The 144,179-nt window shown below is 37.7% G+C and overlaps 2 protein-coding genes across 11 annotated transcripts; one reads left to right on the top strand and one right to left on the bottom strand.

Annotated features, from left to right (window-relative positions):
* The first annotated feature begins 5,033 nt into the window (after window positions 1-5,033).
* Mettl21a (methyltransferase 21A, HSPA lysine) lies at window positions 5,034-17,563 on the top strand. 5 transcript variants are annotated; one of them, XR_013343668.1, is made up of 5 exons: window positions 5,034-5,164; window positions 6,047-6,220; window positions 7,611-7,722; window positions 16,246-16,355; window positions 16,947-17,034. XR_013343668.1 is itself a non-coding variant. In XM_077799294.1 (5 exons), exons 2-4 carry the CDS (start codon window positions 6,074-6,076, stop codon window positions 16,284-16,286), a joined length of 300 nt encoding a protein of 99 aa, XP_077655420.1. In that variant the 5' UTR covers window positions 5,034-5,164; window positions 6,047-6,073; the 3' UTR covers window positions 16,287-16,315; window positions 16,947-16,999. The 5 variants fall into 5 exon arrangements, 4 of the variants coding, with proteins under 4 accessions (XP_077655420.1, XP_077655416.1, XP_077655414.1 ...); XM_077799294.1 differs by having other exon boundaries at window positions 16,246-16,315; window positions 16,947-16,999; XM_077799290.1 differs by lacking the exon at window positions 7,611-7,722 and having other exon boundaries at window positions 16,246-16,315; window positions 16,947-17,563.
* Window positions 17,564-23,762: 6,199 nt separating this feature from the next.
* Creb1 (cAMP responsive element binding protein 1) lies at window positions 23,763-88,550 on the bottom strand. 6 transcript variants are annotated; one of them, XR_003301356.2, is made up of 10 exons: window positions 88,350-88,544; window positions 69,793-69,914; window positions 64,256-64,402; window positions 63,456-63,497; window positions 55,948-56,048; window positions 53,964-54,106; window positions 49,693-49,875; window positions 47,654-47,804; window positions 29,262-29,848; window positions 23,763-27,976 (listed from the first exon to the last, which is right to left on the bottom strand). XR_003301356.2 is itself a non-coding variant. In XM_026394572.2 (9 exons), the coding sequence occupies exons 2-9, from the start codon at window positions 69,904-69,906 to the stop codon at window positions 29,704-29,706; spliced, it is 1,026 nt and encodes a 341-aa protein (XP_026250357.1). In that variant the 5' UTR covers window positions 69,907-69,914; window positions 88,466-88,550; the 3' UTR covers window positions 23,763-29,703. The 6 variants fall into 6 exon arrangements, 3 of the variants coding, with proteins under 3 accessions (XP_026250357.1, XP_026250356.1, XP_026250358.1); XR_013344404.1 differs by having other exon boundaries at window positions 23,763-29,346; window positions 29,435-29,848; XR_003301358.2 differs by having other exon boundaries at window positions 29,435-29,848.
* Window positions 88,551-144,179: the final 55,629 nt, after the last annotated feature.

Genomic DNA, 144,179 nt, shown 5'->3' with positions numbered 1-144,179 from the left:
AAGAAAGGGAAATTTATCCGATTACTTTGGTGTCCCATGGGACCCGAGAGTCCAGGAAGGGCTCAGGACCCAGAGGGTCATCGGGAAGTCTGTCAGCTCTGACCAAAGCTTCTGCAGAATCTTCTCTGCCCCAGGTTTCTGCAGGCTGGCTTCTCCACTTACACAGCAGTCTGAGGACAGTCCTGCACAGGCTTGACTTTATATTTTCCTTGTTAAGGGACCAGCCAGATTGAATGTATTAAGATTGTTTTTCTTCTACAGGGGACCAGAAAAAAAAAGTAGCTCAAAGGGCTTAAGCTAATTAGGGAATTTAACAGCTCATATAACAGAAAATTCTAGGACAGCTGGATCCAGGTGGTCAAAGGGCACCATCAGAAGCAGCCTTTCCCTTCACTAGGGCCACATTGTCTACATTCCCTGCTGGTAGTGTCCTCTTGGGACAAAAGACCAATAGGACCTCCAGGTTTCTCTCCTTTCCCAACAAAGCTGGGCTCTGGTCAAGCTTAGTGTTGGTCACATGTTTACTTCTAAATCACTTATAGCCCAAAGGGAGGAATGTGCTTATTTGGCCAGGCCTGAGACATGTGCCTGTTATGGAGCTTGAGTTGAGGTTAGCCTACTCCAAATATAAAACAGTAACAGCACATTTTTATAGAGTTCACTGTGTTTTGGATCAGTTCTAAGCAGGCAACTCATTTTAACCTCAGGTTATTATTATTTTTTTTTTTTGTTAACTAATTTAATCATGATGTTATCCTTATTTGATACACAGAGAAACTGAGACACAAACCCTCACAGATAACCAGTCTCCAACTTACAATGTGCAAACACAACATGCGCTCAGAGGAAACTGTATTTTGAAGTTTGAATTTGTATCTTTTTCGGTGCTAGTGATGATATGCACAGTATGATCCTCCCTCAGGACGCTGGTCAGAGCATCAAGCTGCAGCCTCAAGCCAGCCACTTGATCATGAGAGGAAACAACTTACTCTGTAGTGTTCTGTGTTGCTAAACTATGATACTTATTAGGTTAGGTGTATTCAATGTGTTTTCAATTTGTGATGGGTTTATCAGCATGTAATTACTTTGTAAGTCATGGAGCATTTGTAAATTGCAGAGCTAGAAGTTGACCCAGAACTTGGACACCAGAAACTGGGGTCCTAAACATTAGCAGAAGGGAACTTCTGCCAGGAAATTGGGAGATAGATGCTGGGCAGGTAAAAACAACAGATGTCTAACAGTCACTCTGGATTCTTGTTCCATAGAGAAGCATTTACCCAGCCCAGGGTTGGATAACCACCCTGGTGGGGTTCAGGAGAGGATGGAGGGATCAAGTTGTACCAAGGTGTTTGCTTCTACTGTGACCCTGAACATGGACTAGTTTCAGAAAATAGAAGGGAGGAAAGAACAAGTGTCCTTCTATTGTTATTGTAGGGAATTTTAGTCATGCAAGTAAAAAAGGTATATGGGGGAGGGAACTTATAATTGTGTCTATGAAACAAGCTGAGTAGACAGATTAACAGGAGAGAAAGCATACGGATTTGTCGCACACATGGGGGATTCATATGAAAGAAAAGTGAATATCTCCCAAGCCCAGTGAGATCTGGTAGCTTATATAGCATCCTGGACTACTGAAAGCAATAGGGGCAAGAGGCTTATTGGGGACAGTAGCGATGACAAGCTATGCGAGGGAGAGGGGAAGAATTGTACAGCGTGTAAAAGTTGTCTTGGTGTGCACATAACACTTCTCAGTTAATGAAGGTTGCCTCAAGGACGACTTGTCAGAAGAATAGGTGCTAGCCCATAGTGGCAGCCCATCTGGGCAAGGTAATGACCCATGGGTTGTCTTTTCCTCTGATGTTATCTTCCCTGGTTGATGACTCTCCCAGGGGAGAAGATCCATGTCAATTGGTTTTCTTTTTGGAGGATCTCTGGAAGAACCAAAGAGATGAGGGAGGTTCAAAGAAAGCCTGGTTAGCATCTATTGATCATCCCTGCCACCCCACCCCACCCCCACCCCCACCATCACCATCCCAAGGCCTCACAATTCCTGTGACATTTCCAAACTCCTTTACTGTCACCAAAGGTCTCTGGGGTTATTTATATTCTAGCCCATCCTAAATTCTGCTCCCCACAGGGATGGAGTGATTGTGAAAGACTTCAGCAATCTGAAGGTGCACAGGGAATCCACAGAGCTGGAGGGCATGCCCAAGCTTGGCTCCTTTTTGGCTATAAAGGTCCAAGAGAGGGCCAGAGAAAGGAGCCCAGCTCTGCTTTTTCTAAAGAAAAGGCATAATTCTAACTTGGTATTATGATTAAGCTGCACTTTGGAGTCACTCACAGATAATGTGAAAAAGTAAATCTACCTTTCTGGCACATGCTGATGGGGGAGGTGGGTGGGCAGTTAGATGGAGGGCAATGAAGGAAGTCTTTATGAGCAAGGCAGACCTCCAAAGATAAAAGTACCTACTTTGCTGAATAGCCAAACATCCATACTAAAAAAAATTCTACCTAATTTTTTAATGTCATGGCTTGTTCATACCTGTGTTCTGATAGCTTCTAAGTAATACTGTAATAACATCCAAATTTCAGTCATTACAAAAGACGTTTATCTCTCATGTTTCTAGTCTTGTTCCAACTGGGGACCCTGGTGCAAAGGGCTTCCTAACTTGAGACCTGTAGTCCTGAAACAGAAGCAGAATAGCAACAGCACAGCATAAGAGGTACCCACTGCTCCTGCTTATGGGTGGCAAATGCCACTCCCATTTTGTTGGCCAGAGGAAGTCATATGGCCAGGCTTGACCTCAATAGGGTGGAGAGACATTCTTCCCTCCGGAAGGGATTGGCCTGTGAAAGGCTGAGTATTGTAAGTAATATGTAATCTACCACACACCGTTTTTTTTTTTTGTTTTTTTTTTTTTAAGGATTACAATGTTATTTTCAAATATTCACAAGGAGCCACTGGTTGTTTTGGTTTGTTTAGATAGAAACAGAGCTCTGTTTAATGTCTACACTGCTGTACAAGTTGCATATGTTCTCAATTGTGTGTATGCACACACTTCCTGAGCCAGTTGGTACCAATTACAACATTGGGAAGGGCTAAATGACTTTCTTGTCTATTGCCTTTGAGAAAAAGTGAACAACATCTTTGTAGACAAATTGTAGGTAAATGTAGTGAGGCAAATAGCCTATGTTAGTAGAGTGCTGAAGAGGTGGGGAAGGTGATTTAAAGTCACATATATGACTTGAGTAGAAAAGATGGAGAACAGGGAGAAGGAATGGCAAAGGGGGCAAACCCTCTGTGCCAGGCTTTAGCTAGAACGAGGAACCTGAGACCTAGCATTTAGTAATTACTCAAGGCCATCCCATTTAAAGTGTCAGAGGCAGAATTTAAATTTTCAAGGTTTCTCTGGCTCCAAAGTCCATACTTTCTCATTCCTTTAGTGCTTGCTCTCTAAAGAGATAAGAGAAAAAGAGGGGAAGAAATGGATTTTTCTTTGTTTTTTCGATTAACATGTAATAATTGTACATAATAATGGAGAATAGTGTGATATTTCAACACATGCACATAGCGTGCACTGATATATCAGGGTAATTAGCATTTCCCTCTCTTTGTGGAAAGGGAGGTTTTAAAAAAAGGAAAAGAAAAAAATCGAGAGGCAGAAGCAACCCAAAGTCGTAGAGGGCGTAAGAGAGGATATACGAAAAGAAAAACGGAGAGTGTGAGAAGTCCACAAAAGAAACAAATAAAGAGGGGAAAGGCTCTCACTGGTGGTCTTCAAAGTTCACGCAAGTCACCTTGGGAATCTGAAGAGGCCGGGACGCCCCCTGCCGGCTGGGAGAAGCGAGGACCCCGAGCGGCTCAGGCCACGCCCGAGGCTGGCACCCACCGTAAGCCGGGTTCCTGCGAGAGCTTTTAGAAATATCAAGTGGCATTCAGGTGGCGGGGTCCGGGTTGCGGGGGTTTGCTCCAGTTCATTCTAACGTGTAGCCCCGGCTAAGAACCATCGGGAAGGAGTTGGCCGGGTAGGGTGGGTGGGTGGGTGGGTGGGTGGGTGGGGGGGGGAAGGAAATCTTCAAGAGGATGCTGGTCCCCGCGCGGTCACACTCGCATGTGCTCACTTCGATCCGGCTCTCTCCCGAGGCCTGCGGACTGGGTGCCGCTGGATTTCCCGGAGGAGGAACACCAGGGATCACAATTTGCACCAACTGCCTGGATCAGGGTCTAGGGCCTCCGCCGCCGCGCCCACCCGACCCATTTTTAAATACAGACCTGGGTGCCACGTGCCCACTCCTTGTTAGCGCTTTAGTTAAGAAGTGCTTGGCAAGACCAGCAGAGAAAGGGGACCACGTGGAGCGAAGAGGGGTGGGAAAAGGAAAGTACTGGGGATTGAAATGAAGCAAATTATAGGCATCTGTGAGTGTCAAAAAATGAACCCCACTGTTAGATGTATAGCTACACTGCGCTAATAAAAACGAAAATATTCAAAAAGTGTTTTGAGACTTTTCCACTTATTGCCACCCAGTGGGCGATTATGCCTCTTTGGACCCCATTTAGGAGACGCGGGACGCATTCTTCAACTTTCTCTTTCACCGCTAAACTGGACGCCTTTAAAAATAAAAACCAAAAGAGCCAAACGGACAAGCGAGAATCGGCCTAAGAGCAGATCCGGAGCAAGGCTTCCCTCTCGCTGTCACCAGATCACTCAGGCTCTCGGAGCAGCACCCTCCAACTGCTCAGCATTTCGTCTTCTCGCCTTTCCCCCTCATCCCTCTTCTCCCCCGCCCCTCTCCTTCCCTCTTTTGCACCCACCCCTTTTCCTACCCTCCCTCCCCCACTCCTGCTTCTCTCTACCCAGTTACCCCCGATCTCCTGGGCTAACTAAATTACGGCACCCAAATACTTAAAGCGAGGAAGCCGGGATTGGGCCCCCGCCCCGCAGCGCCTCCTCCACGCCCCGCCCCCAGGCTCCCAGCGCCGCGGGGTGGTAACACCTGCCCAGGGAAGGGAGGGGGTGAGGAGCGCCGGAAACGCGTGTCTGGAGGACGGGGACCCGCCTCCGACCGCCTCTCGACTCTGGGGCTTTTTAAGGCCAGTCCTCTCCGCAGCCAACCCCGGCGGGGAAAACGTAGCGCGCATGCGGCGCCGGGCACCCTCCAGATAGTAAGTACCCGCGTGGCTGCGCCCCCCGGGCTGGGTGTCCCGTGAGCCCCGCTGCGGGGCGGCCTCAGACTTCTGTGGCCTCTACCCGGAAGCTCCCAGAGCCCCAGGGTGCAGCCGGCTCCCCGCGCGGCCGGGGGATCCCAGAGGGCCCTGTGGAGCACCCCTCGTCTCCCATTCCCACCCGTGACTTATTCCCGGAGCTCTCGGCCCAGGGGCCGGAAGGGGCACCTGCCAGTCCTTTTCGGGGCGGGCGGGGGCAGGTTTAGGTAAGGGACTTAGTGGAGGCCTCCGAGCCACCCCACAGCCGCGCTCTGCTGGCGAGCGACTCGGAACCCCTAGTGTGGTTGCCTTCCAGTCTCCAGAAGATGGTACAGTGTCCACCGCATAAATCCGGCTGTTGTTCAAACCGTTAACATTCAGTTCCATTATTATCACTATTGAACCTAGTGGTTTAGACCGGAGGACCAAAATAATAACACCCACCCCCTCCCCCCAGCCAAAAAAGCAGCAAACCCGAGGCTGGTTGCAGCCGCAGTGGAGTGCAGTGCAGGCAGTTTGGGGTCCCTGAGCAGTCACCAATGCTTGGTGCACTGTTACGCAGCTCCGAATATGCGCAATGGTAACAGTGGAACTGTAGGGCATCCTATGGGTGTTGGAATACTCAAGGACTTTTTGCTCAAAGATATCCATTGGCACGATTTCAGAGCCACGTCTTACCTCCCGTAGGACTGAAAGGAAGAGTCATGCTAAAGGAATTAGACGGGCTTCAGCTCATTTCTTCTTCTTTTGAAGTTATAAATAAACTTAACAATCATTTGGAGTTACTTAAAAGATAATGCAATTTCTGCCCAGAATGTCACACAGGATACTTTTGCACGACAGGTCTCAGCAGAAGCGTGGTTAGACAAAATGGCCCTGGTGCCCTATGAGGAGACCAGGGGAATGGGGCTCCAGAAATTCCACCAGCCTCTTGCCACTTTCTCCTTTGCAAACCACACGATCCAAATCCGGCAGGACTGGAGGCAGCTTGGAGTCGCAGCAGTTGTTTGGGATGCGGTAAGCAAGCCCCAGAGGGTCTCTGAAAACATCCTCAGTTATTTGAAAAGAAAAATACCATTATTGAGATACAATTCAGGTACCATGCACTTCATTCACTTCATTACACAAATTCATTTTTTTTTTTTAGTATATTCAGAGTAGTGCAGCCATTACCACTTTAATTTTAAAACATTTTCATCACCCCAAAGCCCCTTCCCCTTACCAGTCATTCCCTTTATCCCCCACCTCCCCAATTACATTGCATTTTAATGGCGGTTAACTGAAAACAGAGGGGAGTGAAATGGCTTGCCAGTAATTACCCAGTGAGTAACAGAAGTCTGAAGTCCTGACTGCTTTGGACGCTCACTGAGTTCTCTTTCTAAAACACTGCACCAAAGAATACATAAAGTGACAAAGCCCGAAATGAACATCATGTTTCATCTTTAAGTTTTCCATAGCTGTAAAATAATAACTGCTTTTCTACTTTTTCCTCTTTAAACACTGTTCGCTTTGCTTGAGAATGGTGGCTTGTGACTCAGCCCCCTAGTGTGTGTGTAGCCCCCTAGTTATTCCTGTTGAATAACTGGCCTAAATACCGTTCTACAGTCTTAACATTGTCTTAGGGCTGTTAAAGAAACATTAAGAAATAATAATATTAATCTGACCTGGTAATACCACTTCTGGGAATCTACTTCTGAATAACTGCATGAAACTATTCCCATAATTAGTACCAATGATAAATAATAACAAGAAATAGGATGCCTCCTATAAGCTGACTGAGGAGAAGAATTGCCAATTTACTCCTAGTACATGGCTATGAAAAACAAACTTTAGTAAAAATTTATATTAACACTATACCATTTTTTCTATAGGATTATAAGTAAATGCTAACTTACACAAGTTCCAAAATTTACCTTCTGATGCCCAAAACATGTGGTGATGGCCCCTGTGGGGTTATGAGAGTCAGGGATGCAGTTCAGGGAGCCTTGGGCACTGTGCTGCTTTTTCCTTCTAGGTGAAGTGTGGCCTTGCTGACCTGGCTTGGCTTAGGAATTGGACATGCCTTAAATAAGACTGTTATGTCAGTTCTTTAGAACGGTTTTCTAAGTCTCAGTGTGAAAATACTGTGACAATAAAAAATTTAAGCTTCACAGATTCAGCATGCTCCTAGCTAGCTGTGCAGCCCCCTGTTGGGGTGCTGGGTCTGCTGTGTGTGTGCCTCTGTAGGAGGTCACCTCATAGCAGCAGTGGCTAATTTCCTGTGCACATTAGTGGACTGGGCAGTGTGGGGCTGGGGAGAGGGGTGCACATGCAATCTCTTCCTGCCAGTAGCACATAGGCATCCTGACCCCACAGCTCCTAAAGCACTTGTTGACCTTAATCATACTCGCACTGTGTTTTGACTCAGGCTGTTGTCCTTTCCACGTTCCTGGAGATGGGCGCTGTGGAGCTCAGGGACTGCTCTGCCGTGGAGCTGGGTGCTGGCACAGGGCTGGTGGGCATAGTAGCTGCCCTGCTGGGTGAGTGTGATGCACTGCTTACTGCATGGTGAGCAGAACTCCCTGAGAGCTGCGTTTGCTGTTTTCTTCACATAATATCCATTGTTTTTTCCCCCCTTCCTGGGTTAATTTCTTTTGCCTGCACATGTCTGAGTTGTGGGCCAACTGCTGATGTTCATAGTAACTCCAGAGGCTAACAGGCTATTCTACTTTTCACAGAAGATCACTTTGCCTCCTTTACTTCCATGTTGCTGATAGTATGATCTTAAGGTGATTTGATTTCAAGAAGAATAGTCTCATCTTTGTATCTAGGTTTCCAGTTTAAGGTGCTTAAATCCATATGCTATTAGATATAATCCTGTGTTTTAATCAGCTATTTTGCTGCTATAAATAAAAGACCTGACAAGAACAATTTTGGAAGAGGAAAAGTTTATTTAGGGGCTCATGGTTAGTTGATGACCAGCTCCATTACTCTGGGCCCAAGGTGAGGCAGAAAATCATAGCGGAAGAGTGTGGTGGAGGGAAGTGGCTCAATACATCACGTCAGGTAGTGCAGAGAGAGAGAGCTCTGCTCATCAGACAAAATATGTACCCTAAAGGTATGCCCCTGAATGACCCACCTCCTCCAGTCACACTCCACTGGCCTACAGTTACCAACCAGCCAGTTAATCCCTGTCAGGGGATGGATTCACTGACTGGGTTTTAGATTCTCGTGACCTAATCATTTCACCTCTAAATCTTTTTGCATTATCTCACATATGAGCTTTTGGGGCTACACCTAATATCTAAACAATAACACCCTGTGAGGTTGGTGGCGCATCAGACAGTCTCTCCTTCATCTAAGGGAACTGAGGGTTTTTTTTCTTCTTGGGAGTATCAGTCCCTCCAAAGTTTGTACAGACATCTGTTTTAAGAAATTGAATTACTGGTGTACAGTTTTGAATTGATAGCTGTGTTATTTTTTTGTTTGGTATACAGACATTAGTTTAAGCTTAGAGCATTTTTAAGCTTTATTAATATTTTTTAAAAGTTTGCTGTTGACTTTTTTCTACAACTTGTACAGTTGAAGCTATTCAATGATGAGAATAGACCAGCTGCTAAGATTATCACATATCGTATTTACTAACCGGAATTGTCAGCTGGGGCACTTGTTCCAATGTGGTTTCTGACTCAGAAGGTCTGGAGCAGGGCCTGAGAGCCTGCACTTCTAACGAATTCCCAGTGATAATGATAACCTGCTAGATTTCAGACCATACTTGGTGGGAATGATCTGTGTTTTGAGAGCACTATCTGCAGGTATCCAGGTCCTGCTAAAACCCCTCTTTTGTTCTGTCTTTTTGCTGGTAACTCATTTCTTTTTCAGTATTGCTTTTTCTGCTTGCGTATCTTTTCCCAAAATCTGATGGGGAGCTTGGGCAAGGTTAAAAGTAGACATCAGTTGATTGAGGCCCCTTTCTGTTTTGAACCATGGCCCTCTGTGCTCGATGAGGCCTTTCATGGTCCTCTGCTTTTATTTTCCTAGGTAGGCCTTATAATGTCCCCAGGTATGTTTGGTATTATTTTTAATTTTTCATTTTTCAAATGAAACACATTCTGGGCCTGAGGCACTTTCTGAAGTTCCAATTAGTGATGATCTGGGACTCAAAACGAGGCTTAATAGACACAGCAGCCCAAGTTGTTGTTTTTCTGTGTTAGTAACTTTTCTCCCTGCTGATAAGAGTTCACTTGAAGATGAAATGAGGTTTCTTCTGTTTTCTCCTGAGAACCAGGACCTTGGTGGTAAACTGCACAGTTTAGTTGTACTTGGTTTTGACACCTCTTTTTAACTCTTTGTGACTTGAGGCAAGTTGCTTAATCTCTTAATGTTAATTTCCTCATCTGTAAAATGAGGTTAATAAGAAAGAGTATTTACTTCACAATGAGGATCCACAGAGATTGTGCATGGAATTTGTTAGCTCACTGATACAAGTGAAATACCACGTGTCAATTGTTCTTCTGAGTATTTATTTTTCTAATCTAGAAATCTGGATCTGTGGGGCTGGGAAAGTTAGGAATAAGGTATTTTAGTTCTGTTACAGAGCAAAGGATTAGTTAGTTGTTGCCACAAGGACTTGGTTGGTTCTGAGAGTGAGCTGGAAGGGCAGAACAGCGTACTTATTCTGTTGATTTGGAGATGCGTGCTTCGTAGCCCCACTTCATTCTCACCTCTTGAAGTTCTTTCCTGCCCTATCCCAGAGAATTCATTGCTGCCTTATTTCTTTTCCCTGTATGTAGGCAGTTGTTTCATATATCTGTCTCTGGTAGGCTGAGGCTCTTGAGGAATGGGACCACATCTCAGTCTGGGTGTCTTTGGCCCTAGTATAGCACGCATTGCTCAGTAGATGCTCAAATAATTCTGGAATAAGAGATGGAAAAAACTAGTTTGAAGGCTTTTTGAAAATGAGGAAAGTTAATGTTTTCATTATAGAACTAGATGTAATTCTATTACAAAAATAATTCTTCATCACTCCACAACATAATTACCTTTAGCATTTTGGTATATTTATTCCATTCTTTTCCTCCATCTGTGTTTTTAATTATGATTTTATATATATGTGTAATGTCTGCACACGTGTATATATCTGCATACATACATATGCATATACAAATGATAGTTAATTTACCATTACATCACAAGCATTTCTCTTTAATGCTAAGTGATTTTCATACTGACTATTTGTAATCACTGCAAGTGTTAGGCTAGAAAAATTTTGATGTTCAAACCTGAGGTAAGAAAAAATCATCTTTTAAAAATGGAGTCAGTGGTTGTTTCAGTCAGCTTTTTTACTGCTGTGACCAAAAGACCTGACAAGAACTATTAGAGGAAAAGTTTACTTGCAGGCTCACAGTTTCTAAGGCCTCAGTCCACAGACAGCTGCTCCATTCCTCAGGGCTTGAGGTGACGCAGAAATCAAGGTGGAAGAGTGCTGTGGAGAAGAGTAATTCACATGATGACCAGGAAGCAGAAAGAGGCTCCACTAGCCAGATACAAAATATATACCCTAAAGGCACACCCCCCAATGACCCATCTCTTCCAGCCTTTAGTTATCTGCCTTTAGTTACCACTCAGTTAATGCCATCAGGGGATTACTTCACCGACTGGGTTAAGGCTTTCAACCCAAACATTTCCCCTCTAAGCCTTCTCACACAGGACCTTTTAGGGGACACCTCACATACAAACCATACCAGTGGATTTAAAAAAAAAAAAAAAAAGGATGGTAATTTTGAAACATCTCAAAGGAATTGATTGTTCCCCTTTGAAAAATATTTTCACATTAGCTGATCCAGGGTCTGCATAGTGAAAAAAAAAAAAGTGGTGGTGGGGGTGTGTTTTCATTTTTTGTAATCTTCGTCATTTATTTCTGAATTCAGAGAGCACCTACCAAGTGCCTGGTGGAATCAGTGTGGATCGAGCAGGGGCCAGGCAGGTAGAAATAAAGTCTTGGGAAGCTTATGTTCTGAGTCGATGGGTGGGTGGGTAAAGGGAGATAGAGAGAAATTGACATTAAAAAGCCCCACTCTCACAACAGTAAGTGTTCTACAGAATGTTAATATAGAGCTGCTGATCACTGAGCACTTTCTGTGTTCTGAGAGGGGCTATGTGTCTGCAGTCTCATTCTCACAGTCGGCCTACATGGTAAATATGCCTGACCCATTTATAGTAATGTTCAAGTGTGAAAATGAAGGGTTAACAGAGAGTAGGTAACTTGCCCAAGGTCACAAAGTTAATAGATTGTGGTTAGAATTAGAATCTGGTTCTGACTCTCAAATCCTGGTTTAGTTTGAAAGTTTTCCCAACCGTTATGCTACTTGGAAACTACTTATAGAAGAATATCTCATATGAGTTAGGTTGGGGTCAGGGAATCTGGATTTTAGAAGCTTCTAGGTGATTTGACGCCTGACTAGGCTTAGGAGCCACTGTCTAACAATACAACACTTAGGAAGAATTTGCCTTTATTTTTCTGATTCCAGTTCACATCTACACTGACTGTTTGACTTGCACATGTAACTTAAAGCTGGATCTCTCTACTTGACTAATTTCCAGCACCACATGCTAACTCCTGATGCTTCTCCCCTTCCCAAATATATTCTTTCTCCTCTGTTGTGAGTTGGCATCACTGTCCCTCACCTAGTTCTCTTGAACTTGCAGATTCTGTCTTTTAACTCTTCCTCCAATTACCCCACATTCCACTCCCCATGCCTGGCTTGAGCTCTCGTTATCTGTCTCCCACATGATCATACAGCCCTCCCACCTGGCCTTTCTGCCTCTGCGGTGGGTCTCCTCAGACCCACTCTCACAACAGCTGTCAGAGTGTTCTATCTGAAAGGTGAAATTGATGGGGTGGCCTGTGTTTAAATGTTTCTTTGCCTTCCCATGGCCAGTCTGCAGGCCAGATGCCAGGCCTCCCAACAAAGCTTTGCAATCTTGTCGGTCTCTCTCATGCTTTGAGACATTCCTGGGACACACACACTGCTCTGGCCTGTGCCTTTTGTCCCGAATATGCTTTCTTCACTCTTTTCCCTGGTTCATGCTGTATCTTAAGTGTAAGTGCAGGTTTCCCTTCCTTCAGGAATATTCCTTTGGTCCCTGCTCCTTTTGAAGAATTTCTCCTTTGTGACACATGATTTCCTGTGTGCACCCATATTCCTTTATTTTCCTTCTCACACTTATATTTACTTATATCCCTCATGCGGCTCTGAGCTCATGAGCTCATTTCTTGCTCATCTTTTTGGCACATAGTATGTGCTTGAATGTTTGAATAAATGTTGCTTACAAAACTAGGATTAATGATGTCTGTTTTTTTGGTTTTTTTTTAATTTCTAAGTGAATGACAGCCTGCTGTGTTGTCTTATGGAGTTCATTTCCCCTCCTTGCCCAGTGTAAATCTCTTGGGCAGTCATGTTGCCCCCATCTTCACTTATCACTGATACCAGTTCCTTGCTTCATCTTACTCTCCAGGCTAAAGAAACCCAGGTCAGATGCTTTCCCTGTTCCAGGCCTGGTAAGTGCATGTGCGTATGGCAGCAGCAGTGCTCTGCTGGCTTTCACTTTAAATTCAGATCAGAAACCTCAGAGGGGTTCTGTTTTCCATACCTTTTTTATTGGTGAATTATAATTATGCATTAATGGTAGGACTCGTTGTTACATCAAGGGGGGCCTTGACTCCTGGACAGTCATACTCTGCTTCCTGTCTTGCTCTGCTAACTGACTCTTTCATGATTTTGCTCTCAAGCCTCCATTCTTTCTTTCTCTATTCTCACCCTTAGCCAATGACATTTCTGCTTTCACAGGGGAGACTGAAGCTATCTGAAGAGAATTTCCACCCACCCCCACCCCTGCCCCACTGCCTCTAACCACACCAGTGTCTGGTGGACCACCATCTCTGCCTTTCTTCCTGAGGTTGTAGTTGAATGTCCTTTTTAGGGCCAGTGACCTCTCTGTGCCTCAGATCCTGCCCACTCTCACCTACTCAGTGACATTGTCCCTGCATTGCTGCTTTTCTGCCCTTCTACCCAATCATTTCCATCAGCATATAAACTTGCTGTTACTTCTCCCATCTTTTCAAAACAAGAAATACAAACCTAAGTGCCTGGTTGTAGGTCTGTAGCAGGGAAAGCATTAAATGACCCTGGAATATCTTGCCATACCAGATAGCAAGGAAGCTTTCAAAGATGACCACGGTTGTGTCAGATCAGAGGCCACGAGCAAAAAATGGCTCGATTTGAACATCAATAATAATAATTTCAATAGATTAAAGTATGTCAAATATGTTTAATTCATGAGTTTACAGCAACAAAATGAACCTAGGTATCTTTGGAGAACCAGCTTTTTATTTCAAAATAGGGTTTATTAAAGGGGATGGAGAAGCAAAATGTATCCTGCCTGTCCTATTCAGACAGTTGATATACAAAATGAGTAGCCATTTCTCTTTATAGAATGTTCTTAACAAATGCAAAAAGAATAATAATGAACTGGGGATTTGGGCACTAAGCACCAGTGGCTTCTCATGTCATAAAAACGGAGTCTACCAGACACAGCATACCTCTTGATAAAAAACACACTGCTATCTCTGAAATAGTCCCATTAAAAAAAGACAAAAACAACAACAACAAAAAACCCAAATTTGTAGGAGATGCAGAGGACAGAGTCCAAACAAATGATGCTGTCTGCAAAATTCAGACTACGGGAAACTACAGGACAAGTGATCTGTTTCTTCCTTAAACTGCAAGGGAAAAAAGGATGAAAAGGAAGCTAATATTCAGAAGATAGACTCAAGATGTCCTCCACACCTCCCTCCCCAACTAGGCAGAAAAGAAAAAAACCATGGACAAAGTTGTAACATGTAGGGAAAGACACTTGGGTGATAAAACCTGAGTCAACAGTAAAAGACAGGGGCTCGGGATGTGGCTCAAGCGGTAGCGCGCTCGCCTGGCATGCGTGCGGCCCAGGTTTGATCCTCAGCACCACATACAAACAATGATGTTGTGTCTGCCGAAAACTAAAAAATAAAAATATTCTCTCTCTCAAAAAAAAAAAAAAAAAAACCAAACAACAACAACAAAACAGTAAAAGACAGATTCCGAGGAAAGCTGGTGTGGCACTGAAGGGTGGGCTGCATTTGGGAGCTGGCCAGACCGGTGTGTGAGGGTGGTTTCAGCAATGTGCAAGCTACTGGCATCCTTTACTTAGACCACTGGGGGGGTCTTCACTGGTTTTCTTGCTACTGGCCTTGCTACTGCCAGACATTCTGTTAAACCCAAGACATACCATTTGTACCTCTGCTCAGCACTTTCCAGTAGCTTTCTGTCTCACTCAGTGAAAATCAAAGTCTTTTTTAAAAAGTTTTTTTTGGGGGGGTACCTAGGATTGGACTCAGGCACTCAACCACTGAGCCACATCCCCAGCCCTATTTTGTATTTTATTTAGAGACAGAGTCTCATCGAGTAGCTTAGTGCCTCGCTTTGGCTGAGGCTGGCTTTGAACTTGGGATCCTCCTGCCTCAGCCTCCCGAGCCGCTGGGGTTACAGGCCTGTGCTACTGCTCTGGGCTGAGAAAACTGAAGTCTTTTTGAAACATGGCTAATGAGGCCATACATGGTTGTCCACCTTCCCCATGACTTCCCTGACCTCATCTCCTCCGACTTTGTCCCTTATTACTTTGTTCCAGCCATACTGATCTCCTTGCTTGCCTGCACACTCTTGAGTTTTTGCACTCGTTCTTCTGCCTGCCAGAAATGTTATTCCCCCTGATATGCTCTTGATTATCCCCACACACCTTCAGGTCTTCCCAGGTCACCTCAGTCAGGCATTCCCTCTACCCAATCTAGAATTCCACACCTGCCTCCCTTACTTCCTGACATTTCATGTCTCTTCTGGCTTTGTTTTTTCCTTATCTTATATCAACAACAAACAGATATTATACCTTAAAATAACCATAGTGCTTATCTCCTCACTTGAACGTAAGCTCTGTGAGGGTAGGATTTTTGTTATCTAGCTGATGGTAGCACTTAGCTATTTGTAGAACTCTCTCAGGATGTTATGGGAAATAGTCAACTGACATTCAGATCATATTCAAACTTCTGGAATACCTAGTTGGGCAGAAGTAGCCTCCAAAACCCTCAAGATAGGCATTAGAGATGCTGTTAAAATGGATACAGAAGTGATGTTGAAAAGACTAGATCATTCTATTATTGCTAAGAGAGTTGGGCATGGTGACACATGCCTGTAGTCCTAGCTCCTTCCAGGCTGAGACAGGAGGATGGCTTGAGGCCAGCTTTGACAACATGGTGAGAGAATGAAAGAAAAAGAAATCCAGAGATAAAATCCTAAGTCAAACCAGGAGTCTGTCTATAGTTTGCATTATTGGAAGAAAAGAAAACTATCATTGAATCCTGCTCCTCAGGGAGCTCACTCTCTAGCCAAGTGTAGTAGTTCCAGGCTGGTGAAATCTAATAGCATGAAAATTTTCATTGTATCATGCTCTAGAACTACAAATATCAAATGTTATGTGTCAAGATAAGAAATCCTGGGTAAAAGCCACCACTGGAGTGGTGCTGAACATTGCTGGTCTGGAACTTAAATGAAATCTTAAACAGAAAAAGGTGCAAATTAGAAATACTTTCATGAAAGAATGAAACATTTTTAAATTTCAGAATTGCAGGGGCCAAAACTAAACAGGATTTTCATTTCTGTAGATGGTGTTGTATTAGGGCTGTTGTTGTTTCACTTCAAGGGTAACTACAGTTCAGGTTTTCTCTTTCATTGACTAAAAAAATTAGATCTTACAGTTCATTGTCAATACACCCCCCCACACACACACACAAAACAAGAACATTAATAAAATACTGCACCTTAATTTTCTATACCATATCTAGTACCTTAGCAGTTAACACAAGCTGGCATTTTAACTTAGATCTTAGATTGCTTTACTACTATACAGTAATTCTTTTTTTTTTTAAACAGGGAGAGAAATAATTTTTAATATTTATTTATTTATTTTTTTAGTTTTCGGCGGACACAACATCTTTGTTTGTATGTGGTGCTGAGGATCGAACCCGGGCCGCACGCATGCCAGGCGAGCACGCTACCGCTTGAGCCACATCCCCAACCCTACAGTAATTCTTAAATTTAAGAATTTTCAATAATTGAAGATGATTATGTAAATACATACGGGTTGGCTGCTTTAAACAACATTAAGAAAGATGGACTGGGGTTTCTCAGTATCACTTCTGTGTTGTTTTAAAAAGTTTAACCTCACAAAACAGCCTTTCCCCATTTTTGGGATCTCGTCATCTTTGTAATAATATTCTGCTCCCAGACTTTTCATTTTTGGATTACATTTTACCATGAGGTCTGCTATCCTGAGTTCATGAAGCAGAAGAAACCTATGAAGGGTGAGCTAGCTGTGTTTGCAGCATTCAAAAACATCAGCTTTCTTTTCACTTGGTGACTCTGTAATTTATAGGCCTAACTTCAGCAATAGCAGTTGTGTCATAGGGGCAAGTCAAAGGTTTACTTTTACCAGTCGGCAGTGCAAAAGGAGCAACCAGTTGCTGTTCTGATCCGTTGCAACTCTCCACAAAGGGTGTGGTATTCTGCATGTCAGGTGGAATATTTATAGTGTTCTATGTTTTAACTTGACCCTTTCTCTCCTTCCTACAGTTGTACTGATATACACCTTGCTTTCTCTTTATCTCATATTATAGGTGCTCACGTGACTATCACGGATCGAAAAGTAGCACTAGAATTTCTTAAATCCAATGTTCAAGCCAACTTACCTCCCCATATCCAACCCAAAGCTGTTGTTAAGGAGCTGACTTGGGGACACAATTTGGGGAATTTTTCACCTGGAGAATTTGACCTGATACTTGGAGCTGACATCATATATTTAGAAGAGACATTCACAGATCTTCTTCAAACACTGGAACATCTCTCTAGCAACCACTCAGTGATACTTTTAGCTTGCCGAATTCGCTATGAACGAGATAACAACTTCTTAGCGATGCTGGAGAAGCGATTTACTGTGAGTAAGGCTCACTATGATCCTGAAAAAGATGTACATATTTATAAAGCACAGAAAAGAAACCCATGGGATGACTTATAATTGGCTACGCTTATAAGAATATTGTCATTGAGTGTGTCAGTTAAGGTCTTAGACTGGAAATCTAACCATACTTAAATGAAATGGTTGTTGTACACATCTCTCTAACCAAAGGTTGTCAAGGGACAAAGCACATAAGCAGTGCTTTGTTCTATTGCTGTGAGTTTAGTCCTGTCTTACTCTGAAATTCCATCAACATTAAAGGAAAGTATGAGATTGTCATTTATGCTGTTTCTGTCTCCTGCATTGCTCCCTCTTGGTGAAGGGCTGGTATAAAGGTGACTTTAAACCAGCTGAGTTGTTTTTGGCAAGGTTAAATCATGTAGCTTATTTTAAACACATTCGGAGATTCATAATGTTTATTCCAGTTTTGTAATTTTTTGAGGTTTAACATACATTCCCTGGACTATTGTTGCTGTTGAAATCTTGTCCATTTAGATTCTAAGCACTTTTTTGTCTGTTTGAAATTAAGTTGTGAGTTTTCTGCGTGGTCTCATATCTTGCTTTTTAGTTTAGTTTCAGGCTTAGGAGTGTAAACAAAGGAATAAGTAAAAATAAAATCTTATTTATTTTTTGGAAGTACCTAAAGTCTTGAAAGATTTGGAGAAGTTGTCTTCTCCGAATTGAAAGCTGTGGCTCCCCTTCACCTTTGCCATTTCTCATGCTTTTGTTTATTTATTTCTTAAGCTTTCCCTTTTCCTTGTGCTCTTATAATGCATAGGATGAAAGGTTAAAAGAAAAAAAAGTTTTAAATCTCATCCTTCCACAAGAAGGTAGCTTCTGTCTTGTACCTGCAATTGCTCATTCAATGTCAGTATTCCCTGAAAGGTGACAGCTTCTGGGGGGTCAGAAATATTTCTGCTTCTTTCATTGTTGCTTCCTCAGTATCTAGTATGTCACAACCAAATTAAGAGTATTGATCTTTGGATTATGTGTTTGCTACATTTGTTTTATGATTATCTTTGATAGACTTTATGGATGAAGTCACCATACATGAACTTTTGGCTTAAACAAATTTAGACCCACAAGACTATTATAATCTCAATATGGTATTTGGCACCAGAGGTAAATTCATTTTACAAAATATTATCAATCAGACCTCCTTCTTTTTAACCTTTTGATGAATATTTGGATATGAAAATACCCAAGAATATATTAGTATCTACATATATTTAAAATAAAGATTTTGCTTTAATAAAAGTGAATTCAAAGTTGTGGGTATTCTGTGATATACCAGTTCAACACAATTCTGATAAATACACATGAATGAAAATGTCCTAGCTCACTGAGTCTATACGATGCTAGCATACCATGAATAGGGATGTTCTCATTAAACAAATTTAAAGCCTGGCAATATCACCAATACTATAATGAAAACCCAATCTCATTTAGGTTTGATATTAGAAATGAATATATTGCAGTTCAGTTCCTTTAAGCTCTTTGGCATTGGAGGTAGGTATTAAAGTGGTAGGGGTAGGGAGCTTCAGGAAGTCCATACATTCCCTGGACTATTATTGCTGTATCAGGAAGGTACTTGGATGCTGTCCTAAGTGAGAAAGTGAGGTAAGATGTCATTGAATTATATATTACATTTTCATAAAATATTAACATGAGAATCAGAAAAGGTTGAAAAATCCCCTATCCTGCTCTACAAAGAGAACATGGAAGAAAAAAAAAATCAGCAGGAATAGTTTGATTGTCTGAGTGAAAATCAAGTGACTTTTCTTGGCTTTGGGTTTGAAATGTCATTGTAGGACAGGTTCCTTGGGGAAACAGACTGAGAGATGGAGATTAGGCTGTAGAAAGTTTAAATGGGAAGGCTCCCAAGATAAACACTCTTGAGAGAAAGAAGCCATGATTGGGATAGAGGGAGCATTTGGGCTGTGATGCAGTCAGGAAAGTCCTCAGCTCCTTCTTCAGAGCTGCAATAGCCCTGCAGTTAGACCATATTGAGGCAAGGTGATGGGCCTTCATGCCCTAGTGTGGATTAGTTTGAATGGAAGGGGGGTACAACCCTGGGCTAAAGACAGTACCACTAGAGGGACAAAGTTGAGCCATCAGCCACCAACATCCCAAAAAGTCAGGGAAATGAGTCCTTTATAGGTGTATGTAGGAATGGAGGGAGGGAAAAATGAATGAGTAGCATACTACAGTGTCCCACAAATGAAATTATCACATACCTTTTACTGTGTTAAAAAGTATTCATTTATCTGATAAATGTACACTATAAGTGTGCTTGTTTTTGTCCTCAAGTTAAAGATAAAAACCTAGTCCAAACCTATTTTATTAATAAACTTTGACTCTTGCATTGCTTAATTTCTTTAAACAATTGTGCTGTTAGGTAATCCAGTGTGTATCAGTAACTTTCCCCCCAATTAATGTCATATACTGCTGCCCAGATGCTATGTTAAAACATATTTATGGCACCAGATTCTTAGCACTCCACTGGAATGAATGCTGTTGTTTGTCTAAGCAGATTCCCTCTTAAGGATAGCTTGATTTAGTTATAACAGAGCTAGCCAGAGCCTTGCTATACCATTTGCAGGAAGTTTTTTCATACAAAAGGATCAAAATTCTAGCCCATCAAAATACTTACTTTCTCTAAACTGAACACTAGATTTTTTTCTTTTTAGGGCAAAATAATGTTTTCTGGAATGTTTTATCTTAGCAAATACAATTTATGGTCCCAGAAGACCAAGATGATGATACTGTGTACTTTGTATTTCAAGTGTTAACATAGTGCCCTGTTCATAAAGGGAACCCCATAAACACGCATGGAAAATAGATTCCTTCACAGTTAACTTATTAAATTACCCAATCTCTGTGCTTTATTTCTCCTTGCCCAAGGGAAGAAAAGTGGATTCTTGGGAATATTAAAATAACAAAGCATATGCTTTTAAAAATTTTTTAATTAGTTATACATGACAGTAGAATGCATTTTGATACATAAATGGAGTGTAATTTCTTATTCTTCTAGTCGTACAAGAGGTGGAATTATACCGGTTGTATAGTCATATATGTATATAGGGTAATAATGCCCAGATTCATTCTACTATCCTCCTTACCCCCATACCCCTCCCCTTCACTCCCTTCTACCTTCTATCGGAAGTACCTCTATTCTTCCCTAGCTCCCCCCTCCCCACTTATTGTGAATTAGTATCTGCATATCATGATGAGAAAACATTCAGCCTTTGGTTTTTGGAATTGGCTTATTTTGCTTAGCATGATGTTCTCCAGCTCCATTGATTTACTTGCAAATGCCATAATTTTATTCTTCTTTAAGGCTAATATTGCATTGTGTATAATACCACATTTTCTTTATCTATTCATCTGTTGAAGGACACCTAGGATGGTTCTATAGTTTAGCTATTGTGAGACAAAACATACACTTAATAACAAAATTACATGAATTTTTATGTGAGTTAAAAAATTATTGGTGCAGGGCTGGGGATACAGCTCAGTTGGTAGAGTGCTTGCCTTGCATGCACAAGGCCCTGCACAATCCCCAGCACCGCCCCCCGCCACACACACAAAAAATATATATATATCAGTGCAATATAATTATAATAGGGGAATTTGTTATACCATATTAATACATGCATATAATTTGATCTATTTCCCAGTACCATTACTTTCCCTCCCTTATCCACTTGCTCTGCTTATCTTTTATTATTTCAATTAGTGCATTTACATTATATACAAATATATAAAAGCAGAATTCATTGTGGCATATTCATACATGTTCATAGCAGATTTTGTTCACTTTCATTCCCCAGTACTTCTCTATGTCCTCTCCCTGCTCTATTGGCAAAATCACATGAATTTGTATCTTAATTTTTCCGTTTTATGATACTGGGGATTGAACCCAGGGCTTGCTACATGCTATGCAAGCACTCTACCACACAGCTACAACCCTGGCACTGCCCCAGCTTTTGAGACAGGGTCTTACTACATTACCCAGGCTGAATGTGAACTTGTGATCCTCCTGCTTTAGTCTCCCAAGTAGCCTGGTAGCTGGGATTATAGGCCTGTGCCAGCCACAGTACATGGCTACACTATGGTGTTTTCTTCCCCCAGTACTGGGGACTGAACGCAGAGGTATTCTACAAACTTATGCACGTTCCCCACCATTTTTGATTCTTTGAGACAGGGTCTTATTAAATTGCCTAGGCTCCTGCCTCAGCTTTCCGAATTGCTGGGATTATAGGTGGATACCACTGCATCAGGCATACACAGTTAAGTGTTTTACAAGTGTAAGTATTACTTTAAAAAAGTTGTTAAAAAATGATAAAAAACAATATCCTTTGTTATTATCAAGAAAGGATATTATCAATTTGGCAGAATTGGAGAAAATATTATAAGGGTCTAATATACAGAATATATAAGAAATTCTAATAAGAAAATAACTCAGTTAAAAAACAAGCAAAGGACTTGAATAGGCATTTTCCCAAAGATATGTAAACAATTAAACAAAAACATGCTTGACATCACTAGTCATTAGGGAAATGCAAATAAAAACCATGAGTCCATTCACATGAGAGTGGTCATAATTCAAAAAGAGTAAAATAAGTGTTGGTGAGGATGTGTCAAAATGGGAACCCTCGTACGACCATGGTGGAATGTAAAATGGTACAGCTGCTGAGGAAACGTTTGGTGGTTCCTCAGGAAGTTCAAGAGAACTAGCACACGACCCAGTAATTCTACTCCATGGTATATGCACTCAAGAATTGAAAAACAGGGACACAAACATTCATAGCAGCACTATTCACAATAACTAATGGTAGAACGAATCCACATGTTCACATCAACAGAGTGAATGGGTAACTGAGTATACACACTTAATTGAAACTTATCCTGCTATAGAAAGGAATTAAGTACTGATACATGTATAATGTGGATAATCCTCAAGGAATGTGTTCAATGAAGAAACCAAACACAAGTCAAACATTTTGTGTGATTCCATTTATTTGAAGTATCCAGAATTGGCCAATCTATAGAAACAGAAAGCAGACTGGCGGTTCCCCGGGGGCAAGAGGGAGAAGGAAATGGGAAGAAAACTTATTTAATGTGCAGGGTTTTATTTTGGCATCATGAGACTATTTGGAAACTGGTTAGAAGTGGCAATAGAACATTGTGAATGCACTAAATACTACTTAATTGTTCACTTTAGATAATAATTCATGTAACAAAATTCATAATAATAGTGCTATTATGAATTTTGTTACATGAATTATACAATTAAAACCAAGCAAAAAGAGCCTTCAAACTCCTGGAAATTACCCTTCTTTCACTGGATGTTAGAATTCTCATCTGGTTTGGTTAGTATGCATAAAATGTAGAGAAATTAAGGGTGGCACTTCTATAAGGCAGTACTTTTCTGGGTCTGCCTTAGGCAATTTAGTGGACTATAGCACCATTTATGAAATAGAACATGCCAGCTAAAGGAAGATTGGGAGGTGAAATTCATTTTGTTTGGGACCCGTGTTTTGCAATCTGAGTGGAAACGACAAATCTTGAGTCTAGAATTCAGGGGAGAGGAAAGAGTCATCCCTGTGTTATCACAATTGTATTCTTGGATGTTTTGGAAGAAAGGGACTTTTCTTCTTTCAATATTTGTCAAGTAACAACAAAGATATGAAGAGAAGATACGTATTCTGATTTCACTGGTGGTCTAAGCATCTGAACACAGCTTACAGGTGACCACATGATCTGACATTCTCAGCTATAACCTGATTTATGCCTGTTGTCCCCATTAAATTAATATCACTTGTTCATGCTCAAAAACATCTCCTCTGTACAGTAAATTATGTGGTCACTCTATGTAGAAGAGGAAAAATGAAATGTAATTCTTTCAGTATAGTGGCAGGTATACCAGGCTTAAAACATATCTTGGCAATTAAGGAATACCATACACAGGAATAAATTAACTAACTACTTACTTTCAGAAATCCAAAACCTTATTTCAAATATAGTATGGGAGAATCTTTTGTTCTTAGGCCTCAAGCAAATAACCACATTTCCTTCCTTTCTCTTCCATTTTATGTGATCACAGACGTTCTCGCTTTTCTTTCCATGCAAACATGCGTTTTATGACATTGGAGAGAGTTGGCCATGTTTTCCTTAGTATCTCAGGAGAACAATAACATCTCCAAATCCTCAAATAGGGTACTGTTCTAGCTTACTCAAAAAGTCTTGTGCTAACTAGGAGTGAAGTAAAATTAAGTAACTGAAGATGTAATTCTAACTGCTGTGCAACACAAGCTTGTGATAATACTCTAATGTAACTTCTGCTTGCTTAACAAAATAAACCCAAGTCCAAGAAAATATGATTTAAGATTGACAAGCAAGTATAAAAAGATAGATTCCCACCCCCAAAAAAGAGACTTACAGAGTTTTAAAAAGCATATTTATGTGTCTGCACATAAATGTTTGTGTAAAAAGGGCATTATGACAGTTGATACCACAAAGATTACAGTAAGAAAAAGCACTTTATGACAATATTTCACAAATTCACAAGAATCACTTTAATATACAAAGCAATTGCTACCATTCTGAACACAAAGCAGCTACTATGTACATAGTGTTAATAAAATGCATTGTAACTCAGTACATTTTTTCTTTACACATAAAGCACAAAAAGATTTAGATAAAAAATTAAAACAGGGATGTTTTTAGAATGTAGGGAATCTTATATTTACTTAGTATTTAACTCCAATAGAAACATCAGAGCTAAAAATTGATACCCTGTTTTGTGCTGATAGTTTTTGGGGAGGTATTCTTTACACTAATCCTCAAGGAAAAAAAAAACAAAAAACCAAACACTCCAAATACCTTTCTAGGAACTTCCCTGGTTATTCTGTTTCTAAAAAGTTTCAAGGGATGCATCTGGGTTAGAAATAATTCCTTTTGCTGGACGGGGAAGGGAGGATTACAAGGGATGCATACAAATCGATCAAGGACAACTTCACAATGGAAAATTGCTAACTAGCACTCTTCTTTGCCACCCCTAATAAATCTATACTCACAGAAAAATGTTGACAAATTATTTCCCACTTTTAATATTTTATAAATAATTTTATTACATACACATTGGAGTGGCAACCTGGATAAAAATATGTCTATAAAGCATTTACCAATTCAATTTTTTAAAACGTAAGAAAATAAAACCTCCCAACACAATGGTAGATAATTTCGTGTGGTTAATTAACATTATCTACAGGGATTTTCTTCCTTCCCTACCAATTTTTAAACGATCTCAGATTTATTCTCACAGCTCTGAGATGCTCCTCAGACAGCTTAGAAACGCCATGCTTCTACAGACACTTCAAAATTAATGCCTGTAAAAGCAGGCAAAATGTGAATTGCCTACTCTTTGACCCTTTTTAAAGATATTTCCTGTAGACTGTTCTTTTTCCTTTTACCTGCTGGTGAGAATAATTTAAAATGTATCATGTTTTATCCAGCTGGGATCTGCACTCCATAGTACAAGGATGCAGACAGGTCAATATTTTCTCTCTGTGCTAAACATTTCTGCCTGCTTATAATATCAACTTGCTTCACAGGCTTTTTTCTATTTTTTTTAATTTTTCTTTTTTTAAAAAATAAAATTTCAAGCTAAAACACCTGAAATATAATTCTTCTATTCAAATGTTATCTGGTCCCTCTTAAGTTTGTCTGCCCCCTGAGGACCCATACAAAGGCTTAAGCTACATTCACTCATCAGTAAGAACTTATCATAAGCAGATGAGACAGATGGAACTGCAGCACCCTGTTTGATTTGTATGAATTCTTCCATACTGACTCAACTTAATGATATGTTCAACCCCTCAAGGATTAATGCCTCTCCTAGCCATTGATTCTAGAATGTCAAGGAAACCAGTTCCTAATACATAGAGTGACTCTAGTCAACTGAAAACCCAATATTATTAATATTAACAATATTCAAGATGTAAGCCACCCAATAAAAAGTTCTAGTTGTTCTTTGTACAACTGAGTGAACAAATTCATTTCATAATTTTTTACCTAAAGGCTTACTCTTAAAGCACACTTCATACTTCCCCCTTCTTATCTGAAATTCAAATTTAGGTAGCATTTGAATGTTAACAAAGCCAATTTAAAAATAAGAATAATTTAGTAAAAATGATTACTACATTGTGGTCTCCCATAATAATACTTAATTGCTTTAAAAATATTTTACTATTCTGAAAAATGAATTATTTTGGCAAACTACACATGATATTAATGTTGGGGTGAGTATAAAGTTACTCAAAATTAGAAACAAATATTGTTCTTTTATTTTCCCTTCAGTCTTTATCCATGATGAAAAAAACTTATGTTTGAGTCCCTTTTTTTAAACTGGGATAATCAAACAGAATTTCCATATATTTTGCTTTCACAACATTTTTAAGGCAAGCTTTTAGGTGCTAAATGTTTTAATTAATGAAAAGCTTCCATTTAAGAACATCACATGATTTGGAGAGAAGAGAAAGACTAAAAAGTCAATTGATGATGGATGAGGAAATTTCTTAAGTTGCTGATACCCAAACTGGGTCTTTTTTAAAAGTGCAAGTTACACCAACCATTTACAAAGAATTAATGTAAATATAATCCAAATAAATATACAACTTTTGTTTTAGGTCAATGGGAAATAATGTAGCAACAGTTTTCTGGGTTACAAAAGCAACAAAATTGGGAAGAAATGAAAAGGTATATAATTACTGTTTCTACTACATGAGTAAGTCCTGCAAAATGAAGCAGCTTTTGATAAACAGAGGCCAATTTGTTAATTAGCTGACTATAGTTGATCACAGAATTAAAAACTTCATTAAACATTAGAAGAAATCTAGATTGAAGTCACTTCAAGTAAGTAAGAGCATCCTGGTTTATACAGCCTTGTTTTTTCCTAAGCCTTTGTATGATTCCACCTGTCACAAATGGTCAAACAGTAGGGATTAGTCCCAAGACAAACTTTGGCCAGATGACTTCCGATCAGATAGCCTGCTTGATTGGTATTGTGCTTTCAGATACTAGCACTGTTGCTGACCTACTGCCAATACACATTTTCTGACAAAATCCCTGCTCAAATAAAACAATAAAATTCCTCCCCCAGGATGATTTTTGAAAATCAGTGGTTTCTTTTAAAAGCTATCTTCAAAGTGTTCTTACCACTGTTAATAGCTGCCAGAGACAAAGCAGGAGAAAAAAAAAAAAAATTTGGGGGGAGAGGGGAGTACTTTTCAAGTGACTAGTAGCAAAGAAAACTAATTAAAAAATAAAATACTTGGAAGAAAATTAGAAGATAAAATCAATCATTGAGTGCCAGAGTAATGCAGTCATAGAAACTATCAGAAGGGATGCAATAGGACACACAAAAATGTAAAATTTCATCTGACCTCAATATACTATAATACTCAGCATTCCTGACTTAAGAGCTCTCAGAGCTTTAGATTATATACTGTATGTATATATATATATATGTACACATATATTATACAAATGCCATTTCTTCACCCCCCCCCATATCTAAACAAACAGAGCACCTATGACAATATTATGGTTGCCAATATGGTACTTGAGTTTGAAAAAGAATGAACTTAAAATTGCATCTCATGATAATGTGAGCACATTGGATCTAGCCCTTTCTAAGCCACTTTTCAGTTAAATGCTATCAAAGCATGAAAACTCATGAGTAATATATCAAAAATAAACCCCTCCCCAATCATTTTTATTAGTTAATCTGTCCTATAGATAAAAGTGCCACATGGCCCTATATTTGCAAAGTGAGCGGTACCAAACTTGCTATTTTCTAGGCAAATCAGTAGCATATGTACAGATTCCTATGATATTTTCATTCCCTTTTGGCCAATATGAAGAGAAAAACATTTATTACTGGTTATGTGGCCACATATATTCTTGGTACAAGATTTTTTTTTATTATGTCATTTTCTTAATAAAGATTCTCAAAGTTACAAGCTTAAAAACACACTTTTTTCCTTATTCTCATATTAAAAAAAAAAAAAGCCTGCACAAAAGATGCTTGATTTCTGTCTGTATAAACTGAAATCTTCAAGTCTCTCCAAGAGTCTAAAACAGATTTAGCAACACAATACATTTCTCACCTCATTATTAAGTAACTGACTTCAAACCAGTGCAATCATACTCAAGGTACAGAGAACAGGTCTTTATAACTTATAAATGCACCCAGGTAATATGAATGTGATTGCCTTAATTTATCAGGGACCAAGAGGACCACCAACTTCCTAGTTAAGTAGAAAGCCGCAACTTTTGAAAACATGGACAATTTTAGAGATTACAACTTGCTACACACCAATTTTTCACTTATAAAAGACATTCAATATGTTCAATTTGACATTCTGACTAAATGTGAAATAATTCCAGTTTGTGAACATATTTGTGATTTTTGCTTGGTTTCTGTTAACACCAAGGTTAGAAAATGATATCTATGCTGGTATACAAACAATTTTTATGCTATCATTTTCCCCATAAGCTCAGCAGGACAAACATCAAACTTTACAGCCGTTTGAAAGCCTTCTTGAGAATCTGGTGAACTGTCCAAATATAAAGACTACATCACTCAATTCTTAGAATGATGCTCCTTCACAAACTCTGTTCATCCTTGAAAAAAGACAATGGTTTGTTACAAACAAAAATATAACATTTACAAATATTAAAAATCTTTTTTTAAAAAAATGGACCCAATAAACTAATACTAGTATCTGCACAATGTTATCATGATAAACAAATTTAACTTTCTTAAATAAACTATGACTAAATAGGAAACTAATTTTCTAAGTTGCTTGACTTTTTAAAAAGGAATTTCCTTCTCAAATAAAAAATCATAATCTAACATCACATCAGTCTCCAATTTAAAAAATCTACCTTGTTCTTATATTTTTCTTTTAAAGGGTAACTTTTAAATTTATCAAGCTTAGTGAATAAAATGAGTAATTAAAAATATTACTGGAAACAATGTATGATACATACAAATACAGACTGTTATAGCCAGAAATTAAAATAGGTAGCTCATTTATAACTGACAAAGGCTATACAGCATATTGGAAACATAAAACATAACTACCCTTTTAAGAAGAAAACAAATGTTTTGTAAGAATGATAGTCCAAATATTATAGTACTGTAGATTCTGAGGAAAATTACTTTCCTTGTGCACATCTAACACTGTACTTCTTAGAACCATATCCTTATCACTTCTTCACTTAAAAAATTCACTAGAGGTTCTCTGATAAAAGTATGTGAATCTGGAAAAGATTTAAAAATCAGTATTTTTCTATAACACATAAATATACATCACTTTGTTTTCTTTAACATCTTGAAGGCTTTTCTGTTGGTGGTACAATGTAAGTGCAAGGGGCAGCAGCAAATTAGAAATATCTTTTTAAGTAAATGAGTGACAATATAAATATTTTTGAAGGCGAGGACGAAAACTTTTATTTAGAAACCTTGTTATATAACTCAAGGGATGGTTTACTAGCCGGCATCTTTTTACTAAGATTTAATACTAACTAAAATAAGCTTTGTACTTTTATTTACTTTGATTTAATTTAAAATTCAAATGACATGCTTTTTCGTTCAGTTGCTTACTTCTTTTAATGTATTCAAAAATGCTGAACACACCCAGAACTGGATTAAGAAGCAACAACTGCCCTAGGAAAGAGCTGTCATTAAATACAGAATGTTTTTTTAAGAACCAAGGACAACTTTTCCGTACTGAAGAAAAGAACATACAGAGAAAGTACTCCGAATTCATTCCTAATTTCTTCAACACCATACTAAAATTCTTTTTTAGAGGGTGTATCTTTTAACAATTTTACATAATTTACAATGAAAATGTGAAAACATGTCAATTTGGCAATCAACACTTCCTCATTGCAACTTACTTACTTTATGCATGCGGCCCACACATTACTTCAGCTCAAGAGGCTGGGGAAATTCTGTCCCTAAGGCAATCAAGGAGCTCAGCACAAACCTTGAAATCATTTAAAATTGAAATCATTTAAAAAAAGATTTCATTTTCCTCATTTCCCCCATCAATTTACAAGTAAACAAATTATTACTTCTTGAGGAGGGTGGGAGTTGAAAAGCAGAAGTCTCTTCATGATTCCTGGCGCTGCAAATTTCTTGAGGGGAGAAGTGGAGGCAGGTGTCGGAACATTCACAGTTTAATGCAAAAGCACAAATGAATGAAATTCTGTAGTTGCTTTCAGGCAGTTTTGCGCATAGAAAAAAAGAAATGTTTAGAAAATAAAATGTTTATTTTTGTCTTTCTGGTTGTGGCCAATCCAGTCCATTTTCCACCTTAACAGGTGAAAATTTAAATCCCAAATTAATCTGATTTGTGGCAGTAAAGGTCCTTAAGTGCTTTTAGCTCCTCAATTAGTGTCTTGTTTTGATTTTCAAGCACTGCCACTCTGTTTTCTAAACATTTCACATATTCTTTCTTCTTTCTACGACACTCTCGTGCTGCTTCCCTACAAAGAAAAAAGAATGGGAAAAATTATACATGATTTTCATATCATTTATTTTAGATTGCTTTATTTTTAGAAAAACAGTTCAAAACATTTTAATGTGTATTAGGTGTCTGAAAGATACAAAATGACTTTGCAATTTCCTTATATCAAATTTTGATATTCTATATGGAAGGCTGATTAAAAAAACAAACATGAAAACTCCATAAGTAAAAGTTAAGTGATCACTTAAAAGCTGCATCTTAGTATTTATTAAAATGCCTATCATACCTGTAAACTTGACATTGTATCCATATCAGTAACAACTAAGATATACTGAAGCAAAATTCTTTAAATAGAAAATCTTATAAACTGATAATTTCAGGGCATTTAAAAAAATCTAACAGAGTCTCTTCAAGATGGAAAGACCTACAATGTTCATGGATAAGTATTAATATCATCAAACTGGCCATATTACCAAAAGCAATCTACAGATTACAGACTCCATTAGGTTCCCATCAAAATACCAATGATGAGGCTGGGTATAGTTCAGTTGGTAAAGTGCTCGCCTCAAATGCACAAGACCCTGTGTTCAATTCCCAGCACCACAAAAACCAAACAAACAAAAACAACAATGACACTGGAATCAACAGTTCTAAAATACATACGGAAGAATTAAAGACCCAGAATAGCCAAAGTAATCCTGTGCAACAACAGCAAAGCTGGATGAATCACAATACCTGATCTCAAATTATTCTATAGAGCTACAGTCATAAAAACAGCAAGGTACTGGCATAAAAACAGATCTAAAATCCTCATACAGTCATATGGTCCATGACAAAGATGCCAAAGCCATATGTTGGAGAAAAGATAGCCTTTTAAACAAATGGTGCTGGGAAAACTGATCTGAAGAAGAATGAAACTAGATCCCTCCCACCCTATACAAAAATCAACCCAGCGTATCAAGGAAAGACCTAGGGAGTACACCAGAAACAATGGAAATGCTAGAACTCCAACATACTTATTTTGTAAGTGCTGATTAATGAAACTCCTAACGCTTCAGAAATAAAACCAAGAATTAATAAGTGGGATGGCACTAAAATAAAAGCTTCTGCACAGCAAAGGAAAGAATAGCATGAAGAGAGAGCCTACAGAATAAAAGATAATCTGCCAGGTACTCTCCTGATAGGGGATTATTACTTAGAATAAATATACAAAGAACTAAAAGAAACTTAACCAGACAAACTAATAAACAAATGGACAAAATATCTAAAAAGGCACTTCTCAAAAGAAAAAAAAAATACAATGGCTAACAAATATATGAAAAAATGGTCAATCTCCTTACCAATCAGGAAGATGCAAATCAAAACTACTGAGATTTCATCTCTCCAGTTAGAATTGTAATCATTAAGAATACAAATAACAATTGCTGGTGAGGATGCAGAGGGAAGGTACACTTATACATTGTTGGTGGGACTGCAAAAAATTATTGAAAGCACTTTGGAGATTCCTCAAAAGACTGGAAATGAAATCACCATATCAGGCAGGTATCCTACTCCTTGGTTATCTATCCAAAAAACCTAAAGTCAACATATTACAGTGATACATGCACACCAATGCTTATAGAAGCACAATTCAAAATAGCCATGGAACAAGCCTAGCAGATGAATGGATACGGAAAATGTGGTACATACATACAATGGAGTTTTACTCAGCCATAAAAAAAATAAACAATGTCATTTACAGGAAAATGTATGGAGCTGGAGAACATCATGCTGTGTGAAGTAAACCAGACCCAGTCAAGGGTCCAATGTTTTCTCTCATATGGGAAAGCTAGAAAGAAAAAAGTAATTAAAAAAAAGGATTTCTTGAAAATATAAGGGAGATCAATAAAGCAAGGGTGGGGGACAAAGGTGGAGGGAAAAGGGGAAGAACTGGGGAGGTAGACTAAATTATGCTATGTGCATGTAGGAATATATCATAATTCCTTCCACTTTTATATAACTATAATGCACCAATTAAAAATAAAACAGAAGGAAGATCAATGAAGTAGAGGAGGGGGATTAGGGGAGGAAGGAGAGGAGGGAAAAGGGAAGTACTGGTGACTGAAATGCAGTAAAACATGCTAAAGCATTTATGAATATGTCAAAATGAACTCTGCTATTATATATAACTGTGTTATGGTTTAGATTTGAGGTGTCCCCCAAAAACTCATGGGTAAGACAATGCAAGAATGTTCAGAGGCAAAGCAATTAGATTACGAGAGCTGTAGCCTAATCGGTAACTGTAGGCAAGTAGGGTGTAACTAGAGGAAATGGGTCACTGGAGATATGCCTTTGGGATTTATATTTTGTCCCGGGTAAGCAAGTTCTCTCTCTGCTTCCTGCCTGTTATGGCCTGAACAGTTTTCCTCTGCCGTGCCCTTCTGCTATGGGGAGTGGTCTCACCTTGAGCCCACGGTTATGGAGTCAGCTGACCATGGAAAATACACTTTCATTTGAAAGTGTTTGCAGAGCTTCCACAGAACTTGGAGTTGATTGGAATCTCAGCAAATATTTTTTCACCCGATCTTGTTGATACTTGGCAGGAAAGATGGGTATACCAGTTACCCTTGGCTGCCCAAATTTCATTCTTCTAGGTTGAAGCGTTCATTGGTAAGAACTCTTTGAATTTTGAACCTTCCAGGTTCTTACTGGATATATTGGTTATAGCTATAAAAACTATAATGCACTAATAAAAATGTTAAAAAAAAAGAACATCTCTTCCATAAGTGATGTTGGGAAAACTGGTTATCAACATGTAAAAAGAATGAGATTCTTCCCCTACCTTATACAAAAATAACACAAAATGTACCAAAGACTTAAACTTAACACCTAAAACTATAAGACTTCTAGGGGAAAACCTTTCTGAAATTGGACTTGTCAGTGATTTCTTAGATATGACATTGAAAGCATAAGCAAAAAATTCTGTACCTATAAACACACAAAACAATGAAAAGGCAACCTATGAACTGAAATAAAATATTTACAAATCATGTATTTGATGCGGGAATAATACCCATAATATATAAAGAACTTCCACAACTCAACAACAAAATAACTAGATTAAAAAATGGGCTTAGGCCATAGTAACAAAAAAGGCATGTGGGCACCAAAAGAGGTGGTAGACCAATGGTACAGAATAGAATAGGGCATGGAAGAGGAAAACTGTTCAGGCCATAACAGGCAGGAAGCAGAGACAAACCCATACAAATACAGTTATCTCATACTAGACAAAGGCACCAAAACCATACACTGGAGAAAAGATAGCCGCTTCAACAAATGGTGTTGGGAAAACTGAAAATCCAAATGTAGCAAAATGAAATCAAACCCCTATCTCTCATCCTGCACAAAGACTTAAGACTCTAGAACAGAGACCCTGCCCCTAATAGAAGAAAAAGTAGGCCCAAATCTTGTCAGTTTAGGAACTGACTTCCTTAACAAGACCCCTAAAGAACAAGAAATAAAATAAAAAATCAATAATGGGATGAAATCAAACTAAAAATCATCTTCACAACAAAGGAAACAATGAAGAGAGAGCCTACAGAATGAGAGAAAACCTTTACACATGTACCTCTAATAGAGCATTAATCTCCAAGATGTTATCAGAAGAAATATAATCAATCAACAAATATATTAAAAAATGTTCAACATCTTTAGTAATGGCAATTATCAATAATAGAAACAACAATACAAGTTGGTGAGGACGTGGGGAAAAAGGTACACTCACACATGCTTGTGGGGCTGCAAACTGGTGCAACCACTACAGAAAGCAGTATGGAGGTTCCTCAGAAAACTTGGAATGGAACCACCATTCAACCCAGTCATTCCACTCCTCAGTTTATACCCAAAGGACTTAAAGTCAGCATATAATGACACAGCCACATCAATGTTTATAGCAGCTCAATTCACAATAGAGAACTATGGAACCAACACAGTGTTCTTCAACAGATGAATGGATAAAGAAAATGTGGTATATATACACAGTGGAATATTAGCCATAAAGGAGAACGAAATTATGACATTTACCAGTAAATGGATGGAACTGGAGAACATAATGCTAAGCAAAATAAGCCAATCCCCCAAAATCAAAGGCTGAATGTTTTCTCTGATATGTAGATGCTAATTCACAATAAGGCGGGGTGGAATGGTGATGGAGAAGAATAGAGGTACTTTGGATTAGACAGAAGGGAGTGAAAGGAGGAGAGGGTATATGTGGATAGAAGGATAGTAGAATCAACTGGACATTTTTACCCTATGTGCATATATGGATTACACAGAACTGGTGTAACTCCTCCACATCATGTATAACGTTAGAATGAGAAGTTATACTCCATTTATATAAGATGTGTCAAAATGCACTCTATTGTCATGTGTTATTAATTAGACCAAATAAAAACATAAAATAAAAAATGGGCTTAGGACTTGAATAGATATTTCTCCAATGCAGGTAAACAAATGGCCAATAAACATGAAAAGATGTTCAACATCAACTAATCTATAGGGATATGCAAATCAAAACCACAATTACCTCACAGACATTAGGATGGCTATCATCAAAGACAACTACCACTTCTTTCCACCATCTGAAAACACCTATTGTGGACTTGAAAAAACTGGAATACTTTTGGACTTTTGTTGGGAATGTAAAACAGGAGAGCTGCTATGAAGAGGGTTTCTTGAAAATTACAAAAAGAATGTGTCATGTGATTCAGCAATTCCACTTCCGACTATCTGTTGCATATATGAGAATATACCTAACCCTACTTAATTATACACTTAAAAATAGGATGTTAAATTCTTTATCATGTTATATATTTTTAACCACAATTAAAAATTATTTAAAAATCTAATAGACTGACAAGAAAACTATTATTTAATAAACTGATAACCATAAACTAGTAAACTCTTTTTTAGCTCTATGTGGTCAAAGGCCCTCTTATTTTTTATATCCTTAGTCTAGTAGGATGAGTAAAAGATAGGTACTTATTTTTTAATGAATATTAGTTAAAAGCAAAAAGATTTTAACTCTTTAAAATATGAAAACCAACAATTTATAATCAATCATTTACAACAGGGGCAAGATAAGTGTAGTAGTTAATAATATCTTCAGTGGCAGATTTCTGGTTATAAGAGGTTTCTATCCCTTACCAGTTATATAAGGCAGATGTAAATTATTTAACCAGATGAAAACTCAAAAGGTTCATGAAGTGGTTGGGGCTATAGCTCAGTTGGTAGAGTGCTTGCCTTGCACAAGGCCATGGGTTCAATCCCCAACACCCCCCCCCCAAAAAAAAAGGTTTATGAGAAATAAATGTTAACATATATAAAGTACATGAAATATTATTGTATTGTTAAAATGTTACCTACTATTTCTAGATAACTCAAATGGTAGGATAATTACATCAATGTTAATGGGGAGTGCTGCATACAATGTTTCTTTTTTTCATGAGAGGCATGCACATAATCTACTGTATCACTTGGCCATTTGAGAAAAGTTGTTTGGAAATGGATTAAAAATGGTCCAACATTCCTATGAATACTGAAAAAAACAAGTCAAGAGGTGCTTTGGGGCTAGAGGAAAGCTGGGATCTAAAAAGGATGATAGTGGGAATGATTTAGAGGTCAATTTGGATGCTCTCTATTTGGTGAATTCTAACACTCAGAGAACATGTAGGCTGTATGCATATTCACAAGTTTAATTTCAATCATGGCTAACTAGTCTTTTCTCTTGCTTTCTCTCCTCCATTACCTGACAATGTACAGTCTACAAGTTGAATTGCCCATATGAATGCTATTATCTACTTGTTAGTTTCCAAAGCTAAATTAATATGATCCTATAGATTAGTACCTCCAACCTTTTTCTACTATAATCATATACTGCAGTACTGTGAAAGATTCAAGTATATATTTCTCAAAAGAAACATGAAACATTGGGTGAGGAAAATTAACTTTTTCTTTTTGCAAGACCTCTTGGATCCTTTCCATATACTAATGTGAACTGAGGTCCTCCTCCAAAGAGAAATTCCACATAGCAGTCCTAAACTTGACTCTCTTTTGGGCTGGGAGAAATACTAAATGTATTTCTAATAACACCAATGTATAGAATGATGCTCAAGTTAATCATCATTTAAAATAAACAGACTTGGATACACATTTAATACAATATAGTATACTAGCAAGAGTTCTGAACTGAGGATCAGAAATTCTGGATTCAGGTCCTGGCTTTGACACTAACTAGTTGAGTAGTTTCTAGTGGGTCCTTCCCCATTCAAGAACTGTTTTCCCATCTGTTTAAAAATAAAGAAAAAATAAACTCATCAACACATCCCAAACTAAGGTATAGGTTAGCTTTGTTAGGTACATGCAAAGAATAAATACGGTAAATCATTCTAAAGCATTAATTTTAATTGATGAGGTGGAAGGCATTTTAATATTAAATACTATATCTCAAAGGAGAATACAATATTCAAATGAAAAATAAAATTTTAAAATTGAAGACGGCCACTTAAATTAAAGCTTCTTGAAACTTTCTGTCAAGATATTTTAAGAGCAAGAGAACGAAAGAACCTACCCAAGGAACTGGTCTAGGGACTCAGTGTGCAGATCAAAGTGACCTCTGATGTCTCTTCTAGTACAAAAATAGGATTTTGTGATTCTAAGAATTTATGCAAACAGATGGCCTGTAAATTCTGCAACTGATTTAGACATACTTTTAGAAAAAAGTTCTTTGCTTCTATAAGATATTCTTATCTTATTTACTCCTCTTTCAGCATCTTCAATCCTTCCTTACTATGTGCTTTTTCTTGTTTGTCTTTAAATATTTATAGGTTTTTACAGTCTTCATCCACATGAATTATTATATTAATTTAAAAATGGGTATATTGGTTCTGGCTTCTACCCTAAGATGTAGAGAAGCAAAAAGAAAGATATCCTACTCTTACCATGGGAAAAAGGACGAACCAAATTCATGAGTGTTTTCAAATCTATCAGAGACCAAAGGCTACACAGCAAATTGATCCAAAATTTAAGGAGGCAATGCCTCAAGAAGAGGAGACAAAAACATACTTATCTTGGATAGAGGCAACTGGACAATGGTAAAAGAATTTTTTACCATTTCTCGTAAAAAAGATGGAAATCTGATAAAGGCCAGAGTGAGTGTAAGCTGGTGGGACAGTATTTAACCTTTTAAAATTCCAGTAATTAGGGAAGTCTGAGTGCTCTTGAAGTCTTTTCTCCATGAACACACTATCAGTCATTCATAGAAAAGACCTCAAAGAGTCCACACACCGTGGAACAACATTTGAGTGGGAGGGAGTTTATCTTCATTTTGGAACAAAAGATTAATCCACTCAGGCAGGGCAACACCACTGGCCTTAGGGCATTGGTGAGTACTGAATACAGTTTGGGGAATGTGTGAGGCCCTATTTCTTTAAGGATGCGCAAGAGAAGACCATACCTATGAGACCAACAGAAACGCAAAGTATGCCTAAAACCTAGTCTTAATCAGAACAACAACTTCAAATAGCATCAGAATGCTAATGAGAGAGGAAAAGGAAAGAAATAAGAGCTTACAGAAAGATCCATGTAAAGCATCAGGCTGGTGAGCCTGATGAAGGACATGGACATTCTAACTCTTCTCATCATCTGCCTGATCCTCTCTGCATTGTGTTCACTGCTCTGAAGCTCTACAGCAGCCTCCTGACCCTGGTGAGAATGGCAACTTCTCCTTATGATGGTTTCCTCAACTGGCTGTCAACTCCACACCAGGAGAAGACTCCATCAGTTCCTGACCTGATCACTGTGGTCTGAGTGAGTGTGCATCTGCTGGACTTAAGGCCTAAGACCTGAGACTCTAGATCTGGCACTTGAGCTTAGCATGCAGAGGGAGTATCTGTATAATCTGTCATGATTAAGTGTGTTTGCAGTACTTAGAGATCACTTAGAATTATTTGCCTTGAATTGATTATGTCTATTGCACTGTCCAGGATTAAGGATTGTCATTTTCTTAAGAATGTATAGAGTGAAATTGTATTAAGTGATTTGAGCGTATAAAACATTAAAAAGGGCAGAAGCATGTGGACATTCTTTATTTCGACTCCCCTCAACTGCATAAGTCACACCTTTGCCCCCCCCCCCACAAATCTCCTAGAACTAATGAAATTTAGAAAGGTCATAGGGTAAAAAAAAGGTCAATATGATTATTTGGTCTTCCTTTTGGCAAAATTCCTAAAATCCTTGGATTCTCCATGGAATAAGGTTTTGTACGCTAATAAGTTGACAGATGGCTTGTTAATCCCTATGTAATTTCAGAATGAAGACCAGAAAGACGGGGGTAGGATTAGAAGGTTGGGACTTTTCAGCCCTATTCCTGAACCTCAGGGTGAGACAGGGATTTAGGATAAAGAATAATACATTGAGTCTTAAAGGAAATATCCATGAACCACTGAGATGCAGAAAGCATGGTTGTAAATCTTGAGCAACAGATCCTTGGTTCATTCCCTTGTCAAAAAGAGAATATACACATGCAGGAGAAACTGGTAAGAAATTACATAGACCCACTAGCCTCTAGTCCCCTATAAATATTGAATCCCCACACAAAGGCAAGGCTTCTCATTTGAGACAGCCCGAATTCTCCCTTGAATGTGTATTTGTTTTCTAAATAAACCTTTGTGTATGCCTTTATCTAGCTCAAGCTGAAATTCTTTTTCATCATGTATGCCAAGAACCTTGTTGGTCATGAGTTAAATTCCCTGCTCTGCTCTGGAAACTCCTGGTACCCTTGTCTAGAGACTTCTCATCTCCCATGACAAGAGGAGGAAAAAGGGGTAAAGGTTGAGTAGATCACCAAGGGCCAGTGATTTAATCAATCACATCTAAGTAATGAACCTTCCATAAAAACACAGAAAAACTGGTTGAGAAATTTCTGGACAGCTTAACACAGGGAAGCTGCCTGTAGGATATTATGCCCCCACTCCACAAGAACCTGGGACCTTTCTAGATCTTGCCTTACATCTCTTCATCTGGCTGTTTACTTGTATCCTGTAAAATATCCTTTGTGACACATAGTAAAGGTGTTTCCCTTTGTTCTAGCAAATTAATTCAAACCAAGAGGAGTCATGGGAACTCCGATTAATAGCAGGTTGGTTAAGATCACAGAAAAAAATAACCTAGAGCTTGCAATCAGAATGTGAAGTGAAGCAGAGGTCTAGTGGGACTGAGCCCTCAATCTGCAGGATCAGATGCAATTCCCTTTTTTGTTTAATTGTTTCTGAATTAGAGGATACCCAGCTTGTGTCCCCTGAAGAATAGGTTGATTGCTTGGTGTTGTGGGAAAAACAATCTCCATACTTTGGTCACAATAGTCATTTTTTTTTTTTTAATTTTTATGTGGTGCTAAGTACCTCACATGTATTAGGTAAGCGCTCTACCACTGAGCTACAGTCCCAGCCCTACAACAGTCTTCTATGTTTACATGTTGAGTGAGAATACAGAAACTAGGTTTGGCCAGGTACAGTGGCGTATGCCTATAAGTCCAGCGGCTGGGAAGGCTGAGGTAGGAGGATCAGAGTTTAAAGCCAAAGCCAGCCTCAGCAAAAGTGAGGACCTGTCTCTAAATAAAATACAAAAAAGGGCTGGGAGTGTGGCTCAGTGGTTGAATGCCTCTGGGTTCATTTCCCAGTACAAAAAAAAGGGAAAAGAAACTGGATTTCATTTTTCCCATATTCTCAAAGTCAATTTTATTTCTATTATATACTAGCAATGAACTGATGAGTATCATTTCAAGAAGTACCTGCCCCCAAACAAAAGCAAAAACCTCAGAACTACTTAAGACTTAGTATTGTTAAGAATTAGTTCTCCTCCATTTGATGTACAGACTCAAGGCAATCCTAATCAAAATATAAGCAAGCTTTCTGTAGACACTAACAAGCTGATTTTAATTTTATATGAAAATCCAAACAATTCTATCCTAGAGTAACAGGGTTGGAGGACTCCACAGTCAAATTTGAGACTTGCTATGATGCTGTGGTAATAAACATGAGAATGTGGAACTGGTGAAAGGATAGACACACAGATCTGTGAGGATGTTAGCCCAGAAAGAGACCCAATCAACAGTCCATTAATTTTTGACAAAAGAGCAAAGGGAATTCAATAATCTTTTTAATAAATGGTGTCAGAACAAATGGATACCTATATATAAATAATGAATCTTGATACATCCCTAGCATATCATATAAAAGTCAACTCAAAAGTGATCACGGGCCTAAATGTAAAACTATAATGTTTTTAGAGAAGAACAGGAGAAAAATCTGTGTGATTGTGAATTAGGCAAATAATTCTTACATACAATACCACAGCATGATTTATAAAAGAAAAAAATATTGATGAACTGGATCTCATAAAAATGAAAACCTTTTCTTCTACAAAAGACAGTATTAAGAAAATGAAAAATAAGCTACAAACTGAAAATACTTGCTAATCACATATCCAACAAAAGACTTGTATCCAGAATAAAGATCTCAAAAGAAAAAAATACCAACCCAATAAAAAGTAGGCAAATGATCTAAATAGATACTTTAACAGGGAAAATATTCAGATGGCAAATAAGCTTAACATTAGTAGTTACAACGGAAATGCAAATTACAACCACAATGAGATACCATTTATATACCTTATAGGATGAGGATTAAAAAAAAAAAGAACTAATAATATCAAGTTCTGGCAACATATAAAAAACCTGGAACTCTCACACACTGTTGGTGGGAATACAAAATGGTACAGTCATTTTGGAAAACAACTGGGCATTTATAATAAAAGTTAAATATATATGTACATTCTACCCTGCCAACCTCCTTCTAAATATTTACCCAAGTAAACTAAAAATTCATATAAAAAACCTTTGTCTAAATATTTATAATAATATATTCCTCCCAACAACCAAAATAAACTTCAAAGTGAAAAAGGATAAAATAAAAAACCATAGTACATCTATATAATGAAATGTTAGTGATAACACCAACTACTGATTCCTGCAACAATATTAATGAATCTTAGACACATTTTTCTAGGTGAAATAAGTGGATCTAAAAGACTATATGATTCTGTTTATATGAAATTCTGGGAAAGGCAAAACTATAACCGTTTAGTGGTTTCCAGGGATTCAGGGAAGGTGTAGAAGCTGATTAGTATCACAAGGGAGTATTTTTTAGGACAGTATTACTGTTCTGTATGGCATTATGGGGGTAGATACATGATACCATACATCTGTCAAAATCCATAAAACTATATTTAAAAAAGTGAACTTAGCTGTATGTGAATTTAAGAAGAAAAAACAGAATGTTGGGGAATCCTAGACTGAGTGAAGATGATGAGAAATCTAATGTTGTGTAACTTCACTAAAGCAGGGTGGAGAAAAGGAATCCTAAGTACCTTTGGAAAACAGCAATTTCATGCAATACTACAAGGCTGAAAACAAAAAGAAAATAAAACATTGCACTAAAATTAGGTAAATTTATTTCTCACAGGGGTACTCATTATCAACTCTGAACCTGCTTCACATGTACATTAGAGCTAAACAAACATGTAAGCCTAGTTTCTGTCATAGAAAGAATTACAAATAAGCAAAGAGGGGGAGGCTAAAATGAACCCTGTGGTTATAGATTAGTCAGTGATGTTATTATGAATCCATTCATTTTAGTGTACATGTATAGATATAGAAATAAGGACGTATACATACACATATTTCCTAGTTCTATGTTGAGGCCATACAAGTGTGACCCTGGTAGCAAATAGCATAATCTAGTGCCCAGTTCTTGGTTTCTAAATAGTATTTTCCAATAAAAAGGAACAGGGCTCATTGGAAAAATGGCTGATTCTGAAAACAAGATGAAAAATTGAGTATAGATAATCCAGTAGTGCAAGAGAGGAAGGTGCAAAAGCGGGGGTAGAGGGCATGTTCAAAGGATACAGAAAACAAACTGGAAGAGCTCCCAATGGCTAAAGTTGGGACAATCTGAATAATATAATAATGATAGTAATGAATTATAACCTCCCCCAGTTACCATGAGTCTATATTGATGTAAATAAGGGGGAAGGCACAAAATATCCTTATAGAAAAAAAAAAAAGTTAATAAAAGTAGAAGGGATGAGAGAAATAGAAAATTCCCATGAGAATACCATAGTAATAATTACTGTGGTATAATTCACTGGTGAATATAGGTTGAATATCCCAAATTTTAAAAATCTGAAACTTGGGAACAGACACGTTACTTAAAAGTTCTGGATTTTGGATTTTCCAATTAAAGATGCTCAATTGGCTAAGTCTATATAAATATTCCAAAACCAGAAGAACTCTGAAATCTCACATTTCTAGTTCTATGCATTTTGGATAAGGAACACTTGACTTGTACTAAAATCAGTGGGCAAAACTTACAGGGAGATACTTACATAGCTTCCAAGCATCTTCTTTAAAAAACCAACTACTTTGTTGGTTATAACATGTGACCACAAATTCTTTGATAGTCTTCCCCTTAAATGTAGGCTGCACTTAGTGAAATCATTTCTAAGGAATGCAGTATACAAAGAGAAAAATTCTACTGTGGAGACAAATTAGTACTTCAACCAACTGATCAAAAGTTAATATTAGGGCTGGAGATGTGGCTCAGCAGTAGCGCGCTCGCCTGGCATGCGTGCGGCCCGGGTTCGATCCTCAGCACCACATACCAACGAAGATGTTGTGTCCGCCGAGAACTAAAAAATAAATATTAAAAAAATTCTCTCTCTCTCTCTCTCTCCTCTCTCACTCTCTTTAAAAAAAAAAAAAAAAAAAAGCCTTTAAAAAAAAAAAAAGTTAATATTACCAGTAATAAGTCTACTGGTATATGTTTCCTGATATGATGTAGCAAGAGGGGCACAATAAATCACTGCAGGATTTTTTCCCCAAAATTGATGACCTCTATCTAACAAACCCCAAATGAGGGATATTCTATAAGAAGTCAGATCCCTACTCTTCAAAAGTGTCAGATACAAAAAGCTATGAAACACAAGGAAACAGAAACAATTAAATGCAATGTGGTATCTGGATTGGATTCTACAAAAGGAAAGGAATATAGGTATTAAAAAATGCCTGAGTCTGAATAAAATGTATAATTCACTTAATAGTTTTATACCAATGTATTTCTTAGTTTTGATAACTGTTATTCTGCTTATATAATATACTAGGAATACAGGAAGCTGAATAAAAGGTATCGGAAACATCTTTACAACGTCTAAGTCTAAAGCTATTTGAAAATAAAAGGTTAAAACTGATCTATTAAAAATGTATATATAGTGCTGGGGTGGTAGCTCAGTGGTAGAGTGCTTGCCTAGCACACTGAGTGGCACTGGGTTCAATCCTTAGTACTATATGAAAATAAGTAAAAATAAAGGCACTGTGTCCAACTACAACTAAAAAAATAATATTTTAAAAATGAATATATGTTTTTATTTGTATCGAGGAAAAATATACTCTATATAATAATTTGGATGGTTCAATTAGAGTTGATATTTTTAGTTTATACTTTTCTAACTTACTTATAATGAGCATGTTTTACCTGTGTAATACATTTTAAAAAATGACAACATATATACTCTTTAGTAATCTGCTTCTGTCCATGAAGAACATTCTTCCTATCTCAGTAAAAAAATACATCTATTTTCTTTCTTAATGAACAGCTGTATGTAGTTGAATGAAAGTACCTTAATTCATATCAAATATACGTTTACCCTATCATTTGTGAATCTGCCTTCACATCTTCATTAGTCTTCTGACACTGTTAAAATATTTTCAGTTTGTTTTGTTATTTTATATAAATCTATTTAACCTTTTCTTTATTATTTTTGGCCTTAAAAGTCTGCTATTAAAACCCCCTGTGCACACTAATGTTATATAAAAGCAAAGGTGGTAAATTATATTACTTTTGTAATTTTCCCCTCCTTGCTTCCTATGGAAAGAGCTCCCATCCAGTCTGCTGACGTTGGGCTTGTCCTTGTCTGTGCTGTGTCCAATGGAACACAAGTAGACATGTTGTTCACCATAGTCAAGCAGACGCTTTAAAAAGCATTCCCTTTTTCCTGTTGTCAAAGGCTCCTCTCAGAGGTGCTGCTGCTCCTTGGGGCTGGGATTCACGAAATAGACAGCATGTGAAGAAGAGCCATGGGCAAGTGACTTGCAGCTGACAAAATGTAACTTATATAAATGAGGAAGAAATGTGTGTTCTAAGATACTGAGATTTTGTGATTGTTACTGTAGCAACACAAATAAATACAACAACCATTTATATTTCCTCTTTCACAATGCTTACCACTTATTTTCATTTTGGAATAAATGGCTATTTGGAGACTGTAGAATTTCTGAGTCCAAACTTTTCCTGTCCAAGCTTAGTTTAATACAGGTTATGTTTGATGTATATAGGAGATATTATTTCTGGTGAATATGTCAAGAGTACTCACTTTAAGCAAGGAAATTTATGGGGATTCTGGGGTCACAACCCAAAGCAACTGCTGTAGTGTGAATCTTTTATTATTACCTTAAAAATAATTTTTACTTGTCTCTAATCTGTGAGCAAAATTAATACCTAAGAAAGCATTCCATGTTTCACTTCCTTGTTACATATCCACCCCACTGCCGTGTGCTCTAGTAAGAGCATCATAGCAGTGAAGTAGCATGTTAACAGGCTTTGGCAGCAGACACATGATCAAATCTCAATTCTACCAGTTTCTTAAAAACTGTGATGTTTGGCAACATTTAACTTCTCTCTGGTATCTGTGGGAATAAAATTCCACCTCACTGTAGAAGAATTAATAATGTATATAAAGAATCTAGAACTGCCCATACATAATATAGAACTTAAAAAACAGTACCTCAGAGGAAAGGTCAATATCAGAATTATAGAATTATTGATACCTGCATATATTGGTACCTGAAATACATGACTATGGATGAAAGTTCCAAGGGGAAATTTGAAAAGTAGTCAGAAAACCAGGTGGTGAATAAACCAAAGAAGTATTTTGGGTGAATGAGCAGTCAAAAGTGGTACATACTTCACAGAGGTGAAATCAAACAAAAAAGAGACTACTGGATCTGCCAAGTGTGTGTTTTGGAATGTGGGTATGTACCTGGTATGTGAGTTTGCATGGTATGATGGTTACAATAGCCAGATTTGACTGAAAGCTCAAAAAGCAGTCATCTGATAATGAAGGAAAAAGGAAACTAAAGCACTATATCTAAATTCAAACAAAAGTATTTTACCAGAGTACATATCAGGTGGTTTCCCTATAGATCTCATTTTAAAAAAGCTTGTAAAGAACTGAAGCCCTCTCCATAACTTGGAATGTGTTGTAGAGGTAGGATGGGGATCGTAGAGAGGGCTACAAATCTGAAGGAAAAAATAGAAATTTGATCTGCTAAAAGAACAAGTTTTCACAAATGGACAGTGCTCTAAGTTGGCCTCTATGTAACAGTAGATAAGAACCAATACTGCTGCCTTCTTACATACTATAAAAAAAATTTTTCCTATTTTGTTCCTTCAAAAGGACACTAGAGTTTATTCAACTGTTGGAAAGGATAAAAATAAGTCCAAATCATGACTACAATTATACTGCCTCTGTAGTCTTTTCTGAATAAGAGGGAAACAACAACATCATTATTATTATTATTATTATTATTATTATTATTTTGGTACCAGGGATTGAACTCAGGGGCACTCAACCACTGAGTCACATCCCCAGCCCTATTTTGTATTTTATTTAGAGATAGGGTCTCACTGAGTTGCTTAGCGCCTTGCTTTTGCTGAGGCTGGCTTTGAACTCACAATCCTCCTTTTCCAGTCTCCCGAGCTGCTTGGATTACAGGTATAAGCCACCACACCCACTAGAGGGAAACATTTTTTGTCCCACAGAGGCAAACTACTTAGATATAATCTGAAAGTTCTCTGCCTTTTTTTTTTTTTTAATTTTTTTTTTTTTTTTAGTTGTAGATGGACACAATACCTTTATTTTCATGTGGTGCCGGGGATCAAACTCAATGCCTCATGAATGCTAGGCAAGGGCTCTGCCCACTGAGCCACAACCCTGTCCCCTCTTCTGCTGTTTTTAGTAATCAAAAGGACTTATTTTTTGATCGATCTGCTATGTATGCTTTAAACTATTTTCTTTAGTAAGTGCTGTTTTTTAAATTTTATAACCATGCTTTTGCTGGAGACTTCTTAAAAGAGAATTGTTTCTAATTTTAAAAAGGGTTAAGCATCCTTATGAGTACTTTAAAACTGAGAATATTTAAATAATGCATAGTTTAATTTATATTTTAAAATACATTTAAATAAGAATGCAGCTTTTATACTTTTGTTTAAAATTATAACTTAAAAATACTTAAAAAGAAAGTCACTGGTTGATAGAGAACAAATAAAGTCACTCCACTCCTTTGCAACTTTTCCCCTAATCCCAGAATATTTCTGCCATTGCTCATAGCTTAGATAATAATTTATTAATACAGTGACAGCTAAAAATATTTTAGAAAGAAAGAGACTGATCTGCTGAAATATGAAATTGCTCAAGGAAAAAAAAAAACATTTATGTTTCAGACCACTGTGGTTACAAAGTACTTTCAGAGAAATAATCTAACTTGACCCTTAGAACAACACTTTAAGTAGATTGTGGAATCCTATTTTACAAAGGAGAAAACTGAGGTTCAGAAGATTAATAGGTTCTCTGAAAGTCACAGCAAGGGTGGAGCAAGACACCAAGCTTTATCTTCCAAATTCAATCTGTTTCTTTGACTTTATCATGAATTTGAATAATCCTGGGGTAAAAAGTAGAATATTGTCACCAATTTAAAACATTTTATAACTTCATACATCTTTATTTTCATTTATTTCTGTTTGTCTTAGCCATTTTCATATTAAAATCTTAAAACTCTATGAGGCATGTGGGAACAAGCCTATAATCTCAACAAACAGGGAGGGTGAGGCAGAATTGCAAGGGTGAACACCCAGCCTGGGCACCTTAGGGAGACCCTGCCTCTAAATGAATGAATGAATGAATGAATGAATAAGCCAGCCAGCCAGCCTGGGCACCTTAGGGAGACCCTGTTTCTAAATAAACAAACAAATAAATAAATATCAGACTGGGGATGTAGCTTAGAGGCAGAACGCCCCTGCTTTCAATCCCCAATACAAAAATAGGGTACATTTATTTTGATGTCAAAACCATTTAAAAATGGTTTTGTCTACATGTCACAGATTTTGGTAAGTAGAATTTTCCTCATTCAAGAACTATAACTATTTTAAGGTTTCTGTCAGTAAAAAGGTATTAAGTTACTATTTTGAGTAAAGAAAATATTGGCCATTGATATATTTACTTTATTATACATAAACTTAATAAAATTTAACATTTAATGTTAATACACATATCTGATGCTCTTGAACATGAACAATACTACTCATGAAAAAATTTGTAAATAATCTAGCTAGTTGGTTGGAGCAAAATACAAACATAGCAAAGCTGCATATTAAATCTCCTGTGAGGAAACTGCATGAAAGAAAACTACTTTATTATTAAAGACTGACCCATAATCTCATTAGTCATTTCACATGCAACTTATTAAATAAAGAAGTTTTAGTAAGATCCATCAATTCTGGGGGATAGTGGTGGTGGAATTCAAGGCAAAGATCCTGTTATCAGTTGTAAAACACATTTGGCAGAATTTGTGGACATACTCAACCCATAACAATCTAAGTAAATGGATTATATGTACCTGTTCTTCATTAGACGAACCTCTCTCTTTCGTGCTGCTTCTTCAGCAGGCTGTGTAGGAAGTGCTGGGGAGGATGCCATAACTACTCCAGGGGCAATGGTGCTAGTAGGTGCTGTGCGAATCTGATATGTTTGTACATCTCCTGAGGCAGCTGAAAAGAATGGTGAGCAAGGTGTAAGGCACAGAAGTGAAGTGACTTGATTCAGCTGTGTGTTAATCATCAGTCTAAACATATTTTTTGAATTAGAAAAGAAACAATAAGGAACAGATGATTCTGGCTAAAATGTTGAAAAAAAAAATCAGCACTCTTTGGGTCATTACTGAGAAATAAACCCCAGTTTAATGTACTTATTAGTATAGACACTCAGGTGAAATACATCTAAACCTATGTCTGCTGGGTCTTATATTTATCTTTCATTGGAATGTAGTTCTATTCTGTTAACATGCTTACCAACCTTAAGTCTAAAAGGGAAGTAGGGCACAGCTTGGATGATCTTCCTAGATAGAGTATAGTCCTCAATGTCTTCCTTTGATATTGGTAAATTCATATTAAAAAATTTCAAGTAGACTCTTGCCACGACATAAAAACGACCATGATTTTTCATAAAATAGCAAAATGGAAGAGAAAATAAAGCATTATGGTCAACTATTGTAAACTTCTAATTCAAACAAAACTGAAAGTATGAAAAAGTGTACTAATTTATGCCAATTATATTATTTGTAAACATTGTTTTAATATAAATGATAATGGCTAGATAAACTCTTAAGTTTTAATTTCCTAACTAAACAATCCACCATTTGTGAAAAGAAACAATCACTGTTTGTCAAATTTCTTCTAATATCAGCTTAATATGCTCTCCTAAGAATAAGGAACCTAACATTTGAGAGAATTTGAAGGTCTTTATATATAAAATTATTCATATTAAATATCAATATCAATTAAAATGTGTAGTTTGAGTGGAAAAGATTTATATACTAAACATGTTACCATCTTCAAACTGACGTTCAGAATTCAAATTCACTGACATCCTGCTTTACATTTTTTGAGTACCTGCATGTAAAGTGAAAAGGTGTTTTATTCCCATTAATAAGCAAAATATCTTTTTCAAATATTATTTGTTTCAAAACAGAATATATTCTGTAATTACACTAGGGCCCTTTAAATAAATTATGATTCTCTAGTTAGTGTTTTAGGATTATCCAAAGGTAATTATCCAAGGCAAAGGGATACAACTGCCACTACCTAACATAGGCAAAATGCATTATTATTAATGAAAATATTTTCAGAAACAAATTATTATTTCCTCAATCTACAAATTTCCAATCTGGCATAAATTATATTGTTGAAATATTCAAACAGACTCAACGAAAAATAGTCAATTCCTAGCCATATATTTCTGAAATAAATGTAACAAAAAAATTAAAATTAAAAAAATCTACTTTATAATTCCTCAAGGGTTTAACTACTACTTTTCCTTCCAAGACCGGTGGACTTGCATACTCGTGTGTGGCCTTTTGGAATATAATGTTGTTATACAAAATATAATAATTTCAGAAAAGAAGACCTAAGTTTCTTTTGAATAAAAACAAGAGAAACAGAATTGTGGACCTCCAAAATTCTTATGTGATTTAGCGCAATTTCATTTGATAAATGAAAAACAAACAAAAAGGCCCAGAATAATTGGATCCTGCTCAGTCACAAAGCAGATCCATTCAGAATTACATCTAAAAATCCATCTTTCCTGACTTCTGATTTCATTTTTTTGTTCTAACCTACCCTGTTTCTCCTGTTCCCAAACAGTAAAGGTGTTACAGATAGACACTATATTTTTAAATACTAAAAATAGTTGTTTTTATGCCATGACATTTTGGTCCAATTTTGGGATAATGGAAGAGTTCATGGAAAATATTATCTGTATCAAAGAAAAATTGACTACATTTTAGTTGTGCTTTATAATACGATACTTACTTTTTCTGAGTTTATAAAATTTTAATCTTTTAAAGAATTTACCACACCTGTGAATTCTGAATTCCCTTACCTTGAACAACAACTTGGTTGCTGGGCACTAAGATCTGCTGTCCATCAGTGGTCTGTGCATACTGTAGAATGGTAGTACCCGGCTGAGTGGCAGCTGCATTGGTCATGGTTAATGTTTGCAGACCCTGTACCCCATCGGTACCATTGTTAGCCAGCTGTATTGCTCCTCCCTGGGTAATGGCAACTAAAACCCAATGGATTTTATTGTTACAAGTTTAATTAATACCATGTAAGACCTTTAAGACACTCTAAATTCAATGTAGAATAATTTGTAAGGCATCATCTAGGAGAAATTATCACAATGAATCTTGGTATCCCCAAGTAGCTTTCTACTACTCTATGAACTGAATTACAATTTATAATATAATGCTGTTAATAATTTTTTAGAAACAGTGAGAAAATATCAAATTCCTTTTGGAATTATTTGGTTACAAGGATATCCTGCCTGTGATCCACACTTTACTTTATTTTAGTGTTTACCATATAATATATTGTTTAATATTTGTTGGGCAAAAACTAAATAAATTACTTGAGGGTAGGAAATGTGATTTTTCTTCTCTACCTTTAAAAATCTAGTCTTTATGCTCTCAGCACAATGGTGAGCCTGTAATAGGCACCCAATAAATGGTTATTTTAAAATGTAATCAATAGGGCTGGGGATGTGGCTCAAGCGGTAGCGTACTCGTCTGGCATGCGTGCGGCCCGGGTTCAATCCTCAGCCAGCACCACATACAAACAAAGATGTTGTGTCCGCCGAAAACTAAAAAAATAAATATTAAAAAAAAAAAATTCTCTCTCTCTTTAAAAATAATGTAATCAATAAAGCAGCTCATCAGTGCATTCCATTTATCTCTTCTAGCAATTCATAAAATATATCAAAAGTCTACTCAATTATCCAGGTGTGGTGCACACATCTGTAGTTCCAGCTACTTGGAAAACTCAGGCAGAAGGATCACTTGAGCTTAAGAGTTCAAGATCATCCTTGGCAACACAGAACCATCTCAAACAAACAAAAGCCCACTCAATGAAACAACTGAAAAATAGATGGAACTCAGCACAAGAAACCTCTTGTGGAGCTTAAAATTAGAACTCAAGATCATTATTTAGAAACAAAAACAACTAGTGTGATGGTGCACACCTGTAATCCCAGCAACTTAGGAGGCAGAGGCTGAGGCTGGAGGATCACAAGTTTAAGGCTAGCCTCATCAACTTAGCAAGGCACCAAGCAACTTACCGAGACCCTGTCTCAAAATCAAAAATAAAAAGGGCTGGGGATGTAGCTCAGTGGTTCAATACCCCTGGCTTCAATCCCTGATAAAAACTGAAATCACCTGTATGCTACAGTACATGGAAAAAGTTAATAGAAAGAGAAGCTATTCTTTTTCTTAGAAGACACAGATACTAACATTAAGAAATTTAATTCATTCACAATCTCCCTGTTAAGGGTCAGGTTTTCCAGAAAGAAGAGGAGTAAAAAAAAAAAAAATCACAGTCACAGTATTACATATAAAATCACATAACGGTTTTAACTGAATTAAGAGACAAGTAAAAAATATGAGATCAACAGATCCGACTCAAATATAGTACTGTCCATTAGAAGGGAATTAGTTTGATATCAACTGCCTGTAAGCTCTGGGAAACTATAATATACTAAGTCATCAATCAGTACATGTAAAGCTGATTATTCACTACTCAAATGATTAGTTTAGCAAAATAATACTTGTGAACATTAAGACATTGGCATTTATAATCCATCCACTTTAGTAAATCTCAGACAAGGGGAAATACTGGAATATATAAGAATTAATCTAATTCTGTAAGATTACTTGAGAGAATCAGAAGGTTAACAAAATTAATCTACAATTTCACATACAGAGTTAATATGCAAATTCTATTCTGTTTAACATATTACTTTCTTTTTGGTTACAGCCATGAATTCAATGTGGGAGGAAGGAAAAAAAAAAACTATACTTGGAAAAGGAAAAAAAAATACTACACTTGAAAATATTTGGGCTAGGGCTGGGGATGTGGCTCAAGCGGTAGCGCGCTCGCCTGGCATGCGTGCGGCCTGGGTTCAATCCTCAGCACCACATACCAACAAAGATGTTGTGTCTGCCGAGAACTAAAAAAATAAATAAATATTAAAAATTCTCTCTCTCTCTCTCTCTCTCTCTCTCCCTCTCCTCTAAAAAAAAAAAAAAAAAGAAAGAAAATATTTGGGCTATAGTCCAAGTTCTGTTACTAAATCATTACTTGATTCTCTTATCTCTTCTGTAAAATAAACACATCTAATTGTAGCCACAAAATATAATTGCTGTAAGCATTAAATAAGGTCATGTATATCAAAGTACTTTCAAAACTGAAGTCTGGTCCTACTGAACATATTTTCCTATATAACATTGATTCATACATTTGATTATTCCAAAAGGATTTGAGAGTTTCAATAAAACACAACTGAAAAGATAGAAGTCAAAAAACTGTTATGTCTCTAGGTTTACATAATGATCTACTAGAAAAATCTAGACTTAAGGAAATACAATAAATAAACTTAGTTGAGATTCCATACAACATGTAAATGTATAAGACAACATGTGTATGTAAACAGAAGGAACAAAGGGATATTTCACCTTACTATTGAAGAGGAACATTTTAAGTTTTATTAACACTCTAACACTTTACCACTTGAATTGTGACATGTTCATTTTTTGAGCTAAGAATTATAAATGTTGTTGTAAATGTATTAGTTATATTGTTCCTTAATGAAAAATCAACTAGTTCTATCAAAAACTGTGTGTGCACATACAGAGAAGAAATAAAAATAAAGCTTTAAAAATCTCAAAATGTTAATCTCTTGAAATTATTTTTGGTAGCTGGAAAAGGGTGTGCAAAATTAGACATTTAGGGGGATAATGGGAGTTCTCTAAATTTCACTTCCGTCTTTCAGATTTCTGGTATGTCTGTTTCCTAAAAAGCATACTTTCTAGTTCAAGTGAGAACTAGAAAGTCCTCCAGTAGTGAATCTGTTACCAAAGGGAATGTTATACCCCAGGATGCTAAAGTAGGCAAAAATAAAAGTCATGTGTTAATGTTGTAAAATCACATCTTGAATAAAGATGTTTACCTGGACACTTAGCCAAAAAAAATACACACACACACAGGGAGGTATAGATATGTACCTCTTTGCATCTGTCAACAAGAAACTTAAGGAAAAAAAGAATAACTAAGCTTACTGAGTTTTAATAGTAAACCAGTAGCTTGGTCTGACTATCAAAAATTTTAGCTCTGAGAGAGCTAAAAAGTTTGCTACTTGAAAAATCTGTTTTTAAGACAGAATGCAAATTACTGTTAGGCAAACTGACATTGGATTAAAAAACAAAAAGTAACCTAGGTGTCAAGCATTAGGCACACTAAAAGGCAAAGGTATTGAGTAAATAAAAGAGTACCATTCACACAAATGCATTTGAAAATGCAAAATTCGAAAGTACTTTCCGATGAAAGTTAAGAAAAAGTAAGAGATAAGAAGAGACCTCTAAGTGCCAGATAGAGACATCATGAAATGAAAATTTGAATAATTTTGTAATAGAAACCTTTGCTTTCTGTGAGCCAAAAAACCAAGTATCCAGTTAATTTTCCTTGTGTTTACATAATCTTAATTTGCTATACTACCTTTTACATGAAAATAATAATTGAATGTGCTAGCAGACTACAACAAAGTCAACCCCACCCCCCCTTGAAACATTATTAAATATGAATTTTTTAAATGCAACTTTTGGAAGGTAAGATAAAGTATTAAAATAGATGAATAGTAAGAGCATCTTTGGCCTTAAACATAGTCAAGGTATAATTTTTTTTTCCTTTATCTGAAAAAACTCATGTTATTCTTGAATATTACGTGAAAACTAAAATCTTTTTTTGCTGCTGGTACTGGAAATTGAATCCAGGAACCATACATTCTAGGTAAGCACACTTATCACTGAGCTACATTCCCAGCCTGAGGACTAAAACCTATAGAGGTTCATTTAGTTCTTCAAAAAACTTCAGATTATGCATCCGCATAAAACAAAGGAACGTGTAAATAGCTCACATAATTGAGTAATACTAAATAAAACTCTGAAGAAAATACTCCTATTATATATAGACCTCTGCATATTAAGCAATAGAGGAAATAAAGTGGCAGTAAGAATGAGAAAAAAATTGGAAATTACATAATTCCTTTAAAGAGACTAAAACATTAACTTTTCTCTTTACAAAACAGAAATATCTATTACTCACTATACTGTCCACTGCTAGTTTGATAAATCGGAGTTGGCACTGTTACAGTGGTGATGGCAGGGGCTGAAGTCTCCTCTTCAGACTTCTCTTCTTCAATCCTTGGCACTCCTGGTGCATCAGAAGATAAATCATTCAGAATTTTCCTAGAAAAATAGAGAACTATCTTAATTAAAGGTAAAATTTACTGTCTAAATACAAATAGTAGTTAAAGATTAGATAATTGGCAGAAAGGTGGTTAGAACAGAAATTTAAAAATTGTTTTTATTTTATACTCAACTTCAGACAATTTACAGTTATCACTACCATTTTATCCTGTTTGTTTCAGCTTATTTATTTTCCTATCCATGAGAGTACTTATCTGTTAAGGTTCTGTCACTTGAAAATTTGATAAGCACAACTTCTATGTTTTTCAGCTAGATTGCTGCTAAAAATATCAAGCCAAATGAGACCAAGAAGAGTGCTTTTCAAGTACTTCCTCTGGATATAAATTTATCACTATAAAGATAGAAAGTTGCTCCAATAAAAAAATGCATCTTCTATTATCAATTAATTCCTATTTCTCCAGCCTTACACATATATATTAAGAACTTTAGTAGATACCGTACTATAATCAAGACACAGAGGCTAGATTTCAGGAATTCATAAACTTAAACTAAAGGTGCCCTAGTGGGGAGTTTGATTGTAAGTGAAGATGTCATTATCTTTAATAACTCTTTCTCTGGACTTCCCAAGTAGATTTCCCAGATAGAAGTCAAATAACTATTACGTCTCTAGGTTTACATAATGATCTACTAGAAAAATCTAGACTTAAGGAAATACAATAAATAAACTTAGTTGAGATTCCATACAACATGTAATTTTAATCAATTAAAAGCACCTTTTAATTGATCATTAAGGTGTTACTATTTAAATGACCTTTACTACAATGTAGGCTACAAGCTAATTAAGAAAAATTAGGATATTTTTCAATAAAAAACTCATGTTAAAAGGTCTATAGCTAATATTTGCCTAAAATTTATAGAGAAGCTATATGCATACCTGGCTGGATCTGCTTCAGGATTGAAGGTGTTATATATACTATCATGAGTTATACTTTGAAGTGAAAATCTAACACTAGTTATATTTAAAAACAATAGAAACTATTAGCATAAAAGCATACAACATACATCTAGTATCATAAAAGTTAAGCCCTCAAAATCAACTTATTTATATTTACTTAGGATCCTTAATCCAAATGTGGGGATAGAGAAAGGGGTTGGCTTAGTAGCTAAACAAGTGGGAGCAGGGAGTGACAACCACCTCTTCAAAAAAACTGGCATATACATAAATAGAAATGTTAGACTAATAAAAAGGAAGATAATTATAAGTCATTAAACTCTAAATTATAATTCATTAAACTCTAAGGTAAATTTATCAATATTTTTGGAATTGTCCTTCCTGCAGATGTTTCTACATATGACGAATGGTTTTGGTCTACCTTGGAGATAAAGCATGGACTAAGCAACATCTATAGCTGAAAACAAAAAGTATAGTATGGTGCCTCTAAAAATAGAGAATGTTAGCAAAGCATCACCCTAAAACAACTATTAAATAGTTATCTGCTAAGTACCATGGCATAAAAATGGCTTGTAAACATGTAGCCACGTAGATAAATAACAGCCTCAGAACTGACATGTAACTAGAAAATCCAGTAACTATCAAATGTATTTTTTTTTAATAAAAAAGCAGCACCCAGCAGTCTACAAAAACAGAACCAGAAAAAAGTAGTGTTTATCCAGAAATGCTCAGAGTTAAGAACAATTTATTTTATAAGACAAGCTTATTCCATATGATAAACTTATTTGGGAAGTAACTTGAGATAAAGATAAATCACCTATAATACTGGCTTGATCAGTAAACCAATCTTCTGAAATATCTTTACCTGCAACTATCTAAGGCTTCCTGTACATCTTTGATTCCAAGTTCTAATTATTAAATTTCATACCTGTAGGAAGGTCTCCTTGAAAGAATCTCCCTTCGTTTTTGAGAATCAGTTACACTATCCACTGACTCTTGTGAATCTTCGCTTTCTGCAATAGTTGAAATCTGAAAATAAAGAAGAACTTGATCTTGATAATCAAATTTAGTTTCCAAAAAATTTCATTAACTTTAAGGTTGAATACAAAAGAATACATATATTTAAGTCTTATACATGGTTAGGTTTTTAATGGGAGACAACTGCAACAACCACTCTCCCTTCCCCTTTACTTAACTTATAGAATATTTAAATTGAATTTAGAGAAACTAAAATATTTGTCCTGAAAACATCTGTTTTTAATTTCTTTCAAGACTCCATGTAATCAATCCTGAACTCATCAGTATTATTTGTCAGTTTTTTCTTGTCAGCTGTTAGGATAAGACTGCCAACTTAAACAAGGTTTCTGACATTAGGGAAGGAATGACTAAATATTTGCTCAGAAGTCTATATAGAGACTATACAAACATTTCCCCTTTAACTCTGATGCAAACACTTATGCACTACTTAAAATTGTACAAATAAAATTAATGATCCCTCACCACATTCCCCAGTTGTTTCTAGCAAGTTAGGGAAAAATCCTGTTTCATATAGACATGTTTAAAAGTTGGCATTCTACAATTATTTTTTAAGCTAAAATCCAAGGTAAAGAATCATGCATTTCTGGTAAGCATCCCTAGACTGAAAATAAATGAAGATATGTGAATAAAGATTTTACATGGGATAATAGAAAAAAGAATTTACTGAAAATTTACTATGTGTCAGGTGCTATACTAAAGCACTTGCATATATTCATATATAGTACATTACTTAGTATAGTAACATCAGGCACCAGATAGTTACTAGTACTATATCCATTTTATAGATAAAAGAATTAAAGCACAAAGAGGTTAGGTAACTCACCCAAGTAACAAAGCTATGAAGAAGTAAAACTCCTGTTAATACTTAGCATCTCTGTTTTAGACATCCTTACCAGCATCAAAATCTTGGTGGTTCCTTCCAGTCTCATTCCAGACTATTTCAGTCTGAAACCAGTACTGTCAGAGTAACAACCCAGTAGCATTTTTAGACTGTTTCTAAACTAGAAGTTCTCTCACCTAAATGTGCTTGTCTGTCAAATTCATATTTACAGACTTCTATAGGCTAAACTGTAGGGGTCACATATTCTTTTCCGAAAGAAGTGCACATGATGCTATCAGAATTAGAATTAGATTTAGCCAAGACAAAGGGATCTGTGTGGGCTAGGTCCACATCAAAATATATGACCATGGCAATATGAAAAATCTTAAGTACTTCAAAGATACTTGAGAAATTCCAAAGATATTCTGTATGCTGTCAGAGCCTAAGGGTTCTAGAGAATAGACATTCACTTTACAAAGAAATCAGTTAAATCTAGTAATGCTTTGTAAAATACACCTATAGTAAAGTAATATGTCCATCAAACTTTAAAAGTATGTGAAGCCTAGTTTGAAAGACCTAAGAATCAGCAGGCAACAATTAATGGATCCAGAAATGATGGGCAAGGCTGAATTCAATCTATAATTCTCAACAGAGTAATAATGCTACAAAGTACTACAAAGTACTGCCAAAGGAACATGAAGGAAAATTTCCCAATTATTAGTTGTAGCTGCTGTAACTAGCCCACTCAACACAGCATCTGCATAAACTTTTTCATAGATAACGGATCTGTGAACAGGTCCTAGCAGAGAGTCAGAAATTCAAGGAACAAGACTAAACTCAAAGTGGACGGTACTGATAAACAGTTGTTACCTTTATTAATACTGCACTCAGAATCTACTTAGTTCCTCTGTGGCTTTCTTTCTTTGCCCTCTGCTTTACTTATATATGCCCATTCTTATATAATGACCTTTTTAAAAAAATTATTTTTATTTGTTCAAATTAGTTACACATGACAGGAGAATGCATTTTGACACATCATACATAAATGGAGTATAACTTCTCATTCTTCTTGTTGTACATGATGGAGAATTACACTGGTCATGTAATCATATATACACATAGGGTAATAATATCCAATTCATTCTACTATCCTTTCTACCCCCAATATCCCTTTCCCCTCCCTTCATTCGCCTCTGTCTAATCCACCACGGCCCCAATCCCTTATTATGAATTAGCATCTGCATATCAGAGAAAACATTCAGCCTTTGGTTTTGGGGGATTGACTTATTTAGCTTAGAAGGATAGTCTCCAGCTCATCCATGTACCAGTAAATGTCATAATTTCATTCTTCTTTATGGCTGAGAAATAGTCCATTGGGTATATATACACATTTTCTTTATCATTTATTTGTTGAAAGACACTGTGTTTGGCTATTGTGAATTGAGCTGCTATAAACATTGATGTGGCTATGTCCTTTGGGTATAAACTGAGGAGTGGAATGACTGGGTCAAATGGTGGTTCCATTCCAAGTTTTCTGAGGAATCTCCATACTGCTTTCTGTAGTGGCTGCACCAATTTGCAGCTCTACCAGCATGTATGAGTGTACCTTTTCCCCCACATCCTTGCCAACATTTATTGTTACTTGTGTTTTTGATAATTGCCATTTTGACTAGAGTGAGATAAAGTCTCAGTGTAGTTTTGATTTGCATTTTTCTAACTGCTAGAGATAAAACCATATCTTAAGGACATATAGTAACATAGGAGGACTTTCTTCCAAGCTGAAACTTATTAAAGCAAGCTATATAAACCACCCACATAATAATTTTGAAATGATGTTGCTTTTTTATATGTGGCCTTTGATTCCCTCCCCCTCAAAGTGAATTGTGGCCCTTAGTAGAAATTTTGCCCTTCTCTGATCTAAATTACATGGTAAAGACAGAAATAAAAACATATTAAAGCAATTTTAGCAATTTTTTCAGGATATTTATTAACTATTATCTAAAATAATTTATCTTTAGTCCTTCAGTAGTAGTCTGTTTTAATAATTCATTTTGTAAATCTTTGCTAAATTTACATTATCTTTGGACAAACAGATACTAGATCCAAGAATTTTAATATATATATAGAAACAGAATTCAAAATGTTCTTTAATAGCCACAAATTCTCCGTGATAACTTCAAGCTGTGAAGTATCTGTTTATCCCCTACTTCATTCACAGTTTAGTTAATGCCAACAACGTATAGAAACAATATTCTAACTTCTGTTTTTGCAGTTTCATTTGTTTCTGTCACTAAAAAACGATGTTGCACTGAATGGCAGACACCTGGAATCCCAGCAACTAAGGAACCTAAGGCAGTAGGATCAGATGTTTCAGGCCAGCCTCATTAATTTGGCAAGACGTCTTAAGATAAAAAAACAAAAAAGGGCTGGGAATGTAGCTCAGTGATAAACCCGGTATTGGATATTGGGTTCAATATCCAATACTGCAAAAACCAAAATTCCCAAATAAATGAAAATGGTGCTTTCCTTTCCTTACAGGGAGTATTTAGATTACTGAACTGCAAAGATAAAAGATTAAAAAAAAAAAAAGTCAATTCAGATAGACAGAATTAACTTACCACAATTTAGTGACTAACTCTTTAATATAAACAAAATAGTGACCATTCAATATAACATAATGAATGTAACACTTCCTACCCTAAATGAAATCAAACCACCATGTAATGTACCAATGGTAAGAGTGCAGCCTAATGTCAACTATGGGCTTTGGGCAATGTTGTAAATGTAGGTTCAGTTTTAACAAATGTACCCATCTGGTGGGGAAAGTTAACATGAGGAAGGCTATACAGTGGGGAGGGTATTCTATTTTCCATAATGTTATTGTGAACCTAAAACTGCTCTAAAAAACTTAAATCCTTAGAAACAAAAATTATATTGAACCCATACTTGAGAATAAAAATCATATCAAAAATCCATTTTATAGTTATTAATTATAGTTCAATATAAACTTCACAGATTTAAAACAACCATATAATTCCAACTAGAAGTATCACAGGTAATCTCATTCTAAAGATAGTATAACTTCCTCTGTCCCTCACCTCTTGCCATCTCTCTTATTAATCTCTTCCTGAGTTCCTTTGATACGTCTTTCATTTTGGCTACTTCTGAAAGTCAAGAAATTTTCAAAACACCAAGTCACTACTTATAGACATAAAGCTTTAGCTTCATATTTCTCAACTTTGATTTATGTTTATATAAATATATAAATTTTAAAAGTATCTACAAATAAGTATATAAAAGTATTTATATAAATATATTTATAATATATAATATAATCTTTTAAAAAGATTATAAAAGTGATTCAGAAATATGATTCTGGGCTTAGGTTATTTAAATGTTGATTTAATGTTTGCTAGTTTTGAAAAGGGGAACTCAACTGAATATGTAGATAACAAAAGTTAAGTCTCAAAAGTACACTTTGAGACTGTACTTACAAAATAAAACGCTTTTCCATTTTTCTCTACAAATTTTGCTAGTTATTAATGAAATCTATCTAGTGTATTTTCACTCCCTGGCTTTAAGTCAATTATTGCATGCTTCAAGTCAACAGGAAGGTAGTGTTATAATTTCATATTTTTAATAAATTAAGTTCAACACCTGCTAAAACTAGAAGTTTTCTGAACAGTTGAGGAAATTCTTTTTTTTTTTCCTTTTTCTATTCTTTGGGGATATTAAAAATAAAAAAATTGGGATTGAACCCAGAAGCGCTTAACCACTTATCAGCATTACTAGCACTTTCAACTTGTAAGCCTCCTGACTCAGTCCTCTTCCCCCAGCTGCCGGGACTATAGGCATGTTCCACTGTGCCCAGCTATTTAAGTCTTAAAGTACATAGATTTAAGGCAAACTTTCATGGTTCGCAAGAGAAAAAAAATTTTCAAATTTCTATTTTCAAAATGCTATCTCCACAGCAAAAGTTTCTTTCAAAAATTATCACATTCATGATTAAAATAGCACTTCCCCCATGAAAGGTAATTAGAATGGACTTCTTTTTTTCAAAAACATCTTAGGTAAGATATCCCTTGTACGTTCTTGCCTGCCATCATTGAAAAGATCAGAAAATTGGGAAAAATTATCTTAGGTTAAAAACAAAACACAACAAAAACAACAAAAAACCCAAAAGCAATCCATTCTGAAGTTAAACAACTCTTAAATACTTTGCTATATAATAATAGACTATGTTGCACAAACTTTTACTTTTATCCCCACATTACAAAGTACTAAAAAGACTATCAAAATTCTCATCTCTACTCTCTTCCTTGCTTACTCTATTCCAGCAACACCTTGCTATTCCTTGATATCCTAGTCTACTCTTATTTCCAAATCTTTGGATATGCTTTGGTTATCTTCTCGGCTTAGCCACCTTTACTGCTGTCTTCCATAAAATTAAACATCCTTGCCCTTCATGTCTTTCTCTATTCCTTTATCATTTTATTAATCTTTCCAGCACTTATCCTCACCTGACATATTTTATTTTTTCATAGTCTGTCTCTCTTCACTCAAATGTGATCTTCATGAGAATAGAGATGTACTGTTTGTTCACTGTTGTCTGATAGCACATAGAACAATGACTGGCACATAGGATGTGATCAATAAATATTTGTTGACGAAATGGATGTAAGTAATATAATCTGTGAATCCTCTCTCACATTTAAACTGCACTATAGTAAAATGTGGCCAAAAGTAATGAATGTAAAATGAGAATGCCACTGTCAACCCCCATACACAATGCAACTCCCAGTATTTCTGTGAGCATTCTCACACAATCTGTGAAGGAATTTATGCGTGTACATAGGAATAAACGTTAGAGTACCAAAAGTCAAGCTGTGTATGAAATATCATTATAGCTTAGTTTCTAATATTTTTAAACAAAAATATATAAACAGAAGTCTTAATATCTTATTCGTCCCATCAAAAGAAGTATATATCATGCATAATATGGAAACTTTGCTATGTTCCAATATTTTCTCATATAGAAGTTTGAGGGGCAATTTCTATTCTTGTTTGATCACTCTTCTGATGTAAATTATTTCCTAGTTATTTTAATTTTTTTGCAGAATAAATGTAGCTTTATTATGACCTAGGAAAGACAGACATTAGAGCCTACTTATTAATAATTATTTCTGTTAGCCAGCTGAAGTGACCATTGAGGCCCTTTAAAGAAAAAAAAGTGTATAACTGTATCTCTATTTATAGAATCTAGGTTTCAAGAAGTTCAACATTTCTTTTGTAAATTCACCTTAATGTAAAATATGTTCTTGAAAATATGAATACATATTTCTATTAATGTTTACATAATCCTCAAAATTAAATTATGTTGCCAACATTAGAATTAAGAATATAATCAATTAAATCATATATTATAACCAAAAATTGTAATCTTTTTCACAGCAAGACTTTCTTCTTTAATTGAAAAAGTAAAAAGTAAAAGCTAACATGAACAAAGTCATTTGACTTATAAATATGCACACTGGATCTAGAATTTAGGTGTTCTGACTGATTAGCAGGCCAAGTTCTTTTCATTGTCATCAAGAAGAAGACAGGGTGGAGAATTAGTAACAGAAGAGTATAGAGAATGCTAAGGTAGCATTCAATGAATTACAAACTAAGGCGAAGGAATCAGTCATTGTGATTCCACAGAAACATCAAATTCTTTTATAATTATTTGGAAATACTATCTCCTACTTACTAACAAAGTCTATTCCTGGTATCTTATGGAAATTCATCCAACTTGATTTCACATGGAAACATTATCCCCACTGCTTAAGTAAAGAGTTGAAGGAAACTGAAAGCACAAGGACAGAATGAAGTAGAGGAACTAACAGTAGCTCAATGATCAGTATAATATGGCTGACAAAATCTCATATGTCCTTTGATGACATTAACAGAATGGTTCCAGGAGAGAGGGGACACCTCCCCACTCTATAGATATTAAGCAGTTCTGGCTATCATACTCAAGGAAAACACAATTTTCACTCAGTAGAAAACAACCAGATGGTAAAGAGGAATACCAAAGGTATACCATATAATAAAAAGCCTGAAGAAAAACAAAACTTTGTCCAGTCTGAAATTTTTCTTATAAACAGGAAGGGTGAGGGAAATCGAGAAGAGAAAGCAGTTCAACAGAAAAGGAATTACTTGTTAATCTAGTTTCCGAGGACGGAAATGGGACCACCAGGTGAAAATTTTAGAAAGATATTCTGGCTAACCACAGGAAAGAACATTTTAGCAATCACCCCTAATTCTAAATAGATTATGCCAAGAGATACAGCTTCCTTTCTATGAAAGTATTCAAGTAATTCTGGACTACAATTTGGAAGGGAAATATTATATAGGGGATACAAGTAATAAAGTAAGGGGTAGGTAGTCAACAAGTTTAGCTTAGATCTGAAGACCTCTAAGACTATTACTGAAACCATGAAATTCCATGTTTATAGAGAAGGACAAAGACATAAACAGTAATTTCTCACCTTCCTTTCTAATAATAGTTCTCTTCAAATCTAGGACCTAGGACTCACCTGCGTTCCGGAGAAAAGTCTTTTTAAGTCCTTACAGGAAGACTGTGAAGCAAAAAATATGAAATGGGAGGCTGGGGTTATGGCCTACTTGAATGAATGTTCAAGTCTTTTTTTTTTTTTTTTTTTTTCAATAAGCTCAGTTGCAAATATCCTATACTGCTCTTGGTTCCCTACAGTTACACAGAGTAGTCACTTCAGAGGTCTAAAGTTCCTTTGGAGATCAAACCAAAGGAACAAACTCTCCAAAGAATAGGATAGATAACACATAGTATAATCAACAGCCCTGAAAATGTACTTTCTAAATATATTATTATTTCAAAGTTATATACTATAAATGAAAGTTCTATATACAGCCAATATTAAAATATTTTATGTAATCCCTTGGTTCAAATAATATCAAGTAAGATTATTATTTTATTTTTTATCAAGATTCTTTTTTCACCCAAATGAGGGTTTATAAAATAATTACAAAATTACAACTTTTATATCTTAATTTTCCTTAACTTAGATGTGTCAGTCTCTCCCAAACATTTCCACTTTATCTCATGTATTTAACTATTTCCCAATCAATTCTTTATTTTTTTTCTGAAGCTTAAGAAAGAGTCATTTTTTTATGTCTCTTCTTGTGTATATATGTTCCTATACATAAGGTAACTATTCAGATGCAGCACATTCCTTTACTGTGAACTAAAATAAACTCTAAACTAGATGTGTCCTTATTTTCATAACTTATGAAAGGAGACAGAAATGGCTATTAACAACATATATAAAAGTATATGCAGAACTTTTTATACACATACCTGAACTGTCTGGACTTGTGGAGACTGAATAACTGATGGCTGGGCCGCCTGAATAACTCCATGGACTTGAACTGTTTGCCCATTGGGCAGCTGTACTAAAGTTACGGTGGGAGCAGATGATGTTGCGTGAGCTGCTGGCATAGAAACCTACAGTGTTGAACATGGAAAAAAATTACCATTACAGACACTTTCTTGGGATTACTCAAGTTCAATATGAAGTAACTTTTTAGAACCAAAAACATGAACTTTTTGAAACACAAGTACTCATTGATGTAAAAGAAACCAGTGATTAGATTTAATATTTTTAAAACACAACACCCCTACATATCCCTCTGCCCTCCACTTACAACTCCTCTTAAGTGACGAATAAACACAAGTTATTTCAATGTAATATAAAAATTCTAACAGACTTCTTCTAAACACCAAGTACCACTTTATTTGTACGGCATGTTTCCCCACCTACTCGCATATCCAACTATCATTTCATTTTTCCAAGAAACTGAAGACTGGGGATCATTACTGCTGTTTAATAACAAATCTTCAAAGAGATGGATTCCCCCAAGGTCAACAGATATAGTGGCCTTGAAGGAACATAAAATTCTTCCGAGTATCATGTTAAATGACACATTCTAAAATCTTAACTGTTCTCCAACTTGAGCAAAACTGACCTAAGAATATACACCTTACTGTATGCAATTCAGTTTTCTTTTTTAACTATTCCTGAGCATACCTTTTCATTAATGAGAAAGTATTAATAGACACTATAACTGAAAATTTCTAATCCTCTTCTTAAAAATGATTATAAAGTGACAATATATGATGTTTTAGAAGTTTGTTTTCATTTTGAATGAATAAAAGGATACAGCTGAAAGAATATAAAAAAGAAATTTTTCCCTTATAGCAAAAGTATGCAATTTTAATGAGTCAATAGTCAAGTTAAAAGGGACTGTAAGTCATGTGTATCAGATGGTACTTATTGTTCTTATACTCTTAACACATTCAGGGTAGGAATTTTATTTGCTCATTTGGTAAACAGTTACTGGGATCTACTGTCAGGAATAATGTATAAATTGAAACTACAAAGATGAAACAAAGATATGGGACCCTGACAGTAAAAAAATTATTGACATGTATTTATGAAGGAATGGGGTGGAGAAGACACCCTAGTAAATGCAACTCAATGGAGTAATGAGGCTTGTTAAAAGAAAAATGAACATACTGAGGAGAGCTACTCAGTCCAACCTAAGAGGGGAGGCTACCAAAGAATGTGAATTTAAAACAATGAATACAAGTTAAACATGTATTTATGATGATTTACAGGGGAGAAGGCACAAAATTTCATGCAGAGAGGGTAGTACTGACAAAAGCAAAGAGAAACAATGTAGTTTATACATGGTAGAGAGGGATAAACAATTCAGTACTACTACAGCAAATAAGCTGTTACTGTATCATGTACGAAATCAGAAGACATCCAGGAACAGAGGTAGGCAGGGAATAAATAAACTAGTCATAAAAGCCTTAGTATATGTCACATAAAGAACTTGTATTTTGGGCTGGGGTTGTGGCTCAGAGGAAGAGCGCTCACCTAGCATGCGTGAGTGAGTCACTGGGTTCGATCCTCAGCACCATATGAAAATAAAATAAAGCTACTGTGCCCACCTTCAACTAAAAAATAAATGTTAAAAAAAAAAAAGAACTTGTATTTTATCCTGAGTATTGGGGAAGGCAATGAAAAGCTTTTTAACTTCTTTAGTATGATAGTGAGGTTTGAAGTTCGTATTAGATACTTCCAGTGGCAGCATGACTGATTTATACATGGGGGGTGGTGGATGTGTAGAGACAAAATGAGAAAGTCAGTGCAGTAGTTAAGGTGAGATATGAAAGCAGAACACAGCGCAGTAGTAGTGGTAAGGATGGGAGTGAGAAAAGAGATTTCGTGAAGATCTGGAGGAAAAACAAAGACTTTCTGAATAGGTGAGGGAAAAATCAAAGATGACCCACATGATTCATGTATGAGAATATGGGTAAACTATGCTATCAACAGAAAGAGAATGCAAGAAGTAAGGACAAGGTTTCTGGTAGTAGAAGTCATGGTAGAAGATAATGGAATTACTGACATCTGAATATGCAAAGATGTTTAGCATGCAGGTAAACATTTCATTCCAAAGTTTTGGGGAAAGATCCCTACCAAAGAAAAGTCTTTGGCATACAGCTTAAAACCAGGAGGTTCCATCTTAAAATATTAGGAAATCCTTCCATATTAATCACTTTCTCTCTGGCCACTTTAAGGCTTAGTTTTATTTGGTTCTCAAAATGTGTTCCCTGCACTACGTGCATTAATCATATGGGGTGTCATTTGTAAAGTCAGAATCTGAAGGGACTTAAAGATACTTCAACCCTAAAGTCTGAGAGGCACAACCTTAAGATTATTCAGAGTACCTCACCTTAATTCCATAAAAAGCTCTTCTAATATTTGAAGCAATTATATTCTCTTTACCAAGTCTTCTAGGGTAAATAACAATCTGACTTTAATAGATAATCCCTTTCCTACCCTGATCACTCTTCACAATAGCTCCTCTCATTTTAAGTTTATAAAATACACATACATGTCTAAAATTGAAAGCCTTTATAATCCTATCACACAGAGCTAATCATTATTAGTATTTTGTTGTGAATTTTCTAGATGTGTTTTAAAGCATATAGGAACATTTGATTATTGTGACACACTATTATGAAACTGTTCCATCTTTAAATATTATTAATAAATACTATTAATAATCTTCTTTAATGGCTTCAACGGCTTAATTTTTATAGACAGAAACAGACAAAGTTTAGGACAAAAGGAAAGGAAATAAGTAATAGTAATAACCTGTTATTTTGGAGACTGGAGAGAACAGTAATGAATTAGGATCTGAGACTGTCTCATGAGCTAAGATGGGGCAAGCCTGACTGGCAGCACAAAATCACAAATCTCAGGATATATAGCATCCTGGAAGATAAGAGTGAAAAGAGGCTGAAAACAAGAAATGCTGGTTGAAGGTTCTTTGAGAAGCAACTGGGGACCAATCCCAACTCCCTATAGAAGAATAATCTACCATATTCTAAAAGAAAAATGGAGATTTATTCTTTGGACAAAGGGTTTGATTGCTTAAATCAAACATTGCTGTAGGTGGCTACTAAACCTTAGTCTTCTTTTCTCACTTGGCTCTAGGCCTTTTCCCTGTAAGGGGACTAGTGAATCCTCTGGGGAACTTAATACCAAGAAGATCTAAAGATACTGACATTAGGGCTGGGGATGTGGCTCAAGCGGTAGCGCGCTCGCCTGGCATGCGTGCGGCCCGGGTTCGATCCTCAGCACCACATACCAACAAAGATGTTGTGTCCGCCGAGAACTAAAAAATAAATATTAAAAATTCTCTCTCTCTCACTCTCTCTCACTCTTTCTTTAAAAAAAAAAAAAAAAGATACTGACATTAGGGCAACCACGATTACCCTATAGCAAAGTTCAATGCTCACAGCTATTAAGACCCTAACACATCTACAAAGCTTCTAATATAGCATCTTGGACCCCTACTTTCATTTACTTATTTGGTGCTGGGGACTTCATCCAGAGCCTTATACATGCTAAGTGTGTGCTCTGTCTCTAAGCTACATCCCTAACCCCCAATTTTAAACCTGAGCAGATAACCACATTATCAAATATTTGGAGAAAGCCTCTAATATGAAAGATGGAGACCAAAACAAATGGGAGGTGAACTGTATAATGGAAAGTCTATGTAGGGAAAAAAAACCTGAAACAACAACAAAAAGTATTATCAAGATAAAGAAGAAATATTATGTTTGTGAAACACAGGATGCTATTAAAACATTAAAGGACTATTCAGCAAAACTCTTGGAAACATGATAGTAGAAATACAAATTCAACAGATGGTTGGAATATATTGAGGAAGTATCCCAGAGAGCAGAACAAAATGAGGGAAAACAGGAGAGAAAATAAAAGAAAATGAGAAAAACATTCCTAGAGCTATAACCTTTGGATCATAAGAATCCTAGCAAGAATTGGGGGCAGGGGGATCAGCAACAAATAATTTAAAGAAATGCCCCATAATAGAAGACATGAGTTTTCATTACAAAAGGTCTCATTGAACATACAGGATAAAAACTGATCCAACTTATCAATCCCCATGATAATGAAATTTTGAAGTACCATAACCAAAGAGATTTTATAAGATACCAGAGATGAAAGATAAGTTTAGTCTTTTTAAAGAACAGCATTAAAATAAATTGACTGTGGATCAATGCTTTCAAAATTAAAAAAAAAAAAATTTTTTTTCATCTTTACCAAGAATCCTTTCTCAAGATACCACTATACAGACTTTTCTGTATCAAGAACACAAATCCTACAAGAAAGAAAATCAGTAGAGTGAAAAGAATTCCCATGATGACACTATATAGAGTACTCAGAAGACAACCAGACCAGATAGAATACTGTGACCAGAAATAGATATATTGAGAATTGAATCACTAAGATGCCTGCAGGGCAGAATGCTTGGATGAGCTCAGATTCTCATCTGTGCTTGTTTAACTTGACCCTATAATGTTTATGCCCTGCCTTGTCTGGGTAAATTCACCATCTCCAAGTGTAATTCACTTTATCTTATCTTGAGAGCTGGAAGTGGGCCCTGGGTATCTTAGGAAAAACTCCTGACTCTATTCCTGCTGGAGCTCCAGGATCTGGCCCACATTTTAGCTTAGCCAGTTTCCCCAGCCACGACACACGACCCCAATTGTGATGAGTCCTCAATTTTTTAAGACTCATTCTTGTTCAGTAACTTCCCTCAGAGCTTTTAAACTCTTGGGAAACTACAGCTAGATATACCAGAGCTTCTACCAGGGTTATTTTTCCTAGGAGCTTTCATCTTAAATAGGCAATACCAATTTCTTGCCTAGCAGATTTCCATTTCCTATTTTCTTTTTATATTAACCACCTTTCTCACGTGTGTCCAGGTACAAAGTTGTTAACAAAATATTTTAGGGAAAAAAATGAGAACAAAAAATTAGTACAAGAGAATACACCCTCAAAGACAGGATGTTTAAGACAAAGACAAAAATCAAAGAACTCAGTATTATCTTTAAAATATCAATTTATTTGCCTTATCCTATTTTCTAATTTAAGCATATATAAGCAGAGGCTTTCATACTATCTCTACCTCCATGTTGATAAGTTCTATGATAGGAAAAAAAACATCTGTCATAACCAAGGTTCTTGCCCTTGTTTGAAAGAGACAATTAATTTACACATCAGTTAAAAATGTCAATATTTCTGGATCATATAACTACAAATACTGTATTAGTGTTTAATGATACATTTTACTGTTATGTTACTGAATTAATACTATTATTTCTAAACATAGCCCAATATTAAGTGAACAGGAAATGTGATATCCAAACAACATCTCTGCAATAGAACCTAAATTCTCTTGGAAACATATTCCTCTTGGAAGAGACACAGGTTGGAATCTCTCCATATTTTATACCTGGGCTAATGTGGCAATCTGTGGCTGGGCTTGAACTGTCATTTGTTGATTTTCAGCTTCTGTTACAGCTGCATCTCCACTCTGCTGGTTCTCTGCTCCAGATTCCATGGTCATTTAGTTACCTACAATAATATGGAAGAGTGTTACAAGCACTACAGTGCTTTGTGCTTTTGTGACTTTAATTTCAAGTTATAAATAGGTATATGTGGTGGTTAGGAAAGCAAATGCATTTAGAAAACTAGTTAAGATATAATGTAATTGAATTATTAGCCAACTTGTCCCAATTTGCTTAGCTATAAAAGTTCTAGTCCCTTTAATAAAACAAAAAAACCCAACAACAATAGCATTAAAAAACAACAACCTATTTCCTTGATTATTCTTCGGAATGGGATATTAATTCATGTTGAAATAAGGGACTTCTTTATTCCTTGGATCTTCCCTTCTTGGCACCAACAATTGTAATTTTTCCAAATAATACCCATCAGGTAGAGAGAGGATAGGGAAGAAAAGCAAGCTAAAAATGACAGTCTGTGAGACAGTCCTTTCTCCTTAAGGAAGCAGCACAAAAATTATAAGGCACTCTCATAGGAGGTTTTGGTGGCAGAACAAAAATCAGCCCACATTTTAAGAGCCTAAGTTGTGTTTAGCAATACAGAAAGGTGAAATAAAAGACCACCAAAGCCAAAGTAGAGGCTCCAAATATTGAAAAAGTTAGTGTTCTGACTCCTCCTTCATGTATAGTATGCAACATTACAATATCAACATACATACTCACACAGAGAAATAAAATACTTTTTTGAATGTTTAATTATGAAGTTCTGACTAAGTCAATCAGAACTGACATTTGTTAATTTACCTTGTTTTGCTAAGAGCTTAAAGGTATATATGTTGTGTAATCTGGTATTGCATGGCAGCAAGAGTTAAGTGAAGAGCAATTACTAGTAGCAAAAATAGTTAGGTTAGGGAAATTTTTGATAACTGGGGAAGCAATCCTGTCTAAAACTTTGGGGAAAAAAGGGATGTTTCTAGTGTACAATTGTTATCATTCAGTGCCTACCATATTACCCAACAAAAATGAATTTATTATGAGGGAATACTATAGTTATTCCACAAATAACACAAAAAAAACCCAATGTTTTTCCAGAATAAATTGCATTTATTTTATTACTCTGAAATTAATATTAAAAATTGTTACTGATCCTTATGTTATTATTATACATCATCACAATATATTGCATGCTTATACATTATAGAATTCTACAAAAGTGTTTTTCAAGTAACAAAAAAGGAAGTGAAAATATTTCTGTGGAAATGAATATAAATAGTTTAGAAATATTAGAATCCACAAAACACAGATGACAAAGGCAAACATAACAGACTTGAGTACATCATTATTTAAAACATTCATGAAGTCCCCAAGAAAAGTGCTCTGAGAGAAATATCTTCCACAAATAATCAACACAGTAACATCCAAACTACAAAACAACTATGAGCAAATGAGAAACTCTCATTATTGACTAGTTCACAAAGATACATTTCAGGGGCTTTCACTGTAAGATTTTTTTAATACCAAAAAAAACAAAATAATCATCCATCATTAGAAGAACCATTTTAAAAATATTACAGCAGTAAAAAAGCATGAAATCTATATACAATATAATGACATACTATTAACAGATAACCATTTATGTAAAACACATACACATACAAGTAAAACAAGTGGTTATAAAGATTCATGCATGTTTCAAAAAGGTATGAGAAATTAAGCACTAAAGTGGTAGCTCTGAAGAGGAAGAGGATTTATAGAATTTTATAGGACAATAACTTTTAATTTGTATTCTTTATATACTTTAGAATTCAGTATTGTCTGAATTTCCCTTCTGTGAACATAGATTCAGAATTACACTTGTACAATTTTAAGAAACCTTTTTTATATTGGAGATTGAACACAGAGTCACTTTACCAATGAGCTACAGCCCTATCTCTTTTTATTTTTTTATTTTGAGACAGGGTCTTGCTAAGTTGCTGAGGGTAGTAGCCTAAAAGTTTCAATCCTCCTGCCTCAGTTTTCCAAGTTGGTAGGATCATAGGCGTGCACTACTAATGCCCAGCTAATTTTAAGAAACATATCAGATATAATGTAAAACATTTTAAAACTATGAATCAGATCTATACTCCAGTCATGATTTCAAGATACTGCTGACAAATTTTTTCCAAATCCCAGATAGTTTTTAATCTAAACTGTTTACCCTACATTTCCAAATAATACAGAAAACTTTTTAAAAATTATCAAATAACTTTGGTTATCATCATTTGACATAGTTCCCTCAGCTGTTATACCAGGTATACTTACAATCTGTGCTCTTTTAAAATACAAAAATCTTTTTAAAAAAATGTCAGATGTAACACACAACAACAACAACAGTTCATCTCTCCTAAAAGTTATCTACATTTTTGGTGGTGGTGGTGGTGGGGGATGGCATATGAAAGCAAAATACTTAATCTCAATAACAATAAAACAAATAAATGAATCCATTCAACAGTATGGGACAAAGTAAATAGACTCCATAAGTTGTTCTCCACTAAATCATCACTTTAAACAAGAATGAAAACAAATACAAATTTATCACAGTTGGTAAAACATACATAACAATTTTAAAAGACTTCACTCCAAGCCATGTTTTTTTTAGCTATACTGTTATCCATATGCAGTTTCTCTCTACCATTTGGTTAAAAACAGTCTAAGACATAGATAGATCACATTCTTAAATCTAATATACGGAGACTACTTAGCTTTGTTTTTGTTTTAATTTAAGGCATAGGGCATCTTTACATCTTTTTGTTTCAAAAAAGGGAGGGGGGCTGGGGATGTGGCTCAAGCGGTAGCATGCGTGCGGCCTGGGTTCCATCCTCAGCACCACATACAAAAAAAAAAAAAAAAAGATGTTGTGTCCGCCGAAAAAAAAACTAAAAGAAAAAAAATACATTAAGAAATTTCTCTCTCTCTTAAAAAAAAAAAAAGGATTTATCACTATATTTTAATGAAGGAACAAAGCCATTAATTACTAATAGGTACAAAGACACACTAAAAACAGAAAGCTTTCATCTTACTTCCCTCCTTAATTGGATTATATCCCCCCTTTTTTTTTAAGGTGCAAAATTTCCAAGGAATATAAGTCCTCATTTAAACTTCTAATATTTTATCCTTTAGTTCAGATGGCCTATAAATCTTTTCAGGGTAGGAGACAGCCTTAGTTTTAAAAACCTTTAGCTTCAGTAAATACCACCCACTTGGGCAATAGCAGAAATACAGTCTTTCGCTGGAAAATTTAGGCCTTTCTCAAAGTGCTGGTAAGAATTATTTCAGGAGAAAAGACTGTTTCAGATAACAAACTCTTTAAGACACAACTAAAACAGATACTACTTTTATACTTTTCAACTTGAAGGTAATAAAAAAGCAGTCTCCCAATTGGAAAAGACTCACATTTAAAGTAAATACATTAATTCAGGTCTTTGAAAGCTTTTGCTCTTTTTGTTTACATCTTCAGGTATGGGGAGAAGAGACTGTACAGCAAGTATCAGGTACAGAATTTTCAGTTTTTCTATTAATCCAGTATCAATCTAGACAGCAGTGATACATCCAGACATAGGATTAGCTTAATTAGAACCAGTACATGGGTTGCTAAGGTTGTTTGAAGACTGCTAATTCACTAAACAAATGCAAGCTTTAGGGGAATCTTGGGGGGTGCGGAGGACCAACACTGAATAATGCATTAAAATAAGAAAAATACCAGGTACATATGAACTCAGAATGCTGTATGAATACTGAGCCTGGAATATGAGAAACAGAATGAATCTGAAAATATAACATAGGCCTGATAGTTTTGTGATTTTTGTTCTTCCAATTATTCTGAATTTTAAAATTTATTTGGAATCGATGTTTAAGATTTGGGGATGTTCACAATTTATCCTAAAAAATTAAAGAGAGATTAATCCTTAAGAAACTGTGAATTGATAACAGTGCCATGCCTCAAAGAAATAATTTTTTAAATAACTTTTAGAAAAATCAATTCACAAAGATACATACATACCATTTTGCTATCATGGTCCTCAGAATTCTCTTAATTTGGAAAGTAAAGTGAAGCAATTCTGTAGTATTACTCCCCAATCTTGAGGAAAAAAGAATACTGCTATAGGTAGTTGGGGGAAGGAGCCTAACCCTTGGTGGAGCTGGATTTGTTGCCAAGCAGCACTGTCACCAAGTGGCTGCTGGATAAATTACTTTAAATTTTGTTTCAGTTTCCTCATCTGTAAGAACAAAAAGGATGGGTTAAAAGTCCTCGCTTCAATTTTAAATCTTCTAATCTTAGGAACTAAGACCACATGAGAGGTAGGTACGTACACATAATTACACAGGTCATATAAGAAAATAATATTTACTACTAAGGAAGTACTTTGTAATGAAGGATGCAAATTTACACTGTAAAGGAAGATAGATTCGTTAAAAATAGGTCACCTAGTCTCCTGATTTGGGACAGTGGTATCATCATTTAAGCATTATCATGAGAATGTAATAAAATTTTGAGATAGTACTTTAAAAAGTGCTACAAGACCAGACCATCATCCAATAAAAAGCCTCTGTTTCACATGGTAGACACTGTCTTACTACATTGCTCAGGTCATAACTACTGTTACAGTTATTAAACAATTAAATAGTCCCTTTTCTCAATTAGGAAAAAAAAAGAAACAAGCAATTATTCCTTTCCATCTAAGAAAGCGCTAAGAAATTATTAATCTGTTGAGGTTTACTAAGCGTAAAGGGCTAAATTACTTTTGCACCTTTCCACAGTGGAGATAATAACAGGTATTTAAAAGTTTTAGTTTAGGTAAAGTGTCAAATGAACGTTTCCATGATCTTTGAAATAAGAGAATATGTTCTATAGTAGTCATGAAAATAGTGAAATTCCAAAGAGGCATTAAGAATGAAAACAGTATTAATAAACTTGGAGTATTAATAAACAGTATTAATAAACTTATCAGAAAAGTGACTTTTCTGATAAAAAAATGGCACATAAACAAAGGCTGAAACTATATTGAGAACTTAAGAAAAAGGTGAAAGTCAGTGGTTGGTATCAGACTTTCCATAGAAAATGAAAAAAAAAAAAACAACAACAGTAATACAGAATGGTCACTCTAAAGCAACAGGTAAAATAAAAATATAAGAATGATGTCTCGGGGCTGGGGATGTGGCTCAAGCGGTACCGCGCTCGCCTGGCATGCGTGCGGCCCAAGTTCAATCCTCAGCACCACATACAAACAAAGATGTTGTGTCCGCTGAAAACAAAAAATAAATATTAAAAATTTCTCTCTCTCACTCTCTCACTCTCTCTTTAAAAAAAAAAAAAGAATGATGTCTCAGGACTGGGGTCATAGCTTAGTGGTGGAACACCTGCTTAGCATGCGTAAGCACTGGGTTTGATTCTCAGCACCACAAATAAATAATTAAAATAGAGGTCCATCAACAACTAAAAATAATAATAATATTGTCTCTTAAAGTCATTTGGTTTAGAACTTTTATAATACAATGAATTTTGCTTCTAGTCTATATAAATACCTGGGGGAATCTGCCATAAGTGAACAATACACTTTACTAAAACTAAAATAAAGTCTTATATTTTTGTCAATTTACATTATAGATGTCTTGTTTTAAACTATCATATCTGAATATGTATCAGGCATTGTTCAAGCTTCTGGAGATAAAACAATGAATACAATAAATCTTTAGAAAAAGTTTGACTTTCTAGAGTCTATATCTAGCAGGTGGGGGCAGGAAACAAACAAAAAATGTACAAATCAGATGGTGAGAACTGTGTAGAAAAATAAAGTTGGGAAAGATGTTGAACTGATTTTCAATATTATAAAGGCTAATCACTGACCCTTACTGACAAGGTAGCATTTAAATTCATCTATACAGGACTATATTGTACTAATTCCCTATTTGTCTATAGAAAGTTAACACAAATCTTCAAACTACAAATTAAAGCTTACCAAAGAAAGCCCATATCACTATTTTTTTTTGCTAAAAATCACTAATAAAAGGAATGCTGTATATCTTCATTTTTTTTTAAAGAGAGAGGAGAGAGAGGGAGAGGGAGAGAGAGAGAGAGAGAGAGAGAGAGAATTTTTAATATTTATTTTTTAGTTCTCGGCGGACACAACATCTTTGTTGGTATGAGGTGCTGAGGATCGAACCCGGGCCGCACGCATGCCAGGCGAGCGCGCTACCGCTTGAGCCACACCCCCAGCCCTGCTGTATATCTTCAATTTGTTGTTTTCCCTAAAATGTATTGACCTTTAAGAAATGCTCTAGTCCTTAAGATTCTTAACATTGTAATTTAAGAAAAAAAAAAGCCTACCTTCTCCACAGTCAACTTTTTAATCCCCCTTAATTTATGACAACTTTAATCCTGTTTTGGATGGGGTAAGTATTCAGAGAAATAAACTGTAAATTTTGGCTAAAGAAGAAATAATGCCTTTGTAATTAATGAAACACATTCTGGGTTGTTTTTTTTGTTTGTTTGTTTTTAATGGAAACGACTTCAATTAAAAATGAGGGGAAAAGCTTCCTCTGCACACTAGCAAGTGGAGAACTCTGGAACTCTCACCAACTCAAAATTTCAGGGATTTAAGATAATCACATAAGTAAAACTCCAAAGTCTCCGGGTTATTCATAGCAAAACGCATATTTGGGCACATTATTTTAAAACTAAATGACTATTTTATTGTCACTGTCAACTACCTTAACTAAAAATATTCTGCAGAAGTATGCCCTCAAACACCTACATGTGATACATAATCTTTTATAGTTATTTTGTTTCTGTACTCAGTTTTCAGGATAACTGATTCAAAGTTTTGTTAACACATCCTTTGACATGTCTTAATTTTTTTTATGTATTATGACTAATTTACTAAAGAAAGTTCAGGTACTAAACAACAGACTTTCCAAGAAACAATCAACAACAATGTTAACCTAGACATATTTGTCATTTATTTTTATGTCTAATCTGTAGTCAATCAATACTGCAAATTTAGCAATGCTCCACATTTCTGATGCTAACAATAGTTTACTGGTGTTAAATACAGCATACCGTCATTGAAACCAAAGAGGAAACAAAGGATTTTCAAATACTGTACGAGTATGTATGCACATGTGTACAAACACATATCCACACTCAACAAAACATATGTCAGCCTCATCTGTATAATGTATAGACTGATTACACAACAAAATAAGGTGATATACATCTTAAACGAAGAAGTCAAAAACAGGAATGTGTTTAAATAAAATAAACCAGTTTATCGGAATAAAAAAATTCTGACATTTTTCAGAAAGTTTTCTCTGTGCTCCTACAAAGGTTTGTCTGTCTTTCATGGGAACAAGTCTTCCTTTCAGGCTCTTATCTTCATATTAGAAGTCAAGAAAAGTTGTAATATGAAGTTAACTCCATGACTTGATGACATTTAAATTATTTATAAGACAAAAACAAGAACAAGCTTAAAGATTTCCATACATACTTTCATAAATTCTTTGTTATTAAACACTAGTAAAACCTCACCATACCACCACCAGCAAAAAAAAAAAAAAAAAAAGAGGGGCACACAGCAAAAGGAAATCTTTGCAATGTTATTTAATAAACAAATTCCTCAATTTATTCACTAACTGGATTTAACTCAGTGAATGGTTTGGTTTCAACATATTTTATGAATTTAGTAGTTTTGTGATTACCAGGATATTTGACTATCAACTTTAATAAAGTCTATTTTAAAAGCATGTAGCACACCTTATGAAAAAGATGATTTCCTCAAAGTTAGTATTTAACAGAAGTGAATCAGAAAAATGTTATGTGATTTACAGAAACACTGCATGATTTAAGATAGACATCTCTGAATATATGACTAAGTCTATAGAACTTTCAACAAGAAAACTTTAGCACTTTCTCAAATCAAAATTTTTGTTCTTGTTTTTAAAATACTGGCAAAATTTATTTGCCTTGTTTTCCCTGAGGTAAGACTACTGGTAGCTCTGAAACAAGCTTTCATGTACCTGGTCACCAAGAGACAGTGTTGCTTAGCAAAGCAGCAACCATGACTATGCATTATTTTAGATGGTAACATTTTTATCCCATCTCTTCCCATTCCCCTTTCTTATAAACACCCACCTAATATGTTTGTAGCTTTCAAGAAATGTTGAGGTATGAAGTGCTACTACATGGCTTTTTGAAGCTAGTTTTTTTTAAAAGATTATACACCTCCAATATAGTTACTTTTATATAGGCTATATTTATGTTGAATTACAAGTAAAGCTATCTTCATTATTATGTTAAGTGTTGCTTTATAAACTAGCTCAATGATGAAACTGTAAGGACTCAAAAAGTTATACCCTAAATTTAAATATTTATAGCCTACTATTCCATTTACTTAACAAAACCTAAGTGACTATGTGAAATCACTACATTCAAATGGGAAATAAATAGCCAAGTGTTTTTGGTTTTTCTGCCCATAGTTTATGATGTAACATTTGTTACTTCGATGGTTCTGTTTTGAACTAATATTTGAAATGCTATTGTTGGTGAATTATTTACAAATCAGATACGGAAGAGTGAAAATTCAGCACATGTTATGCTAGGAGTCATAATGACAGGAATTCTGGTTTTACCTGACTTCACAGAGAACTGGAGATGTTACACCACATAGCTCTCAGTATTATAAAAACTACGTATTTGGCAATGAAACTGCATAGACTATGAAGCAATAATGCAAATTATTTCAATTACATGCTGCTCACTAGTCAGGCAGCAAAGAAAAAAGCCCAAGAACTCAAGATAATAAAGATATATTGGACTATATTTAAAAATTGTCCATGGCTAAACCATAAGGCTGATAAATGTCATGCAGTCAACAGCACTTTATGTACAATTTGTTTTTGTTTCTTTTACATTAGAGTTCACTCTTGTGCTTGTACATTTTACGGATTTGGACAAATGTATAATGGCATGCATCTATCATTATAGTACCATACAAAATATTTTCCTCTTTGGACAGTTTAGACAAAAAACTCACTTCAAGGTCAAGTATTCTATCTTTAATCTTGAAACAATCAGCATCAAGTTTAACCTTGCAGGTACAGCAACTATTTTTTTACCACCATGGGCCTGACTTCTGGAAAGATCATTTTGATTAACATAATATGCTATTCTTGTGTTTCAGAGGAGGGTAGTACTGGAAAATAAATCCAATTTCCTCAGTTAAAAAAAAAAAAAAGTATCTGGGCTGGGGTTGTGGCTCAGCAGCAGTGCACATGTGAGGCCCTGGGTTTGATCCTCAGCACCACACAAAAATAAATAAATAAGATGAAGGTATTGTGTCCAACTACAACTAAAAAATAAATATTTTTAAAAATGTTTTTTAAAAAAGTATCTAAGTTTATTAGGTTTAAACTGACCAAAACATGCATGTCTGCTTCCTTTAATCTGCGCCAGGATTGCTTTTAACCTTTCCTTTCAAATTGGTGACCCTCTAATAGGAAATCATTCATTAAAGAAATGTCGGGACCTCCTACATAAGTGTTTTGTTGAAAACTATGGGGCAAAAGCATAAAGCATACAAGAGTCTTTTCCTCAAAGGGCTTACAATCTAACAAGAGACAAAACATGTACAATATATGAAAAAAGCTTGACAAGTACAAACTAATCCTATGACCAATTTACCTACAAATTCCCTTCAAACATGTAATAAGTGATTTAAAAATATAAACTTCTAATTAGAAATGACAGAATACAATGAATTATGGAAAAAAGGAAAATATGAGCTGGCCACTTAATCTTTATACTGATCAACAGATCTGATTAATAACATAATGAAATAAATACATTTTCCCATAACTTGGTAAAATATTTCCTTCAAGTGAGCTACTTATAAACCCAAACTAATACTGCTTATGAACAAAAATTTTAGTAGTCATAATAAGACAAGAACCTTGAAAACTAGAAAGAATGCTACAAAAGAATGAAGACGACTCTGCTTTACTATGAGGCTTTTACACAGCAAATACCTTAGTTAAGGTCTCCAGAACTCAGTTTAGTCATTCGTGAAAAATGAAGAATCACTACTCCCTTCATGCATAAAAGTCTGTAGTTGAATTCCCCAGTACAGTATAGTTTATGAGTAATATATTATGCCCACACTGAGATCATGAATACTCTTATAATAATAAATAAATCCTCAATGGTAAATCCAATTAAAATGTTTGATTCAAAGTTTTCATTTCCTGATTTTCAACTTTGCTTTTCATCAGTCACTCACAAAAAGGAATATGAACATAGAATGGGAGAAAACTAGGAGGTGGTGTATAACTCCAAATATACATTAGTGGCTTTAGTTATTTTTCACTAAATAATGGGATCCTGTTTGTTGGGCTTTTATAGATATTTAGAAAATACCTGAAACAGTTAAATAAAAATTTATGATGCTTTGGAAAACAGTCTGTTATTTCTTCAAATAGTTAAGTGTAGTAATCACATAACCTAGCAGTTCCACTCCTAGATATATATACCCAAAAGAAAACATGTGTCTCTTAGTCAAAAGATCCAACTGCATATGAACTAATGAGTGAATAAAATGCTGAATATTCAGAAAATGGACTATTATTTGGTAATAAAAATGAAACTGATAGTATAATATGGATGAACTTTGAAAACATTATGCTAAGTAAATCACAATGAACAATATGATTCTATTCATATGCAATGTCCAGAATGTGCAAATCTGGAGATAGAAAGGAGATTAACAGCTGCCTAGGACTGGCATATAGAGAGATTATCAGGGATGGCTAGGAGATGTGGTGTTCCTTTCTGGGGTAGTGAAAATGTCCTAAGGTTGACTATGGTGATAGATGTACCACTTTGTATGCATACTAAAACCACTGAATTATACCATCAAATGGATGTAGCATATGGCATGTGAATTATATTTCAATGAAGCTGATAAACAGTCTGTAAGGTCCATTTTTAAACTAAAATACCTGGAAGTCAGGGAATCTACATTTTAGGCTAATTGATCAAATAATTCCTCTGTATTTACCTTTCCTCCCTCTTATGTATTTAAAGCTCCCTGCCTTAAAGTCAGAATTCCTAATATGAATCCATAATCTTTCTTTACCAATTCTGTACATATTCATAGTAAGCTCATTCTACTTCAGTTCCTTCATTTTTGTTTCTTTCAATGCTTTAAAATATACTTTTAACTCACCTATTCAAGTTCTTTTGAATTCAATTTAAATTCTACTTTCCCCACAAAGCCTCTTCTATTCTAAACTTAACAATTCTTCAAGGGAACAGTGAAAACTGATATTCTGCCATTTAAAAATAAAAAACAAACATTCTTCCTTAAGTATCATCCCCACTGTTGCATCAAATACTTTGAGGGTAGAAGCTGTACCTCAGGCTTTATTGTTTATAAAAACTAGCACAATCTTCATTTAATACCCAGGTATTGTTTCTATAAATACCTAAATAAAATTTCTTGTGTTCATTTTACCAATTATAATAAGCTCATGGCCAATGAAGGTTCAATAAATAAATGATTAAACAAATAGCAGTACACAAAGCCCATGTATTACTATTATTTCTTCACTATGGTGTTCTAAAACAAGATACTTCTGAGCCTCCTATTACCATTTATATGAACAAGGATAAAACACTCAAAATGACTCATTTGGGGCTGGGGTTATGGCTGAGAGGTAGAGCACTTGCCTAGCATGTGTGAGGCACTGGGTTTGATTCTCAGCACTGCAAATAAATAAATAAATGCCTGTCAACAACTAAAAATGAAAAAGTGGGGGGGGGGCTTCTTCACCCTTGGCTGGATTACAAACATTTTTAGTTAACATCTATACTATCATATAGATATTACATATACTATTAAAACCCACTCTCACATGCAGATAACCAGCTCATTAGGAATACACTTAAAACTGATGAAAGAAATCAGAAGTTTCAGGGAAAATTCACTAATCTTTGGGAAAGAAACTTATTACTGTAAGTCAACTTCTAGATCTGCTTCCCACTCCTACGAAAGGTCATTAGCTAGCTATTTTATCTTCTCACTTAACTCTTCTTCAGCCAAATGTCAGTCTTCTCTCCTTTCAATCAATCCCTCTGACCTCTTCCTCTCCAAACATGCTTCTATTTAGATTAGTGATCCTAGATTAATCTGACAGGAGAAAGAAAACTGATAGATGCTTTCATTTTTGTTCACACAGCCAATCTCATGTATGGTAAATTTTTTTTATTAATTTACTTCATTAGTGAGAAAAAAACAACGTAAGCATTTATAAAAGAATAGTACTGGTTTATTTATTTATTTATTTTGTGGTGCTGGGGATGTAACTCTAGGGCTTCATACATGCTAGGCATGCACTCTTATCACCAAACCACATCCTTAGCCCCAATTATTTTTTTTTTTGGGGGGGGGGGAAGGTGGGTAACCCGGGATTGAACTCAGGAGCACTCAACCACTGAGCCAACCCAGCCTATTTTGTATTTTATTTAGAGACAGGTCTTACTGAGTTGCTTAGCACTTCACTTTTGCTGAGGCTGGCTTTGAACTTGTGATCCTCCTGCTTCAGCTTCCTCAGCTGCCGGGATTAGACATGCACCACTGTGCACAGCCCAACTTCTTTTTAAGTTGAGATATGTTAACTACCCTAAAGCACTAAGTGCAGTTTTAAATAAGTTTTCACTGCTGGGGATGTATAGTGTTTGTATCAAATTACAGATAATTATTCATCACTGGAGATATTCTTATCTGTTGGAATAAACATCAGAATATGAAAGATTAGATTTATCTTCTCATTTAACTTTTTAAAAATTTTGGTAACCTAGTTGATAGGTGACCAAATATTCAAATATCTGGGCAAAATATAATAAAACATATCTTCATAAGAATTTGTCTGGCAGATCTAAAGAAAGAGAATGCAAAACAAACAAAAACTAGGACTCGAGAGTGTGCATATGTTGTGATGAGAAATGTATTGTGAATTTAAAAATGAAATGATTTGTCTTACCTAAGTTTCATCTCAAAAATCTAAAATTTATAGATATAATGTGGAAGAAATTAAAAATCATATTTACTTCCTACAACTTCAATAAGCTGACTAGTGTGGGCTTGTATAAAATGCTGGAACTAGCATATATGTTAAAATTAGCTGGAAGAATAACATACAGCCATTTTCACACCATCAGTTAGTTGCTTTAGTTCAATGACTTTTACTTCTACCCCAAGAAGTAATCACTGATTCTGTTGACACGCTGCAAAATCATTTAACTCTCTGGTAGCCTGCAGAAGGAAATTTTCTGCTTTTACACAGTTCAATCATCTATTCCATTCCAACCCCAAAATCTGTAAAAAGACACCTGGCTTTGTAAACCCATTAATCAAATAGCAGGTTAAAAAAAAAAGCACATATCAACATTTTATTTCAAATACTAGGAAAACACGAATATACTAGTAAAAAGGTAATTTTATATTAAAACCTTTGGCATTATGGTCACAACTACTTAACTATCAACTTCAGAAAATTAATTACACAATCACTGTTTTATTTAATAATTTTTTTGGAACACCTTGTCTTTAGATCAGTAATCACTTTTGAGTTTTAGTCAACTTAGAAAATTTACAGCATGTGTATTTTAAAGATAAACACACTAAGAGCATGCATATTTAAAATGTACCATGGCTTAATGCTGCTTTGAAGATCCACGAAAGAAAAACAGAGAGACATTGAAACTTGTTTTGTGCATGAGAAGAAGTGTGTATTACCTGGTTATCAAGGTAAGTTAATGAGTATGTAAAAAAATGAATGCAGGGAAAAAGCTAGTAATCAACCTTACTGGGTAATAATATCCATAAATTGTCTTCTTTTAAAGGGGGAAAAATCTGGACTATATGAAACATTCTTTTCAGAGACCTTTAGAAACTCTTTTGGCCAGAATACCTGAAGGAAGCAGTCTCTTGAGAACTGTAAGAATCTCAATTAAAGTTAAACTCAGATGAATTTCACTTTGTAAGTTAGCTCTTACACCCAGCTTTCTTGCCTCCTTTGTGTATACTGATAATTTTAATAAAACTCGTAAAAACTGGAGCAAAACACATCATTGTTTATAGCAGCTCAATTCACAATACTAAGCTATGGAACCAACCTAGGTGCCCTTCAACAGATGAATGAAGAAAATGTGGTATATATATACAATGGAATATTACTCAGCCACAAAGAATGAAATTACAGCATTTGATGGTAAATGGATGGAACTGGAGACTAACTTGCTAAGTAAAATAAACCAGCACCCCCTCCCCCCCAAAAAAGGCTGAGTGTTCTTATGTGGATGCTAAGTCACAAAAAGAGAGGGTGGGAAGCGGAAGAATAGGAATTCACTGGATTAGACAAAATGAAGGGAAGGAAGGGGGATAGGAATAGGAAAGACAGTAGAATGAATCATATGGAACTTTCTTATGCTCATATATACATAACCAATGTAACTCTCCATCATGTATAGACACAAGAATGGGATCATAATTAGAATGCTATATTCCATATATGTATAATGTGTCAAAATATACTCTACTGTCATGTATATGTGAAAAGAAATTTTTTTAAATGGAACAAAAAATAAAATAAAGCAGTTGAAATATCAACTTCTAGTCACAAATTATTTTGTATTTTTCATTCAAATGAAATGTTTTTCATGGCATAATGGTAAATTCTCATTGTTTAAAAAGTCCAAAAGATCTAAAAATAAAATCAGCTCACTAATTGGTTAATAGTTATAAGCATATCCACCTAAAGAAATGCTTCATAATTTATATATCTATATAAATAAAAGGGTCTTTTATATGTTGATACAAACCAATTGTTAAGCCATGTTGGGGTGAGAAAGGAACTGAGTATTATGAGTGTACAATATGCTATCATTTATTTAAAGGCATATATAGTACATACATATTTGCTTGTATACGTATAGAATATCTCTGAAAAGACAAAAATTAGGCAACATTTCAGTGATGGGGAAAGAGAACAGGACATTTTGCTTATTTTATGCAAATGAATTATGAACCATGTGAATACATTACATGTTCCAAAAACAAAGCTGAAAAATATAAAAAATACAGTCTTCCTCCTTACTTCACCAAGGGTGATTTCTCTTTCCTCTGATTGCTATCTGACAAAAAAGTATTCTGTCTTATTAGTCATTGTGTTCACAACAGTTCCTTGAGGGTAGAGGAAATATAGTGTAATTCATCCTTGGATTTACAGCAGCTTCTGGTCCAATGTATTAAATATGATTAAGTATGGATAAGTTAAGAAACTTGCCGAAGGTCCCACAGAGAGGAAGTTAAAATAAAGCTCAAGTTGAAAAGCTGTAATTAGTTGATTCTTCCCTCAGGTACTTAATGTTACATCCCTATAAAGCAGGTACTATTATTCTAATCTTATGGCTAAAGAAACTGAAGCCAAGAAAGATTTTTAAAAAATTTACCCTAGGTCACAAAACTCTTTGAGGGTAGGTACATGACAGTAGTGGCAAGGCTGGGATTCAAACCCAGGCCTAGGATTATTCCAAACCAAATATTCTTTCAACTACATTCTCTGTCACAGTAAGTGCTAAATAAATATTTGAATTCCCATAAAATGTTGTCTTAAGTGATTCTGAAGTAGAAATTAGTCCACACATGGGCAAGAAAAAAAAATCCTGCATTTTTCCTACTCCCTGACATCTGTTACATTCTTAAATTCATATTTGAGCTCTATTCAAAATAAAGAGTCCATTATTGGAAGTTACACCATACATGAAGATTTTTGCAAGACTATTTCATGGACTTGGCTATAAGCAAAATTATGTAGGTATGGCTACAAAAATGTCTATGGAATAAATGAAATGATAAATTTCACTGATACCCTATAAGCATTAAGTTACAATAATACTTTCTACTGTGAAAAAAAGGAGAAATAAGGTGAAATGGAACATACATCATTCTCTGTAACTATAGTGTACTCAAACAAAATCAAATATCTTAGAATGAAAAACAAAATAAGCTACTTCTCTAAGAAGAAATCAAAATTTCTACTAATCAGATGTAATCATGAATATGAGTTTATGGAAAGCAGAAAAATGAATTTTATGGATCAGGGTTTTCTACATTTCTTCAGGCTTTCTATATGAAAAATAATTTGTGCAAAAGAAGTAACACGAGAGTTTTAAATTCCAAAATAAGTCCTCTTTTAACCTTCTTTAGACAAATTCTAAGAATTTATTTGCTCTTTGCTCTATAAATACACGTATCCATCAGGAGGCATTTTTACTGACCCCCCCACCCAGAGTAGAAGCACATTCTAGAACCAGATTCCAGGTGCGTGTTCAAATATTAAAGAACATAAAAGTTTGAAAAGTACCTGAAATTGCTAAGAATCACAAATTATGAGTCTATAAATAAACTTTAAAAGATCTTTTGGATAAGACTAAAGAAAGAGCACATCAGAAAACAAATTTTTTTTATAATCTCTTAATAATCATTGTTGTATGTTGTCTACAAAGGAAAAAAATTCTACTAAACCGATGCTAGTTGGTAGAAAATCTTTAAAGAAATAATAACTACTTATCAATACTATATTTAACTTCCTCAGTGTTTGGAAATAATTTTCTCAATCCTAACAGAAAAAAAACTCACTTTACTGTATCTTTTAATTTCCTTGGCAATGACAATTTGCTAATGTTGTCTTTATTTAACAATTAGCAATGCAAAGCTGGTTTTGGACTTGGATAGGGAAAAAAATCAGAAGACAGTGCTTATTATAAATCAATAAATTTATTCCTAACCAGAAGTTTTGCATGTGTCACTCCCAATTCACTCATACAGCGACAGGTATATATTAAAAATAACCTCATCTTTCAAACCACATACCTAACTGTAAGGAGGACTTTACTTTAAATTAGAAAATGAGGAATAAGCGTAAAATATTTCAATAGACAGCAATCAAAACTATCTTGAACTAAATCTTTAGAAGGCAGACCTAATGCAAGCTGCGGCTAGAAAGAAATTTTAATTTCTTGAGAAGGTATGACAAATTTAAATAGGTCATACTGCAAGTCCTTTAAAAATGCCTTTTAATCTTTAATGTGTGAATGACTTATGAGGTCCCCTCTTCTTCACATAAGAAAAAAAAAAGTTTCTTAGCTTAAATTGTTGTCGGCCTTCCAGTGGAGTTATCTACAGCAGAGACAAATAATGGATCTTTATAATGCCCATTTTAATAAACAGTATTAAATTAATTACTCATTAAAGTTTAGACAAAATACCCGAGAAACGTGGTATACCCCAGGGTGAGGGGAGATCCAGATGACTCAAACACCTTTGGCAAGATCGCCCCCACGAAAAAAAATTTGATGTAAAACAAGAGTACTTTGGCTAATATTCGTTTCTAAGAAGGGTTTCAGAATGATAGACTTCAAGAGATTATTACCTTAGTGAAAAGGGTTAAAACCGAAACTGTTTTCAAACACCAGCTTCCCTTTTATAAGATCCCAACAGTTTCTTCAAAAAAGTTATAAATTTGTTTTTCTTAGCACCCCCTTGCACTCAAAAAGAATGCATTCCCATGACTACTTTTTTTTTTTTAAGCGGGGTGGGGGGGGGCGTGGAGGAAAAGAGTCAAAAATTCCCTTAAAAAGCACGAGCTCTCATCTCAAGTAAGCAGCGAAGGGCAGAAAACAACATTTCCCCAACGGTGTTGGGAGCAGGGGGAAAGGGCAAGAAAAAAATACAGCACGAGAGAAAACCTTGGGTTTCGAACTTTATTGCACAAAGAAGCGAGAGGAGAGCAGGTCGGACGTTGCCGCTCTTCCCCTCGCGAAGCGGGCGCGGCGGACACGGAGGCGACCGAGAAGGCGGCAGGCACCTTCACCTCCTCTGCCCTCAACTGTCGCCTTCTTCCTCCTCCACCCCCCACAGGCACCAGGCGGCGGCCGCCCCGGCGGACCGGACAGCCCGGCCGAGTCGGGCGGCGGGGGCCGGCGGGCGGCGCGGGGGGCAGCGCCGGGCCGGGCGGGCGGCCTCCCCCGGGGCGGCTCCCGGCTCCGGCTCCAGCTCCGCGCCCGGCCCAGCCCGGCGGCGGGAACGCGGGCGCCAGCTCGCCGCGGCCGGCCGCCCGCACACACCCCCGGCCGCCGGCTCCCACCCCGCCCGCCGCCCCCCGCCATGAGCGCCGCCGCTGGCTGCAGGCAGAGTCGCTGCCGCCCCGGCCGCCGCTGGCTCCAGTCCGCCGCCATTATTCTTTGTTCGCTGCGAGCGGCGGCGATGTTGTGGGGCTCGGGCGGAGGCTCCATCTTTACCGCGGCCCCTCCTGCGAGGGGAAGGCCCCGAGCGCGGGTGTCCGGCGCCTCCCCGTCCCCCCTCCGTCCCCCCGGCTCTCTCGGGCTCCTGCCTCCTCCTCCTGCTCCTCTTACCGGTGGTACAAGCTCCTCCGTCACTGCTTTCGTTCGCGGCCCGGATCTCGCTGGAGTTTTATTCTCTCCCCCACGTAACACACCGCGTCAAACTACACCTCCGCCGCGTCACTCACCAACACTCCGCTTCTCCCAGCCGCCCGGGCCACAGGCAGCAGCAGCCGCCGCCGACTGAGGAGCCGCAGCCAGGGAGCCAGCCAGCGCCGCCCAGTGCCGAGTGCGCAGCGGCCGCGCACGGAAACAGCCGAGCTCAGCCCGGAGCAGCTCGAGCGGCCCCGCCCCCGCGGTGGGGGCGAAAATTGCCGAAGACTTTCGGGCTCCTTCGGGCGAGGCGGAGGGCCTGTGCGGAGAGAGGGAAGGAGAAGGTGGGCCGAGACCCGCTGTGGGAGGAGCGGTTCAAGCCCTTCCACGGCGTTCGAATGCATAAAACCGGGTGGCGGAAATTTGGAGGAAGCGGGGTTTGTGTGTGGCCAGGTGGGGAATTCCCGGGGTGTGGGTAGTGTTGAAACCCCCGCGCTAGCCTGCCCCTGCGGCGGTGAGTGGCGGGCTCTAGGGCGGCTGCGGCGGGGCGGGTCTGAGCTGCTGGCCCCGCGAGCCCGGGAACTTTCAAACGTTGGGACGCGCCTCCGGGGCTGCGACTTGGCTGAAATGCGGGAGTCCTGCTGCTGCCCCTCGACCAACGTCCCCGGGGCCTGGGGACTGCGCTGGACTGCCTGTCGGGAGGGGTCGGGGCGTTGTGGGCCTCTGTGGGAAGAGTTTTTCCGACCTCCCGCCTTTCTGAGCGCCTCGGAGAGCTCTGTGGCCGCTGGCCGAGCTGTTCGTTTTCTAGGATGAAGGTTGCGGAAGTCGTGACATCTCGCGGGGTTCAGCCCAGCAGTGAGGACAGGCAAGGCCCTGGGTGATTTCAGCCGCAGCCGGAGTTCTCAGAGCAGTGACCTGCCCTGGCCGAAGCTGCTCTGCGACACTCGAAATATGTCCTCACTCCACCTGCCCGCCTTCCCTCAGACAACATCCTGTGTCGCTTTCTTTTCTCAGCCGTTTCATACAGCAGTGGTTTGCACCCCATACACCCTTTTCTTCACCCACCCATCCTGAGTTGACAGTGTGACTTCCGTGGCTTCCAAGCTACTGCAAACTGCTCTCCGAGGTCGCTCAAGGCCAACCATTCTCTTATAACTCTCCATTCTCTTATTTATTGAACCCTGCAGTCCTCTCCCTGGGCTTTCAAGTTTTTAAATTATTTCTGTTCATTCTGGACTCCGCCCCTTAACGACTTCTGTTCCAAAGAGTTGCCCTTCCTGTTCTCTTAGTTCCATCCCTGCTTTCTCAGAAACATTACACTGAAGAGTATCCTTTTATTTTTGGCTTTTCCTTTACAAGCTCTATCCCCACCAGTGTTTTAAACATGCTAATGTCTCTCATTTCTTTAAAAAGATTTCTCACCTCCTTAGATCACTAACAACTCCAACTGTTTCTTACCCCATAGATTTTCTCTCATATCCCACTGCTTTATCATTTCTGGTCCACATTCTGTCCCTACCACTCACCTGAAGTGGCTCTGAATTGTTAACAGACAAGCTTCATGTCTGTGATACCAGATGGTTTTCAACCAGACTTCATCCCAGCATTTGACACTGCATCACACCCTCTTCCAAATATACTCTTCCCCTTGCTCTTAAGTCAGTTTTACATGTATTTTAGCCTTTTTTTTTTTTTTTTTTTGGTACTTGGAATACAACCCAGTGTCCAGGGGTGCTTTACGACTGCACTACATCCCCAAAAATAGAAATACTTTTTATTTGAGACAGGGAGGGCAGGGGTCTCTTAAATTGCTGAGACTGGCCTGGAACTTGCAATCATCCAGCCTCTGCCTTCCAAGTGACTGGGATTACAGGCACGCACCACCATGCTTGATATCATTCCCCCACTGTCTTTATCCAACTCATATATTGGAATCTGCTGATCTAAGCTCAGATCCTCTTTTTGAGTTCCACAATATTCACTTTACTAGGTGGTCCCTTCCAGTGCTTCAATACTGACTGTCAAAACTCTCCAATTCCTATCTCAGATCTTACCTTGAACTCTAGATTCACCAGTGACCTTTGGTATACTCTAGTTTGCCTCCAAAACTCTCTTCCTATAGCCCCAGGCTCTGTAAAGTGTGTCCTCCGGGAGTATTTGCTTGGTGCAAGTTAGACATGTAGAGCCTGTATATCTGCACTACGTATCAGAATTTCCAGATTCCTGAAAAAAAAAAAATGGATTTCTGACCTCTGTGATACCATACCTAACCTTTTCTCTTCCACTCTAGTCTAAGCTACTTTTGTCTCTTATTTGAAGTCTGAAATAACCTCTGTCCCCCCAAACTGCTCTTGCCTTATTCCAATCTATTTGCCAAACTGCTGCCAGAGTAATCTTAAAAATGTAAATCAGAACAAGTCATTACCCTTCTTAAATTCCTTCAGTGGCTTCCCTTTGCTAGCTGAACATTATATAAGCTCCATTATCTGGACTTGTCTTTTTTCTCAGCCTGCCCAACTGTCCACCCCTAACTCTCAGTACTTCAGCCATATTAATTAATCTTTCTTTTTTTCCAGGTATCGTTGTGTCATGTATCATGCCCCCTCTGCCATTTCCCTTTTCCCTACTAGCCTCTCACCTTAAGGCATTTACACATACCATCCCCTTTCCCTGGAATTCTTCTCTCAACCCACTCCCTCTACTGAATTTACAGATTTATCATACTTTTACCCTGGAATTTCTTTGCAGGGAAAGACCATATCTGTCTCACTGCCTTCTTTTCCTCTTCCCTCCCCCCTCCCATCCCATCTTTTTAGGTTCAAATCTTGGCTCTCAGTGAGTTATGGGGGGGTGATGCTATAATAAAATAACATAGACTGGGTGACTTATAAACAATAAATTTATTTCTTCTGGTTCTGTAGTTTGGAAATCTGAGATCAGGCTGCCAGCATAGTTAGGTCTGGTGAGGACCCTCTTCTAGTTTGCAGATAATGGTTTGTTCCTTATAGTCTCAAAATGATGAAAGAGGGAAGAGCTCTCTTGAGCCACTGATCCCATTCATAAACATTCATAAAAGCTCTACCTTTGGGCTGGGGCTGTAGCTCAGCGGCAGAGCACTTGTCTAGCATGTATGAGGCACTGGGTTCCATCCTCAGCACCACATAAAAATAAACAACGGCATTCTGTCTATCTACAACTACAAAACATTAAAAAAAAAAAAAAGCTCTACCTTTATGACCCAGTTACCTCCAAACTCACCATCTTCTTATGCCATAATATTGGGAGTTAAGGTTTCAGCATATGAATCTGGGGGGAACACAAATATTCAGTTCATTGCACTGGTTCAGCCACCTACTAGCTAGAGACTTTAGACAAATTGTTTACTCTTGTGCCTCAGTTTTTTCTTCTAAAATAAAAATGGTAACAGTGTTAATCTGATGATTAATGAGACAAACATGTAAAGTGTGTTAGGTCGGTGACAACTTAGTGGCAACTTAGAACAAAGCAGCCGCACTGGAAAAGAATGTCAATCAGATGCCAGAGGAAACGCCTGTCAATCAGCCAGATCTCCTGACTAACTCCTGTCAATCAACAGGACCCCCTGGCCAATCTTGGAGTTCAGCCAACTCCCCTGACCAACTCCAAGGGGGCAAGGGACCCTAGAAACACCTTTTCCTGTCCCAAGCCCTTCCCTTCCTGCTGTAAGCCCCATAAAAGTCCAGTCCGGTCGAGCTTCCACGCGGTTTCTCCTCAGATCCTTTCCCTGTCCTCTCTGTGGGATCGAGTTTCGCAAGTGAGTGATATCTCAATAAATCCTGTTCAGCGGCCCTTTTAAATCTTCCTCCTTTGGCCATTGCCTGCTCCGACTGATTTGACAAAGTGCACTTGGAACAATGTTTGGCATACAATAATTTTTAGTACATTTTCAAAATTGAGTTCATTATTTTACTGCTCCTTTTCTTGCCCTGGCCCTATACACAATACCAAAGTCTTGGAATGTTCTACCCGTAGTCTATATTAATCCACCAAATATGATTTTTTTTATCCTAAGATTTTCTCATGGTTATTCTTCCCTTTTATTCACACTAATCTTCATGAAGTTCTTATCACATCTCTATTATTTTGCTAATCTTACATGCTTTATAATTGCAAACCTGCTTTCCTTCTTCACTCGTGCCATTCTGTAAAACCAGTGGGACTCAAGTTAATAAATCGTGTTCCTCTTGATTTTTGTTCTAGTGGCCTCTGCTCATTTAACTTGACCCATTCACTTATTCATTCAGTTATCCATTCATTCAAACTCAGGTTATTTTACTCAGTTGGATTTAGTCCAGATTTCAAATTCAGTCTCCTAATTTCATTTATTCTACTCCAACCTCTCCATAAAACAGACATGAACTGGAAAGGTTAAATATTCAGCATCCGATTTTTGTCTCTGGGACTTGGAAGCCACTTCATTTTAAAATTTATTTTCCCAATTTTGAAGCTATGGTCAATATTAAGGAGAAGAAACAGATCAAAGTAGAGGGAAGCACATGGATATAACTTAACACAGTTAAATATAGATGAATATCTTGAACGAGGCAGCAAAAAAGGGAAGGTCCCATGAGATGCTTATAAAAGTTTTCAAGGAGAAAGTAGTATATGAGAGCTTTTTGCTAACCTCGGCTTCCTTTTCCTGTTTTTTTTTTTTTTTTTTTTTTCTCCTGCTGTTGAATCGTATTTTCACCTTCACAAAGTTTCAGTTCTAGGAACCCTGTCTTTCCTAGTTCATCACCCCCTCATGACTTGATTTTTCTTTCCTACCTAACCCCAAGGCCATGATGACTTATTTATTCTAAAAATATCTGTTGAGCACCAACTTTTTACCATGTTTTTTTCTAGAAACTGGGGCCCTGGCAGTGAACAAAACATCATCTCTACTATCAAAAAACTAAAACCTTCAACTTCTCTACTGGACATTTGTCTTTTTTGATCACTTCTTTGTGCTCTCATCTAGTCTCATTATAAATACTATTGTCTATATTGACAGTGATTAAAATTACCTTTTTTCCCCAAATCACTCTCCCAAACTCTAGACTCATTTAAATAACTACCTAACTCATATAACCACTAGAATATTGTTCCAGCTTGTGTTCTATCAGAAAGCAGAACCTGAAGCAAAAGTTTCCGTGCTGCTATTTTATTAAGGAGTCAAATCTCAGGGAAATAAGGGTGGGGAAAAGCAGTGTGAATCAGGGGAGAGGGTCAGGATTCAGTTAAAAGAATGCTAACCCTTGCCCTAGTGCAAACATACCTCCACAAGAGGCGTATGTATAGACTCTTAAAAGGTAAAAAAGACCTGGGCATGAGGCAGAGCACTGGGGGGGGGGGGGGGGGAGCTACTACCTGAGTAGGTTGACCAGTGGCTGAAGGCCCCCAGGCAAGCAAGACCAAGAGGAACTGAGGTGCTATAGATTTCCACTAGACCTTCAATTCAATATGTCCAAAGTAGAACCGGTTGTCCCCTTCGCTCCTACACCTACAGTCTTTCCCACCTTAATTGGTGAGATTAAAAAAATCTTGATTCATCGAGCCCTCCTTTCACCCAAATATATTCCATCAGGAAACTTTATGGGTATCTTCAAAATATATCTCAAACTAATGACTTACCACCACTGCAAGTGAGCCTGGTACACGACGCCTTCATCTGTTGCCTGGGTTAGATGCAATGGCATCTTAAGAAGTTCCTCTGCATCTTGCTGCAGCCCAACTGCACTTCTGCCTCAGCACCTTGGCCGTTCTAATGCCTAAAATGCTTTTTTTCTCTAAACAACCAGAGAGCTAACTCCCTCACCTTCAAATCTTTCCACTGAGAAGTTTTGAAATTCTCATAACAACTTAAAATTACAACTGATACTCTCCTCAACAATCCCATATACATTCCAGTTTTCCAAAATCCTCTTACCTGTTAACCTCCCCCAACACCCACACCCATGGGGCTTACTGCCTTCAAACATACTAACATATTTCTTTATATGTTTAATGTTGACTGTTTCCCCTGCTAAAATACAAGCTTTAAAAACCAGAATCAGCCAGGTGTGGTGGTGCACACCTGTAATCCCAGTAGTTCAAGAGGCTGAGACAGGAGGATCAGGAGTTCAAAGCCAGCCTCAGCAACAGCAAGGCGCTAAGCAACTCAATGAGATCCTGTCTCTAAATAAAATACAAAAATAGGGCTGGCGATGTGGCTTAGTGGTTGAATGCCCCTGAGTTCAATCCCTGGTACCAAAAAATAAAAAACAAACAAACAAAAAATAGGATCTTTGGAACCATGCCCTGACATAATAAATTTTCAATATATATTTGTCAGATGAATTTCCAACCTGCCTATCTTCAGTCTAGGTTCATTTTTCTTGATTATCCAATCAGTTAAAATGGAGAGGTATACAATAGCTTTCCCTTTTATTTGATAGCTTTTCATACAGTGTTAATATGATGGCTATCAAATATTTCTGGATAAGGTATCATTGAAATCCTTAATATCCCTCTATAATGTCAAAATCCCAAAATTCATGAATGACCCAAATGTCTCCACTAGTAGACTGCTTAATTCATTTCTGTCCCATATATGTACATGCATCTCTTTTAACACTATGACATTATAATTATTCATTCACTTGTCTATGTGCTTTATTGAACTATGAGCTCTCTGAAGGCAAAGCTTGTTTTGCTGGATGTGTATCCCTAGTAGACTGGCGCATTATAGGTGCTTGGTGGTGTTTCTTAAATGAAAGAGTGAGTGGATGGTTAGAGTTTCTATGGGATTGGTCAAGGGGGCATGCCCTGTCCAGCTGATACAAGCAGCTGGTCCACTCAGTACTTCTTTCCCTCTAGTGTAGATGAAAGCTTGAGACCCTTCATAGTTGAAATCTTTGGGCAAGATCACACCATTATCAATGCTTGTTAAGCGATCTTGTAATTTTAAGTTGATTCTCTAAATACAGAGAAAACACTGATCTCACAACTACTAGTAGTCTGTTTGCCAGTTAGAGTTCCTCATGTAAATTAATATATTGCATCTTTTAAACAAAATTATAGTTGTAGATGGACAACATGCCTTTATTTGATTATCATTTTTGAATGTGGTGCTTAGGATCAAACCCAGTGCCTCATACATGCTAGGCAAGTACTCTGCCACTGAGCTACAGCTCCTAATATATTGCATCTTAACATTAACTTATTCTTAAGAAAACCCTGGAGAAACAAAAACTCTTGACGTCAACTTCCCCCTTCCAGCTACCCTATCATTTTGTTGTTGTTGTTCCTTTACAATAAATACCCTTGAGTTTTATATTTATTGTCCCAGTTCCTTTCTTCCATTTTCTGTTAAATCTACCTCAACTGGCTCTGGCACCCAGCATTTCACTGAAAGTACTCTCAGTGTTGCTGAATCCAGTGGCTGATTCCAGTCTCCATCTCACTTGGCCTGTCAGCAGCATTTCACACAACTGATGGCTCCCTCTTTCCTGGACATTGTCTTCCCTTACTTTGTAGTACACTTCACTCTCCTGGTTTCAGTCCTATACTGGTGACTATTCTCAATCTCCTTTGTTTACTGAGAAGGACTTTCTCTCTCTCTCTCTCTCTCTCTCTCTCTCTCTCTCTCTCTTTCCTTTGCAGTGTCCTTAACATCTAGAAGAGTGCCTGGTGTATAGTCATTACTCAAATGTTTGTTGGATGAATGTAATTGAAATTCTAGATTTCATCTCTTGGGCATTTAGTTTGCACAAGCATGTCTTCCTTAGGCTGATTGTGTCTGGTGCATCTATAAATACCGGGTTTCTTTTTTTAAAATTATTTATTTATTTGTTTGTTTGTTTATTTTTATGTGGTGCTGAGGATCAAACACAGGGCCTTGAACATGTCAGATGAGCACTCCACCGCTGAGCCACAACCCCAGCCCCTAAATAGTAGGTTTCTGTATTGCAGCCTGAATAATGGTGTCTCCATCAAAGTAGTACCTTCTTGTGGGCTTTTCTAACAGGTTTTCTTGTTAGATGTCTGCCTCTCTGGGTGGAGTCTAGAAGATAAGGAGAGGAGAAGTAAAAGACTGTTTTTTCCTTATTTTTTTTTGTATGAGGTGGATTTTTTTAAAAATTAATAATTCAAATTCAAATTATTTCTAAATGGATAGAAATTTAGTTCTACTTTGTCTGACAAGTTTGTGGGTGTGTGCTTCTTTGATGTGTATGTGTCCTATGTTTGTGTGTATATGTCTGATGGGGCAGTGCCTCTCAAACTGTAATTAGAAATAGTTTGTTTCCAATCTACAAAAAGACCAAGTACAGAAACAGTGTAAGCATCTATCATCTTTAATAGTAATTTGACAGAATATTTTTATGTCTTAAAATAAATAATACAAATTTGCAGGCTTATGTTTTCAATTCTTTGCATTTAAAAATATTTTCTCTGGTAATTCATTTTTTATTGAATTTTACAAAAGTATTAGTTGGTCATTGAAAATTTTAAAAATTTGGTCCTTCCCAACTATCTTAGAAACATTGGTTTGGGGTATGAAGGAAATGCTGTAGGATAAAAATATTTGAGAATTATTGTGATAGAACAACCAGAAAATGGCCAAAATTACATTTTCTGACTATCCTTTCCACTCCACAGTTATATCCATGAGAAATTAGATATAGAAAGAATAGAAGCACATTGAAGTCTTCACTCCGTGTCCTGCCTAATTAAGTTGTTTACAACATACTCCTCTTCCTCTACCCTGACCCTTCAATAAAGCACCTGGAAAGAACCCAAAGAAAACAGTAGTATTTTCCAAGAAGCCATGGGAAAAATGGTAGTTTCCAGGAAGCATTGGTAACGCTGACAAGGTGGAGACACTGAACTCTGCAAAGATAACATGCTTACTTTTTTTGTAATCCCACCCAAATTCTGCATTTCTGACTGTACTATTCTCATATAAATGTTGCTAGTCACATATCCAAGGCATTACATTAGTCTAATCACACAAAATCAGTGAGGCTCTTGCCTTTTTAACTGGCTTATTAGGTTCTTACTCCTTTCTTTTTGAGCTTTATGCCCATGCATAAAAAATCTACATTAAATATCTTTGGGGGCTTAAAAACTGGTGCTTTACTGGGATAAAAGTAAAGAACAGTTTCTCATAGGATGTATTCCATAAGTTCCCAAGAACATTTCTTGTTAAGTAACATTTCTTTCAATATATGAATAAAAATGATAAAATGGTCAGTAATTCTGCCAGTCTAAATGCAGAAGTTCATACCCATCTTCCTAAAACTCTTCTGTGTTGGTTTTCCTTCAATTACGAATGTCGTCGTGGTAACCCTGGAAAACAGAACATAGCAGACGCATGCCCTAACATGACCTAAGCTCAGGTACAGGAAACAGTGGTTCAAACCATGCCGGAAGCAGCATCCTATCTCCACAGACTGAAAAGCTATCACAGCATGGTAAACTTACATGGTAGAAGTTCTTGTGTTTCCTAAAACTAATCTTTTTTCAGCTGTCCAATACTTATTGGGTAGTTTCATGTTCTCCATTTTTCTCACACAAAGGCACATATCCATCAATAGCATCCAAAGATGGAGAGAGGGGAGTTCTGTATTTTCAAAACCTCTTCCAAAGATTTTTAGTTCCATATTTTCAAAACCTCTTCCCACCTTCCCGCTTCTGCAAGAATTTAGGAAGGGATTTCTTGTTTGTATATGTAAGAATAATGGGAAAGGGAAGAATAACATTTTGTTTGCTGTTGTTTTTTCACCTTAAGCTTAGTTTTTTTCCTATGACAGTGAGACTGTAAAATTTTACCTCTCTTTTCAGGATCTGTCCTCCAGCTTTATGAAGGTGTAATTGACAAAAATTGTATATATTTACAATATGTAATGTTATATTTTGATATACTCATACATACATTATTAAATGATCCAATCAAGTAATGTTTTCATCATCAAACACTATTTTTTTGTGATGAGAACATTTAAGATTCACTTTCTTAGCAATTAAATATATATATATATATATATATATATATATATATTTTAAAATATATTTATATTTAGTTGTTGATGGACCTTTATTTTAATTATTTATATGTGGTTCTGATAATCAAAACCAGTACCTCACACATGCTAGGCAAGTGCTCCACCACTGAGCTATAACCCCAGCCCTTTCTTAGCAAGTTTTGAGTGGAAAATACATTATCATTTACTGTAGTCACCATTCTATACAAATAGATCTCTAGAGCCAAGAATAAATCTTCTCATTTATATACATTCTTAGGCAGCAATTGAGAATAAAAATTCAATGTCATGATTGTTCATAACCATTTTTTTTTGGTGTAGATTTTTCTTAGCAAGGAATCTAGTCATGTTGACTGGATTCTTATAGTCTAGTATTTGATATACTTTTTAAAAAGCCAGTCAAACATGACAATGATACAGCGTGTGTGCTTGTGTATATCATACCTGTTACCTTGTTACCACTTCCAGGAAATGTCTTCTTGGTGACAGGACTTAGAGGAGGACACACACATCTATGTGTTTTAGTCAACTTTTTCACTGCTATGACTAAAAGATCTGACAAGAACAATTTTTTTCTTTTTCCTTTCTTTTTTTTTTTTTACCATACGATTTATTTTTATTTTTTTTAGTCATACATGACAGCAGAATGTATTTTGACATATAATACATACATGGAATGTACATACATCAATCATATTGTCTATTCTATTCTGCTGCCCTTCCTATCCCTCCTACTCCTCCCTCCTCTCCCATCCTTTCTCTCTATCCAATCTAATGTGACACACTTTTTTTTTTTTTCTGACAAGAATAATTTTAATGGGGAAAAGTTCATTTGAGGGTTCGTGGTTTCAGAGGTCTCAGTCCATAGATAGCCTGCTCCATTCCTCAGGGTTTGAGGTGAGGCAGAACATCATGGCAGAAGGTGTGTGGGGGGGTCACACCTTCTACCATGATGATCAGGAAACAGAGAAACTCCACTGCCAGATATAAAATATACACCCCAAAGGCACACCCAGGGACCCACATCCTTCAGCCTCACCCTACCTTGCTGAGAGCCATTACCAAGTAGGAATGAGGCATCGTAATCCTTGCCAGAGTACCCCATGTTAAATGGACATGCCTTGGAAATTTGCTGCGACCTTGCTTGTGTGTTTGAGAAAGGTGACCCTGCTCAATCACCAGGGTGGATCCAGGATTAGGGTGTATTCCTGCAGGAAGTATCCCTGTCCTTGGGTTTAGGGCGTGACAATAGGAGTTTTAGGGAAGTTGGAGGTGGAAGATTATTGCTGCTGGGATTAGGGTGTTCCTGCTGCTTGTTCCCGTTGAGTTCTCGTGAGATTCAAATGGGATTTGGAAAAAGCCTCGTGGAGTAGGATTTGGGGGCGGCGGCATATTGGAGATTGCACCAGAACGTGTTTGTTGGAGGCCGGTGTGAGATCGGGAATAAAGATTGCTGTTTGAACCTACAAAGCTGTGTGGTGGCTCGTGATCTTGTGCCAAGCCGAGACATTGGCATTTGGCACTACCTGCCTTCAGTTACCAATCAGGGGATTGATTGATTGGGTTAAGGATCTCATAACCCAATCATTTCTCCTCTGAATGTTCTTGCATTGTTTTACACATGATCTTCTGGGGGATACCTCACAACCAAACTATGATATCTGTAGCTCTCCTGTAAAAGCAAAAAAAGAAAAAATTATCATTAGGGTTTTATATTTGTAGATCAGAAAAAACTCTTTATTCCATAGCAACCTATTGGTCAGAACAGATACATTTACAGTTCTGAGATCTGTTTAAGAGAACCCTTAGTATATATATTCTCAAACTATGAATGAGGGTTATAAATGGTGAAATGAAATTGAATTTGCTGGGTTCTCGTATGCTTCCAGCCCTCGATTTTAATAGTACTGCTTCTTAATCAAAGTTCACAATCTCCCTAACTAGACTGTGATCTTCCAGAATAGACTACCCTTTTTGTCCCTCTTTTCTTTCAGTACAATGATCCTGGCCAGGTATACAGACTGAACTCGAAAATACTGTTATCTAGTATGTTACTGTCTGATACGGTGTAGATGTTACTGTTTCACATCTACTCTGTGGCATAATACTAAGTAGTTTTTGTTGTTGTGGTTTTGAGCTGAGCCAGTAGAATGCTTTTGTAATTGTGTGTCAGAGTTTCTGGTGCTTTTTCCAGGAAGCTGGAACTGAATTATTTTCAGAACTTTTATATAACTTAGTCTATCATCTTTAGTCCAAGATTAAACAAATACCGTATGTGCCTGTGGCCTACATTATACAAAATGTGAAAGGGTTACAGCTGAAACACTCCCTAAGTGGCTTTCTGCGGCCAAGAATACTTTCTGGAATTATCCAAAATGTATGATGAAGCCAAAAGAGGTTTTTAAACACACCCTTTCTTCCCCTTAGGGTTTTCCCTAAGTCATCCCTTCCCTGTCAGAGCTTGCTGCACACACAGAGGCACAGCACTTGACAGGTGTTAGGAGCTACATTATCCACTCAGGTAATTGTCTAACCCACTAGACTTTGTAAGTGCCTCAAGACCAGAAACCCTCCCCTCAGCCTCAATACCTCTTCTGGGCCTGTTTTTTGACCTGAACAGAGGGGGGAAAAAACCCACAGGACCCAAAAGACTGAAATAAGTAGTCTAAGTGGAGCAGAGAGAGCAGTCACAGCTTGGGGTGACATAACAGAGCAGTCATGGAAGACCCATGGTGAAGATGTGTTCTCATATTCTTACCAGGTGAGAAATTTCAGATCTCCCTCATTTTATTGTGCTTCTCAAATATTGTGGGGTTTCTGTGTTTATTTTACAAATTGTAGCAAACCCATGTCAAGCAAGCCTCTTCAAACCATTTTTTTCATGTGTCTGGGTCAAATGTTGGTGATTTTAACAATATTTCAAGTTTTTCCATTATTATTATTTCTGCTGCAGCGATCCATGATTCATGATCTTTGATGTTGCTGCTGTAGTTGTTTGGGGGCACCATGAATGTCCATCAGATAACAGGCCAACTGAGTCGGTAGGCCTTGCCTGTGTTCTCACTGCTTCACTGACTTGTTCATTCCCCATTCCTCTCCCTCTCCTTGAGCCTCCCTATTCCCTGAGACACAACGACATTAAAAAGAGTTCAACTAATAACCCATAAAGGCCTGTCAGCGTTCCAGAGAAAGGTAGAGGTTCAGGTCTCTCACTTTAAATAAAAAAACTAGAAGTGATTAAATTTAGTGAGGAATACAAACCACAAACTGAGAAAGGTCGAAAGCCAAGTCTCTGGTACCAGTTAGCCTAGCTGTGAATGTAAAGGAAAGTTCTTGAAGGAAATTAAAAGCGCTACTCCAATGAACACACAAGTGATTTAAAAAAAAAAAAAATTTAAAAAAAAGCAAATAGCTTATTGCTGATGTTGAGAAAGTTTTAGTGGTCTAGATGGACGATGAAACCAGCCACAACACTCCTTTCACCAAAGCCTCACCCAGAGCAAAACCCTCACTCTCTTCAAATCTGTGAAGGTGGAGAGAGGTGAGGAAGCTGCAGAAGAGAAGTTTTAAGCTAGCAGAAGTTGGTTCCTGGGGTTTAAGGAAAGAAGCCAAATCCATAACATAAGTTACAAGATGAAGCATCAAGTGCTGATGCAGAAGCTGCAGCAAGTTACCCAGAAGATAACTAATGAAGGTGGCTAAACTCATGTAGATGAAATAGCCATCTATTGGAAGAAGACACCTAGGACTTTAATAGCTCGAGAGAAGTCAATGCCTGGCTTTGAAGCTTCAAAGGACAGGCTTTCTTGTTGGGGGTAATCCAGTTAACGACTTTTAAACTGAAGCTAGTGCTTACGACAATGGCCCTCAGCAACTTCCCATTTACCAAATCCTAGGTCCTTAAAAATTATACTACATCTACTCTGCCTGTGCCTTATAAATGGAGCAAGCCTAGATGAATTTTAAGCCCATTGTTGAGACCTACTCCTCAGGAAAAAAAAAAAAAAGAATTCTTTCTCCTCCTCCTCCTCCTCCTCCTCCTCCTCCTTCTTTTTGCAGATGGGGTCTCACTATTTTGCCCAGTCTGGTTTCAAACTTGTGAGCTCATGAACTCATGAACTCAAGTGACACTTCTTTCTTGGCCTCCCAAGAAGCTGGGACTACAGGCATGTACTACCTCGCATAGCTAAAAATAGATTCTTTAAAAAATATTACTGCTCATTGACAATGCACCTTGTCTCCCAAGAGTTCTGATGGAGCTATATGAGATTAATGTTGTTTTCATGTCTGCTAACACAACATCCATTCTGTAGCTATATATCAATAAATAATTTTTACTTTCAAGTCTTATTATGAAATACATTTTATAAGGTGATAGCTGTCATAGATAGTGATTCTTCTGATGGATTTGAGCAAAGTAAATTGAAAACCTTCTAGGAAAGATTTATCATTCTAGGTGCCATGAATAACATTTGTGATTCATGGAAGGAGGTCAAAATACCAGCACCAACATAAGTTTGATTCCATTAACATGAGGGTAACCCTCATGGATTGCATTGAGGGGTTTGAGACTTCAGTGGGGGCAGTAATAGCAGATGTAGCAGAAATAGCAAGAGAACTAGAATTAGAAGCAGAGTTTAAAGACATAACTGAATTGCTACCATCTCATAATAAGACTTTTGTGGGCGAGGAATTGCTTCTTATAGATGAGCAAAGAAAGTGGTTTCTTGGTGAAGATGCTGTGAACATTGTTGAAACAACAACAAAATACTTAGAATAATAACTAAAATTTGTTAATAAAACAGTAGCAGGTTTTAAAAAGATTGATTCCAATTTTGAAAAAAGTGCCAATTGGATAATATGGTACCAAATTCCATTGCATGCTATGGAGAAAACTCTTTTGAAAGAAGAGTCAATCAATGTGAAAGATTTCACTCTTGTCTTATTTTAAGAAATTGCCACAGTCATGCAGCATTCAGTAACCCACCACCCAATCAGTCGGCAGCCCTCAACATCGAGGGAAGATCCTCCATCAGCAAAATGATTATGGTTCACTGAAGGCTCAGAAGATCATTTGCAATAAAGGATCCTTTCAAATAAGGTATGTCCATTGTTTGTTAGACATTTACACTTAATAAACTATAGTATAGCGTCATTTACACTTAATAAACTATAGTATAGTATAAATATAAGTTTTATCAATCAATCTGTGATTTGTTTTGTTGTGATATTAGTTTTATTGTGGTGGTCTAGAACTGAAACTCCTGTATCTCTGAGATACGCCTATGTTAAATGACCAACTGAGGATTTTTCCCCAAAACTTATAAAGTACAATGTGGTACCTATAGAACTTATAGACATGAATTTTTCTTTACTGATTTGAAATTTCTCTTAAAAAGGGAAAAATAGTAGTAATCATGTCATAAGAATATTGGGAGAATTAAATGAAAAGACCCATATACATCATTTAACACTGTCTCTGGTACATGGGAAGTGATTAGTGATATTGGATATTATCATAATTCATAGCATCTAATTAAAATAGAGCTTTCTTATGTCACTAAGAAAAATTAATTGCCATTTAAACTTTGGCATGATGATTTCTTATCACCAAAATTATTTTATATTAATTGAAAAACTTTTAGACTTATTTAGGCAGATTTTTAAATCATATTTCTTTCCTATGTTATATATAAAAAGTCAAATCATTTAAAGTATTTTAAGATACTAAAAGTCCTAAAGAACTTATGTTCAGAGTCTAATTCCTCTAAATCATTTTTCTTTGCAGAGACATTGATTTCTGTGTGTTTTTTTTTTTTTCCTCATGGTGGTGTTGTCTGTCACATTAGGAGTGTTGGAAATAAGAAACGCAGCATTTCTAAAATGTGCCCCTCTTCTGGATCCCAGATTCTCTCTCAAACCACTAACACCCACTCTCCTTGTGCTTGCTCCATCTTATCAGAAAGTATCAATGGAAGTTTTTAGACAACAAATACATTCATATCCGCCCCCCCCACCCCGAACCCTCCCCCAACCCTCCCTGCACCCCCCCCCCAAATTCCTGCTCTTCACTTCCTAACCTGTTTCTTCTTCTCACTTCTTAACCCCATGATTGCAGTTCCTCAGGACAAAAATCCCTGGAGTCCTCCTTGGATCTTTTCTGTCTCTTACACTCCATATCCAATTCAATGAGACTTTAAATCCAGAATCTGGGCTGGGATCATGGCTCAGTGGTACAGTGCTCGCCTAGCACTGGCTGGGACCCAGGTTCTATCCTCAGCACCACATAAAAATAAAGGCTTTGTGTTGTGTCCATATATACCTAAAAAATAAATATTAATCAATCAATCAATCAATAAATAAATCAATAAATCCAGAATCTGCCCTCCTCTACTGCTGCTGTTCTGGCCTGTGGCCTTACCATCTCTTCATCTCTTGCCTATAATTATCTCTTAACAGGTTTTTCTGCTTTCATGTTGGCCCCACTACAATCCTGTTCTCAACACAGTGGCCAGAGCACATCTTGCAGTACTCAGTCAGACCATATTTCCCCTCTACTAAAAAACCATTCCCATTTCACTCACAGTGAAAGTGTTTGCAATGGCCCCCAGGACTTAACAAAATTGAGGCTCCCTGCTTCCCCTTTCTCCATCTTTTCCTCATGTCTGTTGCATGTTGCTCCAGACTTCGCTGGCTGTTTCTCAGTCTTTCAAGGTTTATCCTTGCCATGGGGTCTTTGTGCTAGCTCTTCCCTCTTCCCAGGATCCTCCTCCTCTAGGCCTGCACAGTTAGCTCCCTCATCTTCTTCTAGACTTTGCTCAAATCTCATGTCCTCATCAAAGCCTACTTTGACCACCCTGTTAAAGACTGCAATCTGAACCTCTTCCAGCCCCAGTACGCCTCATTCCCTCTAAGCTATTCTGTATTTTCTTTATCCCAGTATATAATATTCTGTATACTATAAAATTTACTTATGTATGATGGTTTATTATTTATTATGTCTTTCCTCAGAAGGAAAGAAGCATTTTGATTTGTCCACTGATATTCCTGAGTGCTTGAAACAGTACCTTATAGGCATTCATAATATGTTTCTTAAATCACACCGAATTGTGATAGGCCCTATCCTATGACTGAGGCCAGCACAAGTGCCATGGGGATATAGAGATAGTCCACACAAAGAGGAGGTTAAGAGAGACTGAGAGTCAATGCCTCAGTTGAGCTTTTAAGAATTAAAGGCTGAGGCTGGTAAAAGAACTAGCAATGAAATCAAAGGTGCAAATACTCCCTTGGTGTCTTAGAGCTGGGCCTGCTATAACAAAATACCTTAAACTGGATGATTTAAACAACAAATGTTTACTGCTCACAATTCCAGAAGTCCACAGCTCTAAGGTTCTGCTAGCCAGAACAGCAGTTAAAGAAGTTTATACTCAATATCTTTAGAAGGAAATTCTATGATAGAGGTTTTTCTCCTTGGTCGTCTTCTTTTAGTGTATACCAGGGATTGTATTCAGAGTTAAAGTGTTTGCTATATTAGTACCTGGAATGAGACATAGATCTATTCTTGAATCAGCTTCTTAACTTATGATGTATGATTTATGTGTTTTTAACAATAGGTGCCATCTGCTAGCTTCATATGTAAGAAATTATTCTTGATAATTAGATGTCAAGCTTAGTTGTTTTTAGCTGCTGGAGGATTGTATATACTGTCAACATGAAAATATAACACATTTTAGAACTGTGCATTCTTGAAAATGTTTGCCTGTGACCTTTGAATTTCAGTGGGTTGGTGCTAAGTCCCTCTTCCCTCCCAGTTTTGACTCTGCTTATAGAATCGCCTAAACTCAGTCCCTCCCTGGCACACAGTAATCAAAATACATTGTTTAAATGACTGAATCAAATAAATTTTGATCCAGAAGAAACATAGTGTAAGTCTTAAGGACTTGTGGAAACAGAACTTAATAAACTGTTTTGTGCCTGTGAAATAGGGTTCATCATAGTATTGACCTCAGTCTTTATGAGTGAATGTCCTATGAATTACTCACCTAAAGTCTTTGGCACATTTCTTATATTAATACGTTTACTAGTAAAACTTATTTTAAATAGATTTTATTTTGGGCTGGGGATGTGGCTCAAGTGGTAGCGCGCTCGCCTGGCATGCGTGCGGCCCAGGTTCGATCCTCAGCACCACATACAAACAAAGATGTTGTGTCTGCTGAACTAAAAAAATAAATATTTAAAAAAAATAGATTTTATTTTTTAAGGACAGTTTTAGACTTATAGAAAAAATGAACAGTTAATACTGAGAATTCCTAGACAACCCTCCCTATCCCATACCATCTAGTTTCCCTATTATTAACATCTCAAATTAATATGGAAAGTTTGTGATGATTAATGACCTGCAAATTGGTGTAACCATTATGGAAGTGGTATGGAGATTCCTCAGAAAACTTGTAATGGAACCACCATTTGACCCAGGAATCCCACTCCTCCGTTTATACTCAAAGGACTTAAAATCAACATGCCCATAGTGACACAGCCACATCAGTGTTTATATCAGCTTAACTCACAATAGCTAAATTATGAAACCAACCCTGGTGCCCTTCAACAGATGAATGGATAAAGAAAACATGGTACATATACACAATGGAATATTAGTCAGTCTTAAAGAAGAATAAAAGTAATGGCATTTGCCAATAAATGGATGGAGCTGGAGAATATCATGTTAAACAAAATAAGCCAATCCCCAAAAGCCAAAGGCTGAATGTTCTCTCTGATATGCAGATGCTAATTCACAGGAAGGGCAGGGGCTAAGGAAGCATAGAGTTATTTTGGGTTAGGTAGAGAGGAGTAAAAAGAGGGGAGAGGAGTATAGGGATAGGAAGGATAGTAGAATGAATAAGACATTATTACCCTATGTATATTGTGATTCAACATCATATACAGAGAATGAGCAATTATATTCCATTTATGTATGATGTGTCAAAGTGCATTCTACTGCCATGTACAATTAATTAGAACAAATAAAAATATAGAATTTTTGTGATCATTAATGACCAATATTGTTTGCATCATCGTTATTACCTAAGGCCAAAGTTCATTCAGAACTCCTCAGTTGTCGCCTAATGTCCTTTTCTGTTCCAAGATCCTATCCAGGATACTTATTGCATTTAATTGTGTTATCTCTATAGTCTCCCTTGGCTGTGACAGTTTCTCAGGCTTTTCTGTTTCTGATGAACTTGAGAGTTTGAGAAACACTAACCAGATACATTGTAGGGGCCCTATCTGTTGAAATTTGTCTTTGGCACATTTTAAGACATCTAAAAGTGTTGATTACTGTTATTGCTTAGTGTTCAGATTAAAATGTGAAACAGAAGTGTAATGTGGGTGGTGGAAAGTTTTGTTGAAGATTCATTATTGAAAAGAAATATTGATTTTTTAAAGCTTGGTCAGTTTATCAGTGCTGAAAGAACTGTTTGGATAAAATTCGGCTTGCCCACATCCAACCTTCCATCTGTCTATTCAATTCAGTAAATATTTGCCACGTCCCTATTATGAAGGTAGAAGTATATTGGATGCTGGGAATTCACTGACAAACAAAACATTTGTCCTCATGGAGCTTCAGGTCAAGTAGGCAGACAGTTAATAAACAACTAGAGAAATAAAAAATATGAAAGATAATTTGTAAGAAGTACAGAAAATGAAATATCCTTATATTAAAGAATATCTCAGTAGATGAGAGAAAGGGAAACTAAGATCTTTTATTAGTTAGATGCTAATCTTTTTTGTTGTTATTGTTTTCTTTTTACTTATATACATTCTACATGACAGTACATATCATACATACATGGAGTATAACTTCCCTTTCTTGTGGTTGTACCTGATTTAGAGTTACACTGGTAGTGTATTCATACATGAACATATGTCTGATTCATTCTACTGAGTTAGATTCTAATTTTAACTCTGAGAGATAAAATACTTAAAATAAGGAACTTAAACGAGATAGATATTTTCATGTTCAACATGTCAGGGAGTTAGCCCAGGGCTAATATGGAAGTTTTGTAGTGTCAATGTCCCAGGCTCCTTCCATCTTGTTGCTCTGCATGAATTCTCTCAGGATCAGTTCATGGCCTAAGACAGCTTCTAGAGCTCCAGCAGTCACAACTGAATTCCAGCCAGCATGAAATTAAGAGGGACAAAGACCTCCTCCCTTTTCCGTGTCTGCTTACTTCTTGCATGCCAGAACTCAGTCAAAATGGCCTCACCCAGACCCCTTAATTTTTACTCAGGTGGGCATGTATATCAACTAAACATCAGCAGTTTTGTTGCTATAGAACAGTGGTTCTAAAACTATAGCAAGTCATCTGTAGGACTTGTTGACATACAGATTGCTGGGCTCCACCCCTAGTTTCTCATTTAGTAGGAGACAAGAATTTGCATTTCTAATGAGTTCCCATGTGCTGCTGGTAATGCTCATCCAAGACTACATTTGGAGACTCATTGCCATGAGCATAGATACTGAGGCAGAAGTCTTTGATGCAGACTGTCATTTGGTCTTTGATCATTTACATTACTGAATTGAGATGAGGCTTAATGAAATCAAGTATCTCATCTTTGATATATAAGTTCTGGGTAGCTAGACACAATTTAGTCATTTTGGTATTAGGTCCCTGTTTTGGTTATCTTATGGTTACATAATAAACTTTTCCAAAGCCCAGAGGCTTAAAGTAGTCATTTACTTATGCTTCTGTGGATCTGCAATGTGAGCAGGACTTAGTGGAGAAGGCATGCCTGTGCTGGAGCAGGCAGGTCCAACATGGTCTCCCCATATGCTTGGGGTGTTAAGAGCAGGCACTTTGGTCTGCTCTTTGAAACTCTCTCTGGTAGAATAGCCTGGACTTCCTTACATAGAAGCTCCAATATATCAAAATGGAAATTCAAAGTCTTCTTGAGGCCCAAGCCTACCAGTCATTCTGAGTTCATCTTGCCAGATTCTATTGGTCAAAATAAGTCATGAAGCCAGCCCACATTCAAGCAGAGGGGAGACCATGGTCACCTATTTATGGGAGGAGTGGCAAAAACACATGGAAAAAAGCATGCAGTTGAGAGGAATTATTGCAGCTGTCTGCATGGTCCACCATAGACAGGAACCGGAATGCCAATATTATTATCATACAGACACAGACTTGTTATTCACTGGGGTTTATCTCTTATCAGGACCAGAGTGTAATTTGGAGAAAACACTTTCCAAATATTTTGGTGTACTGATAGAAAGAAAAGTGTGGCCAGATCAAATGAGGTTTTAGAAAGTTTTTTTGGTTATTGAAAAAACTTTCCGGGGCTGGGGATGTGGCTCAAGTGGCAGCGCGCTTGCCTGACATGCGTGCGGCCCGGGTTCGATCCTCAGCACCACATACAGGCAAAGATGTTGTGTCCGCCAAAAACTAAGAAATAAATGTTAAAAATTCTCTCTCTCTCTCTCTCTCAAAAAAAAAAAAAAAAAAAAGAGTATTTCTTAAATAAATGCTTATTTAAAAAAAAAAAAAAAAAGGGCTGGGGATGTGGCTCAAGCGGTAGCGCAATCGCCTGGCATGCGTGCGGCCCGGGTTCGATCCTCAGCACCACATACCAACAAAGATGTTGTGTCCGCCGAGAACTAAAAAATAAATATTAAAAAAAAAATTCTCTCTCTCTCTCTCTCTCTCTCTCTCCTCTCTCACTCTCTCTTTAAAAAAAAACAACAACAACAAAAAAACTTTCCTATGCCTTCATTGATATGAAAATTCAAAAATGAGGATTGAGAACAAATTCCGGAAATAAGCTCATAAATAACTTCCTGTTAGCCTTCTTTAGATACATGGCTATTTTGATTGAAAGATGGGGATTTCAACTTTTGAAAGCCAGTATTTAAAAAATAATGTCATCCTACCCAGAGAATGTGATTGCCACTGTGAGAGAGGTCAAATTTATAGTATATTTTTATATGAGGTATTGGTTAGGATGTGGATAGAGACTCCTCTTCCCACCCCCACCCCATGGCATTTCTACACACGCTTGAGACTTCAGAATGCAGGAGTGAGTCACTGATTGTTTTGAGCATTGCTCACTTTCACTGCACTCTAACACAGAAAGTACTTCTGGGAAGGACAGGACAGGAAATAAGTAGCACTATAGTATGAATAATTTAGAAGAACACTCCTCTGTGGAAGAATTCCGAGAGTCCCAGAAGCCTTTGGAGGAATTGGATGCCAAGAGGCAGGCAGTGGGTGGGGAGATGGACTGGTAAGGGCTGAGATACGGCTCAGTGATAGAGTGCTCGCCTAGCATGTGCCAAGTCTGGGGTTCCATCCCAAGCACCCCTCCTCTCCCTGCAAGAAAGACTTCTAAGTTACAAGTCCTGAGCCCAAGTTTCTCTGTCTTACAGGCTGCTGCTTAGAAGATGCGAATTAGGCTTATATGATGCTAAAACAACCAATTCTATATCCTCTGTTCATTTTGGATAGAACCTTTTGTTCCCATCATGTGATAATTTTTCTCTCTTTGTGGTTTTCCCCCTAAGCAATTTTCTACACAAAGTCTTTCTTTACTTTTAATATCCTATCTCTAGTAATGGGCTTTGAGGCTTTTCTCCTGCAATGTCTTTAAGCTTTTTTGATTTTGCTTTGGAATGAAATAACTCTTTCAGTCCTCAGCCCTGGCACTCAATGGGACCTCTGAAGTTGCTGGTCCACTGTGGGAAAATTCCAGCCTGGGCAGAGGCTGTGTTGTTTGTTCACCAGGTGTCAGACAGATCACAGAGCGGGGCTGCTCACAGCCTGCCCTCTCTGGTTTGAATAGCAAGCTTATTTACTTCTTTGACTTTTTTAAAGGGTGCCCAGTCCCTCTTTTTAATTTATGCCTTTACCCGGTGAAAACCAAATCCCACCCCAAATTGTCACATTGGAGGAAGTTGCTTTTGTCTGAGGAGCTGATAGAGCACTAGGCCGTGATTTTATTATTTCCCCAGAAAGCAAGAGCCTGTTCTGCGGTTCGAATGAAAAGCTCTGTGACTAACAGGATTCTTTCTTCTTTCCTTTCTTTTTTGGGTTACATTTCTCTCCTCCGCTGCCAGGTCACTTCATGACGGCTCTCGGGCTGAAGTGATTTATCACGTAGAGTGAAGAAGTGGGAACCGTCTGGTTTCCTTTTACCCGCTGGCTAACGGCGGCGGGGCTTCTATTCCTGCCATCAGGGCAGGCGGACAGCCCATTGCTTCGGTTGTGTGAGCTGAGGGAAGGAAACTTGACTCATAACTACTGTGGTTCTGAAGAAGTCCCCCGGCATGTCGGGCAGCGAGCCAGTGGGTGCAGTCTGCCTTCTGGTACTCCCGCCTCAAGCAAGGGCTTTGGAAGGCAGGGCTTCGTTTTGCAGCCAAACTAGAGATGGAGGTCCTTCTGCAGTAGTCATGGGGATCTACTCAATATGGATTTTATAGTTAGCCGAAAAGTAAACTGGAACTTGAGCAGACCGGGCATTTTGCCTCTTTCAAGACTCTGCCTGTGTTTCCTCCTCCTCCTCCCAGCTGGTTGGCAGGATCCCTGGGGATACCTACAGGCTGTTGAGAACTTCTTAGGATTGGACACTCCTTAGTCATAGATGAGCACGTTTTTGAAAAGATGTGGCACTTTGACAAATCCAATTAGTAGCTTACTGTCAAAACAATAGCTGAAAGAGCAGGTGATAAAGCATCTCTAGACTTGACAGCTTTAGAGGTCCATGTGCAGAATAGGTGAGCCATAGACAATGAATGGGGAGAGTGCAAATTTGCTAATACATCAACAAGTAGGGAACAAATGTCAGTGCAATTCCTGGTATCCTCTTGGAGAAAACTCTGTTTAGGAGTTCTCTGACTTCCAGGCTCTGTGCATCGGCTCCATTTATATGCCTAGAAGAGCTCCAGTTTCTAAGCTGGTCGTAGCAAGTAGGAGTCTGTCAGCATACTAGTAAAGTATGAACAGGAAGAAAGAAGCCATGCTGGGGATTTGAAACAAGAGGGCAGTGAATGCAGAGAACTGGTTATATAGGAGCTAGAAGAACTGAGAAACGAAACAATGGCTGGTGAAATCACCCAAAGCATAACAACAGCAGGAAGCTACAGCTTCTAAACTGGAGGTCAATGGAGGGAGGCACTCTTACTAAAGAGGAGGAGGCACTAGGGTCAGCTGGAGGAAAACTACTGTCTTTGGGTAGCTAAAGCTGGGGAGATACTGAGATAGTATCTTGGAGAGGAAGAGGGCTCTCAAGGTTCTGTTTCTGGGATCCAGAACAGAGCAGGAGCATGTAAGGACAGGCTCCTGTGGGGAGCATCATGCAGTGTGTGTATATGGAAGGGAGCTCAGGATCAAGTCTTACTGGGTGTGGACTTAGTGTCTACTATTGTGGGGGTGACTCCTGGCTAGCATGAAATCTACAGTGGCAGCACCTCCAGCCATCTCATGATCTGGTACATGTAATACCACATTCTTATAGGAACATGGGTCACATGGGTGTATATGCCTTTATTGAAAACTTGTTGAACCATAATATTTAAATTATACCTTAATAAAATGTATGTTAGCATAAACATACAAGAGTGTTATGCTCCAGCGTCATACTGTGTTTGTTACTTATAAACTATTATGAACTGAACTGTCTCCTTCAAATTCATTTGTGAACCCCCAGCCCCCAGCATGACTGTATTTGGAAATAGTGCCTTTAAGAAGGTAATAATGGTAAACTGAGGTAATAAGGGTAGGGTCCTGTGTTAGTAAGCTTTTTGCTGCTATGAGAGAGTAGCTGAGAAAAACAGTTTAAATGAGAAAAAAATTTGTTTTAGTTTATGTTTTCCGTCCATGGTTGGCTGGCTCCATTGTTATGGGCCTGTGGTGAGACAGAATATCATGATAGAGAGGGTTTGGTGGAGCAGATCTGCTTACCTCATGGTGGCAGAGATGGAATGAGGGGGAGGGGACAAAATACAGTCATACAGTCGTGAAGAGTATATCCCTAAGGACCCACTCCCTTCAACTAGGTCTCATCTCCCACAGTTTCCATCAATTCCCAATAATGCCATCAAATGGATTAATAAGGTCAGAGCCCTCATGATCCAATCACTCCCCAAACCCTACCTCTGAATACTGTTGTCATTGGGGACCAAGCCTTGAACACATGAGACTTTGAAGTGCATTCCAGATCCAAAGTATACTGGGCCCTAATCTGATAGGACAGGGTGTCCTTATAAAAAGAGGAAGAGAAACCAGAAATGTCTCTTTCTTCACAAGCACATAGTGAATAGGTCATGTAAGGACTCAGCAAGATGGTGGCATGTTGGCACCTTGATCTTAAATTTGAGCTTCCAAAACTGAAGAAAATAAATTTTTGTTGTTTAAGCCACCCAGTTTGTGGCATTTGAGTTATGGCAGCTGGAACAGACTAATCCACAAGCTATATGACAAAAAAAAATCATGTATTTTTTGTCACCTTCATTTATCAATCTCAAGAACAGAAATGATGAAAGTTCTCTTCCTGCAGGATTTTTGGAAAAATTAAATGTAATATGAATTTAAAGTCCATAACATATAGTATGACATGTAGCCTTTACTATTTATAACCTTCAATTTTTGCTTTAGTATCCCTGCTCAGAATTCAGGGTCTTACTTTCAGTTAGATTACTGTCTCCTAAGTTCCCAGCCTTGCACAGGATCTCCCTAGACCTCTCCCTTGTTTTCTGCTTTTGACAACCTCTGGCCATCATTTAAGGTCCTCCTGGTGCCACTCAGAATTGTTATTTGATTTACTTTTAGTTGTCTCTACTCCATTTGGTAATGTCATCTCCACCCTGAGAATATCATGTTGTTATAAGTAGGTGCTTTGGTCCATCCACCTAGTGGCCCATGTCTGAGCCAACATTTGAATCCATTTCCCATAATCCCATCCCTTCTAGTCCTGGCTCCATCCCACAGCATGTGTGCTGAGGTTGGTTGGTCCAGCACATGTCCCTCCTTCTGTAGCACTTAGGCTTCTTACACAGGCTCATTGACTTATGGCAGCTCCCAATTTTCTGTCCATAAATGCATTGGGCTAGAAAGAGACACAGATGAGCTTGCTTTGAAGCTGCATTTTGTAGGGCAAGCATTCCCTTTTAGGATGTGTTATTGAAACTTAGGTTGTGAGCTTATTTGGGTTGGATTTTGGGGAAAATTATATGTGCTCATGGGAGGGGCCATGGTCACAGGCCAATCAGATACCCTCTCCTGACATCAGTCCTTCTCTTGGCACATTGTTACTGATTTCATGCAGGCATTGGGATCTATGGTTGTCTATCTGAATTTTGTTAGGTGGGTTGCAAACAGTGGTCATCAGGTTTATAGTGACTCCTTTTGTGTACTAGTTTTCTATGGTTGTAATTACAGAATGATGCTACCTGGTTATAACAAGTTAAATATTGAGAAGTTTATAAAGTACAAGGGATACATATGTCTTTCTTACTCTCCTTTGTTCTGACTCTTCTCCAGAAATTACTATTGGTGATTGTGTTCAGTTCATCCATTCAGATTTTTTCCTATGCTTAAATGAATAGACACTTTCACACATGAACCTACTTTTTTCTCTCCACTATTATTAAAAAGAGAGTGAGTGAGGGAGAGAGAATGGCTCATATTTCAATTAGGACTGTTGTTTGCAAGTAATAGAAACCCTATGAGAAATATCTAAAGCAAATAGAGGAATTCCCTGTTAAGAGAATTTAAACCACAGGCTTCACTCTTTTCTCTTGTTTCTGCCTCTCTTGAATCAGCATATTCCACAAGCAGGAACTATGGTCACCAGAAGCTGTCTGGCTCATAGCTTTGGGTTTCCCCATGTAGAGGGCTGGTCCTTCTGTCTTTAGTTCTAAATGAATTGTTTCCAAGAAGGACTTTGATTGGCCTGTTGTATTGTTTACACTACTTTTGATTAGAAGCAACTGAAAACCCAATTCAGAGTGGCTTAAACAATAGGAACTCATTCTTTTCACAGATCAAGGTGTCTAGAGTTAAGTGGTTGCTTGTGATCCAATGCTGCCATTATGGATCAACTTTTCTGTAGTTCTCTAAGTCATGCCCCCATGTTTGCAGTGGATAAGGTAGCTCTAAACATCAAGTCTTCACTTGAACAATGGCTTCTTTAAGTTCTCTCAAAAGCAAAGCCTGAGGCAAAAGCTTGTATATAGTGAGGTGGTAGGTGATTGCAGGGTGCAGGATCAGGGACCAGGGGAAATAAGCAGGGAAAGAGGGCCAGTTAATGAGAGGAGTGACTGTGCTAGGGATGACTGGCACTCAGTCCTGCTAGGACCTCCAAAGAGACTCTATGAAATGTATTTTAGAATCATTATCCTGGGGAATCCAAGATTCTCCATCCCTTCTGTCCCCAGTTAGACAATATGACAATGAACACAGCTTCCTGTCAGTATCTACATGTATACAGCACATACAGTTCATAGCTACATCATATTTCACTATACAGATGAGTTACCCTTTGGCCACTCTCCTATTAATAGACATTTAAGTCACAGTCCAAGTTTTATCTCAAGTTGCCATAAGCATGAAAAGGGCATGGCTTTGGTTAGGGTTTTGATTCTAAGACCAAGGGACCCCTCTTTTATCCTATTTCAAAAATTTGGCACATTTAAAAATATAGAAAATTTTATCTTGCCAAAATACAATTATCTCATACTAACCTATTCAGAACGAAAATAGAAAAGAGGTAAAAATAGCTTCTAAGTAGCCAAATAGATGACAGACAGCCAGGAATTCCAGATGGAGTTGGCAGCTCTGTGTGCAATGTCACTCTGGCTTTGTCTTAAACCTCATACTCTTCACTTGTGAAAGAGAGCTTTATTAGGATCCCATTTAACCTCATTTTATTTAAAATTCTAACTGGATTGGTATCCTAGTAACTATTTCCACAGCAAAGGAGAAGAGAAGGAAGCCTCACTGGAAAAACCAAAATAAAAAAGTGACCACAGATAGAAAAAAGAGGAGGCAAAAGACAAACAAACAATACGACATCAAAAACCTTTTTAAAAATGTCATGCACATGCAAAAGAAGATTGGTGTTCTATCTGCTCCATGGGAACAGTAAAAAACTAGGGTTCACAGTCAGAAAGAATCGTTAAAATTGCTTCCACAGTGCTCTTTTAGGCAAGGAAATGAATAATTTATTTTAGGCTATTATATCTTTTCATGCCATATTGACTCAGTATAGTTATTCTTTTTGTGTAATATATTTTAGGGAGATTTTTCAGAAGTTTGGTTTAAAAAGATGAAAAAAAAAAGTTGTTTCTCGAAGCTCTGGGGAACTTCACTCTCCAAATAACCCTTTTCTACAGAGTTTTAGCAAGAAATTTCCTCCAGTGAGAGGGATCTAAAGCCACTGATCTTGGGCATTATTAAAGCTTCTTTGAGTCTCGTTTCCTTTTCTGTAAAATGGGAGTAACAATAGTGACCATCTCATGGGGTCATAGTGGGGATTCAAGTGTCATTCTATATAAATTGGTCAATAAATATGGTGGTGACTGTTGGTGGTGATGATGCTTATGATGTTTTAAGACTGAAGATATTTTGGAGTCTAGAGCTGGCACCAAGGAGCAGTTCGGCCTCTTCCTGTGTGTCTTTGAGCAACTCATCCTCTCTTATCTTCAGATTTCTTGTGTACAAATGAGAATGATTATAGTTAACTGGTAGGTTTGTCAGGAGGATTGAACCAGATAGTTTTACAAGTAGTATGTAGCACAGAGATGGCACACAGAGCATAATAGCTATTATTGTGAAAAGCAAAAATTGGAAAACCACTCTTTAGTTTACTTACATGCCACAAATATAATACCAAATAATATTGTCCATTACCATGTTATTTTTCTCACTTCTGTGCCTTAAGCATTGTTAATATTATTTTTTGAATTATAGGCAAATTCTGAAACCAAGAATTCCAATAAGATAGCCAATATTTTTGTATCTCTATTTTTTAATGCCTAGATTTCAGGGGGTTTCAGATCTGGAAACTTGAAAATCATTTTGTTGCTGTTATACAGATTTTTTTTTTTTGCCCATATTAAATTTTAATTCAGAGTCTCTGTTTTTGCTTTTCCTTTTTTTCTTCCTTTTTTCCTCCCCTCACACCTTCCTTCTGATACTCCTGTCTTTACTTTCTTCCTCTTAATAATCAGGTTGCCTTCAAACTATTTCAGAAAACTCCATGGCATGACGGACTAGATCTATTTTGTGGAACAGCAATTCTGAGAATGCCATATCAAAGCTAGCACTGACCTCTTGGCTTCCATGAACCATCTGTAAGTGATGATCTGCTCCACGAAGGCTGCCATTGCTCCAGTTATTGCTTTCACTTTCATTTCTGCCTAAATGTTCCATTCTCCAAATGCAATGAATATTACTTTCAGGTTGCAATCATTTTATCCTTTTAAACTCACATTTCTTTCTTAAATGCAACTGTAAACTTGTAGTTTAGATTTTGTTTTGCTTGTTAAGTCCTTAAAGATGATGCTGAACAATTAAAATCCAATTTAGACTGACAAAATACTTCAATAATATAAAGTGGTATTGTTTTATGGTCAAGTCCTGACCATACAGAGAAGTTGTTTCAGGGAAAACAAACTATTTTTGCTTGGATTCCAAGACTATATCTATTTGGTATTGAGGGAGATTAAATTATCTAGATTGTCTCCAATAAAGAGGATTCTCACTTTCTGAAAATATTAAAGCACATGAACTCTTGAATATATTGTTAATAATTTATTTGTAGAGAATAAAGATACAAATGCATATTACCAGTTAGTGCATGGTGCTTATTATTTCTTCTCTGAAGAATGGGGAAGGTCATTGTGAGGTTTGGGGAGGTTAGGGAGAGAATCACTTGTTCAGGCATGTTTAATAAGGCTCTGGGAAGGGCAAGAATGGGAGAAGGGAGTCCCATGAACTTGCAGCTGGGAGAGATTTGTGGTCCACCCCTTGTCTTTTCTAGGGAGCAGGGGCACACTTTTGCATATCTATTTTCAGGGAATGAGATGGCATAATGGCTAAGAGCACAGGGTCTTCAGGCAGACAAAGCTGGCTTCAAGAGCCAGCTCTATCATTTGCCAGTTGTACGAACTTTCATAAATAATTTCACTGAGCATTGGTTTCTTCATCTGTTAGATAGGGACAATAATGATACCTTTCTTTCAGGATTCCACTGAAGATCAAGGGAGAGAATATTTGGCACAAGGCCAGGCACAAGTTACACTAAATAAATGTTTAGTATTGTTATGATTCTTTTAGTATTATATTGCTTTATTATTATTATCATCAAATTTTATAATTTAATAATGTAGTTTAGTTGAAGAATAAGAGTTTTATTTCCTCCTCCAAGTAGTCATGTGATCCTTGACTTTACCCTCCACCTTAAGATGGGATGGGCTTAGTTTCTCTTATGCATTTTTTTTCACCCTATTTGCTGGAATTTAAGGAGGATAAACCTTTCTGTTCATTCCTTCTCAATCTTTTTTTCTCATCCACTTAAATGCAATAAAACTCTGCTTGAGGTAGATTTCATAAGCCATATGACAGCAGAGGAAAGTGGTTGCTTGCTCTTTCCATTTGAAATGTGCATGTGGGCTCAGTGGAATCCTGTTGGAAGAGATAGTGTTCTAGAACTCTCAGGAGCCTGACTTCTTAGGATTGAAGGACTCGGTGCTCTGAGTCTTTGCAGGGGTGATTTTTGTTTTGAAACCTCGGGTGTTTGATAGGCTGATTTGGTCTGGTGACTGGGGACTCCCAGATGTCTGTGTGACTTGCTGGGTGCTTTTCCCTCTGTGGTTACCCAGACTGCTAGAAGGTGAAAGGAACTCTGTGTCAGTCCTTTCTGGCCTTTGTCAGCTGCAAGGAAGCAGAGAGAAGTGAATGTCAGCCTCTGGCTGACACTGAGAGGTAAGGAGGAAACAGAAGCTTGCCAACAAACCCAGGCAAGGTCAGTACTGGAGCTGCAGGGTTGAAATCAGAGTGTGTCTGTGATCTTTCTGGCTCAAATGATCTGTTATTGTGCCTGCACTTCAATAATCCAAGTTTGTGAATGTATCTTTAATTTACAGAGTTCTTTCTTATATACCAACTAGTATGGTCCTCATAGCAGCCTCATCCGGGAGGCCAGGGGCGGTCTCAGCCTATTTCACAGAGAAGAAAATGGAAGCTTTCTTTCATAGATTTTCCTAGGCTTTGGGGATGTGTGAACTAGGACATATTTCCTGACTCCAGGTTCCACTGTTCAGAGTGTTTTGGGCTCTGCTGAACTTTCCTAGGTAAAGACGGTGGTATGGCTTGTGGCCTAGTGAGAGAATCCCTAGGCGCTGAATTACTTCTGCTATTCTGCATGCATTTCTAAAATTCCTTTAGTTTGGATTAATCAACTAGAGGTTGGTTCCTCCCTAAACCCTCTCTTACAAATGCAAAGAAACCTTAGAAGAGGTAGGTCAATTGTAAATAGTAATAAGATCAAGGTAGTTAGGGATGAAGTGTTTGTGGCAGATTGGGAAAGGAAACCTCTGGAATTTAATGTGCTGTCTGAGAAGGTAGGGCCTGGGAGGGTATACTGTTTTTTTCTTGCTGTGTTAAAAATTTCCACGGAGTCAGTTGCTAAAAAAAAAACAACACATTATCTCTGTTTCCATGGATCAGGAGTCTGGGTACATGTTATCTGGTTTCTCTGCTTAGGGTCTCATAAAACTGCAGTCAGAATGCTGGCTCTACTGTGTTCCTTTCTGGAACTGGAAATCCTTTTCCAAGCTCACATGGTTATTAGCAGAATTCAGTTCCTTGTGGTTGATGGACTGAGTTCCTCAGCAACTAGATGCCACTTGCAGCTCCCCACCACGTAGTCCTATGGCCATAGGCAGATCACAGCAAAGCAACCAGCTTTTTCAAGGCCAGGTGCCCCTTCTCTCTAGTTCCTGAGATGGATTTGTGTCTTGTGTAATATAATTGTGGAGGTGATATTTTGAGACTTCATCTGGAAATCCAGACCATTAGGAAAAGCTGGGCTTTCATTCTAATTGGAAAGCAGCCAATGGGAACTGAGTAGTGGCTGCCCCCTTGGACCAGGAAGGTTTCTTTAGTTTTTAAAAATCCTTGTCTTCCACTGATGCCATATATGCATTCCTACCTGACTTGCTTTAATTGTTACTGTGCCCATTTGTCTACAGCAGGCATTTGAGTTTGGACCCAAGATTACATTTTGGAAGAAATGGAGGAAATGTATGACCCTAGAAAATCGAATAAAAATGCTCTGATTGAGGAAACATGATGAGCTAAGGCAATTATGGCCCATATCCTCCCATATATGTAATTATAACATACGAGAAGGTAGGATTGAAGAGAACTGAGTTCTAATACTCTCTCTGCACTCAAATGCAAGTGATTGGCCCTGGAATTTATTTTCTCTGATCCTCAGTTTCCCAATTGGGATGCTTCCCCTCCCTGACGTTCTGATTCAAATATGTTTGGGTTGGGGGCCTTGGAATCTGTAATTTTGACAAATTCCCAAGGTGATTCTTAGTGACCAGCAAACCTGGACGTTAACCAGCAGCTACGGATATAGACATAAGAACCAGCTCTTGGAGAAGGACAATAACAATTGGAGCTCATCTAAACAAATCAAGAATTCAAGGGAATATTTCAGTTTCAGCAGGAATATTCTCAGGGAGAAAATATTATGAAGTTGAGAATCTGAAAACCTGAGTTAGAAACCAAACCATCTAGATTGGATTGTCACAGCAGGGTAGGGGAAGTGTGTATGTAGTACACTGAGCCCCTTACCACCACCATCACCTCCTTCCCAGTCACTAGCTCTTGGCTTCCTACAATTCATAAACAGGATGGTTAGGGTCATTCAGGTTCTGAGCAGGCCGTAGCTGCAGGTAGGCTCACTGAAGGGGCTGACAACTTGTGTCTTATATCTCAAAGCAGTTTGTAAGTTGCTGATGGAGTAGGACTATCCTTATACTCGAGTATAATACAGTTAGTTAGTGCTGATTGACTAGGTGAATCAGAAAGAAGTGAGCATTCACTGTCATTATGAACACTTGCCCAAGTTTAGTGCTTGGTGCCACTTGCATGTACTCTCTCACTCTCAGCCTCCCTAGGAACATGGCCAGAAGTCTTCCTGACTCCCCGCAAACTCTACTGAGCTGAGAGCCATCTTTGGAGAACTGATAGTTAATGAGGGGCCTGATGTGTAGAAAATATTTTATTTCCATGCAAAAGCAAATTAAATGCCTCCAATGTTTTGTTTTAAAATTAAAACTATCATTTTTCTTTGAGAAAAAGATCCTTTGGATTTCTGAATTTCAAATTCTGGAGCACATTTTTCTAATCAAGGGGAATTTCTAGTGACTTAGAAGTGCAGAAATCCTCACTGCAGGCAAACTTGAATTTTAACAGTACAATATCCTGTTTGAAAGTTTAAAAAAAAATGGTAAGTGGTCTAATAACGTATGATGATTTTTCATGATGGTTAAAAAAACAAAATTTATCAAGTGGGTCACATTAATATTGCACAGTCTACTCTTGGTCAATCAGGCCTCAAGAAATCTCTAAAAATAAAAGGACATATCAGGCAAAGAAGGACACACAAGTTTTAGAAAGTAGGGCTTAGGGTAAGATGTTTCTTTCCCTATAAGGACACTTGCTGAGATATAGTTTGACAATTAACTCACATATTTTTAGCCCTATATCTTTGTAATACACAACATTGGTTTGGTTTAATGACACAAGAAAGCATTGAAATATTTCAAAGCTGATAGTCCTGGTAAAAACTTAACTTGTACCAAAGTAATTTTTTTATTTGTGGGCTTTGGGGGCATTTATGGTGCTCTACAAAGCACAGAAAAGACAAATTTATGCTCTGGGCCTTCTGAGAGTGCTTAGCACTTAGATAGCAGTGACAGGTACCAGCTGAGTGACTTTGTGAGTTATTAGGAAAGATGGCCTCCTGGTAGGGATGATGGGCTGCACTGCTTGGGGGAAGAAGATTATATAGGATATGGTCACCAGTCACTGCATTTGAAGCCACTTTTCTAGAAGTGGTGATGGACCTTTAAGGGACAGAAGGATTGCAGAAGATACAAAAGAGCAAGAAAGCCATTTGAAATAAGGGAAACAGTAAGACCAAGGCACAGTGGTGCTCTTATCTATTGTGTTCAAGGGACATATTTCGGGGGCTAGAGGCTGAGTGTTAGGGGGGATCTGGAAGATGAAGAATCTGGGCAGGTAGCCTGGGAATAAAGCAGATAAAAATAGAGTTTTCTATGGAAGTTTCTGAGTGAAAGAATGGTGTAGTAGTAATAATTATTTTTTGAATAATTACTGTACCAGCTTCTTCATCTCTTGACTCACACCAACTCTGTTTTTATTTTATTTTACTTTTTTAGAGAGAGAGAGAGAGAGAATTTTTTTTTAATATTTATTTTTTAGCTCTTTTTGGCGGACACAACATCTTTGTTTATATGTGGTGCTGAGGATCGAACCTGGGCCACACAAATGTGATGCTGAGGATCGAACCTGGGCCGCCTGCATGCCAGGCGAGTGTGCTACGGCTTGAGCCACATCCCCAGCCCCCAACTCTGTTTTAGTATCTTTTTTTATGAATGTGGAAATGATCAAGGTAGGATTTGAACACAGTCTTTTCACCTCTACAGCAAATGCACTTACTCACTAGGTGGGCCAGTACTCCTTAGCATGGTAGATGGTTTTTTAAGGGAGATTAGTCTGGTGATGATACTCTGGGAAGGAAGAAAAGCCTGGTGTTGGGAAATCCAGTTAGGAGGTGATGGCATAATTCTAGACTCCTAGACACCATGCTTAGTGTTGCTTCCTGCCCCTCCATCACTGGATTTCATCCATTCTCACAGATGATGCTAAATCCAGTCTCCATCAACTTTTGCCCCTTACTCTGCTTTCCTCCAGTGCAGCCAGAAAGTCTTTGTAAAGAACAAATCTGATCATGTTACTCTTTTAATTAAACCCTCTGCGTAAAATCCACACCCCTGGGTTACAGAGTTTTACAGAGCTCTTGTTTTCCTTTCTGGTTTCATGTCCAGATACCTCTTTCCTTCCTTGCTTTCTTCCTCCCAGAGTTGCAAGGCAAAGGCTTTATTTATTTATTTATTTATTTATTTGTTTGTTTGTTTATGGTGCTGAGGATTGAACCCAATATATCACATGATAGGCAAGCTCTATCACTGAGCTACAACCATAGCCTCTCACCATTTTTTTGACCAATGATTCACCTACCAGTTGTACATTAGAATCACCTGATATCCAGTTCCCACCTCTGTTATCACAAACTTGGGGATAGGGGCAGGCAGAGAAGACTTAAAAAAAAAAATCTTCTTAGCTGATTCCAATGTCTACTTCACAGACAGACTGGACAGACTCTACTCTCTGAAAGAACCTGCTTTCTTCCCTTGTCTTGTAAGGGTCCGGTGAAAAATCGGAGAAAGAGACCACCAAGAGACTGACTTATTCAAATGCAGAAGGGGATTTATTGGGGACCCATTCCATTCCAGCGGGCTGGGGCTCCCGGCTCACTCAAGAAGGGAGAGCAGCCAAGAACCCCAAGCAGAGGTCAAGCGGTGCTTAAGTACACTTTTTGGGGAGGGTGGAGGCTTTGCATACATCAGGACAAATCATCATGAGGTGCGGGAAAATCAAACAACAATTCTTAAACTTGATTAGTACATTTATTAGCAGGAACAGGTCGGCGGGCGGGGGTGATTGGTCACTCCTAAGAGGGGTACACATTCAAACTGATTGGTTCGGGCCCTGTATGCTTACGTGACAAACTGCACAGGGCCCTAGGTTAAATGGCCAGTAGGGTGTTGTCTTAACTATCTCAGGAATTTCAGGTTCTGGGTGTAGCAGAGGAACTTAACAATACCTGGTCTTTCACTTTTTAATTCAGGCTTTGCAGCTTAGAAGCAGCTTTACAATGCCTGGTCCTTTACATTTTAACTCAGGCTTTGCAGCTTAGAAACTTTACCCTTTCAGTCTAAGTGTTATGCTTGAATTTGGGACCCCCAAAAGACCACCAGAGACCAAGATTGATGTAAACAGCAAAGAGGTGTTTATTGCGAGCTAGCTCTGTCCTGCGCGCGCACACACAGCAACTGGTGATGCTGAGAGGCCCTGAGCCCAGGGTTTGCAGCAGTTGTATACGTTCTTTGGAGAAGGCAGGGACCCCCACATACATTATAGCATCTCCTAGCAAATCATCACACACCGCGGGAAAATCAAATAACTACTCTAAAATATGATTAGCACATTCACTGGTGGGAACAAGTTGGGTAGGGATGATTGGTGAGTACAAAAGGGGTATTCATTTGAACTGATTGGTTTAAGCCAAAAGGGGTGTACATGCTGAACTACATGGTTTCCCAACTTGTTATCAACCACCATAAACTACTGGGAGGGTCATCTGGCATCCCAGGTATTTCCCTGTCTCATGCTGATTGGTGGCTGCTAGGGGGTTACTATGGGTCTCCACCTAGCCTGACTGAGTCAGGGACACCTGGCACAGCAGATCTCTCCTGTTTTTTTGTAGATTAGCGATTTAGCAGGGTGGGAATGTGCCTAGGAGTGCTCTGTGGGTCTTTCCAATGACAAAGGTCATGTCCCCTCCTTGGACAGGCTTTGTTCCTTGATAGAGGCTGGTTTTTAATAAGCCTTTGCACATGCCACTCTTTCTGCAGGGAGCACCTTTCTTGTGTCCTGTTTTACTTGGTTGACTCCTATGATCTTTGGATTCTGCTTATCACTTTCTTGCTAGTGTCTAGATGGGTGCACATATAGACTCCCAATAGATATTTGTTGAATCATTGAAAAATCTTGGTTAGATGATTAAATAATGCCCTCTCCATCAAGAATACTGATGTCCTAGAATGGAAAGTTACACTTCACATATATATGATATGTCAGGATACATTCTACTGTCATATATAACTAGAAAAGAAAAAATTAAATAAGTAATTTAAGAAACCAACCAAATGTGGCCTTCAACAACAACAACAACAAAAGTCCTAATGTTCTGATCCCCAGAACATGTGAATAATGAAAGGGTAAAGTTTCTAAGCTGGAAAGCTTGAATTAAAATGTAAAAGATTAGGTATTATTAAATTCCTCTGTTACACCCAAATTCCTGAGACAGTTAAGACAACGCCCTACTGGCCATTTAACCTAGGGCCCTGTGCAGTTTGTCATGTAAGCATACAGGGCCCGAACCAATCAGTTTGAATGTGTACCCCGCTTAGGAATGACCAATCATCCCCGCCCGATCTGTTCCCGCCAATGAATGTGCCAATCACGTCTCAGAGTTGTTGTTCAATTTTCCCGCGCCTCATGATGATTTGTTCTGATGTATGCAAAGCCTCCCGCCTTCCCCAAAAAGTGTACTTAAGCACTGCTTAAGCACTGCTTAACCCCTGCTCGGGGCTCTGGGCCGCTCTCCCTTCTTGAGTGAGCCTTGAGCCTCAGTGCGCTGAATTAGGATCCTCTTCAATAAACTCCCTCCTGCCCATTGCATGAAGCTGGTCTCTTGTGGTCTCTTTTTCCAACGATTCGCCGGATCCTTACAATATGTGGGCTAATGTGGCAAAGGGATATTGCAGATATGTTCAGTTTAAGGATCTAGAGTGGGGAGACTATCTTGGATTGTCTAAGCAGTCCCAAAGTAATCACCAGTCTCCCTTTTCATAAAAAAGAGGCAATAGCATTAGAATGAGGAAAATGATGTTAGGACAGAAGCAGTGGTCAGAGAGGTAGTGCTGCACTGCTGGCTTTGAAGCTAAGAGGAAGGAGCCATGAGACAAGGGATGCAGGCAGTCTCTTGGAGCCAGGAAAGGAGAGGAGGACATTGTCCTTTAGAATCTCTGATGGTATAATTGCCCTGGCAACAATCTTGATTTTGACCCAGTAAACCCTGCTTTGGACTTCTGACCTATATACAGAAAGGTAAGAAAATAAATCTATAATAATTGAGATTGATTTAAATGATTAAATTTGTGATAATTTCTTAGAGCACAAGAGGAAACTAACACAGATGTCCTGCCTGAGCAACTTTTCCTGATCACTTCTTCTCTGAGGGGCAGGGTCAATGCTTCTCCTGTTGACATCCATACACTTCAATGTCACTTTTCTGTGCCTTGGTTCCCCTGTGTGTAAGTTTATATAAGGATTAAATTACTTAATGAGTTAATATATACAAAGCCTTTAAAACAGTGTCTTTTATTTAGTAAGTGCTTGATAAATGTTAGCTGTTTTGGGCTGGGGATGTGGCTCAAGCGGTAGCGCGCTCGCCTGGCATGCATGCGGCCCTGGTTCGATCCTCAGCACCACATACCAACAAAGATGTTGTGTCCGCCGAACACTAAGAAATAAAATGTTAAAAATTCTCTCTCTCTCTCTCTCTCTCTCTCCTCTCTCACTCTCTCTTAAAAAAAAATAAATGTTAGCTGTTTTTATTACTAAAACACAACCCACTTATCACAACATTATAATTTTTCCCCCTCTTTTTGTACTGAGATCGAACCCAGGGCCTCATGCTACATCCCAGCCCTTATAATTTTAATTTTATTTTGAAACAAGTTCTTCCTAATTTGCACAGGCTGACTTTGAACTTGCTATCATCCTGCCTCAGCCTCCCAAGTGGCTGGGAGTATAGGCAAGTGCTACCAGTCCTCCCCCTACCTTTGTATTTGCTGAATGAAGAAAGTGAGTGGGGCTGGGTGAGGTGGCTTTGGAGGCTAAGTCAGGAGGATTTTGAGTTGAAAACGAGCCTTAGCAACTTACTGAAGCCCTAAGCAACTTAATGAGAACTTGTCTCAAAATAAAAATATAAAAAGGGGCTGGAGATGTGGCTCAGTGGTTAGGTGCCCCTGGGTTCAATCCGTAGTACAAAAAAAAAAAAAAAAAAGTGGAAATAGAGGGAATAGAGATTAAGAGATGGATGTGATTAAGAGATGTTTGATTTTAATACTTCTTCCACACCTATGGGCCTGATCCCAGGGCTTCAGCAATCATCCTTTCTGGAGTTGATCTAGTAAACATTTTTCCTCTTAATCCTGTCCTATTTAAAAAAAAAAAAAAAAAAAAAGGTTTGTTTCCTAGCTTCCATCCTGCAAATCCCCTTGGTTCTCAGCTCTTCTGGGACCTGGTCATGCTTACTGGTAGCTCTCATTTCCAAGAACTCAGTCTCAGAGCCCTGAGCTCCTCTGCTGCCTTGGGAAGGGAATTCAGATCATTTTAAGGAAAAAGGAGAAAGATGATTCAGAGTGTGGTTTCAAGGCCACTGACTCAGTGACTGGCTAAGAGGAACCAACTGGAGAAGGTTCAGAGCCCCTACTGTGGTGGCTTCCCCTTCCCTGGCTGGCCTTACAACCCTGGTGCTCTCCTCAACTGCCCCAAGTCTCAGTGTACCCTCTTGCCAAAGGGGCCATCATAGCACCTGCTTTACAAGAGTATTGTGAAGGTCAAAGAAAAAGTGGCCCTCTGGAATCCAGCACAATGCCCCATCCATGGGCAGGACCCTCTAACTGTCTCTGGCATTAATTTGAGCAGGAATGGCAGTAAACAGACATTATATTACCTATAACAGTGACTTTCAAACTTTTGGGTCTTAGGAGCACCTGCTTATACTCTTAATATTACTGAAGACCTCAGAAACCTTTTATTTATATGGCTATCTAGTGATATTTGCCACATTAGAAATTAAATCTGATAATCATAATGCACTGATGAAAAATGAAAACAAAAACAAAAGCAATAAACACCCACCAACTGGTTTTTAAAAAAAGAAATTAAAACTCAAATATTTAAAAATATTTATTAAATCATGCAAATGAAAGACCTAAGCAACCTTATTCTACTTGGGACCTTATTTTGCGCTGAAACTTAACCCCTGACCTACTGCAGTCCTAAAGTCAGGAAAATACCACAGAAAGCTCTGTGGAAACAGTTCTCGGAAAAGCCGCAGATGGTGATAGCCTAAGATAGGCCAAGATATCAAAATGTCTGAAATTCCAGATGGCCCCCACCTAGGTGTGGTGACCAATATCTAAACTAGAAGCCCCTTGCAACACCCTCTCGGTTTAAACCAATCATTTTTAAGTGCATCAACCCCTTGAACTAACCAGTAATCTTTTCCAGATTCTTTCCCGCCACTTGATGCGCTAATCATGTTTTAGAGTTGTTTTATGATTTTCCCGCGGTGTGTGATGATTTGCTCAGAGATGCTATGAAGTCCCTGCCTTCCCCAAAGAGTGTATAAAACTGCTTCAAACCGAGCCAGCTCACAATAAACACCTCTTTGCTGCTTACATCTACCTGGGTCTCTGGTGGTCTTTTGGGAATCCGGAATTTGAGCATAACACTGAAAGGGTAAAGTTTCTAAGCTGCAAAGCCTGAATTAAAATGTAAAAGACCCGACCTGTTCCCACCAATGAATGTGCTAATCATGTCTCAGAGTTGTTGTTCAATTTTCCCGCATCTCATGATGATTTGTTCTGATGTATGCAAAGCCCCCCCCCCTCCCCAAAAAGTGTACTTAAGCTCTGCCTGCTTGACCTCTGCTCTGGGCTCTGGGCTGCTCTCCCTTCCTGAGTGAGCCTTGAGCCCCAGCATGCTGGTTCAATAAACTCCCTCCTGCTCATTGCATGAAGCTGGTCTCTTGTGGTCTCTTCCTCCGACATTTCGCCGGACCCTTACAACACAAAGAATAAAACTATTATATGTTAATATATCTTTTTTTTGAGAGAGAGAATTTTTTAATATTTATTTTTTAGTTTTCGGTGGACACAACATCTTTTATTTATTTATTTATTTTTGAGAGAGAATTTTCAACATATTTTTCAGTTTTCGGTGGACATAACATCTTTATTTTTTATTTTTATGTGGTGCTGAGGATAGAACCCAGCACCCCCCACTCCCTGCATGCCAGGTGAGCACACTACCGCTTGAGCCACATCCCCAGCCCCGTTAATATATCTTTTTAAAAATAAAAAATAGCCTATTTTTTCCAAAACAAGAATAATTAAAACGGCATTACTTTACACTTTTGCAAATTTCTTTTTTTATATATTTAAAAAATTTGTTCTTTTTAGATGCACATGACAGTAGAGTGTATTTTGACTTTAATGTCTGGCTTAATAGAAGGTAGCCAGGTGCCTATGTCTGTTTCTATGTTAGTCTGATGTGGTACCACAAGTCAGGGAGTCTCTGTAAAACTTCACCATACACTGGTGAGAGAATGAAGGTAATAAGACAAATAACATCTTAGTTTCATTACAAAATAGTTGGATCTCAATGATTGCCTGAAGGATACTCAGAGTTCCTAAAAGTCTACACTGGGCTTATCTGCCCCAACTAGAAAAACCTATTGGCCTCACAACCAGCCTAACCAAAAGCAAGAGAGCAGCAAGTTTGATAAGTGACTCTTTGGGAAAGTTCCTTCTGACTTGGAGAGCCAGGGACATACCCATTCCCTGGCAACCTATTCTTAATACTCCCTTTGTGTTAGTCAGCTGCTCATCACTGCTGTGACAAATGCCCAAGAAAACCAACTTAGAGGAGGAAAAGTTTATTTTGGCTCATGCTTTTAGAAGTGTTAGTTCAAGGTCAGCGCCATTGCTTTGGGTCTGAAGTGAGGCCTGTTGTGTTGTGAAGCTGTAATGCCAGATTCATGGGACCCCACTAGACCTCCAGGAGCTGAATCCGATGCACCACAAGAGTCTTTATTGCAAGCTCTAGCCTGGACTCACAACCTTTTTGACTCAGCGGTCCTGAGGAATGAGTCCTGGTCTTTTGTTCAGTGAGTTTTTTTGGGGGATACTCTATGTATCAAAACATCATACAGCAAATCATTTCACACCACGGGAAAATCAAACAACAACTCTTAACATTGATTAGCACATTCACTGGCGGGAACAAGTTGGGTAAGGATAATTGGACAGTACAAGACGGGGATTTGTTTGAACTGTTTATGGTAGTTGATAACAAGTTTCCCAACTTGTTATCAACTACCATAAACTACTCTGGGGTCATCTGACATTCCAGGTATTTTCCCTGTCTCATGCTGATTGGTGGTTGCTAGGGGGTTGCTATGGGTCCTCACCTAGCCTAACTGAGTCAGGGACACTTGGCGCTGCAGATGTCTCCTATTATTTATAGACAAATGACTCAGCAGGGTGCTTATCTGCCTATGGTTTTTCCTGTGGGTGTTTCCAAGGACAGGGGTCACACCCCTTTCCTTCGGACAGGCCTTGCTCTGAGGTAGAGGCTGGTTTCTCAAAAATGGAGTCACATCAGTTTCTCAAAGCAAAGCTGCTCACTTTATAGAAATAGAGAAAAAGAAAGGGGCTGGGAGATCAAACATGGTCCCCAAGTGCATGCTTCCTGAAAGGAAATCGAGGAAACGGGGGACAGGCGATGGGCAACAGAGACCAGGCAGAGGTACACAAGAGAATTTGTTTATCAGAGATGACAAATAAAATCCATCTCTACATAGACAACACAGGATTGGGGTTTGAGACTTTTATGGAGAAGGCTCAGGGATTGGAGCAGGGTGGGCCCTAACATGGAGGGTGGGGTTGGTATTAAGGAGTGGTGAGCCTTTCTCTGAAAGGCCCTTGGGCGGGAAAGCCTTAAAATGGCGGTTGTCACTTAAGATGGCCATTCATATGCTAAACAAGAACCTTACACTTCCAATTACCTACTTCCTTATCTGGGCCCTATCTCCTATAGTGCCTGCCACCTCCCAGTAGTCCATTCATCTGTCAATGAATGATAAAGTAAGAGTGGCTGAGAGCTATCCTTGGGCTATGAGTATACTACTGCTCATCAGAGCCTAATGGGTAGGAGGATCTGGTGTCTGGAAACTTCCAGTGGATATTTCCTCTGTGTAAGACTGCCCAGACACATTGTAAGCCCTATTCAGCTCTGCCTGGTCCCACACAGCACCAGAGATGGGGTGACCTGCTGCATTCACACAGCCCCTCTGAGATGGGTATGACCTGCGAAGATGCCAATCAACCTACTGACTGGAAGACATCAGGAAGCAGCAAGACTCCATCCCTGAAATCTTATCCCTGCCTTTGATGTATCCCCTTAAATAAGCCACAGGAGACATTTTCTAATTGTCCAGCTCCAGCTCCTGTGTGGGCTGGATCTATTAGGTGCTCCATCCTTTAAACTTAATTCTGACTTTGTCTTTTGTTCTTCACTAATTATTCTAGACTTTAATTTCTTAGGTGGCTTACACCTTCCTGAGCAGGAAAAAAAACCTCCCTAATCAGGCGCTGGCCGCCTCCCCATAATAAAGAGCCTTCATGATCTAATTCCTTCTCAAAATTCCTACCTCTGAACATTGCTACGTTGGGGACCAAGCCTTCTACACATGAGACTTTGGGGACACTTCATATCCAAAGCATAGTATACCTCTTGCTTCCTTTCCAATCAGTTTGTTAAATGGTTTGAATGTGTCCCCCTAAACACATGAGTGTTGAGGTAATCTCCAGTACAAGTGTTGAGAGTCAGAACTTTTAAGGTGGTTAGGTCACAAATGGATTAATGCTCTTATCATCATGGGAGTGGGCTAATTAGCATAAGAGTGTATAGGATTCTTATAAACTTCTTTCTCTCTCTATGACGTGTTATGATGCAGCAAGAAGACACCCATTCTGAGACTTCCCAGCCTCCAGAGGCATGAGACAAACAAACTTCTATATTTTATAAATTCCCAAATCTTAAATATTCTGTTATGGCAACACAAAACAGACCAAGGCAGGGACTGTTACATTTCTGAGCCAATCAAGGCTGGTTATGGGTAGAATACCTATCTGGTAAGGACAGTCTGGATTTGTTTTTCTGTGGATAGATGGTCTGGGAATTTGGGGCCAGGAGATATGGGGCATTAAAACTGCCAGCCCAAATCTCTGAATTGGAACAACTTTCGATACTGAGCTTTAGAGTCATCCCTCACTGATTTTTTGCTAGGCCTACTTTTACTTCTTATTATACAGCTCTACTGTTTCTGACCTGAGTGAGAAAGGCCACTGTCTGGCCGAGCTTCTCAGAGGCTGCCATAGGTACACAACTTCTGCTGGTTCTAGCATTTCCTGATAAGCAGGGCTCAGGGGTGCTGATTTATTGGGACAGAAGGATGGCATATATCTGACACTATACATTTGACACACATTTCTGTAGAACAGGGTGGGACTGAATGAGTGATGGAGGTTGGGGCTATGACTCACCCAACTCACAAGAGTGAATTCCTGCCCAACTCACAAGAGTGAATTCCCCTTCTTCCCCTCTCATTATCTTAAATGAGCACTTAAATGAGGTTAACAATATAGAGCAAAAGGAAAGGTAAGAATTTTAATTATTCTCTAGGAGTCTTTTAAGTATTCACTGAAGTATGTGTTGGTTCTTATATTCATTGGAACATAAGTCCAGAACATTTTAAATTATATTACAAGTTTTTAACAATAATTTATAACATAAAGAAAAAAAAACTGCTTATTTAACCCAAGTGCTCTCATTTTTAGACATTTCAGTCCTTATTACATTGATATATAGCTGTAGATTATGGATTATCTTACTATTCTTGCTAATTATATTCACATTTTTCTAGGATCCTACCCAGTAGTCACCCTCCCCGCCACTTTTTAAAAACTCTATTGGAGAGAGGCTCTTGCTCTATTGTTGAGGCTGACCTTGAACTTTTGGTCTTCCTGCCTCAGCCTCCTGAATGATCAAAATGTGCCACTGTGCTCTGCTGCTCACTTATTTTTAATGCCTTATTATATTCCGTTGAGTGAATGTTAATGGAGAACAGAAAGTGTGTTCTGAGTTCTGATTCGGGGAGAACTTAAAGATATCAGAGGTTTGATTAAAAAAATGAAAGGTGACAGCTGGGGATGGTGATGCTCTCCCATAATCCCAGTGGCTCTGTGGGCTGAGGCAGGAGGATCTCAAGTTCAAAGCCAGCCTCAGCAATTTAGCAGGGCCCCAAGCAACATAGTGAGACTCTGTTTCAAAATAAAAAATAAAAAGGGCTGGGGATGTGGCTCAGTGGTTAAGCACCTCTGGGTTCAATCCTTGGTATATTGACAGTAGAATCTAGACAGAATAAAGAGTAACTAAATGATGGTTGTTATTATCTATAACCTTTTCTTCACCTTTCTTCTTCTAAAAGGCCCATCCATTTAATGAAAATCTGGGCTTCTCTAGTGACCCCTGTCATCTGTTTTGCATTTAGAGACAAAGTTGACAACTGGATCTCAGGCTGACAGAGCTAAGCAGCTTCATTTTCACATTGGGAGAGCAGCTCAGTGAACTTCCTCTGCCTGCTTTATCATGTGAGTAACTTCTGGAGTAGGAAAAGTGGGGTGTGGGCCAGAGAAGGGTCTCTGAAATAAGTCATTTGGAGACGTGCTGGGGCCATTCATTAATGCTACAGCAGGTGATTTTAGAGCACCATTTTTTTTTTCCCACTATCAATTCAGCACCAGACACTTAGGGCTGCTAGGCCTTAAAGATGCAGATGAATTGATATTTTCTGCTCTGAAGTTGCTGAATGTGCAGAGAAGAAGATGTTAGATTGAGAAAGAGTAAATGGGGAGAATGCTCAATGTTCACTCTGGGAGGTCAGGAAGGAGCCAAACCCACCTTGGACTGATGTTGGAGATAACATAGAGTTTCTTCCAGGAATTACTCAGTGTTTTAGGTAATAACATCAGAAAAGATACCCAGGAACCAGTGAAAAACCAGCCTCTATCTCAGAGCAAAGCCTGTCCAAGGAAGGGACATGCATTTGTCCTTGGGAAAACCCACAGAGCACTCCTAGGCACATTCCCACCCTGCTAAGTTGTTTATCTACAGGAGAGATCTGCTGTGCCAGGTGTCCCTGACTCAGTCAGGCTAGGTGGGGATCCATAGCAGCCCCCTAGCAGCCACCAATCAGCATGAGACAGGGAAATACCTGGGATGCCAGATGACCCTCCCAGTATTTTATGGTGGTTTATAACAAGTTGGGAAACCATGTAGTTCAGCATGTACACCCCTCTTGGCTTAAACCAATCAGTTCAAATGAATACCCCTTTTGTACTCACCAATCATCCCTACCCAACTTGTTCCCGCCAGTGAATGTGCTAATCATGTTTTAGAGTTGTTATTTGATTTTCCCGAGGTGTGTGATGGTTTGCTATGATGTATGTGAAGTCCCTGCCCTCTCCAAAGAATGTATAAAACTGCTGCAAACCCTGGGCTCGGGGCCTCTCAGCGTCACCAGTTGCTGTGTGTGCGTGCGGAGGACCGAGCTAGTTCGCAATAAACACCTCTTTGCTGCTTACATCCATCCTGGGTCTCTGGTGGTCTTTGGGGGTCTCGAATTCAAGCATAACACCAGGTCATGGAGGGCATTGTGTGCTGTAGTAAGGTGGATCTCCCTATCCATTGACTCTAACAGGCAGTGCAAGAAGTTGAAGGTTCAAAGGGACAGAAGCAATGGGCAATGAAGGGTCATGCCCTTCCTCCCTCACATTGCCCTTTGTTTCTTTTTTTCCTGCCCCCTAAGATTTTTATCCCTCAACAGCATAAGGTTCTAGTTAGGGAAGAGAAGGAGAAAGGAGACAGGAGAAAGAAATTCCAAATAATGACAGTGGAGAGGAAAAGGTGTTTGGGGAGCCAACTGGCTGATGCAGTCATTTGTATTTAAGAGATGGATGCAATTTAGGCATCTGAAAGCCAGAGGTTGTCATAGAAAATAAATTTCCCATGCCACACAGCAATTCATCAGCCCTGAACTTCACCTGCTTGTTGTTTATGAGTTTGTAGAACTTGAATAAATGCCAGGCAAGTTTTCTTTTTTAATGTTTGTTTTTTCAGTTGTAAGTTTATTTTATAATATTTTTTCCTAAGACCAAATTATAAGTTAGATCCTCACAATAAAAGGTGAAGAGTACTGATGTTTTGGGGTAAGTAAGACAGTTGTTCTGATAACCCCCAATCATCAGCCAACTCTTCTTGCAACTATGAGGCAATTAAACAAAGCAGGGTAGTGTTTTTTACTTGTGAAATATCAATGTGTGTAGATTTAGCAGATGGCATCTTGACATATCAAGTTTGTGAGGCAGTTCAGTGAAGTTAAAAAATATGTAAAGTTCCAAAAAAAAAAAACATTGAGCTTGATTTAAATACTTTTAATTACAGAATATTAGCCAAGGATAAATACTTTACTCTGTGTATCTGATGACCGTGATTTTGGAACATCTGATAGAACAAATTGATTTCTTTAGCATTTTTTTGATAAGTCATTTGGATATGCCTCTTAAAAGTTATATGAAGACTTCTTAGTGGAACAACTATGATTTAAGAGTGATAAAGATTTCAACTCTAAGAATAAACCACATGGTGTTTCAAATCCAACACTGTATAAAGGATCCTAGATGTCATGGTAGAATTTAGTTTTGGAACAGGAAATGGAAATTAAAATCGACTGGAAAAGTCTAGTGAGAGATCATTCAAAAGCCTCGTATTAGAAACTCTTTAAAAAGGAAAATAACATGAACAAAATGAGGTGTAAAAAATAAACAGATGGGGACCTTGCAGGAAAAAAAAATTGTTATAGCGAATCTGTTTCCCTTCCAAATAATTTCCCAAAATAATCAAACCTGTAAAAATTATGTAATGTGCAAAGAGTAATGTTTAATTGAATCTCCTTTAGCCTTTCTTTTTCTTCTTTTTGGATCTGTACCTGTGGCCATTCATTTGGAATTAGACACGTGTTTCTCAAAGCCATAGGGAGAAAGCAGGGATACTTGGGCAACAGCCACTAGCAACTGGGCTTGCGTTCAGATACGTGGAAGGGATACTTGGCTTCTTAGGCTCTGACAGGAAGATGATGTGCTCTTTGGGTGACATGGAGTGGGATGGTCCAGAGCAGTTGCTGGTACCAGAGGAAGTCACAGAGGACCTCCTTCCTGCTTCTCCACAGTGGGCTCAGCTGGACAACCAGGCATTATGTTTATGCTCCAGACAAGAAAACATGGGAGATGAGGAGCAAAAGTGAAGGTCAGAGTCCTGCAGACCTGATACCCTTTAAAATGCTTTCCTGGAGGCCAGGTGTAGTGGCACATGCCTGTAATCCCAGTGGCTCTGGAGGCTGAGACAGGAGGATCGTGAGTTCAAAGCCAGCCTTAGCAACAGTGAGTGAGGCGCTAAGCAACTCAGTGAGACCCTGTCTTTAAATAAAATACAAAATAGGGCTGGGGATGTGGCTTAGTGGTTGAGTGCCCCTGACTTCAATCCTTGGTACACCACCCTCCCCAATAAATAAATAAATAAATAAATAAATAAATAAATAAATAAATAAATAAAATGCTTTCCTAGAAGAATCACCTGTGACTTGTGCCTACATTTCATGGCTGCCTCTAACCATAGGGAATCCAAGGGAGGGGAGGGGTTGAACTGAAAGCTTTATCATTGCAAATGGAATAGAATTTTCTTGATAAGGAAGAAGGGGAGGATGCTTCTGTTCTTGATTGAAAATATTTACTTTATCCTGTTTGCCATTAAGTGAAAGTTAGATGTTCATTGCAAGATGATTGTGAGATGCTTACACAGGCCTTCTGCTTCTCATTTTTGTTCTGTAAAGCATGAACTACAGCCATGACATCCAGTATAGGCACTGGGTGGACGAGAGGCTACACAAGACAATGAGGTGCAGAGTGGGTTCCCAAATCACATTGCCCGAGTCCTCTTCCTGGCTGCCATTTATTAGCTGTGTAACCAAGGGTATGTGTTCCACTTGTTCTGTCTGTCAAGGGGGGTGATTGTACAAACTACAGGCACTGATGTGAAGAGTAATTGAGTTAATATATAAAAAGAGATTAGAAAGAGTTGGGTACATAATAAACACTCCACGGTTTTGAATAACCAATAAAAAAAAATAATAAAAAAATAAAAAAAAATAAACACTCCACGGAAGTTAGCTATGATTATATAGTATTTTCCAATTATTTATTTAAAAACAAATGGGATTAGTCCAAAAGTTTAGGCTTGCCTTCTACCACACCTAAGTTCATGAGGGTTTTCTTCACTGCCATCTTCTTTTTTTTCTGCTCACTCTCTTCTTTAAAAAACATATTTTGGCTGGGCACTGTGGCACATGCCTGTAATATCCCAGTGGCTCAGAGGCTGAGACAGGATTGAAAGTTCAAAACCTAAATAACTTACTGAGAACTTGTTTCTAAATTAAATATAAAGCGTTGGGGATGTGACTCAGTGGTTAAACACCCTTGGATTTAATCCCCAGTAGCAAAAACAAACAAATAAACAAATAATACCATATTTCTCCTGAGTCTGCTTTGACATTATTCTCTGGTTCAGAAAAGAACTCCTAAGGGACCAAGGGAACAGCTTAGTGGCTTTGGTGCCTGGGAAAAGGAGCCTAGCAGCTGAATGCCATGAACCACTGGGATGAGATAGGCTCTTGATGTGGGTGCTAATCACAGCAAAGTGATTGGCAGGATAGATGTTAATTTCAGCTGTCACACATTTCTAATCCTGGACTCTCCCCAAGACTCTTGACTTAACCCTGCAGTGGTTTGAAATGAATTTTATTAGGCTTTTATTACATCTTTATATCTATTTTTTCTTCTTGGGATCTAAAGTACACAAGACAGTACCACATGCTTGGACAATATTCTGTTCAACACCTCTTCTAATGTTCAGCTCTGTCTCTTGCTCTCTATTGCAGTAAATCCAAGAGTGAGGTCAGGGTTTCAGAGGCCCAACTAGCTTGCTAAGTGATGAAGCATTGAGGCTATTTTGTGTTGTTTCCCTTCTTATATTTCTTCCTGAAGTAGAATTATAAATAGGATCCTCTATAATCTATGGTCAAAAAATAGAATAATCAGGCAAATGATTCTATGATAATGTCAATTATAAACATAAGATATTAATAATACATAGAGTCAAGAATTCAGCTGAAAGATAACAAAAGACAAAGGCACCATGTGTCTTGTCTCCTCATTTTTCAGTTCTTTTTTCCTAAAGTGTCTCTCGCTAGAGTGGTAACAGGATTTTAAAAGTGAGTAAAACTTTTGCCCCAAAAACTCACTTGCTAATTTTTATTTTGAATAATTTTGTGACTTCCAAAACCCTGTTTTCTCTTATACTTTTTGAAAACATAAAAGAAACAAAAATCCACACTAATAAACACATCAGAATGTCTTTAAAGCCTTTTATTTTCCTAACTGGAGAAATTTCTGGAGTGATAAAGGAAAATAGCTACTGCATTTGTATCTAAATATACTTTCTTGCTTTTGTTCTACTTCAATGAAAGTGTTTCTAAGATTCTTGTGTAGAGTTGATCTTCCTTTGTTAAGGATACTGTTTTTCAGAATAAGTTTTAAGAAATATTATTTTTTTTAAAAATCTATTTTTTCTTTTTAGTTATAAAGAAAAATGCTTTGTAAAATGTTTACTACCTTGAGCTTCCACACTCCTGTTGAGCGTTCCATTCCCTCTGAACTTCCGGTGGGTGATGTGTTGGCAGCATGTCTGGTGCTGAGGATGTGCGTTTTATTTTATTCCAGAAAAGCATTTAGCTCATTCTCTCTCTCCTCTTCCTGCATAGAGAGAAATGTAAACAGTGACAGACTAAGCTCTTCACAAGTCTTTCCCTGATTTTTTTTTAACCTTCCACAGAGTTCAAATACATGTAAGAAGAAATGATCTTGTTTAACAATAAGCAATAACTATTATGACAAGAACTAGATTTGTGAGATACTAAAATCACCAGGTAAGTGATTTTTTTTTTAAAGAGAGAGTGAGAGAGGAGAGAGAGAGAGATAATTTTTAATATTTATTTTTTAGTTCTCGGCGGACACAACATCTTTGTTGGTATGTGGTGCTGAGGATCGAACTCCCGGCCACACACATGCCAGGCGAGCGCGCTACTGCTTGAGCCACATCCCCAGCCCCACCAGGTAAGTGATTTGAACTTTCACATCTGTTAAAACTTCCCACCCTGTTGGACAGTGGATGAACCTTCATCTCTGTGACTACAGAAAGTCCCTTGTGACCCTTAGGATATGTGAACTTAGAGAGCATTTTTCATTTAAGCAAGACTCCTCAACCCAGCACTACCAATTCTTTATGGCAAGGGGCTGTCGTGTGCATTATAGGATGTTCAGTGGCATCCCTAGCCTCTACCTGACAGGTGCCAGTAGCACCCTGCCTCAGTGTGACAACAGAAAACATCCAGAGATGGCCAAATGTCCCTCGGGCAATATGGTCCCCAGCTGCGAACCACAGGCTCACCGTCATGTTCAGTCCAGAAGTATAGTGACAGGTTCTCTACAAAGCACAAAGTGGCTGGAGGACGTCAGGGATTAGAAACCCTAACTGCTGATGTGGCAGTTCAGGGACACTTTATACACAGCCAGTCTGTCATAAAGTGGGATCAGGGGTCAGCTTCCCAGAACTGGCCTCAGTCTGCCTAATCGACTGGTCCAGCAAATCCTGGGGAAGGGAAGGAACAAAACCGAGCATCTCCCTGACCAGTCCAGGATGCTTGTGATACATTGTGGGCTGTTTCCTGGGGATATTCTAATTGTGTAGGAGAGGGAAAAAATACCTCTTCCTCTACTCATTTGAGGTTCATGGCTGAGGCCCTCATGATTTACAAGAGCAGAGCGTACATACTCATCTAATATAAGTTTTAATGTGAAACAAGAGCCTTTGTAAGGAAATTAAGACCTCTAAGAAATGAACAAATCTGAGTGTTTTTATTCTAGATTTGATGAAGAGTAAAAGGCCATGGGAAAACATCAGAGGGCCCAAAGGCCTGGTGGTGAGAGTCTGGGAAATTAGGTCTGATGGTTCAGACCCTCTTCTGTGGTTCAGGAAGAATGGTGTCCCCTTCCCTCTGGTATAGGGAGGGCTCTTTCCCATGAGGCTCTTGTAATCTACTTCAGAGCAAGGTCAGAGGACCCTTCATGACCTGTTCCAGGGGAAAAAAGGTTGGGGAATGGTGAGAGGGACCTACTTGTTTCTGCCATCTTCCCAAATTCTTTCAATTAAAAACACCTTGGCATAGCCTGTCCTGAACCCCAACATAATACATACATATTCTAAGTATACAAAAAAGAAATTTTAGAAAGGATTTCAGCAGCGATTAGTGATTATTCAAGTGTATTAAAAATGTAAGAGGTTTTATTTTCTTTCTCCCAAATCTTTGTCCTTTCAAAAATTATTATTTGTGATAATTTTTAATCACACAGCTAACACATGTTCACAAATGAGAAAGCAAAAAATAGGTAGAAGCCACCGAGAGGTGGGAAATCACCCTAAATTGTATTATCTAGAAGTTACTAACAGTGACATTTTGATATGTATTTTCTGAACATGTGATCATATTACAATTCTTTAGCAGGTCCACTTTGAATAGCACTTTAATAATATGTATTTTATATCTAACAAATGTCCTCTGCCTTATGGTTACTTTTCAAAATCCTGGTGAAGTATGAGGAACAAGTATCATCACATCTTGTTGATGGAGTAGTGAAAGATTTGGAGGGTTTTGAAGGATTACTTAATGTCACTAAGTTTATCAAAGGGAAAGATTTGAATAAGGCCATGGGTTTTTGGCTCCCTAATTCAGTGTGCTTTCCATCAGCCTACTTTAATGATTTAAAATGTAGATTTATGTGAAAACCTTTTTTTTTTTTCCCTGAAATTTTTGGTACTTTAGAGATAACTTATTATTTAAATAATGCCTAAAACCTTTAATGGGAAGTTGTAATGGTGAAGGGAGAAGATGGAGGAAAAGCTTCACTTGAATCTAATGTATGAGATATGTCAAGAGCTTTGTAATGTTTTGAACAACCAATTAAAAAAAAAAGATGGAGGAAAAGGGCAAGAAAAGTGGGAAGGGATAAATGAGAATTCCTGTATGCAAATTTTGCCCCCTGCCCTTTTGCATTTAAATTTGCTGAGTTCTATGGCTGGTAAAGAATAAATATATGTATCACAATTCTCAGAGATAGAGCAAAAAGGATTTAACCTAAAGACACTAGGCACAGATAATAGGGAAAATCAGTGAAATGAGCTGGGTGTATGTAAGGGAGTGGTGAGGATTGTGGCAATTGATAGAGGTCATGCTGCATCTCAGGAGGTGGTCACTCCTCAGCTCTGGTGAAAAAATGAGCCCAGTCCTGCCAAATCTTCTGATTTTACTAAGAAATCCAAAATTGGATTTGTATGTAAACGTTTTTTATTTATTTTTTTTATTTTTTATTTTTATTTTTTTTAAAGAGAGAGTGAGAGAGGAGAGAGAGAGAGAGAATTTTTAATATTTATTTTTTAGTTCTCGGCGGACACAACATCTTTGTTGGTATGTGGTGCTGAGGATCGAACCCGGGCCGCACGCATGCCAGGCGAGCGCGCTACCGCTTGAGCCACATCCCCAGCCCTGTAAACGTTTTTTAAAGAAACCCACTGCAGTTCATTTTAGTATGTTTGCAAGTGAAGTGTGCCCTCTAGGCCTCTGCCTATTCTTGGCATATTCGATTTTTGCTTTCCACATATTTTCAGAGTTGGAGTGCCACCAAGGATTGATCTGGTGAGTATAGTTTTTCCTTTCACTTGTACATATTCCTCATGAGGAGTCTCTCTTACTCGCTAGATACCCCTAACCTTGTTTCTGTAAAAGGCATTTCCTCTCCTCAGGGCTGTTGTCTACACACTGTCCACATCTAGTTCCTGTACAGGTTGCCCTCTCATGGACAGGGACTTATGAACAGGAGGGAGGTGTAGGCCTCCGAAGTCAGGTGTAAGCAAATTGCCACACAGTGTCTCATATCTCACAGTCTCCTTTTGGTTGTGATTTCTTTGTCATTTTATGTGATCTGTTCCTGAAGAAAACCAGAAGGCGATTTTACATTCATAACCATAAGCCATTATTATTTTTTTTAACCTAAAAAGATATTAATGAACTTGTTTTCTTCAAATAGAACAAACTCTTCTCCCTGGAGGAAGAGGATAGTAGTCTCTCAGATGGTGTTCAGATTAGAGAAACTTCAACATTTTCTGTTCTAGAATTCTTCTAAGTTTGCTTTCATGAGAAAAACATTTCTTCCCCAAGGAATTGAATTCTGAAAGTTCAAGGGAACAGTAGCACCATATTATTTTTTATTCATTTCTTCCAGTGCCCTGTAAAACACATGTTAAAAAAACTGTACAAACCCAATCCCAAATTAGATATTAATGTGAAAAGGGTGATGTGCAATGAATGTAATATATTTATTTTATGCACACATGCAACGCGAAGTGGATGCACTGTTCTATAAAACACTTTGGGAGTACAAGGGACATAAAAGCGACCTGATCTTAAACAGAATCATGCTATTAAGAAATTGACCATGAGAGGGCAGCATTGTCTACACAAATCACAGAATTGCAACTAAATTTGAACCTCAGATATTTTTGTGAGGCCCATCCACCATATTTGGTTTCAGACACAAGGAATAATAATAGAAGCAGTATTATTCATGCTTAAATTCACATTTTTCTTCAGTAAAACATTTTTAATCTCTCTGTCTGGGTAGTCATTAGGAATAAGCTAATTATTGTCTAACCATGGCACATATCTTTTATCCTCCTTTTATTTTATCCTTTTTTCCAGTGTATTGTCTTCATATTCTGTACCCAATTTTTGTAGTTTGATTATTTGTTTTAAAAATCAGCCTGTTCTTTAAAGATCCTGGCCATGCGAGTTGATCCCAGTCAGTTGCTCAGTTTCAGTACTATTTATAAAGCTCTTAGGCGATCTAGTGTCGTGGGTAAAAATGGGCCTCAGCTGTGGGCAGGTGTTGGTTCTGCCACTTAGAGATTTGCTCTTCCCCCTCAGTGAATTGAAGGTAATAATAGCCTCTACCTCACAGGGCTTCATAATGGATATATAAAGTGCTGGGTGCACAGAAAGCGCTCAGTAAACATTGCAGGAACAGCAGTGTTTTTTCTTCTTTTTTTTCTTCCTTTCCTTTTTTAAAAATCGAATGAATCGTGAATATTCAAAAACATGGGAGAGTTTATATAAAAACCACTACTTGATCCAGTTTTATCACACAAGTTACTTGCCTGGCTTCTGGTCCTACAGGTGAACTTGCCTGGTGTTTTGTGGCTGCTCAGTTCTTCCATTTCTCATTGTCTCTTCTTGATCTTCATATGATGATAAAAATGGTACCACAGCCAATAGGAATAGCTGTAGGAAAGAAGACGAAAGATATCAGGTTTTTTTTTTTTTTTCTTTTTTTCCTCCAAGTTGTAGATGATTGCTCTCAGTCCTAACAACTCTCTCTAGATTCTTTCATCTGAGCAATCCAAGGCCTTTAGCTCTGCAGTGTAATCTAATTTGTTTCTTTTGTCAGATTTCATTGTGAGGTTGAAGGCTTTGAGAGGCTAGGAGAGAGCATATCCTGTGGGAGATTCGGCTTCATTCATCCCTAGGTTGCAGGCTGCAAGGTCAGGATGGTCAAACTGGGGAGGACAGCTGTGGCCTGATGGGAAAACAAAAAGCCACTAGGGACAGTTCCACGGTGACATATTTTATCCTTTTCCCCATTCATTGCTCAGCCTTCCCACCCTTATGTGTGAAGGATTCCTGATTTTTA

This window comes from Urocitellus parryii, chromosome 1, assembly GCF_045843805.1.
Source record: "Urocitellus parryii isolate mUroPar1 chromosome 1, mUroPar1.hap1, whole genome shotgun sequence".
Classification (NCBI taxonomy): Eukaryota; Metazoa; Chordata; class Mammalia; order Rodentia; family Sciuridae; genus Urocitellus; species Urocitellus parryii.
The sequence above is the reverse complement of the archived record's forward strand: the minus strand, read 5'-3'. Positions and strand labels throughout refer to the sequence as shown.

What these genes read in the sequence shown, in the direction of transcription:
- Mettl21a (XM_026394581.2), top strand. Translation starts at nt 6,074, where the DNA reads ATGGCCCTGGTGCCCTATGAGGAGACCAGGGGAATGGGGCTCCAGAAA. An exon ending in CAGCAGTTGTTTGGGATGCG is followed by an intron (nt 6,221 to 7,610) that starts GTAAGCAAGCCC and finishes GTTTTGACTCAG; the next exon opens with GCTGTTGTCCTTTCCACGTT. An exon ending in CATAGTAGCTGCCCTGCTGG is followed by an intron (nt 7,723 to 16,946) that starts GTGAGTGTGATG and finishes CTCATATTATAG; the next exon opens with GTGCTCACGTGACTATCACG.
- Creb1 (XM_026394572.2), bottom strand. Translation starts at nt 69,906, where the DNA reads ATGACCATGGAATCTGGAGCAGAGAACCAGCAGAGTGGAGATGCAGCT. An exon ending in TCAAGGAGACCTTCCTACAG is followed by an intron (nt 54,107 to 55,947) that starts GTATGAAATTTA and finishes CTATTTTTCTAG; the next exon opens with GAAAATTCTGAATGATTTAT. An exon ending in GTTCGTCTAATGAAGAACAG is followed by an intron (nt 29,849 to 47,653) that starts GTACATATAATC and finishes TTTTCTTTGTAG; the next exon opens with GGAAGCAGCACGAGAGTGTC.